The sequence below is a fragment of the Malaya genurostris genome, chromosome 3 (genome assembly GCF_030247185.1).
Source record: "Malaya genurostris strain Urasoe2022 chromosome 3, Malgen_1.1, whole genome shotgun sequence".
Lineage (NCBI taxonomy): Eukaryota > Metazoa > Arthropoda > Insecta > Diptera > Culicidae > Malaya > Malaya genurostris.
In genome coordinates this window covers 89,692,390-89,836,568 of record NC_080572.1, presented here as the reverse complement: position 1 = coordinate 89,836,568, position 144,179 = coordinate 89,692,390, and the positions used below count along the sequence as shown (strand labels likewise).

Below are 144,179 nucleotides of genomic sequence, written 5' to 3'. Positions count from 1 at the left end.
TTAGAAGTATTTTATTCTATGTCGCTACAATCGGATTCAAGAAGAATCTCGTAAATATTGTTAGACGGCATAGAATCAACGGAAGGGAAGTCCGTCCGTTGTCTTTTATTTTTACATTCAGATTTTATAAGATCGTGAATGTTTTTAGAAAAGTGTAGAATAACGGATTGTGATTTATTCCGTATTGAATTATTTTTAGTCTTAGGCTTATTGCCTTTCCGGTTGGACGCAGGCATTTTTGAAATGAATGAAATTTGAAATTAAATTAACTAGGCTAAATTAGTCTTCGATTAGACTCCTAGTTTGGAAAAGTCTTGATAAAGACTGATTTTGTGGTAGTCTTAATAAAGACTGATTAGTTCGAAGAATAGTCCTTTGAATAACGGGTGGCAACTAAAATTTTGGAATTTCGTTCTCAAGCTGTCAAAAAAAGACAAACACACTTGGAGCAGATCTGATTTATTGAAATTAAATATACATTGATCATTGTTGAAAAAAAAATTAGTGAACATTTGAAAACGGTCCGTAATCGGATGTTCGGCGAAGCTTCCGTTTTGATGTCGGAACAGGAGCGTTGTACGGCCTTCATGTCAACTTTGCAAATGCATCTCTTGATTCTACCAATCAACTGTTTGCAATTAGTGGCTCTCCAGTTATTTTTGTACACCAAGGAGCTCAAAACCCCGAAGAAATCTTCGATTAGGCGACACTGAGGTAGATTTATCGGGTTGTGGTTTTTGAGTACAAATGGGATCGAATGGGTATTCGGGAACGATTGTGTTTTTTGGCGCAATGCGATGACGCTTTATCCGGCCAAAACACGTATTGTCCATCAGCATGATGTTTTTGAAAAAACGGGAACAAAACTTTCTACAAACATTCGTTCTGGTACACATCTTGATTGATTGCCAACCCATATGGCTTGAACCATGGCTTAGAAATGCCTTTCTCGGAAATGACAATGTACAGCATCACTTTCTGTTCAAACTTATGTTTAAACTAATATTTTATGTTCGGATGTACAGTAGAACTATCCGTTGAATAGTATAGATCGTTTGCGGGAATCTGCGTCTTCGAAAGAAGGAAGTACTTTCGTCGTCCTAAACAAAACTTTTCCGGAAATATTTTTAATCAACCAGCGGCATTGGGAATGCAGCGTTGAAATCTGTGCGTCAGTATATCCCGGGGCTCGTGTCTTCTTTCGGTACCTTATTCCGAGTCTTTTCAATGTTTTGCAGATGTACTGGTGAGAACAGTTGAACTTTTTTGCGGCATCCCTTTGACTCAGTGAATCCTTGTTGTTGAAGGCACGAGAAAGAGAACGAAGTCCTTTTGCGTCCATAATTTTGGCTGGTCTTCCACTACCTTCCTTACGAGCAGTTGTTGGGCTTCTTAGGATATTGTAAACTGTCGAAGCCGCAACATTTTTGCTTTTAAAATGTTGTACCGTACACTATTTGCCGAGATTTCTGTGCAGTTCGTAGAACTGTACAATGCGCTCTAGAAATACTTCTTGTTTCGACGGCATTTTGAGCAAAACTGAGCAATGAACGAAACAGAAAATACTACTATTTTTACCTGGAGCTGTTAGCGGAATATATTCAATAGTTGCACTATTGATGTACCATTTAATTACACTATTTCACTGTAACTTATAAAACCGATACACTAAATAACATTCCGAAATACGCGTATCTGTATTGTAACGTTTGTTATGCTTCATTAAAGTATAGTGACTTTGCGAAAGTGTAATAAAGTGACAGTGAAATAGTGGAATTAAATGGTACATAAATAGTGCAACTATAGAAAATACTAGCAGAAAGAGGACAAAGAGAGCTAACACATACACACTCTTAGTTCTTTCCGAGCTCGTTTGTTATGGAGCATACAGGCCTCGAAAAATTTCCAAAATTTTAGTTGCCACCCGTTAGCTAGCCTTGAAAAAGACTGATTAAATTCTCAGTCTTGAAAAAGACTGATTATATTAGAATATAACTCTTTGTATAGCGTTGAGAAAGGCTGACTAATTGTTAGTCTTTAAAAATACTGTTAGTGATTCAGGTAGCCAGAAAAAATTTCCAGGAACCAAGAGCTATACGCGTGCGGTACGAACGACTGTTCATCACCGACTGAGTAAGAATATGTTATTAAATATTTTGCTTCGACTGTCGTAAGAAAATATGACATACTCTTCAGTAAGTATCAATATCTAATGGTTTATTTCATTGTAAGAATCAGTGAGAGAAATTTATTTGGAGCTTGCTGAACCGATTTTCACAAGCTTAGATTGAAATGAAATGTCTTGTAGTCCCATACAGAGTTCCTGAATTTCATTTAAATCCGACTTCAGGTTCCGGAATTACAGGAATCGATTTTGGCCCAAGTCTTTAGATCAGCCTTTTAACACATTCTGATAGGTTTCCAATGATAAAGATATGTGCTTTTAGAATCCGGACTATTAAACTCATCTGTATATCGGTAACAAACGGTAACGTTTTTTACTTTTCTTAAGTTTTCACTTCATTATTGCTCAAAATCTTTCGATGGACCGGAACTGCGGGCAGTATGGTGAATTTATGTTTTTATCGCGATACAACTGGATGGCTTTCCGGCTGTAGTGAAAACTCAAATTTCAAACGTCCTGTATGGGCGGGTTTTGAGGCATTCTTCATTCCACAGCTTCGACTCCATCGTCTTATATGTCACGATCACTTTGGTCTTTGCTCCGCAGCTACACATCCCTTGACAAATCATCAGTTTTGTTTGGCAAATTCGTCCATAAAAGCATACTTAAACTTCGCAGGAACATCTCCTCGTGCCGTCGCCATGTATAACTTTTGGGCCAGCAAGCTTTCCGAAATCCATTTTGACGTAGGTTTCATCGTCGATGAGTAGGCATCCTTGGTACATCGTCAAAACATGCTGGTACAATTTCTGAGCTCGATGTTTGGTGACGAAAACTTTGCTTCAACGTAATGATTGGTTCTCGATAAGAACGATATCTTGCTCGCAAACGAATTCTTCGAACGGTACTACGAGCAGGACCGTACTTTTGTACGATTTCATTATCATATAGTCAGTGGCGTACCGAGGAAATTTGGTGCCCGGAACAAAATAAGAGATTTGCCGCCCCAATCGTTGGTTTAGTGATAAAAAAAAAACAAAGCTGAACTCCATATCCGGAAAGATAAAAAAAGATCCCAAGGAGTAGTTTGCCGCCCCCCTAAAAACGTTGCGCCCGGGGAGAGACTTCGCAGCCGATTCATAGTATACAGAATCATTGCATGGCTTGTGCTACGATCCTACTGACATCCTATTTTTTTCTGATGGAACGCATGGTTAATGTCCAAGAGATAGAGCACCGCGCGCTTACATTCCATCAAATTTCTTCAAGTCATTCGTTCAGAGTTGTGACTAGATATTTTCGTTTTTTTCTATCTTTCAAAAAATTTCAAGCTTGTAAACTTTCTTACTCAATGGACTTATAACATTAAAAGAAAAAGGCAACTTCAAAGCAGTATAGGTAGAACCAAACCGAATAGAAAGAATCCAAACTCTTTGAAGTAGTTCAACAGATTACTCATTCAGTGTACCGAACGAACGACTGCCTTTAATATCTAGTCATCGTACCTACAATCTCAATTCAATCGCTCATCGGTACCACCTGAGGATCGCAGTGGAAATACTCACAAAAAAAACGAAATATTGTAAATTTTTAATCGATAGCAAATGGGCTGCGCATGTCACAAAAACTTTCCCACTGTTTGACAATAAGCGGGAAAAAAGCCCGTCGCTTGGTATGTGTATTCAGGGCTCGCTATCTTCAGTCCTGTTACTCTCAAGCCGTAACAGATGAAAAGCGTGAGAACATCATACCAACAGTACACTACCGCTACTCCCCCTCTCCACCACCACGAATGGTTAGTTCCGTGTCTGAACGTACCGAAGCACTTTTTTGGCCGTGGGCGAATTTCCCATTCTGCCGCCCTCTAATGCATCCCGCGCTCGGTGGATCGGATGAAGATAATGGAGAAAACCCCTCGGGTTTTATGCCGCTGCACGTGTTTGTTATTATTATCTTTTTCCTTCACGGATGACTTCCGAGTGGAACTCCTATTGTTGGTTGCTTCTGCTTTCCATTGAGAGCATGGTTATTTGACATGTTATATATGGAAGGAAATACTATGTAGGAGTTCTTTTGTGTTTTTATTTTCAGCAGTCTCTCAACAATTTGTCATTCTACAAGTCTTCGGAAAGCAGTCCAGCATTGAACCAATATTCGTTGTCAGCAAGTGTAGCGTTGGACGAAAAAAAAAATTGTCCACTTCAACCGTAATATTTTTAGACTTTGTCTTCACTACAATCATCGCCGGTGGTTTCGAACTGATTTATGTAGGATATATTTTCCGTCTCTGCAGTTGAGTCTACGACAACCAGCTCCAGGCACGTGAGCTACAAAAACTTCTAACAGCGGGTCGAACTCATCAGTACCATGTATTGAATGCACCCTGGCTGTTATTAAATCATTACCTCCCGAAATATTATTTCGTTTCCACTGATTATTTCAGTGCAATTCAAGCTATAAGATCAGTGAGAATCAACAAGCATGAGTCTTATTTTTGCGAAAATCAGATAATAATGCTTGTTCGCGACAAAATCTGAACAGAATCAATAAAGACTGTCCCAGAAAGTATGAACGCACTTTGTTTTCGCTGTAAATAATTAGACTACACTGACTACTGACGCACCTTCTTGCAAACGTTCCTCATTAAATTCCGTACAGGCTTCTTGGCGACAAGTTTTGACACTTTTTTTCATCTTTTTCGAACTGTTGAATGGTTTCGGCTGCCGACACATGTTTCCTAAGATGTGCCTTCGTTAATGCCCAAAATTCCTCAATTGGTAGAAGTTGTGGGCAATTTGGAGGATTCATGTCTTTTGGGACGTTGATTTCGAGTAGTGGCAAGAAGCAAGACCTAGCCAGAAAACAACACGATCCTTGTGGCTTCGAATCATGGATAGAAGTCGTTTTTGTAAACATTCCTTGATGTATATTTCGCTGTTCATTGAAGCAGTGGTGATGAAGGGCTTCGAAATCTTACCGCAGCTACAACTTGCTTGCCAGACTATAGCTTTCTTCTAAATTTTTCGACTTCAATCGATGTCTCGGACTGGTTAAACACTTGCCCTTCTCGCACCGTATAATATTGTGGTCCCGGCAAGGATTTGTAATCGAGTTTCACGTAGGTTTCGTCGTCCATGAGTATGCAGTTCAAATTTCGAGCAAGAATCATATTGTACAGCTTTCGAACCCTCGGCCTGATCGATGCTTCTTGTTTCGGACTATTGGTTGTTTCTGCTTCTTATAGGTTCGAAGATTCAAACGTTCTTTAGCACGAAGAACATTTGACTTCAAAGTGCCCACTTTTTTGGCCACATCACGAACTGAAACCTCCTTCTTTTGCTCGAACGCCGTTTTTCCAACTGAGGGTTAGCAGGACCTTTTTTCGACCCGTTTTCGGTTTATTCTCAAAGGTGTTGTCCTCACCTCCTGATTGCATTTCGCTCGGCTTTTTCACTTACTCCTTCAATTTTTGCTATCTCTCTCAGTGACAGTCCGCGTTCTGTGCACCATTTGTACACAATTTTTCGACCTTGTTCTGCTGAAAGTACGCTCATTTCGAAACAAACTACAGGGTCCGGCACTCGAAGTGTAACCAATTAAAAAGGCCATAAATTCAGTTTGGAAAATTACTTTTACTTAATTCAAAGTACAAAATGTGTAAAAATAATACAAAATTCAGAATCAATTCACTTTTGCTCGATATGACCCCCTTTTGCCCTTTTTGTTACACTTCGAGTGCCGGACCCTGTAATGAAAACGAATAAACAACTGCACAAGTGGTTAGAGAATAGTGTAAACAACAGGACGCAGCCATAAAATTGACAGATTCTGAACCATTGCGAAATGGCAGCGGTTTTTGGTTGCGTCCATACTTTCTGGGACAGTCTTTATTAACACTCTGAATACCAAGGGGGTAAAAAAGTGGGAACGCTAATTTTTGCTGACTATATCTTAGCCTTTTTTGGACCAATTTCAAAACTGTTATTACCATTAGAAAGATAAATTCATTCGAAAAAAAATCCATTTGAAACGATAGAGAACCGAATATTCTATTCAAAGTTACTATAAAAAATTCCAACTAAAGTCTGTTGAAAAAAAGTGGGAACGCGTAGTTTGGCTGGCCATGTCTCAGCTGTTAGAAGTCCGATTTTGAAAATTTGTTTATCATTAGACAGATACTTCTATCACAACAGAAATAGAACAGAAACATTTTCAATTACACTTTGTTAATGAAAATTATGATCAAAAACGAAACCAAAAGTCCAAGCATAAATTATCGAAAGGTTCATATTTTCGACATATCTTTAAATTCAAGGCGACGACAAATGTATTTTTATATACCAATAGATTGCATTTGACATCAGCTATATGTGTAAAGAAGAGACACTGTGTGTAACATTTTCTTATATTTAATTATAAAAAGGTATTGCCAATGTAGTGTTTGAACAAATCACTTAACTCAGATTATACACGCGGTTATAAAATAATAGTGTTACTCTCACGGTAGCTCTCGACACACTGTCGTTAGGGAATCAAGGTTTGGTTTATTTCTCTATGACTGTCTCGCTCACTCCTACAACTCGGGCATCCTGCAGAGGTTCTGGCCCCCAGATCCGGTACGGCTTCAGATGACTCGCTGCCGTCGATGTCTTCTTCGGTCCTTCTCCGCTAATTTTCTCTACATCGTATCGGTCGTTAGGTTTAGAATTGGTTATTTTGTACGGTCCGAGGAACTCGGCTGCGTACTTCCTCCCTGGGCCATACTGGGTTCGCTTGATCACAACTACATCGCCGGTTTGATAGGTAGGTGCCTGTCGTGCTCGTAGATTGTAGTATCGCTGCTGATCAGACTGTGCCTTCTCAATAGCTCCTCTGGCTCTTGCTCTGATATCGCGCCGCTGCTCATCGAACTGTGACAAACGAATTTCCTCCAATAACTCACACAATCGTATATCTGACTCATGACGCATCTGTACGCCGAACATAGCCTCGAACGGAGATACAGTCGTGCTTTGATGAACGCTCGCATTTATCCATCGCTGTATATTTCCGACATGTTTGTACCACTTCGTAGAATCACTCACACTAAGTTTCGTAAGCATCGCTATGATCACTTGGTTTACTCGTTCTACTTGACCGTTGCCTCTTGGTACACCGGTAGTGATTTCTACGTGTTCAATGTTCTGATCTCCACAGTAATCACGAAAATCGTTAGATGTAAACGCAGCTCCTTTATCACTCACGATTCGTCGTGGATTTCCAAAAAACTCACTTTGATTTCTCAGCCTCTGGATTACTTCGTTAGCGTTGGTAGTTTTAGTTGGATATATCCAGGTGTATTTTGTAAAAGCATCGACAACAACGAACAGATACTTGTACAATTTTTCATTGGCATCCATTGGTCCTAAATGGTCCACGTGATACGTGTCAAAAGGCACGTCACCTTTCGTAATCGGGGCTAAAAATCCATCTATCTTTCCTCGTTTCCGACTCGCCAAAATGCACTTGACACAACATTCAACGTATTTTTTCGTTTTCTCTGTCAAGTTCGAAATATAATAGTCACGTTTAATCACCTCTTCGAGTTTTCGCGCACCAAAATGACCACTCTCATGCGCTTTACGAATTACTTCGCCTTGAAGCTCGAGGGGCACTACAATGACGTCACGACCATCAACCAATTTCATCAATAAATCATCACTCACAAAATAATCTTCGAAAGGCTGGGTCTTCAACAGCTCGATAATCACTCTCAATTTTTCATCTCTCTTTTGACCACTTTTGATCAATTCAATCATCGGATCACTAGTCGTCAGCATCACTGGTGCTCGACTCAGCGCATCCACATGTTTCATCCTGGTTCCTGCTCGATGTTCCACGGTATAGACATACTCCTCCAACAACAAAGCCCACCTTGTGACACGGTGTCCTAGCTGGTTCGTTTTCATCGCGTGTTGAAACGCCGCACAATCCGTCACAATTTTGAACGGAACTCCCAACAGGTAAACACGAAACCTCTGAACGGCTTTGACGACTGCTAATACTTCTAGATGGTATGCGCTATAATTTCTCTCCGCGTCCGTTGTTTGTTGACTCATATAGTATACCGGATGTAGTCTTCCATCATCACTCTTCTATAGTAGCACTGCGCCGTACCCATCTATAGAGGCATCAGTATGCAACTCTGTCTCGGCAGCTGGATCGTATATTTTCAATACCGGATCGGACACAAGACACTGTTTCAGAGACTCAAAACTCTGTCGCTGAAGATCACCGAACTCATACCGTGCATCCTTCCTCAGTAAGGACGTTAACGGTCTTGCAATAATCGCATAGTTCGAAATAAACTTACGGAAGTAGCTCGTAAGCCCGAGAAAACGTTGTAACTCTTTCACATTAGAAGGCTCACGAAAATGCTTTACTGCACGAATTTTTGAGGGCGAAATACGATAACTGCCATTTCCAATGACATACCCAAGATAGTCCACTTCATTTTTCAAGAACTGACATTTCGTCCAGTTAAATTCAATTCCATTCACTTCAGCTATTTTGAACACTTCTTTCAATGTTTCGATATTCTCGTCTTCAGTTTCGGACGGAATAATAGCATCATCCACATAAATCATCATTTGACCACTTCTAATTAAGTCGCGGAAAACATCTGCCACGAACCGACTGGAGCTCGCTGGACTATTGCACAATCCGAACGGAGTTTTCAAAAATTCATACTGTCCCGCGTGGGTAACGAAACTTGTATACTTTTGACTCGTCGCTTCCATTGGTACATGGAAAAAGGAATTCTTCAAATCGAGTGTTGTAAACACTTTCGCGGTTTTAAGTTTGTCAACTTGATCCTCGATGTTTCTCATTGGAAAACAATCTTTTACCATTTTTTGGTTTAACTTTCGGTAATCGACACACACCCTCATTGAACCGTTCTTCTTGGGAGCAAGTGCTACGGGGCTTGCATAATCACTGACACTTTCTCTAATGACACCGGCTTTGAGCCATTCATCAACGGTATTTTCGATGATCATTTTTTCCTTCGGCGCGAACCGTCGCGGTGTGACACGCACTGGAACATCACCTTGAAGAATGATTTTTGTTTCCACTCGACTCTTGACATCACTTTTTGGCACATATTTTCCGATCATTTCTCTAACAGTGTCAGCGTTTCGCGGTGATACATCAATAACACTTTCATTTTCATCCTTCAAAATCAGCATCACCTCGTCTTCATCACACTCGCACACACTTTCCTTCTTCTTCTTAATTTTCACTCCTTCTTTGTTGATTTCTGCATCCAACTGGTGTAAGGCATCCATACCCAGAATAGCGTCATAGGACATACTGCTTTCCGGCACCACGCAAAATGGCATCTCCGAATAATCCTCCGAATTAACACATACACCGATAATAATTTTGCCGCACGCTCGCGTTTTTGCTGCACCAAAACCACTAAAAACCATCGGACACTTGGTGAGCGTTGGCTCCCCGATTCGCTTGTATGCATTCTCACAGATTAAATTGTATCGACTTCCCGTGTCAAACAGTGTACGCAGCTCAACATTAGCTACGGTGATCGCGAGAACGGGCATTTTCTCTTCGCTGAGAATGTTCACTTCGGGCACATTTTCCTTCTTTCGCTTACACTCTTTCGCACGATGTCCAAAATCAGCACAGGCAAAACACTTCGGTCCACGAGACTTCATATCGCAGTCGTTTGCATAGTGCCCACGATTTCCGCAATTATAACATCGTACTTCTTCGGTTGTGGACTCGGTCGCATCATTCTTGTCGGGAATTTTTGAAGTCTTCTTAACTTTGTCTCTCTCGAGTTTTAGGTTAGGTTTCACACTACCACGACTGCACTCTCGCGTTTGTGCTTTCATTTTCTCGTAATGTTTGATGCGAACCTTAAGCTCATTTATTTTATTCACTCCAAACAAACACACTTTATTCACCGGATCGTCGATTATACCCCGAACGATATACTCGCACACTGCTTCCTCGTCTATACCAGCACGCTTCGCAATGTTTTGCATGTGGTAGACATATTGCAGAAACGTTTCGTCACTCTTCTTTTTTGCGACTACGCAGTAACTCATGAATTTCCACGCTCGTTGCTTTATCTTCAAATTCTTCCTCTAGGGCCGCTCTCAATGTATTTCAGTTATTGAGCCCAGATGAGCTATGCACGAACAGCTTAGCCGTGCCCTTCAGTAATCGTCGACCGTAAACAAACTTTTGTACATCACTCCAACCAAAATTATCGCATGTGTCTTCGAAATCATCCAGCCACTCGCGCACATTACGATCGGAACGTTCACCAGAAAACTTTTCCAGGGCATCGCCAATGTCATGGAAAGTAAACTGCGACGACTGCACATTATCTTCTCCGTCTGTTGACATGTTGTCTATTTGCTTCAAATTTTTCGGTGTGAATGTTTTAGGATCTTCAGAATTTGTCACATTAACTGCAGCGCCGTCGTTGACTGTATCACTGTGTAGTATTCGTTGTACGAGAGTTACTTTTTTGCCACTGGTTAAAAGATCTCTTTCAGCACATATTTGTTGTAGTTGTTTCAGAGTAAGTTGCGAAAGCTGCTCTTCGCTTTCGGGCATTATTTACGCTGTATCGCTTTACATCTCACTAACACTGATCTGAACTCGCAGGGAAATTTGACTCTCAAACATCGTCATCCGTTGTGAGTTGAATCATCACTCTCGCAAAACAAAATGAGGAAATTTCTCCCTGATCTCACAACACTAGGCAATTTTTCGTTCGCTGGCCACGCAAGATGGCGTCTCGATTTATCGATCAAAATTCTCGAACTAAAATCGCTTCAAACAGGCAATCAAACACCTGGAGGCAATCCCGGTTGAGCCCCCATGTCAAGAAAAGACACTGTGTGTAACATTTTCTTTTTTTTTTTTTTTTTTTTTTTTTATTTTTTTTTTTAAATAACTATTTATTGGAATATGAGTTAAAATTAAATTATTAAGATTTAAATTGGGTGTTCAGCCACAAGTGGTGACTTTTCAGCCCTGTTATATATATATATATATATATGATTTGGTTATTACCATGAAGACATCATTTGCTTCCGCAATTCTGAGATTTTTGTGTAGGGAAAATTCTAAACCTACTTGTATTGTGTAATGGGGAAAAGGAACTTATATACTAACTTACTAACTAATACAGAGAGCGAATCGATTCAATTGAAGATTGCATCGATTTTTGTCGGAATTTGCTTATAATATTATGTGACATTACATCTAATGGTTCTATATTTGTGAGTCTGTGTAACTCATTTGTACTAAACCAGGGAGGACGCTTCAGAATCATTTTCAGAATTTTATTCTGAATCCTTTGAAGCGTTTTCTTCCTGGTGGAACAACAGCTTGACCAAATTGGTACCGCATAAAGCATGGCTGGTCTGAAAATTTGTTTATAAATTAACAATTTGTTTTTTAGACAGAGCTTAGAATTTCTGTTTATAAGAGGATATAAACATTTAATATATTTATTACACTTTGCCTGGATTCCTTCAATGTGATCCTTGAAAGTGAGTTTTTTGTCATACGTTAAACCTAAGTATTTAGCTTGATCAGACCATGTCAATTCCAAGCCATTCAATTTGAGAATGTGATTATTGTTTGGTTTAAGAAAAGAAGCTCTTGGCTTGTGAGGAAAGATAATTAATTGCGTTTTTGCTGCATTTGGTTTAATTTTCCATTTTGACAGATAATCACTGAAAATATTTAAACTTCTTTGTAGGCGACTGCAGATCACTCTTAGATTTCTACCTGTGGCTAACAGACTTGTGTCGTCACAGAATAGCGATTTCTGACAACCAACGGGTAGATTTGGAAGATCAGAAGTGAAAATATTATACAAGATTGGAGCTACACTCGAACCCTGCGGAACACCGGCTCGTACGGGTAGCAATTCAGATTTACAATTCTGATAGCTAACCTGAAGAGTACGATCAGTTAAATAATTTTGAATCATTTTGATTAAATAAATAGGAAACTGGAAATCAGACATTTTTGCTATTAAACCTTTGTGCCAAACACTGTCGAATGCTTTTTCTATGTCTAGAAGAGCAACTCCAGTGGATAACCCAGAAGATTTATTTGATTTTATCATGTTCGTTACTCTGACAAGTTGATGAGTAGTTGAATGTTCATGACGAAATCCAAACTGCTCTGGTAAAAAAATTGAATTCTCATTTATATGAGTCATCATTCTTAACAAGATAATTTTTTCAAAAAGTTTACTGATAGAAGAAAGTAAGCTAATTGGGCGATAACTTGATGTTTCTGCTGGGTTTTTATCAGGTTTTAGGATAGGAATTACTTTAGCGTTTTTCCATCTTTTTGGGAAGTAAGCTAATGAAAAACACTTGTTGAAAATTTTAACCAGGAGTCTCAAGGCAACATCGGGAAGATTTTTAATAAGAATATTAAAAATTCCATCATTACCAGGAGCCTTCATGTTTTTAAGTTTTCTAATAATTGATTTAATTTCATCAAAATTCGTCTCAATAATGTCATCGTGTGATAACACTTGAGTTGAAATATGATCATATTTCAGTGAGACTTCATTTTCAATAGGACTCACAACGTTCAAATTAAAATTGTGGACACTCTCGAACTGCTGAGCAAGTTTTTGAGCTTTTTCGCCATTTGTAAGAAGTATTTGATTTCCTTCCTTGAGAGCAGGAATAGGTTTCTGAGGTTTCTTAAGAACCTTAGAAAGTTTCCAGAAAGGTTTAGAATATGGTTTAATTTGTTCAACTTCTTTAGCGAAATTTTCATTTCGCAAAAGAGTAAATCTATGTTTAATTTCTTTTTGTAAATCCTTAACTATGTTTTTCATAGCAGGATCACGAGAACGTTGATATTGTCGTCGACGAACATTCTTCAACCGAATGAGCAGTTGAAGATTGTCATCGATGATAGGAGAATTTAATTTAGTTTGAGCTTTGGGAACTGAAAGATTTCTAGCTTCGATAATATAATGATTCAAATTATCAATTGCTGTGTCGATATCCGCAGAATTTTCTAAAATAGATTCATGATCCACATGATTTTCAATGTGAGATCTGTAATCCAACCAATTAGCTCTATGATAGTTGAAAATAGAACTAATTGGATTAATTATAGCTTCGTTGGAAAGTCTGAATGTTACAGGAAGATGATCTGAGTCAAAATCAGCATGAGTAATCGGTTCACTACAAATGTGACTTTGATCTGTTAGAACCAGATCAATTGTAGACGGGTTTTTCACGGAAGAGAAACAAGTAGGATTACTGGGATGAAGAACTGTAAAGTAACCAGCTGAGAGTTGATTATGAAGTATTTTACCATTACTGTTATTTTGCCTACAATTCCACTGGACATGCTTAGCATTTAAGTCCCCTATTACGAAAAATTTCGATCGATATCTTGTAAGTTTTTGCAAATCGCCTTTAAAGAAATTTAATTGTTCGCCGGTGCATTGGAATGGCAAATATGCTCCAGCGATGAAATAAATTCCATGAATGGTTTCAACTTCGATTCCCAAGCTTTCAATAACTTTAGTATTGAAAGAAGGTAAAATTCGATGTTTAATTTGCCGTTGGACAAAAATGGCAACTCCACCACCAATTCCAGTAAACCTGTCAAATCGATGAACCACATAATGTGGATTACTTTTCAATTTTACATTTGGTTTAAGAAAAGTTTCTGTCACAATGGCAATATGAATTTTGTGATCTTTGAGAAAATTATAAAATTCATCTTCACTCGATTTCAAAGATCGAGCATTCCAATTTAAAATATTCAAATAATTATTTAACATCACTGTTAAATTTTAAATTCATTATAATATTATTTGCAAATTTCCATCCGATTTGAAATGCTTCAAAAAGTGATGAAGTCGAATTCATTTGGATGATCATTTGAAAAAGTTGATCTTGTAGGTAGATCATTTTATTTTCAGTTATATCGCCTAAATCGACTTCATTTAAAGAAGCGAATGGCATTGAAGGAATGTTTGTAGGTAGACTGCCATTAGAAGAAGATGATTTGGCCGGTCTACCTATTAATAAATTGTTTTCGTTAGAAGAAGAACTGCAAGGCGGTCCTGTGTTTTGATTATTTACATTAGAAGAAATAGGAGATAGATTTCTACCTAATATACCAGCATAACTGACATTAGAAGAAGATGATGACGAGGTCGATCTACCTGTCAATAAATTGTTTTCGTTAGAAGACGAATTGGCAGGTGCCTTAGAAGAATTTTCAGGTATGTTCTGTAAATTTAAGGTCGTTGATTTGACTTGTTGTCTAAGCGAACGAGCGTTTAAAATTTTTTCCCTGACAGGACATTTCAAATAATTGGATTTATGATTTCCATTGCAATTTGAACATGAAAATTTATCAGTGGTTTCATTCATTGGACAAGCGTCTTTCGAATGCGATTTACCACAATTCAAACACCGTATATCCATATGACAATTTTTGGTTCCATGACCGAAGCCTTGGCAACGACGACATTGCGTTAAGTTTGCAATACGATTATGCCGTTTATAATGTTCCCAATGAATTTTAATGTGGGAAATGAAACGTACTTTTTCTAAAGTTTTCAAATTGTTTACATCACTTCGATTGAAGTGTATTAGGTAAAGTTCATGGGAAATTCCAGAGCGTGGTTTAGAAGTACCATTCGCTCTTTTTTTCATAAGTATTACTTGGGAAGGGGCAAAACCAAGCAATTCTTTTAGTTCATTTTTAATTTCATCAATACTTTGATCATTTGATAATCCTTTCAAGACAGCCTTGAAGGGTCTGTCTGATTTTATATCATATGAATAAAATTTATGAAGTTTTTCGGACAAATATCGAATAAGACGTTCGTAATCTTCCAATCCATCCACCAAGACTCGACATTCTCCTCTTCGTCCGATTTGAAATGAGACTTTTACTTCCGGGAGAAAAGTAGAAAGCTCAGTACGGAATGCTTTGAAGTCGGAAATCATCACCGTCACTGGTGGCATAGATTGATGTTTCTTCCCAGAACGACAAGCGTCCATTTTGGGAATTTTTGAAGAATTTTCTTCTATGTCGCTACAATCGGATTCAGGAAGAATCTCGTAAATATTGTTAGACGGCATAGGATCAACGGAAGGGAAATCCGTCCGTTGTCTTTTATTTTTACATTCAGATTCTATAAGATCGTGAATGTTATTAGAAAAATGTTGAATAACGGATTGTGATTTATTCCGTATTGAATTATTTTTAGCCTTAGGCTTGTTGCCTTTCCGGTTGGACGCAGGCATTTTTGAAATTAATGAAATTTTAAATTAAATTAACTAGGCTAAATTAGTCTTCGATTAGACTCCTAGCTAGCCTTAAAAAAGGCTGATTAATTTCTTAGTCACTCTAATATCACTCTTTGTATCACTTAGTCACTCTAATATCACTCTTTGTATCACTTAGTCACTTAGTTAGTGATTCAGGTAGCCTTGAAAAAGACTGAAGCCTTGAATCAATGAAACTCTAGGTAGCCAGAAAAAAAAATTCCAGGAGCCAAGAGCTATACGCGTGCGGTGCGAACGACTGTTCAACACCGACGTGTAACATTTTCTTATATTTAATTATAAAAAGGTATTGCCAATGTAGTGTTTGAACAAATCACTTAATTCAGATAATACACGCGGTTATAAAATAATAGTGTTACTCTCACGGTAGCTCTCGACACACTGTCGTTAGGGAATCAAGGTTTGGTTTATTTCTCTATGACTGTCTCGCTCACTCCTACATATGTTTCAGAAGAAATCAATTTCAACTTTACTTAAAATGTCTCAAAAAACTCGATATTTTCACAGAAATTTTAGAATATTAGAAGTATTCGAAGAATGCTAAACACAGCTAAGCATTTTTGTACATCAATCGATTGAAATTTCCTAAGAAAATCCAAAAATTAAATATTTCACAGAAAATTTAAAATTAAAATAAAATTAAACCTGTTTGAAACTTAGCATGAAATTCATATCGAACATTTAGGCATTGTTGATCACCAATCGATTGAATATTGCTTCAATTAAAACATTAACAGGAAATTCTATCACATTTACCAAAAATCTTAAGAAATTTTGTATTTTTACAGAAATATTTGAATCTTAGAGTTTTTTTATAGCTTAGCTAAGCACGCATTCCTGAATGTTCGCGTACCAAGTGTGTTGCTAATAGGGCGAGAACACAGTGCATGCAGCACATTCTCGAGCGAGTGCAAGGCGTATTCTATCATACTCGCACTCCTCCGCGTACGCTTATGAGTCACTCACAGAAAGGTGCATTTTAAACACGAGTGGTGTTTTCTTTTGGATACGATGAATGAGTCAGCAGGAGTAAACACTTACTGCGAGTGGATTACTGAGCAATTCCAGGAATAAGTAGACGAAAAAGTGACAAAATCAGAAGCGACCTTCTCCGATTTGGATGAAACTTTGCACATGACTTCAGTATGGCAAACCATAAGTATTGAACCGATGGAGAGGTCAATCCGACTCACAACTAATTTTTAAAAAAGGGCGTATGTATTTTTGCATTTCAAAAAAATTGTCTTTTTCAAATCGTTGTAACTAGGAAACCGTTAATTGTACAAAATGACGTTCAGGAAGAAGTTGTAGGGAATCGATTGGGCAAAATGAACCAAAAAATTAAATTAAAAAAATCAGGATTTCGATTTTTTTTTGATGATTTTTATTTTGAAGCTCTTATTAAAACCTAACGATTGATGGCTATCCCATCCGTCCCTTTTGAAAAATGAAGAAGTTACAGCTAAAACAATTTACAGTTATATTCGAAATTTCAAGTTCTCGTTGATAGATAATCATTTAAACAGTAGAATATTATTCTACAGGTTAAAGGCAATAAATTTGTTCATGATATCCTTTCTTCTAAAAGAAGCTGTTCTTGAGATACTTGGATATTTAATTATAATACCATTTTTATATTTCCATGAATTGTTTATTTGCTTGCTATATCTACGATTATTACATGTACATGAATAATTCTTAATTTTATTTAAGATTTTAAGTTTTTGAAAATTGTATGAGTACTACGTTCATCTTCATTCGAATACAGTCTTGTGACGATTGTGGTTTCTGAAATCGGAACGAAAGAATGATATTTCTGTGTGCCTGGAATCATTTTGGTATCCTTATAAACACTACTCCACTCGGTCACACCCCGTTCATATTCTTCTTGTGACACGTAACAAAAAGACATGATCGTGAATGCATCTCGACGTCTCTGCTCTGCCCATTCATATAATTGTTTTGCAGTTGTGATTGGGTGTTCATGTAGTTTAGCCAAGCTTTCACGTCGTGCCATTTGCTTTAAATTACCCCCGAGTGCATGGTCCTTTACCATGAGAAGTTACAAAAAATGCCACTCAGCATCAATGTTATACATTGATTTAAATTTACAGAGACTTGCAATTTTTTTTTCTGTTTTTGTACTGCGAGGCAGCTCCGTCAGACATAAATGTTGCTTTTTTATTTTAAATTTTGTCTTTCAAAAATTTTTAATAAAATCATGAGTCACAAGTTTTTCTAATTTTTCGCAAAAATATGCTGCAAATTCTTCTACTGGTTTGATAAATTTCTCTAGATCACATCTGTCAGTAGAAACCCATTGTTCAAATCTTATCTCAGTCAAATCACGTTCCTCGAAATTGTCTAAAACGCTTCTCTCCAGATCTTGTGTCGCTGGACAACTTTTGCATTCATGGAGGTAACAGGATCTTTTTGATGAGTCACAGAATAGCTTTTTTAAATAATAATTCTTATCATAATGCTTGAAATATTTTTCAACAGCATGAATCATTAATGAAACATTCTCATGGATTGTGCAAACACATATGTTATGTGAACCAGAACTTCCAAGCAACTTGCAGTGTTTTGGTCTTAATGCTGCAAATGTACTAAATCCAATATTTCGATCTGGAAATTCCTCCTTATAACCACTATAAATTTCTTTCAATAATGAATAAAGCAATCGTTTTTGTTTGCGTTTACACTTACCTGTGTGTGTGTTTTGACTGTGACGCAATCTCTCGATCCCGGCATTACTCTGCTGACGTCATCGCTGTTGAAATATTGAAGCACCTCGTTTTCTATCGTTTCGTTCCTGCGGCGTCCCGTTTGTTTCTTGGCTTTTTTTTTTCGTCCGTTGATTCTCTTGCCTCCAACACAATGTATTTGTTCGCCTTGAATTGGGTGGCTATTTTCTCCTTTGACCACGAGTTTGGCAAGACTGACAACAAACGCACTTTTTCATTCCTAGTGCAATCAGGCTTAGCAAACTGCTCTATCATTTCAGTAATCACTTCATCCAACTCTGCTGCTTTCGTTTTGAGTAATTTTGGATCTTCTTCATCCGCCGGGACCCCGAATATTTGCTTTTTTATACCTCTTGAAATATCCAAATATTTTTGTCGAGGATAATTAACATTCCGGGATTTCTTCGCTGATATCGGAGACACGTGAAATTTCGAATATATCTGTAAATTGTTTTAGCTTTAACTTCTTCATTTTTCAAAAGGCCATCAATCTGTAGGTTTTAATAACAGCTTCAAAATAAAAATTATCAAAAAGAAATTAAGTCCCTGATTTTTTTTATTTAACTTGTTCGAATTATTTTGTGAAAAAATTTTTTCAGTGTATATTTTTTTAGAGTGCCCAATCGATTCCCTACAACTTCTTCCTGAACACGCCATTTTTGTACAATTAACGGTTTCCGAGTTACAACGATTTGAAAAAAGGCAATTTTTATGAAATGCAAAAATACAAACGCCCTTTTTAAAAATCAGTCGTGAGTCGGATTGACCTCTCAATCGGTTCAAAACTTATGGTTTGCCATACTGAAGCCATGTGCAAAGTTTCATCCTAATCGGAGAAGGTCGAGTCTGATGATCTGCTAAGCATTTCTGGAATTGCTCTCATGTTATATTCTTACCCACAAGGTATCTAAACACCAGAATGGAAGCCCTTATTCGTTCCACGATAGTGTTCAACATTTTTCTTCCCAAGATAACCTGGTATTTCTGATGACTATCGAAAGCTTTCGCCAAATAAACGACCGAACATCCAAGTCAAATCTTACGACAAATATTCACATTATGAAGAACAATAAGCCTGTAATCGGTCCCAAGAGAGTGGTCACAGTTTCATGAACAATTTGCACAGATAAACGGTTTTGAAAATATCATTCAAATGCTTTTATCACCGTTCAAAAGCAAATTACGCAGCTCGTTTAATCCTCTAACATGTCGGGGATATAGAGTCAAAAAGTAAGGCGCTGATCTCATGAACCTAATGTCGTATGTTCGAACGCGAACGAATTCTTTGAACCACTAGAATCACATCGTCGTTCTACCCATGCAATTGTTTTTCGCACTAAATCTTCCGCCACAGAAGGTCAAGTTCCGCATCGCAATGTACTACGGGGGCATTGCTTCAATCCCCGCACATCGTCTCGTGCAGAAGGATAAACGTCATTAGACCAAGGAAAAACTAGAAACAAGTGACAGACAACACTAGCATCGCTATCATTATCATCATCGTCCCCAGCATCCGATTCAACAGCATAAAACAAACGACTCTGCTTTTGTTTAATGAGATGCAAATCTCTTTTCGACTGACGTCATCAGATTTCACCTCATTCCGAGGCTGCCATGTGAGTTTTCCATCAGGCACAGAGAGTTTAGTAGCACGTGAGAAAGCGAAAAAATATCACTTCGGTTGGTCTGCGAGAGAAAAGCGGGAGAGCCGCTTGTCACTTTTTCACTCCATAGCGAAGTCGGGAAATTGGGGTTCGGATTTTCTTCGGCACTGGGAATCGTTCGCAATGTACTCGCTCCACAGTGCACCATGTGCTTAGAGTTGATCCCGAGCTGACGACATCAATAATTTCAGGAGGTACCAGATCAAGCAGCTGCAGCAGAAAGTTTTGGCGGGGGAGATACACGGAAAGCCCGTTATTTTGATAAAGCGGTACATTTTTTATGGGGAATTTTTTATATAGGCATGCACATCACCTAATGAAATGTGGAAACATTTGTCGAAAGCCAGAAACACTGGCTCGAGGGAATCAAACACCTGAAGTCAAAAAAGTGTTCAAGTGTTGGTTAAGTATTTCAGCTAGTGATCATACAACCTGAGATCAGTGAAGGGAAAAATCGTAGAAGTGGTAACGAGCTAAGCATAACAAAAAATTTGGCACCACTTGCGTGTATCCATCAGTTTTACTCAAATTCAGTGAGTAAACAGGGTCTAACTGCAAATGACTGATTTTCTTTGTTTACTTTTTCTTTCACGATTCTCTTCGCTACATTTTCAAGTTAAAACTACAAGCTTTCGATGTATAGTTGAGACTTTCAAGAAGATGCAGTAATGGCTCCGAAATAATCAAAAGAGATTGTAAATAAAGAGAGTCTCTCATTCGTAGTTAGGCTCTTTTGTCGCGGGACTGTCGATTTGTAAATTATTTCACATTTCTTTCAAATATCATACATTCACTATTTCGTATCAATACTCCCCACTGATGGCGAACAACGCACAACAAGGCAATTGTAAACAGATGTTGACAGTTCAGTTAGAAGCATAACAATGTCTCCGGTAATCTCTGTTTGTAGGGTCACGACTATAGAGTAGTTCAACTTTCAATTATAACCACATCTTTAAGTTCATTGCGATGACCTATGTGTTTTACACACAATATATGCTATTTTATGCCAGCTACAATTTTTTAAAGAACATAATTTTGTATTAGTGGGGGAGGGCGGTTGGTTAAAGGACCACTAATACCATTCAGCGTATCATAAATAGCTAAGAACGTTCAACGAACATGGTTTGTTATTGTAAATTCAGTCTACAAGCCGAAAATTAAAAAAAGCTTACTTTTGATGAATAAATCGATACTTTAGCATAGAATGGATTTTATCGTATCGAAGAACGCTCTCTAGCAACTCTTCACACGATTCAATCAGTGTCATTAAAGGGAGACGGATATCATCGTAACAACAAAAAACCGGCATGGTTCATTTAACATAGAATAGACATCAGTGCGAGAGCAAGTTTCTCTCGATAACCTGTCTGAGAATCAAAGGTTAGCACGCTGCTGTGGGTATTCTCTCTGAAGCAACAAACGGTCGCCTAATCTTGTTTCCGCGAACTTCACCTGACCCCGACTGAAAGATCTAGACGTTATGAATCGTTACATGCGTTACATTTTTTATAAGTGATAGATGTTACGAATCGTTACATGCGTTACATTTTTTATAAGTGATAGATGTTACATGCGCCCCTTCTTTGTGAGTTTTGACGTTTCGAAATGTTACGTGCGTTACTTTTTTGAATGTTATTAAATTTACTTAGCGGTACATGCGTTACTGTTTAGCATGTTATAGGCGTTACGAAGCATTACAAGTAACGCATCTAACGTTTCGTAACGCTAATGATAACATAAATGTAACGCATGTAACGCTTCGCAACGCCTATAGCTTATAAACCAGTAACGAATATAACACTTCGCAACGTCATAACTAACAAAAACGTAAAACATGTAACGCTTCATAACGAATAAAACTTACAAAAAAGTAACGCATGTAACGCTTCGTTACGCCATAACTTACAGGAAAGTAACGCTTTGTTATATCCATAACTTTCAAAAAAGAAGCGAATGTTTGTCACGTAATAATTTTCAGAGAAGTAACGCATGTAACACTTCGTAACGTCATAGCTCACAGAAGAAATAACGCTTGTAGCGCTTCGTAACGCATATAATTTACAAAAAGTTGCGCATTTAACAATTTGTAATTACACTACAACGTAACGCAAGTAAAGCATGCAACGCTTCGTAGCGTAATAAATCACAAAAAAGAGTTGAGCTTCGTAACGCCTATAACTTACAAAAAAGTAAAGCCTGTAACGCTTTGTATCGCCTATGATTCACTAAAAAGTAACGCTTCGTAACGTTTATAGCTTATAAAAAAACACATGTAACGCTTCGTAACGCCTTTAACTTACAAAAATGTAACGCATGCGCTGCTAAGTAAATTCAATAACATTAAAAAAAAGTAGCGCATGTAACGCTCATAAGCTGCAAAAAAGTAACCCATGTAACGCTTCGTAACGCCTATAACTTATAAAATAGTAACGATTCGTAACGCCTGTAGCTTACAAAAAGTAACGCATGTAACACTTCGTAACGCATTTAACTTACAAAAATGTAACGCATGCGCTGCTAAGTAAATTCAATAACATTCAAAAAAAGTATAATAACTTACAAAAAAAGTACTATAACTTACAAAACAGTAACGTACGTAACGAAACGGAACGTCAACAACTTACAAAAAAGTATTGCATGTAACGCTTCGTAATATCATAACTCTTAAAAAAGTAACGTATGTGACGCTCCGTAATGCTTCTAACCTACAAAAAAGTAATGCATGTAACGTTTCATAACACCTATGATTCACAAAAAAGTAACGCATGAAACGTTTCGTAACGTCTATAACTTAAAAAAAAGTACCGCAAGTAACGTTTTGTAGCATCTATAGATCTATAGAAACTCTTTGTAACATCCATAACTTTCCAAAAAGAAACGTATGCAACGTAACGTAACGTCTATAACTTACAAAAAAATAACACATGTAATATTTTGTCACATAATAACCTTCAGAAAAATAACGCATGTAACGCTTGGTAACGTCTATAACTTTCAAAAAAGTAACGCATCTAACGCTTCGTAACGCCTATTATTAAAAAAGTAACGCAAGTAACGCTTCATATCGATTATAGCTAATAAAATAGTATTGTTTGTTTCGTAATGCCTATAACTTACAAAAAAATAACGCTTCGTAACTTCGTAGCTCACAGGAAAATAACGCGCGTAACACTTCGTATCGCCTACAACTTATAAAAAAATAACGCTTAGTATCGCCAATGATTTACTGAAGAGTAACGCTTGGTAACGCTTATAGCTTACAGAAAATAACGCCTGGAACGCTTCATAACGTCCATAACTTACAGAAAAGTAATACATGTAACGCTTCGCAACACCTACGGTAACACTTCTTAACTTTAATTCGAAGAAAGTAACCTTTGTAACGCTTCATAACGCCTATATCTCACAAAAAAGTAACGCTTTGTACGACTGTACAATTTTTTTAGGGCCGTGAAATACTCAGTGTATGAAACGAAAAAATGTAGAAAAATTCTCTCACGGTTCATGCATTGAGAGACTCGAGTTCTTGTAGCATCTTCTACTGGATTGAAAACGTTGTATGCAATATCGATAAATATCGAGCAGCTTCTGTCAAATTTTCGGCAATCACCAACACTGACTTTAGCACTCGCTGACGAATGAACTAGTTTGGAAGTTCGTTACAATCTGTCAAGGGGATATTCCAGACAGCTTCCTAGCAAGAAGGCCAGTCCGGCAAGTCCAAGGAAACCCAGACGATCCTAGATCGAGTTGGTAGCGGAACGAAATCGAAGATATGCAACCCTGAGAATGTAAGGAAGGTGAGGGATTCCTTCAAGCAGAACCCGCTTCTTTTGATTCGGGACGAGACCAAAAAAGTCAATACGACCGTCTGGTCCATCCAACAAGCAATGAAACGGGCAGGACTTCATGTCGTCAAGATGACGAAGGGGTCTAACCGAACCAATAAACAAAATACGATGGTCAAATACCGCGCCAAGAAGCTGTACCGCGAGTAGTTGGGGACGGTGGATAGAAGCCAGCGACAGGGCTTGTGTTATGAATCCTCAAACGAACGAAGCAACAAAATCTGAAAACAATACAACGTAATGTACTCATAAATGATTTATTTTTGATGTAAAATCTAGTGGTACCAAAATTGTATGTGAGAATAAAAAAAACTCTAGAAATTAGAACATTTTTTTACATGAAATAAATTTTGAAAAAAATCAGAAATGTTTCCCATAGTACCTCAAATTTTTCTGAATTTTTTCATTTTTTTTGCTAAAGAGGTTTTTGAAAAATCCAAAAAAAAACTCTTCAGCTAGCAGTTTTAAGCAGGGCTTGTATTGTGAATCCTCAAACGAACGAAGCAACAAAAAATATCTGCTGTGAACACTTTGCTTAACATAGCTGAATGAGAGACCTATATTAGAGAGAAACTGGATGCGTGAGAGTATATGCTACTGAGCAGACCAATTCCCCTTGCCAAGTAAACTGTCTGTGCTCTCAGTCTCAGTTAACACATGAACTAAGCAATCCATGACAATGTAATGGAATGAAGGGTTCGCTCACAAACGAATTTCCAGACATGACAGTCACGATCTTTTTTTGGCGCACATCTACGGTCCTCCGTGAAACTGGCACCAGTGGTGATAAATTGGTTGCACTACTGAGTTCCCATCATACATTCCTAATGCAAATGTCAAACCGTGAGAACCCTTTCGATTCGGTAGCTCATTTGTATATATTGAGATTTTATGGCACACTTTGGTTGAAATGATAACAATGCAATTAATCTCGCGCTCCACCAAGCGGTGAGTGCAGTCATTTCAGAAGGTACCGGGAACGAACCACATTTTTTAAAAATATTTATATGCACGTGCATGTCTTTATTATTTATCTTTGGTTCGCTCTCATTAGTATTGTACGAGAAAGAAGACCTTGCCTCGCGGTGTGCTACAAGACGCGAAGCAAAGTCATATAGGCAATGTTTACGGTTTATTTTTAAAAAGTAGGTTTACAGAAATCATTTTTAACATAATGTTCGCATTCCAAGACCAAATTTGATCACATTTCAAACATACTTTAAACATTTTATAGCAGAAGTTTTGCATTTGAGCCCATTTTCAAAACGATCAATTTGTTTCTTGGCAGTTTACACTGTGTATATATCCTAGAAACACTAAAAGCAATGTTCTTTAAATTAACATTCATCGGAACTAAAAGTTATGAAACTAGTTTCCTCATAGGCATCTACAATATGAGAACCATTCATCAAATGCTAACCTCATGAAGCATAGGTCCCAGCAAGCGGGCATATTCATGAACTAATGAACGAACGAAGCAGCTCTCCTGGCTTGGGTTGCGCTGTGAATTCTACCTGACATACGAATGTGTGTGAATAGCACAGATGGTGAAACCCTTTCGTTCATATTCGTTGCTTCAATTTGCAAGCCCTGGTTTTAAGGCAAACTGTTCGTCAACGTTCTGTATCACATGGTATGAATAGCCAAGTTGCCTGAAATTGCTCTACAAGACAATTAAAATCAAACGGCTAGAGCTACTAAACACGCACAGTGAAATATGGAGAGTAAATTATACTGTCTGGTGCAGTTTTTCATGAGGTGGTGTAGGAAGACACGTGAAAATCGACGGGAAAATTATGACAGTTTCTAACTTCAATATCTTGCGTGATAACTTGATGGTTTCGTCAATCCAGGCGAGACTTTAATGGCGTTTTCGTTTTTCATTTGCACTACACCGGTGCAGTGCTACACTGAGGCATGAATAAACGAACAAAAATGATGAAAACATAAACAGTAACCCTTGACTACAATAAACGATTCCATTGCACAGAGCTACACCAAACTTTTGATGAGTGCTACACCAGTGGTATCGGTGCAGAAAAAGTGTAGCACTGGTGTAGTGCAATTGGAAAAAACGAACGGTTTCAGTGCAGCTTTCGCTACACCGGTGTAGTGCAATTTAAAAACGAAAACGACATAAGATAAGTTCGGCTTTCAGCAGGACCGCGAGAATTTCGGATCAAATTTAGAAATACCAGGCCCTGCTAATGAACACTAGTAGCTATTAGCAGAACTACTCAAAAACCAAAGAGAAACCATGTCGAAGCGCCTGCAGCAAGTCCCGAAGACCCCAAAAAACGTATTAATTCGCATCGTCGATTTTCTATGTTCTTCTAAACTCAATATTTTAAGTTTCTTGCCATTTCCTCAGAAGGAGCCTTCTATTAAACATTTTCAGAAAATCGGAATTTATTGCTGTAATAGAAGTATATATTAACTAAAAATATAATAACTATGTATAAAAATCGACAAACGAATCTTCTGAATGCTTTCGGAAATATAGTTCGTCGAATTTATTTGCACTTAGTGGTATTTTTCTGGTGTTTCAAGGAGTTTTTTTTCTCATGTATCATCTCAAGCCCGTACTTCTCTTTTCTGTATCTAGAAATTGTCTCCATATAGGTCAAACTACAACCAATCTTCGCCAGCCATTCAAGACTTGGATACTGCGTGCGTATTACTCTTCTTGTATCCAGAGCTTAAAATTGTCACGCATTCTCAATGAAAGAAACCATTCCAACAGTCTCATTTTCAATATTTTACTGTCTCATTCGTAAATGACCGACACCAGAACAAACGAAGAGAGACGAAGCATTTTCGTTTCTCATCGAAAAAATGAAAGAGAATAATTGCCAACGTCACTCTTTCCTCTATGACAAGACGAAACCAAACTAACGTCTTCAAGGAGCATCAGCAAAATTTCAATTCGCATTCTTTCATCGATGTATTGAAAATTTGTGTCGCTTGGCTATAAATAGTGACTAAAATATTACAAATCGAAGTAATTACATCCCTGAACCTCTTTGGAAACCAAAACTACTACAAATTCGAGCACCAATAGGTAAAAGTAATTGTGAAACCTTCTGCTGTCATTTTCGATTCTCATAGCTTCGGTTGAATACCGACACTGCATTCTATGGGATTTTCACTGAAAACTGCAAATGACTGAAAGGACAAATGAAAAAAAAACACAATTTTGAAACTACTCTCTCGCTTATGTCATTGACTGGACATGGATTTCGTTCTCATAGTTGGCAAACGAAGCTGAGATTGACAGTAATTTCTCGTCATTTTCGTCTATTTTGAGTCAATGAAAATGACTTTTATTAGCTCTGCTCCCCCCTATGGTGATTTTTGAAGAAAATTTTCAAACCTTAACCGCCGGGTCGCACCCCTTACCCATGTCCGATTTAGCTAAAATTTTGCATGGGGACTTTTTCCGATGTGCTTAAACTTTTGAGCTTTACCGCTTTTCGAAATTTTAGGTGATCCCAGAATATTGACACCCTTATATGCATTGGACTAGAGAACATTGGTCCGGAGGGCCAAGTGTCATATACCATTCGACTCAGTTCATCGAGCTGAGCAATGTCTGTGTGTATGTGTGTATCTCACTACGTTTTCTCGGAGATAGCTGAACCGACAAACTGACAAACTTTGATGCAAATGAAATGGTCCCATACAAAATTTCTGAATTTCATCCGGATCCGACTTCCGGTTCCGGATTTATAGGGTAAAGTGTATTCAAACGTAAAAAATGTTGTAAGCTGGATTCAAAACTGTTTTTCCCAATCTGAGGGTCAAATTAAAGGTCTTATGGTCCTACCAAAAATTACTGCATATTTTCGGATACATCAAACACTTAAATCGTCATTTAGAGTGCGATGGCGAAATTGTATAAAATCTTCAAAATTTGAATAAAATTTGTACGTCATGTTAGTTGGCGGCTGTACGAACCGACTTCGATTATACCGGTTCTCGGGTTCCGGTGCCGGAAGTGCATATAATAGTGAACCCACTTCGTTTTCTTAAGGATGACCTACACGAGCAAAGCACTGTTTCATTCTGTATGTTATACTAGTCAATGCACAGGCGATCCCTTGGTTTCTTTCAAAAATCGAAGAGAAAAATTTTGAATAGAATACCAGAATATTATACATGAGAAAGGCATCATTACTTCCCTTTCTGAGCAGCCTAGATAGCCGTGTAGTGTCGGTAGCGGTTTCCCAACTGGCTAAGAATAATGCTACGGTCCACCTGTACCGTTGGTATAAGTCCACCAAACAGGTAAGCCGCGTGGCATCCGGTGGAATTATTTTCTACCAAGACTTGATCCACTGGTTTCCTGTTCCATGTCGTAAAAGGCCACGAAAATAGGAACTCCTAAGTCAAGGTGTATTTCCGTGCCGAGGACTGAATGGCCGCAGGAGGTTAAACAATGCAGTCGTGAACGGAATATCTTGGGTTTTTCCCTTACTGGATACACGCAATGCTTAGCAATCGACTTCTTTGTTCTTCGTTTCGGCAAGCAGAGATTACAGAGCTAAGTGTCTGGGTGTGTCCTCAAGGTGGTGTACTATCCCCACTTTTATGGAACCTAGTCGCTGATGGTTTGTTAAGGAAACTTAATAACCTTGGATTTCCGACTTATGGTTTTGCCAACGATTATCATATATTGATGACCGGTATAAGCATTAACACACTCTTTGATTCATTGCAGCAAGCCCTGCGATCTGTTAAGCAATGGTGTTGTCAGGTTAGATTATCTGTAAATCCGGGCAAAACATCAATGGTGCTTTCCACTCGTCGAAAGATAATCACAGGAGCTCGCTCGTTATAGTTCTTCGGTTCAGAGGTTACTGTGGTCGATCAAGTTAAATACGTCGGGGTTATTCTTGATTCAAAACTGAATTGGTCTGATCACATTGACTTCAGGATTAAAAGATCTTGCATGGCTTTCGGCCAATGCTGACGAGCTTTTGGAAAATCATGGGGACGTCCAGGAAGAAGTTTTAGGGAATCACTCGGACACTCTAAAAAAAATATACACTGAAAAAAATTTTTTTTTCTCAATAATTTCAAAATGAACCAAAAAAATCCCATCCGCGCCTTTTGAAATATGAAGAAGTTACAGCTAAAACAATTTACAGATATATTCGAAATTTCAAGCTCTCGTTGAAAGATAATCATTTAAACAGTAGAACTAATGTAACTACGTCAAAACGAATAAACACATGTAGAATCAAACAGGTGTGCCAGTTGACTTCCTACTGTTTACAACCAACGTACGTACCGGCGAATTTCTTACCTAAATTCTACCTGTTTCACATATAAATAGCTATGCATCGTAGAATATCAGTTTATAACAAATCTCTTTCAAAACCGTTACAATACTGCAATATGGTTTTCCCAAAGTGTTGTAAACCTTTTCCTGGTTTTGTGTGTTCCGGAAAATTTTTCCAATTAACAGAAACCATAATTGGAAAATTAGAAGCTCAAAAGTGCAAGGTAAAATTAAATATCACATTAAGCATTTGTGATCGCTGTCGTAGGCGGGCTTATAAGGAAAGTCATACGTTGGAAACAGAAGGGCAGTCAACAACGGAACCACAACCATCCACATCGCAATACGATTTAGAGGAAGTACCTTCAGCAGCTTCAATCAACTCAGCATCTTCTGAAGCATCAAACTCGTGGTCAAAGGAGAAAATAGCCACGAAATTTTCAATCTTTCTTTCATTATTCTTTCATTACATCCATCAGCAACACGTAAAAAACTGACACCCGCTCTAGTTCTTGACTGCCGTAACCGAATTTCATATGTGTGATACTCGCGACGTTCATATATTACTACCATTCATATATGACCCACATACCAGTAAGTTCTTGCTTTGTAGCTTTCTAGGTTGTACCCGAAGCATGATCGTGTATGAATTATGCAAAGGTTGAAACTCATTTCCTCCTTTTCGTTACTTTGATTCCTAAGCCCTGAGCTTGAGTTGCATAAACTACTAGAACAAAGCACCATGCATTTTCTTTCTGATGGGAACGCATGGTCGATTACTACTAAAAACGACTAGAACGGCACCATGCGTTTCCTTTTCACAGAACTTGATGGGGACGCATGGTCGACTGTTATACATTTTTTAGAAAATATCAAATATTGTGGTCGTCCACATTTTGAAAAAATATGAAAACATACCACTTTAACGTATCCAAAAAAATTTTATTTATCGCTAAAAATCCGGAGTGGTGCAAAAATGTTCAAGTATTTTTTAATGGAAGAAATACATCTTCAAAAATTTTGAAAAAAATGTAAACCTTCCCCATAATGCCTTAAACATACCTAATTTTTTTCAAATTTTTCGGAGGAGCGGTTTCTTAAAAAATCAAATAAAATGAAAATCAATAAAACCACCCTAGCTCCGTCGATAAGGCAGTTAAAGGGTTGAAACTTTGAGAAAATTGTTTCCAATCTATGACCTTTCGAATGTGGTATAACAATATGAATTCACATGCTTATCCTGCTATAGCCTTTAAATCAATGTATCATTCATGCTGAGTGGCATTTTTTGCAACTTCTCATGGTAAAGGACCATGTGATGCACTCGGGGGTAATTTAAAGCGAATGGCACGACGTGAAAGCTTGGCTAAACAACATGAACACCCAATCACAAAATAGAATTCGCTCAAACTTTAGGAAAATTTTCCGAGACCCGTAGGGCCGAGTGTCATATGCCAAACGATTCAGCTCGACGAACTAAGCATATGTCCGTGTGGTTGTGTGTCGTCAACAAAGAGGTCTCCCCAAACGCTTTTGAATGTTTTTGAGATCGGATGTTTACATTTTGAGTTATACGAAGCTTATTTTTTTTTCGCGATATCTGTCACAATTGAACTTGAAAACAGAATATGTTTTTAGACTTAGATTCCCCACGGTAAAAGCTATCCAACAAGCCATAGATTGTTAAACTTCGTCCATTTTTAGCGGAGATATCTATATTTTTGTGTAAGCGACTTTTCGCCTTATTCCAGTTGTAAGAGTTTTACGATAAACCTATGTTTTAGAGCAAAGTGAAACCCGATTTTCAGTACTGTTTTATGAAACTGTTTCTTAGCACCTAAACGACTACGCACAGTACTCTTTCTCATGACGTTTCGATTTTAGCACGGTTCATTTTTGGCAACATAATCGTTCAAACATGACATATGTATTAGCAAGATGGCAGTATTTTCAAATTCAAAACAATTGGATTTATACTGCTTCAACAATAATTACTGAAGGAACACAACTTCACATAAATTTATCGGGTTCACCGATTTTGAGAGTCGATGGCAAAATAAACTTATTGCAGTTTTACCGGTATTCGGTGTTCGATCCCGGAAGCTAAAATTTCATGTGATAAAATTTCATTTCACTACATTTTCTCTAAGATGGCTACACTGACTTTCGAAAATTTCAGATCGAATGAAATGGTTTACAATCCATTAGGCGAATTTAACTGACTTCGGCTACACCGATTTTCGAATTCCGTTTCCAAAAGTATCAGGAAGTGAAAAGCTAAAAGAAGGCCAAAACGAATTTAATAAACAAAAATTCAAATTAAAATAAACTTATGGTCCCATTCAAAAAACTTTATGGTCCAATACAAAAATTTATCCAATTCCGACTTCCAATTTTGTAATTGATGAGTTTTTAAAATTCAAACCGTCATAGAAGATGACGATAACAAAAAAACTTGAAAATTGGGCTCAAAACTGTTTCAATTTATTCGTCATACTAATTCATGGACATATGAAGTATGGTTATGCTGATCTCTGAATATCATTTCTAAGAGTACCATAAATAATGACAAAAACTTTAAAGAGGAACTCACTTCTACATCTCATGGAACGCTTAATCAATTGTCACATTTTTAGATTGAAAGGAATTATTTTAGGGTTTCATACTATTTCTATCTTCGATTCGTGTTGCTGTTCTAAAATTTTAAATACAATTCACTTAACACGACGACCATTAAAAAAAATTTCAAGAAAATTAAACACAACGAAGAGTATTCGAGCTAGAAACACATGCTGATTGAAAAAAATATATCATCTCAATGCGAGGTCTCTCTTTCTCCAAACTTTTGTGATCAGTATTTAATGCAATAATAAAGTAAATTTTATTTTTACGCTCGATTACTGATGACTCGACAATTCATGATTCGATCCCGATCGCTTTTGTCAAGCTAACAGCAACATTGTTGTTGACCCGCCGAGATCCTCAGTAATTATACATTTTGCCGTATGACAGCCAAGCCTATGCGAGATAGGATTGAAGGCATAATTGTTCCATTGAAATTTATTTTTGCATTTTTGTATCGCCTTTTGAAATTAATGTAATTTCAATGCATTAATTATTTTGTTGCATTTAATAATTTCATTTTAAAGGTTCGAAAAACTTTTGCTTTGTCAGTTTTTTTTCCAAAAGCAACAGCAAAATGATAACATAATGTAATATCAATTGAAAATTAGATGAGCTGAAACTAAATTAAGATTTCAATCTGATGGTGCTATCATAATCAGATTTCAATTTGTTCTCGTTTCGACGTTTGATTTTGCTCAGGTTATCTGTCACTGATCATTTGTTCTGAAGAAAGCATAGCTCTAAAGTTTAAGGCTACGCCACAAATGTTTTTGTCCCTCTAAGTTGTGGATTCGGACCACTGTCCAATGGAACATCATTCGCTTTTGGAAAGAGATTCAATCAATGAAACATTTTACTTCATAATGTTGAATCGTATTAATCCCTCATGTACTATACAATGTATAGTAATGTGCAAATCACATTCCACTTACTTTTAGGCGTAGAATTGAAACGTTCAAAAGTTGATGCATTCAAGCAATCCCTATAACAATAAGGCTGTCAGTTTTTTAAATGGCTGTAAATGAACGTATCCAACTTGTTTCGGTAAATTTTTTTTATTAAATATTTTATATAAAAATTGAAAAGATCAACTTTTCCTAACAGCTAAAATTTCAACATTCGATCTTTATTTGCTTTTGTTCGGTTCTTGCACTCAATACTCGACTGCTTGTGCAGTTTCTGCAACAGTTATAAAAATGGTAGTCTTAACATAAAATACGAAAACAATGTTTATCCTAATCGTCTAAAAAGCTCACTTCTGTCACAAATACTCCTTTCATTTTCATGGGTACTCATTGTAATTGCGTCTACGAAAAACATAACTAATATTCGATTGTTTCCACCCAAGCGCGTGTTTCATTTCATTTTCTTCAAACATGAACAAGCTACTCGAGCTCCACATGAACCCATCCCAACACAACCAGACCAGTTTTGTTAAGATCAGAACCTACTATTGAATCTTTAATTCTGTGGAACGAGCTGTTTTAATTATCTAACATACTTAAGCTTTATGACCACGATCACTATTAGCGTTCAGCAGTTTCTGATTCTTCTGATTAATGGACTACCTCTATTCAAAACTTTAATTGGTAACTCGAAGCTAAACTCAAAGCTAGATCCCACTCTAGATTACATTCGAATGAACTATCCTGCGGCTCCATTGAGTGTTGAATGATTGCTTCGCTGCCGTCGTTTGCGCATCCGAGGCCCTGCTGGCGCTGTTGGAATAGCACAACCGCGATCTAACTTTCCAAATTCTCCATGCCGCGGTCGATCTCCTCGATGGCGCTGTCCTCGGTGCCGGAACCGGTCAGATCGGACAGCTCGTCCAAGCACTTCTGTCGTTTGCGCACGTTCCAGTGGAGACATTCGGCCAGTGAATCGAACCAATCGGCAATCTGATCCTGAGCGCATATACTTGGCACCGGGTAGATGGAGGTTGTTACGTGCAGACTGGAATCAAAAGAATAGATTTGTTTCAATCGTAAGTTCAGAAAGTGTTTTGAATTCAAGAAAATGCTAAAAATTGAATTGAACTACTGATCGTATCCGTAAAATGTCCAAAGAACCGACACTAACATCGAGATGATCAGTTCTTTGTTAGAAATGTAATTCGCTTAATCATGTGTAGCGTATTGGTTTGTGTGTTCGTCAGTTTAGTAACGTTCGTTCGATTCCGTCTTCGATCGTAATTGCGTGTCTGTGATATTAGTAAGAACTTATTACATAACATGATCGTCAATGTCAACTTTCCTTTCCGAGCAGCCTGAATAGCCGTGTGGTGTCGGCGGCGGTAGCAGTACGATATAATAAAGATATACAACTAGGATATGAAAACTGCGAAAAAGCTACGATCAAAACTATCTTCCCGGTTAGAGAAAACCTACGAATTCGAGTCTCGTGTCTGCGGTAACTTTTTCGCAGTTTTCATTTAAATTCAATTGTAATTTCTAATCTGTTTTCCTCGTTAGATAATGATCAAATTTTGCAACATGAAGATGTCTCTACTGTAAGAGACTGAAACTATTTTAGGTTTGATTCAAGAATCACCTCTTCCAAAAAAGGAACTTCTATACCAAAGAGTTGTTGAGCTCGTCCCTTACCGCAGAGATAATCACAAGCTAATTAACTAATTATTTTTTTCAATAAATACTCCATGCTATATTTATGAAATAACACTGAAACTACTACAAGTATTTTTTTTTATTTAATATGTTACTTGGTACGTGTTCTGCTTCAATTGACCTACACTGAAAGACATTTTTCGCTGTTCTCCATTCATACCCAAAATAAGACTCTTTCTAAACAATTTAAAAACAAGTTTTCTTCGTATCCAACGGCATTCAACCTGGTGATATAAGACAAAGTAATTAAAAGATTTAGAGTTTCCATAAGTGAATATAGGGGACCTATTCAATAAATGGAATTTCTATTGATCATCAATAAACAGGATGATTACACAATTGGTTTATTGATGTATTGGATACTTATCGTTTATTATTACCACTTGTGCATTCAAAATATGAATCGTTATGTTTTAAATTCATTTCAACAATAAATTTACTTGTTATTGAATAGAAAACAATTATTCAATGGTGCTGATTTTATGTACAAATATGAACATTGTGTTCCATATTTGTATTTCAAAACTTCACCAAATTTATGAACATTTCTTGGTTCGACTGCTTTTTGAAAATATGCCACAATGTTGATAAAGTATATAAATTTTATGCTGCTTGTTAGCATTTTACCGAGATTTTTTTTCAAAATAAAGCGATGGTTGTTCATTATTTGATGCTCAGAAGAAGGAAATATTGTTTCATGAGTTCACCATCGCTCGTCAATGGCACTGGTAGCAGTAAAGAGTGATGTAATTTTGCACAATACAACGATAAATGACCGTTGTACGCAGAGCCGGTGAAACATATTAAGCCCAGGTGGGTAATTTTTCGTACCGGGGAGAACGACCCACTATTTTGAAGGATTATTTAGTCGATCTTTAAATAATATTTTGTTTCGATATAACTTTGCATGAGACGCGTAAATTCGAAGCTTGAAGCGTTTTCGATATTTTGTTGTAAAACGAAATTGCGCATTTAAGGATTAAATACAATATCAAACTACAAAATTTCTGCCAATATTTGTTTGGAATATTAAGTCAGCAGTCTTTTAGGTTCCGTATAAACTTATTTGTGTTTGCAAATTTTCGAAATTATTTCTTTGAGAATTTTGGTTACCCTGATCGTTTAGTTGGTTGGGGTTGATGGTGACAGATGTCTCGCATGAATCGAAAGCAATGTCTTGGCATTACATTCCTTGTGTGGAATTTGGCCTTCCTGTTTCAACAGACTTATTCTTAGCATACAGAATCATTTTATGGCTAGTACTACGATCCTACTGACACTATGAATCATTCCAGGTCGGGGCTCGAACATATGACAACTGGCTTATAAGACCAGCGCCGTATGCATTGAACCGCAAACCCGGGCGAATCGAACGGTGCACAAAACAAATCCAGCCGCTGATGTGCATAGCACATTGTTGGAAAAAGTCCCGGGACCGACTGAGATGACGTTTGTAATATCAAACTATCATCATCGTTCAGAATACAAGTGTCAAATTTTCACGTCAATCGCACCACAAACATTAAACTTACTGACATATAAGTGACGTTACTTTTTGATTTACGAAAACTTAAAAAATAACGAATTCCGTTTATTGATCAAACATTGCTTCCTATGAGGAAAAACCGGGCAAGTCCAGCAATGGTTTAAGAAGTGCTACCCGCACTCAGATTAAAAACAAAGTGTTATATACTGTTATATAACTTAACGCAAAAAACTGGAAAATTTCTGGAAAATTATCATCGGCAAAGGTCGCATAATCCGGCGAAGGTCACGGAATCCGGCGAAGGTCGAGGCAAAAATTTTTATCGGGTGAGATCGTTTAAATCTTCGGTGAGTCATTTTAATTTTTTTTATTAAGAAAATCGTTTAACCATATTAGTGAAGAATAGAGTTTCTATAGTGCAGTTTCGTGTTTTTTTTTTATATTTAAAGATGGCTAATATGGTTACGACTATCGAGCCGTACCGCAAGGGTACATCCTTCTCAGCTTGGGAGGAGAGGTTAGGCTATTATTTTATAATGAACAATGTTAAAGATGATGCCAAGAAGGCCCATTTTGTGACGCTGGGTGGTCCAGTAGTTTTTTCAGAGTTAAAGTTGTTGTTTCCAAATGGCAAGTTGGTGGAAGTGCCATATGCAGAAATAGTGGCAAAACTAAAATTGAGATTCGATAAAGTAGAATCAGACTTAATTCAACGTTTTAAATTTCATCAAAGAATTCAGCAGTTAGATGAAACGGTAGAGGATTTTATTTTATCGGTAAAACTTCAAGCAGAGTTTTGTACATTCGGAGACCATAAGCATACAGCCATTCGAGATTGAGTAGTTGCTGGTTTAAGAGACAAAGCTCTCCAGCAAAGACTCCTCAATGAGGATAACCTCACACTCGAATCCGCTGAAAAGACTATAGCGACGTGGGTGATTGCGGGTTCGAACGCTAGAGTTCTTGCTGCTGCTAATGGTAATATGTTAAACAGAACGACTATAGTGAATAATCCCACTAGCAGTCCTGCCATAAATATATTGCATAGATTTGCAAATGCAACAAGAATTCAGCAAAACCAAGATCCAAGAGAAGGTAGCTCAAGGGGGCCGGTAAAAAGCCGTTTAGGGTATATGGACCGAAAAGTACATTTTGACAATTATAACCAAACTGGTTTAAATAAAAATTTAAAAAACTTTGAACGATTCCGACCTGATTTTTCGAACGCGATTTGCACATATTGTAAGAAAAAGGGACACATAAAGAGTAAATGTTTCGCTTTGAGAAATCTGAGAAAGGATACGGTAAATGTCGTAAATTCATATAATCCTGGACCCAGTGCGGATAGACATCTGAGTGAGCTGCTGAACAGGATGACGACCGACATGAAGAATCCATCCGACAGTGAGGAAGATAAAGGTACAGATGTTTTGAATTGTATGAATGTTTCATCTATTTCAGGTATAAATAATCCTTGTGTAATTAAATGTAAAATCGAAGATAAATGGATAAATATGGAAATAGATTGTGGGGCATCTGTGTCAGTAATGAGTAAATTACAGTATGAGTCCAATTTTTTGAACAATTTGAGTAAATGTAGTAAACAATTAATGGTAGTTAATGGGTCAAAGTTAAAAATGGTGGGAGAAACTAATGTTTCAATTGAACTGAATGGTTTTAAAAGTATTTTGACATTATTTATTGTAGATTGCAATAACGTTTTTGTTCCCCTAATGGGTAGACCGTGGTTGGACGTATTTTTTCCAAAATGGAGAGATTTATTCTCGGGAAATACTATGATTAATAGGGTAAATGACCATAATTTGGACAATCTTGTGGAAGACATCAAAAATAAATTTTCTAAAGTTTTTTTGAAAGATTTCTCTTCACCGATAAATCGGTTTGAAGCAAATCTGGTATTGAAAAATAATATTCCGATTTTTAAAAAGGCTTATGACGTACCTTTTCGTTTGAAGGATAAAGTATTGAAATATTTAGACAAACTAGAAAAAGAGAATGTCATTACACCAATTCAAACCAGTGAATGGGCTTCACCGGTGATTATAGTTATGAAAAAGAATAATGATATCAAAATGGTTATTGATAGCAAAGTTTCAATCAATAAACATATAATTGCCAATACATATCCTTTACCAATAACACAAGATTTATTTGCTAATTTATCTGGCAGTAAAATTTTTTGTTTGCTAGACTTAGAGGGTGCATACACGCAGTTGAGATTATCGGAAAGATCAAAAAAATTTATGGTTATTAATACGATTAAAGGTTTATACACATATAACAGGCATCCACAAGGTGCATCGTCCAGTGCTTCTATATTCCAGCAGGTCATGGACCAAGTTTTAGAGGGGATTGAAGGAGTTTCATGTTATTTAGATGATGTGCTTATTTCTGGGAAAGATTTAGATGATTGTGCTAAAAAACTTAATTTTGTTTTAGAACGATTGTTAGAAGCCAACATCAAAGTAAATTGGGACAAGTGTAAGTTTTTTGTGAATGAGTTGAAATATTTAGGCGTTATTATAAATGAAAAAGGGGTATTCCCTTGTTCGGATAAAATTTCCACGATCAAAAATGCTAAAGTACCAAAAAATACTACGGAACTTAAATCTTTTCTAGGATTGATCAATTATTATCATAGGTTTATACCACATTTATCAGAAAAACTTTATTATCTTTATAATTTATTGAAAAAGAATACTAAATACATTTGGGACGAAAACTGCAACAAAGCATTTGAAGAAAGCAAAACGTTATTATTGTCAACTAAATTTTTAGAGTTTTATGACCCACAAAAACCAATTGTGATAGTTTCTGACGCTTCCGGCTATGGCCTGGGAGGAGTTTTAGCTCATGTAACAGATGGAATTGAAAAGCCAGTTTGTTTTACGTCATGTTCGCTGAATTCAGCACAGAAATCATACCCAATTTTGCATTTAGAGGCATTGGCCCTAGTTACAACGATAAAAAAGTTTCATAAATATTTATTTGGGAAGAAATTTCAGATTTATACAGATCACAAACCACTAGTTGGTATTTTTGGCAAAACTGTGAAAAATTCAATTTATGTGACGAGATTGCAAAGGTACATTTTAGAACTGTCAATATACGATTTTGATATTCAATATAGACCGTCTCATAAAATGGGTAATGCAGATTTCTGCTCTCGTTTTCCTTTAGAAACACCAGTGCCAGGAAGATATGATGGAGATGAATTTATTAGAAGCATAAACTTTAGCAAAGATATGCCATTAAATTTCGAATTTATTGCCAAAGAAACTAAAGAAGATAGGTTTATACAAAATATTTTAAAATTTATGAGTAATGGATGGCCAAGGAAAATGGATAGAAGTTTTACGAATGTTTACGCGAATCAACATGATCTTGAATCGGTTGAAGGGTGTTTAATGTACCAAGATAGGGTGGTGATTCCACTGAAATTGCAAAACGCAATTCTGAAACTTCTGAATGGCAATCATATAGGCATCGTGAAGATGAAACAGCTCGCTAGGCGGACAGTTTACTGGTTTGGCATTAATAATGATATAGAAAAATTTGTTAGCAAATGCTTCAGTTGTAATAGTATGGCAGTGGCTAAGAAACCAAAAACTGAATCCAACTGGATTCCAACGACAAAACCTTTTAGTCGTATTCACGTGGATTTTTTTCATTTCTCCCGTCATACTTTTCTGTTATTGGTAGACAGTTATTCAAAATGGTTAGAGATTAATTGGATGAAGAGAGGAACAGACTGTAGTAACGTTTTAAAATGTTTAGTGGGCTATTTTGCTCGATTCGGATTTCCGGACGTCTTAGTATCTGACGGCGGTCCGCCATTTAACTCTCATTCTTTTACAACTTTTCTGGAGAGACAAGGCATTAAAGTCCTCAAAAGCCCGCCTTACAATCCATCAAGTAATGGTCAAGCGGAGCGATTGGTAAGAACAACCAAAGAAGTATTAAAGAAATTTCTATTAGAACCAGAAGTGTCTGAGTTAAATTTGGAGGATCAGATAAATTTATTTTTGTTTAATTATAGAAATAACTGTTTGACAAGTGATGAATATTTTCCATCAGAGAATATATTCTCATATAAACCAAAGACTTTAATAGATTTAGTGAACCCTAAATTGGGTTATAAAAGACATTTGCTTCTTCCGCAAACAAAAAATGATGAAAATATAGAAAATGATAGGATTACGTTTCACAAGGAACAGAATGATCCCTTAAATGAACTGATTGAAGGGGATGAAATTTGGTATAAAAACCATAACCCAAATAATAAAGTAAGATGGTTAAAAGCTATTTTTTTAAAACGAGTTTCCAAAAACATATTTCAGATTACCATTGGAAACGTCCGGGCAGAGGCCTATCGAGACCAGATACGAGTGTCTAAGGACCAATCGAATCTATCGAGACCGAATCTTCTCGTTACGGCTCCCTCGGAGAAGCTATCGAGAAGCATGGAAGGAGAAGAAGATTTTTGTGGATTTCCTGAAAGCAGTGAAGAAATACAGCCTAGGAAACCTTCGAGAAAAAGAAGATTAGAAGAGACCTTAATGGGTCAATCGATTGATGAACCTAGGCGTTCGAAGCGAAAGCAAACAGCAAAGGCTGAAAGTGATTATTTATATTTTTGATTTGTTGAAACTTTCATAATTTTGAATTCGAATAATTAAATAACATAATTGTAAAAAAAAAATGTTTAAATTTTATACAAAATAGTATTGAATTGTTAAAGAATTTTCTAAAAGGATAAGAGCTGTTATATACTGTTATATAACTAGAATAGAATTAAACATCAAAAGTTCTGGCAACACGGAACGATCAAGGAACGTTCACAAAATAAAGTTGCTCGACCAAGATCGAGTCAGTTCTTACAAGACTACTAAACTGTTTAGAACAACAAAGTTATCACAGTGCCCTTTCTCAAAGTGTTCTTTCCATTTGTGATTTCCACTTAGTGATATTTCCACTTTGACCTTTTTATCCTAAGGTGAGTAGTATATAAAACAAAGATTTGTGGTATTCTGATTTTAACGTGACCAAATTAAGCAGTCATCCGAAAAAATGTGAGCAAGCAAGCACAAGATACGTTCTTGGGCTGCATCCAAACATGCCAGCTACTGGCGCAGCTTGCAAACTTGCGCTCAGACAAAAGCATTTCTACCAGATTTAAATCTGAAAATGTCAAAGTGTCTACTGCATTTCTCCAAGTATCATTGAAGTATTCTGGTCAGAGCTCTGACTGGACATTGCAAACTCAATTATCACATGGCTACTATTCAACGTGCTGAGTATTATTCGTGTGATTTGTGTAAATGTGATTATGGTACTTCATATCATCTGATATGTAACTGTCCCGCATTGACGCAGCTACGTATCCGGGTTTTTGGTTCTCCATACATGGTTGAGTCTGTGTATGCGGAGCTAAAATTGAAGGATATTCTCTCGTTTCTCACCCAATGTGGTAAGGAGCTATAGTCAGAAGGGTTCATCGTTCTTCCTGGAGTGAATGAATCCCTTCTGTATTCACCTTAAATAGGGTTTAGCAGATTGTTTGGCATCCTTTGGGGGGTACCGAATTTACTTCTGCTCGTACATACTGCGAGTCGTTCTGCATTCTTCCGAGAGTGCAGAATGGTGTCGCTTTTGTAAGATCTCTAAATCCTCTCGGGGGTTGGAGGTTTTATTAACAGCAGACTGTTCGGGACCTCGTAGAAGTTCAGAATTTCCTTCTGCTTCCACTAAATGTGATCCTCAGCAGATTGTTCAGCATCCCTTAGGGGTGCAGAATTTACTTCTGCTTTTATGTGTTTTTGTGTCGTCAATTTTTCCCATCCTCCTAGTCCAACCCTTACCATTTCCTTTCAATCCTTCCCTCTTATATATCGGGAAAATGATGCTAAAAACAAATTGATGGCAAGGCACAAATCTCCAAATATCAAGGGGAACGTGCCATTTGAGCCAATTTGTTCTGATTCCTGATTCCTGAAGTTTTGATAATCGTCACGGATGAACACAAAATCAAAGTCCGACTGAACTGGAAGTGCTTTTATGATTGTATGCGAAAATCTGGGCATGACAAAAATCTTTTCCAAATAGGTGCCTCGTTCGCTCACAATCTATCAAAAGCAACAACGCATCAACAATCCAGAGAGCTGGTCGGCACTGTTTAGTCGCAATAAAAAGGATTTCTTGCGTTGGTATGAAACAGTGGACGAAACATGGATCTATCTTTATTCTACGGAGTTGTTTCAACATTTAGACGGGGGAAACGCAACAGGTAGCTGCAACAAGTAGGGTGTCAGTTTTTAGATGCTCGAGGTATAATTAACGTCGATTATCTTGAAAAGGAAGTACCAACAAAAGTTTTTAGTTATTAATGCGTTAGGAGTTATTAATGCGTTTGAAGTATGGAATCGTAAAAAACGGCCTCATATGAAGCAGAAAAAATCATCTTTAACCAAGACAATGCACCGTGCCACAAGTCAATGATAGAATGGCCAAATTGAACGTATTGGGCACTGATTTGTTTCTTCACCCACCATATTCTCAATAACCTAGCCCCCAGCTACTACTTGTCATTTGATGATCTGAGAGAGTCATCGCCGCAACTGAAGCCTATTTTAAGGCCATGGACAAATCATTCTATAAGTACCATATAAAAAATTTAGATAATAAATAAAGAAATTTTGCTCAAGAAAAGTTGTTTTCCTAGGTAGTTCATGAACTTTTTGGCAGTATCGAACCGCATAGAGTGCAAGTCGATTCGACACTGAATTTGGTTTTCTGTGAGTAATTCTCTCAAATGCGACGCACTCATTGAAGAGCATAAATCATATGGAAACCGTGGACTTATACGTATAAGAAACCGTCATATCAATTAGAGGAATGACAATGGTTTGAAAAACAGGGAGAACATTGGAGACATTGTTCGTTGTTGAGTTGTAGATGTTCAAAACCTAACTACTGTCTATATGGTTTTACTTCTATATTTTGAATTTGTACCCCGGTATAGAAAACAAAGACGCAATCCTACGTCAAAAGATTTTGAGTGATTTCATTTATGTGAAGATAAAAACGGAAAGGCGAGATGTGACAAGGTTGATTTTAGAAAAACTGAAATCTTTTACTAACTTAACTTTCGCAAGAGAAGTTGAACTTAACCATCTCATCTATGCAAATCACTCGAGTTTTTGGTATGCCGGGAAGTACCGATAAAAGTCTTTTACCACTTACTATCTGAACCGACAAAAGAATAGTTATCAGAAGTTGTTTCTTTCTACTTGCGGCTGCATTCTCGTACACAATTAATTCTTCACTATTTTCCTAATAGTGAAAAAGTAAAAATAGCATGATGGGTTTCCATCAGGTAGCGGTGAGTGCAGCGCTACTGAATACCGCTTACAATCTAGACTAAACAGCCAGCACACTGTGACTCTGGGGGCATAAGCAATAGTTCGAACAAACCTTTCATTCTGATGTTCAACTTGCTGTATAAAGATTGAGAAAAATATCTATAGGTACAGTGAAGAACTCAATGTATATAAAAATGCTGTCGCAAGTAGAAACTGACAACTTCTGGTAACTTTTCTTTTACCGGTTCGTACAGTAAATGGTAAATGACCTTTTTCGGTACTTTCCGGCATCCCAGAGACTCGAGTGATTTGCATGAATGAGATGCTTAAACTCGACCCCTTTGGTTGAAGGTAAAAGTCAAGTCACTAAAAGATTTCTGCTTGCTCAAATGACCATTGTCACGCCTCACCTTTTTGTTGTATATCTTCACATCCTTGCTCTACCTTGAGTACTAGCATTTTATAATTCTGATTTTATTTATTATTCTCAGTTACAATAAAATTATTTTTCGTTAGAAATTTCGGGTGTACAAAGATATAATTGCATACATTTGGGATATTGATGTAATTTCGTCGGCTATAAAACAAATACAAATAAAGACAAATAGAGTCTAAATTCTGGGTTCGCGTGTTTGGTGTTGATTCCTAATAAAAATCAATCTAAGCAGACTCTCGTGCAATTGTGGATTCAAAAGTGTGACGATTTATTGAACATCACATCAATGGCTCGAACAACCCCATGGGGCTGATCCTTGTAGTTTTTTTTTTAATTTTAAATCATCACTTGTGACATTACGAACGAATTAAAAAAAGTAGGTTTCTCACAATGATTGCGATACATAAGACATTTTCCAGTACTTGCTCCGACATATACAGCCATAGGAAAGTGCCGTTCCGAATGTTTTGGAGGTGATCATAAGTGTAGTTTAAGAGGGTCCTGCAAGTGTCTTTAGCAAGGAGGAGTATAAAGCCATATTAGTTTGTGCTAAACAAGGCACAGGAACTCATTGCATTTCAGAGTAAGTAAGTAGTAAGTTTCACTAAAAAGAGGAACTTTGATGTTAAATGGACTCGACTAAAAACAATGCTTCTGGAAGAGTACAGATACTTGACGAGTGGCGCTTCTACGGATATTTCAAGAGAGAGGGAGTGTAGCAAGTTGATCGGATTCGACGAATAATGGTGAGTACAGTGTTAGCAAAACAGAGATAATAATGAAAATATCTAAAAGATGATGATGATGATGATGATGGTCCCACCTCATACCCCTACAAAGGTGTGAGCAGAACGAGTTATCTAGATGATGATTAATATTTTTGCACATATCTTAACCAGTAAACAAAAGAAAACGATCTGATTAATCTAGCAGGTATTGATTCTTCTTCAAAAGAACGGCTGACCACAAAATAACATTTAAATATTTCGTATTTACTATCCAGGGTTAATCAAGAAAATTTCCAACCCGGGAAGATCATTGATCACATCAGGAATCGAACCCGATATCTTTACCAGTATCAGACAGTAATTCACCTGACCCTTCCCGCCGGACCAGTTCATCGCTACACACATCAGCTACGATGGAGTAACGAGACTGCGGATGAGCAGAGCCAAGCCCAATTCCATCAACAACTGTCGATCCCAATTAGTTTCCCGAATCTATTCCTTAAATTATTAATCAAACCTTGCGATCAAGGTCAAGAGCAAACTTAACACACTGAATGCTAAGGCTCTTCGGCCAGTCCTGTTCGCTTTCCAAATAGTCACTACCTGCTTCGCGCGCGAGGCTCAAACATTTGTATACTGCTCATTATTTTTAACTCTCAAACAAACTAAAAATCCATCATCATCATACCGAACACAGTAACTTAATTCGTCTCACAATAATATATATAAACAAAAAGAAAAGGAAAATACAATCTTCGTAATACGCAAAAAAATGAAAAATCTAAAAAAATTGAACTAACTAACTAAATATTTGCTTACAAAGCGGACTTTATGTGTGAAATACATAACTTTTTGAACTCCACCAATGTCGTTGCGCGTTTGATTTCTCTTGGCATCGAATTGAAAAAACTTATTCCCCTGTACAATAATGAGTTTTGCGATCTGGCTAACAAAAAGCTTGGTGTTCTAGCATCAGATGCATTTCTAGTATTGCAAATCAAAGGGATCAGCATATTCTATGCAAATCAGTTCCTCTTTCAACTCGATCACACAAATATCGAGGCAGCATGCCATTTAATATCTTGAAAATAAATACCATGGTTAAGTAGTAAATTCTCTGTTTCACTGAGAGCCATTGTAATGCGTTCAGTAGAAAACCTGACGAGGTATATCTACTACATTTTTGAATTATTCGCATGATTTTATTTTGCAGTCGCTATAATCTCAAGATTTGTGTGTTATTAGCAAGAAACAGAATGGATGGGCAAAAGTCAATGTGTGGTGAAATGACTGTTTTACAAAAGAATCTTACTATGGGTCGTTAAGTCATTTTTCAAACGACATAATACACCATACTTTTTGGCAATCTTCTTGATGATGTTATTGATATGAGATTTGAATGTTAACTTTTCATCAATTATGACTCCAAGATACTTATTTTCTCTAACGCGATCAATAGTTTCACCATCAATTTCCACATTGGCGTCATGACCGGTGCTAACAGAAGAAATAACCATATATTTAGTTTTCGCGACGATTTGTTTCAGTTGCTTAAATTTTAACCATCGAACCAGCGAACTTAGATCCTCGTTTAAACGTGCAACAGCTTCATTGTAATCTTTAGCCGTAATGAACAGAACAGTATCATCAGCAAACAAATTTTTATCACAGAAACGTACGACTCGCTTCATATCATTAATATACATAATAAATAGAATAGGACCTAACACACTTTCCTGAGGCACACCAAGTGAATTACCGAGGGAACTAGACACTACATCGTTGAAAACAGTCTTTTGAGATCTACTGTTCCAACACGGCTTAAAATTAGCGAATTACATGAGCAGATTTTAAATTAAATTGAATTTCATTCATCAGATTCAGATCCGATATTTCATCAGTCAAAAGAAATGCTTCATTTTAGCACCGAGCACCAGAAAACTGAAAATGTTTGTTCAAGATTAGGGTCTCACTTTATGGCCACAGTAATAAAACCTTTCCGTTCCACTTAAGAAAGGGATCAGCATATGCGCACAGGCAGGATCACTTTTATAGAGCTGCGCGCTAGGGCCTTATAGACAATTCAATGTAGGAGGTAAACAAATGCCGGCTACAAGAACCAGGCAGAAGAATTATGTAAACCAGATGCGCGCGTATGCATGAGCTAGGGAAGCGGGTAAACCGCCAGGACTCGATACAGGACGGAAAGAGAAAACAGTAATATGTTGCGCGACATTCTAATTTTATGCAACACTTCTTTTCATTATAAATAGTTTTAAGAAATTGTTAATAAATAAGTATACCACTAGTGACCACCGTGTGTGTATCCTCGCGCGTAGTGATTATCACATTTAGTTCTTCAAGTTCGACACTGTCGCAAGTTGTGCTTTGGCTCTAGTCTGGAGCAAATCAAGACTGGCTGATTTTAGTGTTGTATGGACTTGCATCAAAACGCATTTTCCAACCTCTGCCCACTGAAATAGGTTGGGTTTAGGTCAAAGCCATTTTCCACGTTTGGTTGGACTCTGGCCGGAAACCGTGGCGATTCAAGTTTATACTGCCTACAATCGGCTAAAACGCGCCCCCTCTCATAATCTCCTGTCACAAGTTGGCATTAGTGGAGAGGCTGGTAGCACTAGTCAAGATTTCGCTACAGTTGATTCGAAGAGGCCTCTTCTGTCAGTTCCGAACTGTCAACTAAATCACAAGCTGAGCTAATCTGCCAACAGTTAGAGCTTGGCGAGCTAAATTAGCACGCCAAGATATAACTGCTGGACTGAAGGGTTACGCCTCAGCGAACATCTACCACATAAATAGTTTTCAAACCATTCATGTGCCATTCCCCCGATGTCAAAACGCCGCAATGTCTGCAACAATAAAGGTCTTGAAATTGTTTTAAAGGCTCTCTTCAGATCCAAGAACACAGCAAAAATACTCTCTTTGGCTTCGATTTTCTCCTTCCATTTTGTCAATACCGGGTTCAAAACGGTTTCACAAGAGTGACCCTTACGGTATCCCGATTGTTCCGTTATTAGCAAACTGTTAGAGTTCAAATAGTTAATCAGCTGATCTTTAACAACAAGTTCCAGAATTTTTTCCAGCGTGTGCAGCATGTTAATGGGACGGTACTTCTCGGCTTTATCCGTTCCAGTAACCTTGGGGATAGGAACCACCAGAGATTCTTTCCATACTTTTGGTACGTGCCCCGTGTACAACGATTCATTTACCAAATCCAGTAGATCGTGTCCGATAACATGAAAGCAATCCTGTATCACTTTTGAGTTTACATTGTCAATACCCGTCGATTTTCCCAAATTAAAACAAATATTTTTCAATTGTTCAAAAGTGATTGGTTGAAATTCTTCAAGTCTACAATAGTTATTCATCGGCTGTGTTAATTCAATAGGTTCACCTACCAATCCAATACTTTGATTGATCTGCTGAACACTATTTATGAAATAACTGTTGAACTTTTCAGATATAATTTGTTCTGTGTGCTCTTCTATACCGTTAAAATTTATGGACGGTGAGTGCTCTGTTTATTACAATGAAACTGTACGCACAAGCTGATTTAATCTAGCTAGTAATGTTATCAAAATAGCAAAGAGGATATATGGATTAGAAGGTTATGAAAGATCAAGTTTAATCGATGGTTGTACATATTGCATGAGATGTGAGGCTACAATATGTAAGGTTTAAATATAACCTCACCGCCTGTGCAATATACACAGTGTGGCAGGCAGCTTTTGATATGGTTTTCCTAAATCCCTTGAATAGCACAATGACAAAACAATTATGACGATTGTAGAAGATCTGCAGATTCGACAAAACAACACTCACCTATCACCATGTAATAATTCCTGACGGTTCCGGCCGTCAAATGATACCCACGAGCTATTACGGCTATCCGGCGAAAGTGCAATCTAAAAAATAAAAAAAAAAAACGACTATCAATATATCTACACACAAAGTATTCCTCAACGAAACAAACCTTCAGCTCAACGCCGGCTGGCAGCACAATTGGCCGGAAACTAAGAGAATGTGGACAAATCGGCGTCACTAGAATGGCAGGCACCGACGGGTGAATCATGGAAGCTCCCGCAGCAGCGGAATAAGCGGTACTCCCGGTCGGGGTAGACACTATCAGTCCATCACCCTGCACCGACGTGATGTGCTTTCCGTCCAAAAACAGATCTATATTGCTCAGGTATGATGACAACCCACGGTCAATGACAACTTCGTTCAGGACCTGAAATACGAATGTTTCAAATATCGTTTTTATTCTACCACACGAACAGCTTGCAAAGAACATACCAAAATATTAGTCGTAGGATCCTGGGACGATCTGAATGTCGCAATTTCTTGCTCGGTTTTGTCTTTCCTTACGATAATACACCTCAACCGACTGCGTAACGTTAACGCGGCATGACCTTCCAGTACGTTGGTGACCTGCTCTTGGAAATTATTGAACTGGAACGGAGTCAAAAACCCTAACGAACCCAAATGGAATGCCATCACCGGCGGAACCGACTTCTGAAAGAGGAGCGATGCATACAGAAGCGTTCCGTCACCGCCAAGACAAATAATGAAATCAATCTTGTCCGTCAGATCATCCCGACCGTCTCTGCAAAGAATACACATTGCATTTTTGAAAACTGCCACTAGAACGGCAAAACTTTCCGACTCACTTAAACGTAATCAGCTTGTCCTGGATCTTGGTGAAACGTTTGTCCCCCGTCAACAGCGGATCGTCCAGGATGGCTCCCTCGACCCAAACGACCATGTGCTTCTCCTGGATGAGCCACTCGACCAGCTCCACAAACGGCTGTAGCACCTTCGAATCACGAACCTTTTTTATAACCAACACTGCCAACGGTGGCTTGTACCAGGTCAGTCGCTGACTGGCAGGATCCTGAATTTGCCTAGGTGAAAGTTTCGAAAGCTAGGTAATGAACGCCAAATGATCGATAGTGCCGATTGTACTTACATCACCATGGCAGAATTTTTCATTATCCGACCACATGGTCCAAACTGTTGGAATGGTGAAGGTGCGTTCAAACTTCGTGTTCGCCTGAAAAGGAAAGAAGTGAGAAAATACTTGTTAACACATTAAGTAAATTTCTAAAATACATTCTTGATTTACACAACGAATTAGCAGAGTCATTGAACTTTACAAAATTCACAAAGTTCAACCGAACAAATAATCAATTCAAACAATATAGATATTTTATCGCATGTTTGAAGACTCAATACTCAGCTTGAAACAAGTTCAGTGTCTCATTTTTGGCCGGATTTGGCATCTTATCATTATGGAAAAAAGTACTGTAAATATATGACTCGAACAACGTCTAGGTAATTCTCAATGATATGGTCCCTCTCAACACGCCGAGGCTCCACTCAATAAAAAAGGCGTGAGGGTAATGTCAGAGACAGATTCACTGAGTGACGTAAATACGAATAAAAGTCACATGCTTTTTCCACACATCCGAATATCGATAATCGCACGTACTAGTTGATTGATTTGTGAATTTTTCAAACTTTCAATACGTTACTTGTATAATTGTAACGGTACAATTATAAGACGGAACATACGAGAGCAAAATATTACGTTGTTGTGTAGATCACATGACCGATTTAAAAAAATGAAATTTTCAAATTCATTCATGAATTGAAAAATTCACAACAGATAGTTTGTAGCACTCGGGGATTTCTAAATCTAAATTGGGAACTAATATGACATTAATCTCAATAACTTACTTTTCAAACCCGTCTTGAAATTACAAATTGTGTAGCAATATGAATGAAATTTAAGAATTGTAAAATATAAATTACTAGCGGACCCCTGCACACTTCGTAGCGCAATAATATTAGATTAGATGTAGAAAATCAAAACTACTTATCAATTTTAATGATTATTGAAGAAAATTATCATTATAATGCTCTATGATAGTGGCCCCAACCTTTTTATATCGCGGACAACAGGACAAAATACATATATAAAACCGATGGTTTGCCGAAACGCAAACAGGCAGCGTACAATTCACCATCTGAAAAAAAAACTCTAAATTCACGCTACAGACTCATAATGATTATTGACGGTAACAAAAAAGTTGAACGGACGAGTAAATGACGTTCAAATTGAAATGACATAGCAGTGGGCATCATTGGAATGCGTGGAATGAAAACTTTTTCTTCTTCTAATTTGCCATTTCAAATTGTTGCCTCGACAACATTTGCGATTAACTTTTGAACTTTTAACATTTTTCTGTACTTGTTTCTCTATTGTCTGCAGTTTATTTTGTACTTTATGTGCTTGTTTCTGTAGGTTGTGTGATTGTTCCAGTACTTTCCGTGCTTGTTTCAGTATTTGTTCCTGTACGTTCTATACATGCTCACGTATTTTCCGTATTTGGTCCTGTAACTTTTGTACTTATATCTGTACCATCTGCTCATTCTGTACCTTTTTCTGCACTCAATTGTGCCAGTACTTCCTTTGCTTGTTTCCCTCATTTCTGTACTTGGTTTTATTATTATATCGTTTATTTATCCCCGGTTTTACTTGGTTTTGTACTTTCTGCACTTGTTCCTGTACCTTCTTTATTTTTTCCTGAACTTAGCTTCTTTACTTGTTCCTTTTATTTCTGTACCTGTAGCTAACCCTGTGAATTTCTCACAGCTCAAAAATTATGTTTGAATGGAAATTATTTCGAATACTCTTAAATTAGAATAATCGAACGAATCGAATCGAGTGTTCTGTAAAAATGAATCATCTGACAATTGTTTTTGATTCGATCTCAACATTTTTCCCCTATTCAGGTACACACATACACAGCAGATTTTACATGTTCTTAAAAGTACCAAATGATTCAAGCAAAATACAACAAAATCAGTTTGACGGTTTATGAGCAAGAGAGTGAATCATTCGAATAGGTAAAACATGTCGATGAGTTCCCAAATTTCGGTTCAATCGATGTAATTTAAAAACAGAAGGCAAACGGGATGGTTCGAGTACATTGGACGAAACTGTTTATAGTTACTCAAATGCAAATATTTTGAAATTTCGGAATACTCTGGGTTGATATAATTCGAATCGCGTTTGGACCAATTGAAAACGTTTGGACTCAAATAAATAACCGAACTTGCAATTTGAAGCAATTGACGAAATTTGGAGGTCGTTTCGAGAAAAAATTACACAAAATCCCGTCCAAAGAATCCTTCAAAGGTATAGCACGAGAAATGCTTATGAAAACTTTAAGCCGAAAAAAATAGAAAACATCATTCTAATTCGTATATAATCGTTCCAAAAAGTAAAGCCGAACAGTTTTGGTGATTGAGTTAACGGTCTTAATTTGAAGTGGCAGCTGAGGTGTGCTGATCCTGTTGTCTCAGTGTATTGTGACAGCAATAACATAATTATATCTATCAAGAAGATACAATTCACATTTCTGGAATTTTAGGAAAACAACGAATTATATAAAAAAACATAATCACTTTCTTTTCTTATAGTCGTTTTATAATTTGACTTCACGGTATTGAACCCAAATTTATATATCGGAAAATGGAAACCTGTATGCTGTTCATTTGGCGCCCTCACATAATTGAACATGTGATTCGAAATAAAGAAACACGTGAATCAAGTAGGCTTAGTGAAATTTTTGCACAAATCAGCTCGTTTGGCGCCAAACGGTTTTATTAATAATCTAGTATTCAGATTTTTGCTCTCCAGCGGGCAGCAGCATTGCATAACTCGATACGCGCCAAACAATCATTGGAGATCTAGCATGCATTGAATGGAAAATTTCCAATTCTAAACGAACCAATTTTCTAGTTTTTCTCTACTTTCCCGAAGGATTTTCCTTATGTACTATAACTTAAAACCTCCGCATAAACGTTACCTTTCGAACAAAAAAAAATCATTTGAAGATCGGCCCACGCATACCAGAGAACATTAGCAACAACACTTTTTTCGCTCTTTTTTTTATATATAATATAGAAATATAGATTGAAATCCACTAGCTAAACGTGCACAAAAAGTATCTATAATTCCTTCATAACTCATGAGAAATGGTAAGATCGAGGCAAAATTTTATATACTGATACGATATATACTTCACAAACTATATATTTTCTAAAGACTGTCCCAGAAAGTATGGACGCACTTTGATTTCGCTGTAAATAATTCACAAGTGTTAGATATTCAAATTTTATTCGATATACTATTCGAAGATCGTGTAACCAACCCCGGTGGGACCTTGGTCGTATGCTGACAGAGAAGGGGGGGGGGCTTCTTTCTCTTTACAGAAAGCAAGCCTACCCGAGCGTCTGTCCGCCATGTTGGGGCGGCTCGAAACAGCGTCTGTTCTCCATGCTAGGAGCGGCTGATTACCATCCTTGTGTAAGTGTGGGACTCTAAACAGTGCCCTCCGGCGAGACAGGAGGTTGGTGCAGGCCTAACAAGCCGCCCGGAAAACACTTGTTACGCATAATAAAGGAAGAAATACGACTCGGATTAATCGGCAAAGACGTACGCGACGAAATAAGGACTACGATTGGAAGCTTGGCACATGGAACTGCAAATCGCTTGGCTTCCCAGGATACGACCGAATGCTACATGATGAGCTTCAAATTCGCGGCTTCGATGTCGTAGCACTGCAGGAACTTTGTTGGACGGGACAGAAGATGTGGAAAAGTGGGCATCGAGCGGCTACCTTCTACCAGAGCTGTGGGACAACCAGCGTTCTAGGAACGGGATTTGTAGTGTTGGGCAAGATGCGCCAACGCGTGATTGGGTGGCAGCCAATTAGTGATAGAATGTGCGTATTGAAGATCAAGGCTCGTTTCTTCAATTACAGCATCATCAATGTGCACTGCCCACATGAGACGAGACCCGATGATGAGAAGGAAGCATTTTCCGCGCAGCTGGAACAAACCTACGACAGCTGTCCACGGCGGGATGCAAAACTCGTCATCGGCGACATGAATGCTCAGGTAGGCCGGGAGGCAATGTACAGCCACTACGGATCACATATTCGCGATAAGACAAGTACTCACAAGTAGTGATGTGCTACGTCCAAGTATCTGGGACGCTCTCGAGTCCCTTCGAATCTCGGAGAGGGCTACGGCAAGGTGATGGACTCTCTTGTATCTTGTTCAATATTGCCTTGGAAGGTGTGATTCGAATGACGAGGATCGACACGAGTGGCACGATCTTCCGAAAGTCCGTACAACTTTTTGGCTTCGCTGACGATATTGATGTTGTGACACGTAACCTTGAGAAGATGATGGAAACCTACATCGGACTGAAAGCTGAAGCTAGGCGTATCGGACTAGCCATAAATGCGACGAAAACAAAATACATGAGAGAAAGAGGCTCTAGAGAAGAAACACTACGCCTCCCACCACGAATATTGATAGACGGTGACGATATCGAGGTGGTTGACGAGTTCGTGTATTTGGGCTCACTGGTAACCGCCGATAATGACACCAACAGAGAAATACAGAGATGTATTTTGGCAGGGAATCGTGCGTACTTTGGACTCAGAAAAACCCTTCGATCGAGAAAAGTACGCCACCGCACGAAATTGACCATCTACAAAACGCTCATTAGACTGGTTGTTCTCTATGGCCACGAGACCTGGACTATGTTGGCAGAGGACCATCGCGCCCTCATTGTTTTTGAAAGGAAAGTGCTGAGAACCATCTATGGTGGAGTGTAGATGGAAGATGGAACGTGGAGACGGCGTATTAATCACGAATTGAACAGCTGCTAGGAGAACCACCCATCGTACGGACAGCTAAAATCGGACGTCTACGATGGGCTGGGCATATCATAAGGATGTCGGATGACAGACCAGTGAAAATGGTTCTTGAATCTAATCCGACTGGTACAAGAAGAAGATCGATCAAGTGAAGGGTGATCTCAGAAGCGTCCGTGCCTTGAATGGCTGGCGACGAGCAGCCATGGACCGAGTTATGTGAAGACGTATTCTTGATACAGCAAAGGACACCCCAGGCCTATAGCTACTAGGTAAGGTAAGTACTGGAAGGAGAATGATGACTTCATTGCCGAGACTGAAGAGTTTTTTGAGGTTAAGAAAAAATGTGGTATAAAAGAGGTGTAGAAACAATGGAACGTCGTTAGAACAATTGTATTGCTCTTCAAATTTGTTAAATTAATTTTTTTTTGTCAGACTAGAGACTATTTTGTCCCTCCCTGTTGTCTGGAAAAAGGGGGGAAATAAAACCATTTGGATTCAGAAATGAACACGGTGCGAATCAAATTTATACTGATTTAAATGAAAACGGTTTCTTCAAACAATCGCGTCATTGCGCGTTTACACCCAATAAGGCGGGGCTAATGAGAGTAATAAAATAACAAATAAAATTTTGTTTTTTAATTTTTCTGTGGTAGATTCGCCTGTTTCGTATATGCTGTTAGATCGTTGAATAGACTCGAGCCCAATTTCTTCCTAAGTGAACCAGATCAAAAAGGCTGGATAGAGTATTCAATCACTTGCCGAAGATGTTCTGCCTTGATTCCATGGGACCGTTTAGGTGATTCCATGGGACCGTAAAGTAAGGCTTGTTCCCGTCGAAAAAAATTATTGCAGCAAAATATAATAATCCAATATAATTAACCTAAAAATAATGCATATTTGTAGTATAATTCGCTCTAATGACTACACTTATCTACTAAACAAGCAAAAACCAAATGATAACCTCTGAGCGACGAACAGACAGACTGCCAGTACCTGCCCACACGATCGGTCTCTCGAACCGGCTTGGCAAACTGGACCGGACCAGACAACCTTTGCCAGTCTCATCAGGTACTTCAACACACCGCGGAGAAGGAGGAGACCGAGTAAAAGAGGGTGTGCATGTGATGAAACACTTGTAAGTCTTACGTACTTTGTTTCTGCAACACACGTCACACGTCTCGCACAAATCGCTGATTGATCGTCGCACGAAGGGGTGCAAAAACGCAAATTTGCTCTTGCTTAGGGCATACAGTGTAGTATGATGCTTAGTGATGCTTTTTTTTTGTTATTTTGTTATTTCATGACACACACTCAGACACATTCCGTAGGCCGTGGCCGTTCCAGCCCGTGAAATTGAAATAATTCGATGATTGCGGGAGATTCGTTTCAAGGTGTTGAACATGACGAAAATATTCACGGTGATGAATTTCATTTGGAAGGTCGATATTGAATTAGTAAGCTCGGAGGAGCTTCGATTATCTGGCTAGGACTGGGAAATGGGATCGCTGAAAACTCACCAACAAACTGCGGACGGAAATGTCAGTTAGGTGGGTGACGTATGTCACATGAACTATGAAGTTTCCAGGGTTAAAGCCTTACAGTTCCAAACACCAATTAACGGAGCAGATCCAATCTTCAACACCCCATAAGGCAAACAATAACTAACCTTCTAGCTCTCCACAGTAGCATCTCGTCCTCTTCGGCAAGGATGTCCCCATCACCGCTACCATTGAAGGGACTACTTTGGCTACTGTCGCTGCTGCTACTAGCACTACCGCTACCGACGGAATAGTTGTTGACATTGCCGCCGCGTTGACCGTGGTTCGAATGACTACTATGGTGATGATTATGATGATGATAATGAGGAGGAGGAGGAGGAGGAGGCAGAGGATGATGATAGTGCTGGAGATGTTGCTGCTGTAGAAAATGATGATTATACGATTCTATTGCACCGCCGACGCCATGACTGGGACTGTTGAAGTTCACTAAGTCGCTCATGAAGTCATCTTTTTCACAGGATTCCGTCATTGTAGAATTTCAATCCCTTATTGTTTTCTTGATTGTGTATAGAGCTTATCGTGTCTGCAGCACAGTAAGGTCGAGAACAAAAAAAATCTGTTTGCTGTTGTTACGAGAACTCAAATCAAATTGCTGTTAGTTTTTTTTTTGTGTTTGCCAGCACTACATCACTTATACACGGCTCATTATCTGATTGATCACACCTCGAGTGTATTATCCGTAGCCAGAATCACTCACAAAGCAAACCAGCAATTCTATAGAACCCAAGAATACACACGCAACCACATTCAGCGACCGGACGAAACTGAGCGACGACGTGTGACATAAAATTCTGACTGGGTCAAATACTAGATCTAGAACCGCGATCTCTAGGCAGGCGTGAAACTAGTCCAATAAAATGCGTGATCGCATACGACGACACTAGTATCGGTTCGTAAGTGCATACACGCACAAAACGGCCAACCACAATCAAACCGAGACGCGACACAAAAAAAGACTGACTATCAACGCCAGAAGCACGCAAAATTTCTGACTATCCAGAAGAACCAAACGAACCGGAATGACCGAATAAAGTTCAGCCGATAAATGAAAAGTGGGTATAATATGATCGAAGCTGCTGCGTCACCGCCTCCGACAACGACGCCGCTGTGCCGTCGCCGGTAGAACACTCGCTTTCATTATCTCCGATACTAGCATTTGTTGATTGTTGTGAGCTTGGCAGGCGAGAATAAAAAGCACGTCGCTGGTAGAGACATATTGGACCGTTGCATTCCTCGGAAATGGATTTTGTAATTCCATATCTGGGTATGCGTTTGTGCATAAATTAATGCACCATTCTAACTCACATGCTTACCTCGCACACCGAAATATGTGCTGCGGATTAAGGGGCGGGTAGGTTCTAACACTTTTGAAAAATCATTAATTTTTTTCTTTATATTTTCTTATAGTAAAACATTTCAAGAATATTCTGTGAATTTTCAAGTCTATCGGAACAAAACTCAGGAAGTTATGGGCTTTTGGTCTTTGCTTAACAACTACTATGAAGAAGTAAGAGCTCGGTGCACAGGCCCAAGATTTCTGCTTCGATTGATCATAAAACTTGACAAAGATTCTTGAAATGCTTCATTATAACAAAAAAAAATAAAAGATAAAATATAATCTTTTGAAAATGTTCGATCCTACGGGCACCCTTGATTAATAAATTAACAAAAACCTTTGAACGAGTTTTTCTCGAAAGCAGGTTTTGAGAGTCCATGTCCATCGTCATTCAAATACTATAGCTTGCTTCAGATAGAATTGGAACAAAGACAATTGCCTGTATTTCAGTTATTTATTATTGAATTTAAGATCTTTTTTATACAAATGTAGCGTTATCTTCACAATTTTAAGAAAAAATACGGATAAAATTATTCGTCACGGTTTCGAAGGAATTCTCGAATTTTCCTGTAACACGGCTCATTAGGCGGCACACACCTTCTACGTCCATCGTTTTAGCTATCTTATTCGACCAGGTCGTCATATGATTGATTTCTTTGACAACTTTTCCCTTAGCCTTAAGTCCCCTCTTCATTATTGCCCAGTATTTCTCAATAGCAAAATTTGTTTTTGGAAACACTCTTTTTGGTATAGTTCCGATGTCATTGTCTTATTTGTAACGAAAACTTTCGTTTTTTTGTCACAGCTGCAAATGCCCTGCCAAATCATAAATTTTCTTGTAAATTTGTCGGCAAAACCAAATTTAAAGTTGGCTGGAACATCCCCCCGAGCCGTTGCCAAGTAAAATTTTTGACCTGGGATTTGCCTGAAGTCAGCCTTGACATAGGTTTCATCGTCCATCAGAAGACACCCGTCGAACTTGGTCAGCACATGGTCATATAGTTTCCGAGCACGAATTTTGACCACACTATTCTGTATTATGGTCCGATTTGGCTGTTTGCTAGCTCGATACGATTCGATTTCTTCCCGGAGTCGAGTTCTCCTCACGGTACTATGGGCAGCACCGAATTTTCTGACCAAATCACGGTCCAACAGATTAGGATTCCTCTTAATCGTCTTCAAAAGCTTACCACGCAGTTTCCGGTCGACAGTTCCACTCCGACGATTGGCTTGAGGCTTCCGAATCGTCGTCAATGTTTCCTTATATCGTTTGATAACTCGCCATACGGTATTGCTGGGCAATTTCAGCTGTTTAGCTAGTCTAGATGTAGACCACAATGGATTTTCCAAATAACTGTGCAAATTTTTTCTCTTCTTTCGGGTTCCATGTTGATTGTTTACAAAGTACAGTCGATTTGCGAAATGTCAAAAATCATACGTGAAGCTGACAAAATTCCCGACACGTGGGCGCCAAGAACTTCCAAACCCGTCCACCAGGAGCGCCACAATATGAGTAAGAGTTTGTTCCAATTCTAAATGAAGCAAGCTTAACTGCACCATTTTATATTCAAATTTTGCACACACTTTCTACATGTAAAATGTTTGTTACTTGGAGGAGGTTTTACAGCTACAAAATGGTGGATTTTTTCGTGCAAAATCGTAGTTTTGACTTTAAACAACCACCAAAAATTCAAAAAATTAAAACAAAATCAAACACATACGTTAGGGTCTAGAAAAATATCTACTCTATCTAAGGAGTGCATCGAAAATAAGCTATCTACAAATTTTTCTTTCAAATTATGATAAAAAACGATATTTTATTCAAACTAAAAATTGATCCTTTATTGTACGAGGTTAAACTTGAGCATAATGAAAACCGGATGAGATTTAAGTTATTCCTTAATGAATTTTTGAACTTTTGATCGAACGCTCTTCATCAAGTTCCGGACAAGTGTTGCATCGCATTTTTTGGACGCTTGAGCCCAAATTTTTTTTGAGCTCCTGCATGTTCCCAACTGCCTTACCAGTCTTCTTGAAGACCCTCTTCACGATTGCCCAGTAACGTTCGATGGGTCGAAGCAGGGGAGGGCAATTTGGTGGAAGGATATTTTTCTCAACGAAATTTATATCCTTTTTCGCAAGCCAACTGAGAGTGGTTTTGGCATAGCGAGCCGACGCTAAATCCGGCCAAAACAGTGGAGGTGTACTATGCTTCTTATATAAAGACAGGAATCTCTTCTGGAGACACTTCTAATCATGTAGAACAAATCAATGGCAATACGTGATTTGGTCGAAAAAGCAGGAACGAGTGTCGGAATGATCCAGCGTATCAAGAGATGAAATCATCTGCAAGAAACAGAAAATTTCGAAACAAAGTGTAGAACAGAAGAAGTGAGCAGCAACAAAGGCCCGGAAATTGTATTCGCGTCTTTTGAGCGTCCGGATGCATGCGTTCTGATGGACGATGAGACTTATGTAAAGGAGGACACAAAAATCCTTTCAGGTCCACAATACTCTACTGTCGTCGTTGGGGAGAATGTGAGCGATGTGAACAGGTCGATTCAAGTGGAGAAATTAGGTCGAAAGGTACTGGTATGGTAAGCAATATGTTCTTGTGGTTTGAAGTTACCCATTTTTTACACTACTGGAACTATGTTAAATGCAGAAATCTATCGATCTGAGTGTCTCCAGAAGAGATTGCTGCCTTTATATACGAAGCATAGTACATCTCCACTGTTTTGGCCGGATTTAGCGTCGGCTCACTATGTCAAAACCATTCTCAATTGGCTTGCGGAAAAGGGTATAAATTTCGTTGAGAAAAATATCAATCCACCAAATTGCACTCAGCTTCGGCCAATCGAACGTTACTGGGCAATCGTGAAGAGGGTCTTCAAGAAGACTGGTAAGGCAGCTGGGAACATGCAGGAGTTTCAAAAAATTGGGCTCAAGCGTCTCGATTAGCGCTCGATGAAAAGTTCGAAAACGGGCAGTCTAAGCTCAATAGAAGCTCTCCGGGCAATGAAGTCAGGAAAGTATCCCCCATATTTCCTGGGGAAAATACGGGAACACTTGAGAACTTTATCTGGACGGTCTTATTCAATATCGTTAGTCTGGGTCCCTTCGCATTGTTCCATTCCGGGCAATGAAAAGGCAGACTCATTGGTTAAGGTGGGCGCATTAGAAGGTGATATTTATGAAAGACCAATCTGCTTCAATGAATTTTTCAGTATTTCTCGTCAGAAAACTCTCGAAAGTTGGCAAACTTCATGGACGAATGACGAACTGGGACGATGGCTGCACTCCATTATCCCTAAGGTATCGACGAAACCTTGATTCAAGGTGATGAACGTGAGTCGCGATTTCATTCGTGTCATGTCGCGGCTCATGTCAAATCATTATACATTCAACGCACACCTCCGGCATGTTGGGCTCACGGAGAGCGGTCTCTGCACCTGTGGCGACGGTTATCAGGACATCGAGCATGTCGTGTGGTCGTGCGTAGTGTATCGCGACGCCAGGTCGAAGTTCATACATGCTTCTCATATACCAATTCCTTAAACATATTCATATACAAGTGTAATCTATTATATCTTGCAGAGAAAGTTCCTTCCATTCCTCGACGATATTTTAACTATGGCTAAGAATAATCTCCAACTGCAGGTTCGACACTAACATCCGCCCGATTCTATCGACCCCTCGTCCTGTCCACCATCTTCATTGGAACTAACTAGATCTTTTTGTTGTCACTAACTTTTCTGTTCTCCCTTTCCCCGTCTCTTCACCATCTCGTTGTCAACTAATTAGATCTCTGTCGTTTTCTAGGCATTTCGTTCCCATATCCCCTTTTTACCCCGTTTTTCTACAATATTTACTAGTCTATGTCTCTTTCATTATCTTCCGTAACATAACCATCAACCCCAATGGAAGACCGCTCCAATCGATGACCAGCATGCGGGCCACCCGCCGGGTCTTCGTAACCTGGGGGTGTTTTCCGCGGACTCATACGGACCAAAGGATGCGGCCAGCATAAATATTTACCAAAGTCATCTGGAAGACTCACGCTTCATCGACCACTGCGGATTGCCAGCTGTAGGCTGGATTCTCGAGAATCGACAATTTCAACACCAATATTACAGTTTTATGTTAGTCGTTAACTAAAATTAGAAAAAGCCGGCATCTTAGAGCTTAAGCAGTGTGCCTGAAAAATTATATTATATTATTGAATAAAAAAAAAGTTCGAAAATTCGTGAAGGAATAACTTAAATTTCATCCGGTTTTTATTATGCTCAAGTTTAACCTCGTACAATAAAGGATCCATTTTTAGTTCGAATAAAATATCCGTTTTTATCATAATTTAAAAGAAAAATTTGTGGATAGCTTATTTGCGATACACTCCTTACAGCTTGCTATTGAGTGGTTGTAAATAATTTTAGAGTCTAATTTGACTAAAGGAAACTACTCAAAGCCACTTTACCTAAAATCAGGTTATTGAACGGCACTACGAAGTTAGGTGGACAGAACTCGAAATTTAATGGTTTTCCGATTCCGTGTAGTGCTGATCATTTTCTATGTTCATTTTTTAAATTCCAAGTCTATTTAGGATTGTATCGGAAACTTCTTTCAACGTGAAATTGTTCAGAATTGAACAAAACTTATTATGATTCTTTTAGCGATTGTCAAATGAAATATAACAGGTAACCTCCTGAACGTATCAGTTCGTCGATAATCATTTTGAATCTGAATTCTTATCAGTTTTTATTTTTGCCATTTAAAACTGCGATAATTTTTCTTGATCACTGAATTATAATATTTCTGAATTCCACTACACAAATAAATGATATTTGAATGTGTTCCTTTGATTAGTACCTATACCTGCAAGCACTTAGACTGCCATCTTTTGTATGTTCCAGTATTTTCCTTCTTTAGTAACTGTCGTACATAAACCTCCCTATCGAAGCACGTAGCGTCGACGAGATGATGATTCTTCACGATTGGAAATTAATGGCCACTTGAAACAAAAAACCGATTGGTTGAGCACGACACTGATACCTTCTAATCACAGTGCGATTCTTCCGGTGATACGGCGACCCAAAACCTAGGCTGCACTTTAAACGATCCCCACTAGTGTTGTCGATAGGAGCACACTTGAACTGAAACCTCTTCAAATACTGCTACCATGCAGACCGTTGAGTCCAAAAGGGGTTAAATATCTGAACTTATTTTGTTTTTTATTTCAAGTACGGGGAAAATAAATTAAATATCTATGGTTCACAAAGTCATTTAAAGTTAAACGATTCTCTAAGTTAGATCAAACATTTAACTGGGATTGATCTGTATTGACCCAGTGTTGTGTTCCATATTACCCCATATTACCCAAGAACAGTTGGCGTTAGCATTCGTAACATTGATAAGTAAATCAAATACAATTGATTAGCATTTGGGACGGTAGCGAGCGTTATATTTACAGCTTGCACTACCGACACATTCTGGTTCCACTTGGCGCTTCCTCCTTCGAATAATTGGAAATCGATTAAAATAATAGGGTTGGTTGGAAAAAGCTAAACTGCACGAATGGTACCGCTCATCGATCGATGCATCAAAATCATGCGAACGGTCCTATTTTCTTAACGTTAATGAATTGCTTCTATGAAATAAAAACCGGACACGCACACCGATGGAAACGTAGGTCAAACCACAAAGATGATAGTATGGCATTTACGTTAATAACCTATTCGAAGGTGATGATTCGTGATTGTTTTCAATCAACAAATGCGGCACTTTCATTATCATTCTTGATAACATACAAAAAATTTGCCAGTTTATCTGCATCGCACATTTTCATAAGTCCTGGATCAATACATGGATAAGTAACGTATTTTTATGTTCATATGAATGACATTGTTATCAATAACTGTCTTATTTTGCCTGCTAAACATCTGAACACTGCTAGTTTACTGGCTTTCCCTAACGGAGACGATGGTTTTGAAGGTGTAAGCGATATATCAGTTGGAAAGCATCGCTCTGATTGGTCATTCAAAACAAGAGTGAAAGTAGGAAAGCGTCGAATTTAAGAATATAACCGAAATAATAGCTAATGTTTCAGCCTCACACGAAACATACCAGGGGAAAATTGGTACCAGACAGCGTACGTCACGAGACAGCGATATAAAACGATTGGTTGCTGTGTCAGGCTTACTTTGATCAAATGTAACCTTCTCTCACTCGCTTGTTGACTTTGATGAATTGGAAGAATTAAAACTAGCCTCAAGATTAGTTTCTAATTTTTTATTGCAGAAACACGATTTATTTGGAATATATTTTGCTAGCAGACTGATAAAGCTATAGTGCGAACTCGAATCGCTCCGTAATGCATTCCCAAGCGAAACTTAACACTATAAAAATGATTGCTTGCAAGCAAAACTTGAATACAAATTTGGTGTAAAGTGGTGTTAAATACCCTAATCCCGTACACTTAAACAAGCACTATGTAATAACTGCAAACATTTCGGCTGCTGATATAAAAAAGCAAATCCAAATCATGGCGAAAAGTGTATTTTCTTGATGCGCTTGTCCGGTGTTTTCAATAGTTTTACAGAAAAACTGAAAGGTTTGCGTGTGGCACTCGTACGAATCGATATGCAATTATCGATAATTGAGTACCCAAGTAGCAATCCTAGTTCTGATACGACAAAGTCCAAACTATGTTGCAACAAGAGCACGAATATGTTTTTTATGTTATACTGGTTAAAACATGGTGACAACAATGTTTCATCATAACATAACTAGTAACGAAATAGTTATTTAGGTTTCCAATCATAACATCATTATGTCATATTGAATTAAATATAATTTATAAGCTATCGTTACTCAATCCAAACATATCTTCAATTACAACAATGCTTCTAGCCACTAGTTGAAAATAAGTTTATTTGACTTCAATAGTAACAACCCGTAAATAGTTTTGATACCACTTAATCCAACTGTGTTGCAACAAGAGCACGAACATGTTTTTTATGTTATACTGGTTAAAACTAGGTGACAGCAGTGTTTCTTTATAACGTAAACATTGAACTAACTATCATTTGTAAGTTATCGTTACTGGATTCTAACATATCTTGTTTTAGCTACTAGTTGAAAAAAGTTTTATTTTTCGTTGCGAAACCATTATAAATACGTTAACGTATATGTGAATCGTTACTGTGAATTGATATAGCAATAACTTAGATATTATAAGATTATAACATATAATTTCTGCATTGATTCAGATAGTTATCGGTAGGTTTTCGCAACGTTATGATAACGAAAATGCAAACAAAACAATCTTTGTTGGCTTGAATATGGCGAACACAATATGGAGTCTCAAGAAGTGTATGAAACGTAAATAAAACCAGGATATTACTTTTTTCAAAACTACTTTTTGCCGAAAATAGTGAAAGGCAGAATAGTCATTTTTGTTCTATGCACTGTCATAAACACGAAGAAAATAATATAGGGATTGAACATCGATTGTGATAATATTATAGTTCTCATGATATATGAATTTGAAATGATTAGAAATCACTCTACTTGGAATAATTTTGAGCATTCTGAACATAGGGTAATTTTGTTGTTTATTTTTTATATCTTTATAAACAGATTTTGATTGAAGGCGCATAAAAAACAGTTAAGTACAATTGAATTCCGCTCGACAGTTTTAAAATCGTTGTGAAATTTATACCTTCTATCGAGCAACCCAATGGGGCTGATCTCACCTTTGAGAAAGTTGACATTCATTGACAATTTTGATACATCTCAGAAAGACTTTGTTTGATTAATTTTGTGTCTCCGATAATGTAACTAATAGGGCTATGTGGCATAGTAGTCAAAACTCGACATTGGTTAAACCTGACGGACAAAAGATATTTGCAAATCGATTTTTTTAAATTACTGAGATACAGCTCAACAAAGAAGTACCGGAAATAGATCAGTAGAGATGGTACTCGGAAGGTAAAGTATCGATACCTAGTGTATCGAGATATGAAATTTTGAATATCGATACAAGGTATCAAAAGGCAATAAAGTATCGATACCTGTAAGTATCAATTGATACTTGCGCAGCAATCATTTCAAAATAAAATTGTTGACAGTGACGTTATTTTATGATAAACCGAAAGATGTTTCCACACAGCAACAAAAAATTCAATCCCAATGTGATTATTAATCGATGTGAAAATAATTAGACGTACTGAACATCAAATGCAATAGTTTTCTGTTTTAAAGAAATATTGCAGATAAATCACACGTTATGATATTGAAACAACGTATTTAGTAAATTATATCCGCTTGACTGAATACTTAGGCGATTCTGATGGGAAATTATGCATCTTTTCGTGTAATATTACAACATTTAGATCGACACCAAGATTGTTGTGATATTATATCGTAAACGCTGTACATCAGTACATAATTTCCTACCAGAATCGTCTAAGTCTTCAGTCAAGCTGATGTAATATACTCAATAGGTTGTTCCGATGTAATAAAGTTATTGCATTTGATAAGATTGTTACAATTCTTTTTTTGCTGTGCATAAATTTGTTGTGCCACTAGTATACGCATATTTCTTGCCACACAGATTGCACTTCGCCTTTCGTGACTTTTGGTCCACACCAAAGGATTTCCGCAAGCCACTTTGTGTTGGAGCCATGATGATTTCACATTTCACTTATTTTCTCAACAATTTACATGTCATAACCTTTATGTCGATACACGAATACTACACTAGAAGCCAATTCTATTGCTATTAGGCGCACTGAAGGAGAGTGCAATGAGTGTGGAAAATTGAAATGATAAAATCCTCTGAGAGTATGACCTTTATGTGCGTGTTTTGCACATTGCATTCTCTGTCAGTGCACCTGTTGGACAAAGCGAAATTATCAAGAACGAATTTCAACGACGGCTAGTCTACGTCATACCAAAATATGCGCGAACTTGGCGCTTCGTCGAATCCAAAGAAATAAAAATGTTCCATTGGGGACGGGTATAGCGTGAAGCTTCCCTTTCAAAAAGCTCACCTGTGTTCGATTTCCAGCTCCGCACATTGGGTTAGAAAGTTCTTCTGACCCGAAGGCGAATGAGCTGAAAGTTAAAGCCTCTTTAAATGAAACAAAAAAACTGTTCCGTCGTAATAGGAATTGACTTCAATCTGTTGCGATACTGTAAGTATCGAGACCAAAAGTATCGATACTAACAGTATCGCTCTGACGCGATATCGATACCAAAAATAGCCGATTTCTGAAAAAAAGTATCGATACCTCAAAGTATCGACTCGGTATCGGACATCCCTAAGATCAGGTAAAAAATCAATAACGGAACTCTCTTCATTTTCTCAGAAACGGTATATGAGTTATATAAGCAAAGCATCATTATACTACTCGATAGATTAAAACAGTTTTTTTTTTCAACAGATTAGGCATTGGAAAATGGTTAGAACCGTACGAGTTTGTTTTTAAATAGGCGGCCTCGCGTTAGTCTAGATCAGTGGTTCCCAAACTTTTTTGGACGAATTCCCATTTAGGATACACCAAAACCTACATTTAAGAACTAAACGGGGGTTCGTAAAACGAGGTAGTTCGTAAATAAAGTTGACGTAATTTAGGATTTGGTTCGTAAAAATAGTGTATGTTATTTGGGATTTGGTTCGAAAAAAAATTTACGTTATTTGGAGTTTGCTTCGTAAAAAAATGAATGTGGAAACCCTCAATCATATTTTCGCTATTTTCCTTCAATCATATTTCATATTTTCGACTATTTTCGGAACGGATGAGAGTACAAGAAAATGATGTTTGGAGTCGTTTCAAAACCCAAGACGTCGGCTTCCGGTTTATTGATATACCTTTACAATATGGATATTTTCAAAACGGATTTGATGTGTATGTAACGAAAAACTATGTTTGAGGTCGATCCGAAATCCAAGATGGCAACTTCCGGTTTATTGATATTTGTTAAAAACCCTCAAAATATGAATAAGGGTTTTCAAGAAATGCCGATATACTGGAAGTCACTCACCCCGATTCTGCAATCCGACGGATTTGTGATACGAACGAATCTACACTTTCGTTCGAGTTCGAATTTTGCATTCTTTATTCCATTCGACTTGTATGATTCGATTGACTTTCGTTCGGGAACACTTGAAATTTCGAACACTAACCATCAAAGCTGTCAACACTACTTACACGTTCTATATTATTTATATTATTCATTTCTTAATAAACGAAACCGTCACACTTGTATAAACGAATTAGAACGATTCTAAACCGAACAGAAGTAATACGTACGCAAGTCGATCGAGTAATGTTCAAAATTTAACAACTCAAACGAATGATATTCGAGTTCATACCCAACTCGAACGGAATGCAGAATGGAAGTTGCGCATTCGATCGGAATATTTCGAATCGATCGACGTACAGAATAGGGGTGACTATATTGAATTTCGGAACGAGCTCAAACATAGTTTTCTGATATTCAATCTTTTACGAAAATACCCTTATTTTAAGGATTTTCAAGGAGTATCGTAAAAGACATCGAAAGTACCCAAGGGGGTAAGGGTCAGCTTGGATGTAGGAACAACCTCAAACATTGACTGCATATAATTATCAAATCCGTTCCAAAAGTATCCCTATTCTAAGAGTTTTTATAGAAATATCAATAAATCGGAAGTCGCCATCTTGGATTTTGAAACTTCCCTAAACATCGTGTTTTTGTACCTTCACATCAAATTTATTCCGAAAATATCCATATTGTAAGTGCTTTCCTGGAACATCAATAAACCGGAAGTTGCCATCTTGGATTTTGCAACAACCCTAAATCTTGTTATCCGGCACCTATTCATCAAATCCGCTCCGAAAATACTCTTATTGTAATGGTTTTGTAGCAATATCAATAAACCAAAAGTCGCCATCTTGGGTTTCCAAAATACCTTAAACATTATTTTCGACTTGTCAAACCCGTTCCAAAAATACCCATATTGTAGTACATTCCATGGAGCCGGAAATCGTGTTCATGGTATGAAGAAACCTCTTTGTACGAAGTAGGTTCGTAAAAAAAGTTTACATTATCTGGAATTTGGTTTGTAAAAAAAGATTACGTTGTTTGAGATAGGGAGCGTTTTCACTGCCCAGCCGAAGAATTAAAGAGAGATTCAATCGGTAGGTGAAATGGATAATAAGTTTTTACGTGCATTATTGGATCACAGGAGATAATTCAAATTGAACCATTCCGGCACGGATAGATCATATGTCAAGTTGTATTATTAACATTTCTTTGTGTATCAACTTCTTTTCTACCGGTAAGTGTTATGAGTTGTGTTTCATCACACCCAAAATAGTTAAATTGGGAGAATGATTTCCCTTTGTTGTAGAAGGTTGCGAATTAATAACCGTCTCTGAGAACTTGTGTCACCAGGATCTCGCTATTTTCATTTGACCAATCCTATTCCTAGTTGATCTTTCGATTGGGTAATGGAAAGGAGTTCTACATTAGGTGTGTTTTCTTGTGGCATATATGAGCAAAACTGTGTGTTTTTTTTTAAACCTGCCATATAGGACACAAACAACTGACAGTTTCATACAACCAAGTAGTTTTCGTAACTATTTCCACATCTATATAATCATCCGAAAAAACAGCTGACCATTAGTAATTTATTTTTCAAAATACCTCCTTGGTGCGAACATTGAATAACTTTGCCATCGTAATTGTACCGATTTATATGTGAAGATTTTTATTAACAACCTTCCCTACATATCACTTGGAATAAGGTTATCGCACTTCATGGTGTTAGCTTAATCAAACAATAATTGAAAAATACTCCAAAATACATACAAACACATGCTCAAATATTTATATGGCTCAGTAGGTTATAGGACTTCGTCAAAAATCTTGTTGCTTTTTTTTTTTTTATAAAAAAATTTTTATTCAGGCCAATTTGCGTACAAGCTTTACGTGGCCGAATGAGCCATGTTTTTATTAGATAAAATAATTTTTTTACCGTTGGATCTCGTTGTCACCCTTTTTCTAGGGGGAGAGGAGCTTCCATTTTTATCTTGCGATGAGTGAGGGGCACTTTTTTCGTGGCTCGTCTCGTCCTCCATTGCCGCATCGGTGGTATCGTTGTTGGTTTCCGTTTTTTCTTCGTTTTCCTTGTAATTCGCATTCTTGGGTTGGTTGTTAGTTGCTGTAGACGCGCCTTGTTGTGCATTAATTGCAGTTGTTGGTGGGTTTGATGGTAAAACAGGAGTACTGCGCTCACTAGTTTCCGTTGTTGGGCGGTTGTCCTTTTTTTTGTTTAAAGATGTCCTTTTTGCAGTTTCAGTGCAAGGTTTGCCGTAGTGTGCAGGTTGTTCACAAAACTGACATGTAACCAGTTGATTTTCATACGTAATTAGCGTTTTACACGGATGTATCCCGTCTTGATCACAAATGATGTAAGATGGAATTGCTTTACGTAGTTGCATACGTACTACTCGCACGCCATTCCTATGGCATTATCCACCATGTACACAGGGATTTTATATTTAACATTGTCATGATCAATACTGTGCACCCCGTTATTAACCGAAGCAAATGCAATTGCATCTTTTTCACGTTTGAACATAATGTACACACAGTTAGACGCCTTGTTGAATTGAATCTCACTTACATCAGTAACGTTTAGATGCATTCGTTCCTTAAGCAAGATTTCAATTTCGGTTGCTGCTGGTCTAACTTTGCAGCGCTTGAAATCAATACAAATTGAATTTGGCCTTGTAGGCCAAGTTTCAGGCTTTGTTAAATCGTATTTGCCCATTTCGTACACTCTATTGTTCACTACACTGTATTGTCTTTGTTTCTATCGTCTCGACCGTAAGCAATTGTCGACTGTGTCTGATGAGATGCCAGCACGAACTGAAATCTTGTTGCTTGAAACGCGTATCTACCGAAATTATTGACCGTGCTCAACTCTCGTAACTTTTTGGGAAAGAGAAGAGAAATAAACCAGAACATTCGAGATCAAACAATTTATTTGAGGTCAGAAGGATGTGCATAATCGTGTTTATTATTTTTATTAGTTTTGGGTTCTATGATTGTTAGAAAAACCCTCAAGTCCTCCCACTCACTAGGAAAAAAGTGATTTCTCCATTTGTTAACCAAAACATTGGCTTTCATCGTATCAAAGCACGTTCACTAGCAACTCTTCACAGGATTCAATCAGTGCCATCAAAGAGAGACGGATATCACCACAGCAACAAAAAACCGGCATGGTTCATTTAACATAGAATAGACACCATTGCGAGAGTGAATTTCTCTCGATGATCTGTCTGAGAATCAAAGGTTAGCTCGCTGCTGTGGGGATTCTCTCTGAAGCAACAAAAGGTCGCTTATTCTTGTTTCGCGATCCGATTCTGTATGGGCAGTTGATAATTGCGATAGAATAATTTTACTATTGCCGCTTATTCTGACTATGTACATATAACCTTTGTATAAGTTGTGTCTATGAAAATGTATGTGAATGCTCCACACAAGGGTTTTGAAATATTGCATCCTAGTATGAGAATCATCAAGTCGAATCAGAGTATGCAGTGGAACGAAGAAATGTAGAAAAATTCTCTCGCGGTTCATGTATTGAGAGACTCGAGTTTTTGTAGCATCTTCTACCGGATTGAAAATGTTGTATGCAACTTCTGTCAAATTTTCGGTAATCACCAACACTGGGTTTAGGAATCAACTGCTGAACGTAAAAATTGAGAAAATCTCGCTCAAACATATACATCAATTTTTCATTTTTCATCAACTCAATTAACTTGTCTTGCAGCAGTTCGAAATCTGTTTTTTTCTTCGAATTTTTAAACGGATCCAATTAGAGATATCAAAATTTAAAATATCATCAAGTATTCCTATAGATCACCATCTTTAGCCTGTCATTGGTAGAGTTATGTATAGGCTTTCTGTATCTCATAATGTGTTTAAGCGCCGAAAGTTTGTAACCGAAGCTGTTTATGGCTTAATTAAATGGCTCGCGTTGGAACAGCAAATAGACTTTATTAAAATTTATTACGTACGCTAAGTCGCATTCGACCTCAACAAGCATCAGGTCTACTCTTTGATTTTGATATTTTCTTCTCGTTTGTGAAAACAGTTGTCAAAATTTTGCTCGTGCATCGCGAAAATTCCTACTAATCCCTCGTAAAGATAACGAAATTAATGAATGTGGCCTAACTAACTGTTACTGTTACGGATGTCGCAAAACGCAACTTACACTCATTTTTGTTTGTTTCTTGTCAAACCTAACACAGCTTCCATCCTAACTGCTGTCAACCCGTTTGTTTGAAGCATGTTTCGAATCTAGTTTCAACGTTGTTTGCTCAAATCCCCGTTGCTAATGTCGTTTTCGCTTGAGAAAACTGAAACTGACCCAGGGTAGTTTCATCAAACAAACACTTTTCACAAAACTGTGTTGATTTCGCGCTTAGCAAGGGAGTTTGAGCAAATCTGATATAAAAACCAGGTTCGAAACTGACTCAATTTTCAGTTCAACAACGTTAAAACTTGGTTCGAATCTAGCTTCAAACAAACGGTTTGACAGCAGTTAGGGTGGAAACTGGGTTAGGTTTGGCATCAAGCGAAAACGACATAAAGTTTGCTTCATTTAGAATTGGAACAAACATTTGCTCATATTGTGGCGCTCCTAGTGGACAGATTTGGAAGTTCTTGGTGCCCACGTGTCGAGAATATTGTCAGCTTCACGTATGATTTTTGACATTCCGCAAATCGACTATACTTTGTAAACAATCAACATGGAAGCCGAAAGAAGGGAAAAAATTGTGCACAGTTATTTGGAAAATCCATTGTGGTCTGCATATAGGCTAGCTGAACAGCTGAAATTGCCCAGAAGTACCGTATGGAGCGTTATCGAACGGTATAAGGAAACATTGACGACGATTCCGAAGCCTCAAGCCAATCGTCGGAGTGGAACTGTCGACCGGAAACTGCGTGGTAAGATTTTGAAGACGATTAAGAGGAATCCTAATCTGTCGGACCGTGATTTGGCCAGAAAATTCGGTGCTGCCCATAGTACCGTGAGGAGAACTCAACTCCGGGAAGGAATCAAGTCGTATCGAGCTAGCAAACAGCCAAATCGGACAATAAAACAGAATAGTGTGGTCAAAATTCGTGCTCGGAAACTATATGACCAGGTGCTGACCAAGTTCGACGGGCGTCTTCTGATGGACGATGAAACCTATGTCAAGGCTGACTTCGGGCAAATCCCAGGTCAAAAATTTGTGCTTGGCAACGGCTCGGAGGTATGTTCCAGCCAAATTTAAATTTTTTTTTGCCAATAAATTTGCAAGAAAATTTATGATTTGGCAGGGCATTTGCAGCTGTGGCAAAAAAACGAAAGTTTTCGTTACAAATAAGACAATGACATCGGAACTATACTAAAAAGAGTGTCTCCAAAAACGAATTTCGCCGTTCATTCGATCCCACGACCATCCCGTAATGTTTTGGCCAGATTTGGCAAGCTGTCATTACAGCAAAGTCGTTCAAGGATGGTATGCAGAAAAAGGGGTCCAGTTTGTTCCGAAAAACCTTACCCCACCCAACTGCCCCCAGTTCCGCCCTATTGAGAAATACTGGGCAATCATGAAGAGGAGACTCAAGGCAAAGGGAAAGGTTGTCAAAGAAATCAATCAGATGACGACCTGGTGGAATAAGATCGCTAAAACGATGTATGAAGAAGTTGTGCGCCGCTTAATGAGTCGTGTTACCGGAAAAATTCAAGAATTCCTTCGAAACCGTGACGCATAATCTCATCCTTATTTTTTCTTAAAAGTATGAAGAAAACGCTACATTTGTATAAAAAAAAAAGATCTTGAATTCAATAATAAATAACTGAAATACGGGCTATTGTATTTGTTCCAATTCTATCTGAAGCAAGCTTTAAGTGAGCAACCAACACAACAAGCAAAAACGACATTAGGAATCTCACAAGAATTTAATGATTCAGTATTCACATCACATTTTGGCTTGATCCTGGATTACAACTGACAATGATTCATTGAAAAGTTTCTCATAAGTCTTTATAAACTTGTAATGATTACGATTGCTCTGAATCTTTATCAGACAGATTCTTTTAAGTAGCGAAGCCTACTAATTTCGGCTTATTTTGAGTTAAAAAGACCACTAAAAATGAGCTAGTGCCCACTGATGGACTGCAGGAACTACTTTGAAAATTACTGGTTCATTGATTCCTACAATAGATGTGAATTAAATCCGGATCAAAACCAATCTACAGCAATTGTTCCCTAGTACTTTTACTATGGAACTAGTATTATAAAGTGCGAATGATCATTCGGTTCTCTGATATGCAAATCATAAAGTTTTTTCTTTAACTCAAATGCCGAATAAATGCAAACCTCAAAGACTGAACAAAAATCAAACTTGTACTTACGGCCACGTTCCCGACCTCCGACGGCGCGTTTCGGACGAAAAGTACCCATCATCGTTGAGGTAGTCCTCATCGCTCCACTCAACGTGTTTATAGCTGTTACCGGCCGTTCCATTACTGCTAGCACTGGTCCCGGTGCTGGAACAACTGTTGCTATTCCGACTGCGGCGTTTTATCACATGTACATTCGACTGATGCCAGCCGGTTGCGTTCCGACGGTTTGACGTCACTTTTCTAGCCTCGTCGAGGAGCACTGAAGTGTTTACGTTGCAGGTACCGACGGAAATTCTTTGCTGTTGATGCTGTTCGGTTCGAGTCCCGGCCAAGTAAACCGGTTCAAGTTTGTTATTATTGATTATGTCATCCATTGTGCCGGAGCTGCTGGACAGGGAACTAGTGCCGACCGAATTCGTTGACGCTATTCTAGTTGGTTTACTCTGGGCGGAAGCCTTACTGACGTCAACCGTCGCAGATCGATGCCAGGAGGACAGTTTATAGTGTACGCGCTCCTCCAGTCGGGATCTGTGTAAAGTTGCTAGGTCTACATCCGATAGGTAAGCCATCAGGACTTCAGTCGACACGATTTTTCTACCACCAGAAATATCGATTTATCACAGATGTTTGTATTCGTACACTCACACGTTGTAATTAGGCGTTGAGTGTTGTAGGCGCACTTAAAATCACTTGTTCATACCGAGAGTTTCGATTATTACGGACAACAAGCACTTGAAACGTATATTCATCCGATTACAAAAGATCTCTTTGTCAGAACTAACTAATTCAGTACATTCCGACTCACCATCTGTTCAATCGCTGATTCCATTTGTGCATCCGAGCTTCTATAAAGCATGACCAAATATTGATAATAAGCCGTCGTTATCAACTGACTAACACTATCACCGCCATCTACCGTTCGCTAGCCCAACCGCTTATCACAAAGGAAATGGTACCCCAGTCTTTTTGCATGTCAATCTTTATAAATTTACTAAGAGAGTAATAATAGTCCATTAGACTAAGGCATGATTTGCAATACTCGATAGCTGTTGTTTACAACAATTTATTCAAAACAAAATAATATTACTGATCTTTAACACCATCCGCCCTATCAGTTACTTCGACCAGAGAAAGTAATCAATCCTCCGTCAGTAGCATGTTAACGTCAGTGAAATCAATCAACAGCCTAGCCAATACGGAGTGTATGACCTTCCTTCGAATCAACGAGAACTCACTCGACCGATCCGGTTTGCTCCGGAGTGACTAGCGGTTCTTGGTAAACTGGAAGCCAATCGGCGTATGTGCGCAGTGTCCGTATACAAGTAGGCGATATGAAAATGCAAGTTCGAAAACAAATCCGCATGCAGCGTGGTCCTGATCAAGGATAGTGGTTTCATTTTATAACGGCATAAATCCAACACTGTGAAACCAGTGAAGTTGAGTCTATTCTGATAGTATTTCCGATCGTTACACTGGTGCCAGTCCGATACGGCATTGATGTTCGTCCTAACTTTCGAATAAATGTATCGAACAAACAAAACCTATTTTGTTGAAATATTTTCATGCAGAAAAAAAAATATTTGCACCGTTTCCCTACCGAATTATTTGCTGTGCAAAACGATAATTCAGTGTTTGAATTTAAAAATAGGTAAGACAAATTTTGTCAAATATGTTTAATTTGCGGGAATTTGAAAATTCATTCAAAAATTGCCTAGACGTATTGATTACATTGTGAAGAAGGATATCTGAATTACACATTATTTTCTATTCAATTCAATATAAATTTCAGAGCATTTATTCACATATCAATGCACTCAACTCTTTTTATAAGCGGGGGATACGTAGCACATGAAAAAAGTATCACATAAAAATAAACTCACATATCAGTTCGCATAAAATACCGCATAACTTTGAATCCCTAAAACACACCCCTGTGTACGCGCCTGTTCTCACGTAATTGGCACTTGTAATAATATGCTTCTGTAGTTCAGTCGATAAGCGGATGTACTTTATGATCTGACGATTCTCGGTTCAAGTTCCAGTCGCCCACTGCCGTGATTTTGTTTTGCCTTTCTCTATAGAAAGGTATTAGAATTTCTGGAAAACCGACTTTTGAACGGAGCCTCGGAGACCCATAGTGTTATATACCATTCGACTCAGTTCGACGAGATCGGAAAATGTCTGTGTGTGTGTGTACTTTTCGAAAATATTTATACGCGCTCAATTTTCTCAGAGATGGTTGAACCGATTTTAACAAACTTCTGCTCGTTTAAAAGCTACTGTCGGGACATTGATCATGTTCAAAGATCAAATGGCTGAGACTTTTGGTTCCGGAGATATGATTGTATAAGGGACGTATTCGACAAAAGCGTTGTATTTTTACGCGCTCAATTTTCTCAGAGATGACTGAACCGACTTTAACAAGTTATGCTCGTTTGAAAGCTACTATCGGACCATTGGTCAAGTTCGAAGACCAAATGGCCGTGATTTTTGGTTCCGGAGATATAATGGTATAAGTGACGTAACTGATAAAACACGTTGTTTTTTATTGCTCTAATGTATATAAGGGTGCCAATATTTCGGGATCGCCTCTAATTTCGTAAAGCGTTATTGTTCAGAAGTTCAAGCATCTCGAAAAAAGTTCTCATGCAAAATTTGAGCTAAATCGGACATGCGTAAGGGGTGCTGCCCGTTAAGGTTGTAAAATTTCCGATCTTGAAAAAGCACCATAAGGGGGAGTACATGAAATTTCCGAAATCGAAAATTATTTTTGATGCCAAAAATCTTAAAATTGCATGAAACGTCGAGATTTAGTGTTATTTCAAAGAACACTTTTTTTGAAAAAATCGACTTTCTGGGACTTAGAAATATTTTTATATTTTTACTAAGTTTGATATAGTCCGCTTCTTTTTGTATACTCAAAATTGTCATTAATCCACCTACAAGTGAGTTAAAAAATTATTTTGCGCTCAATACGAAATATAGCATTTATGTCTTCAGAAAAGTTGTAGATTATGTTTGAACAAGAAAACATGTCGAAGACATGAACACTATACTGTATGTTAGGGTGCTAAATATATATTGGAGAATGTTAGAACATGCTTTTCTTTAAAGTGTGTTTCATATAAATTTAAGCGAATTTAAATGTGACTAATAATTTTTCTAATAGTGTTTTGATTATACTTTCAACTTTTGTTGAAATTGGTTCCACATGTTTCCACATTTTCGAGATATTGATACTTGAGTATGTAGTATTTTGAAGTTAAATTGTTCAAAAACTTTTTTGTTTGTAAACTTAAAAATATGTAACCTTTGACAAAAATATGTATTTTGATAATTAAAATATAATTGTAGAACATTTGAAAATTCTAAAAATTCATCGAAAAAAGTGATGATGGAAAAACTTCATTTTGAGGGTCTCTAATAAACAATGCATCATATCTCGACACCAATACATTTCAAAGTGTTCATGTCTTCGACATGTTTTTTTTTGTTCAAACATCGTCTACAACTTTTTCAAAGGAGTAAATTCTCTATCTCGTATTGTATGCAAAATAATTTTTCAACTCACTTGTAGGATTAATGTCAACTTTGATTATACAGAAAGAAGCGGACTATATCAAACAGAAATTCTCCTGAAAACATGAAAGATCCAAAATCAACCCCTGAAGCACAAATAAAAAAACGCGTATTTTGATATGATTGGGACCACTGTGCAGTGAGGGAAGATTTCGTGAATTCGTCGTTTTTTTCTGAGAATTATCAAATCAATCTCGAAGAAATGGTAATGATATATTCTTCCATTGAAATAATAATATTTATGTTTAAATTTTTAACCAGAAACAATCCGTTTTGTGTTTATGAATTTTTTTTCCCGATTGGCAAGATGGACTAGCCTTAAGATGGTCCACCATCGATCGATTTTTTTAATTCTAAGATATGGCTAATGATTTCATAAGGTAATTTTCAGTAATTCATGTTTTCTAGATAAAATATCTATATCTACATCTGTTGTATTTCCAAACTTTGAACTAGAGATGGGCAATCCGTTTGCGAACGGGTCAAAACTAGTTCTTCTGGAAGAATAAGTGAACAAAAGTTCTTTGTTGAAGGACGATAATTCTCTAATCATTATATATATATATATATATATATATATATATATATATATATATATATATATATATATATATATATATATATATATATATATATATATATATATATATATATATATATATATATATATATATATATATATAAACTTGGCACAGGTACTTCTTGCATTTCAAAGAGGGTTTAAGGAGTACTCTTCTGAAAAGGTCATAAAGGTATTTCAATAGGGGAGAGAGCGTAGTAAGTCTTCTTAACAGGGGGGGCGGTCATGAAAAAATTATCTAATTTGACGAGAATCGATACTTTTCCAAGACCATAGAAACATTTTGCATATATTAGATATGATTATATGGGGGGTGGATGAAGCCAGTGCCTTTAAAAAGGGGGGTATAACGTTTGTAATGGCAAAACTCCGCAATCACTGAACGGATTGCTATCAAATTTGGCACATGTACTTCTTGCTTTTCAGAGATGGTCATAAGCGTATTTTTATGGGAGGAGGGAGCGTAACAAGTGTCAATAACATTGGGGAGTCATGAAAAAAATTATAGAATTGAGAGAATCGATACTTTTTTAGGACCATAGAGACATTTTGCATACCTTAGATATGAGTATATGCAGGGTGAATGTAACCAGTGCCTTTATTAATAGGGGGGGGAGGGTCATTTTTTTAAAGGCATAACTCTGAAGTTACTGAACGGATTGCTATCAAACTTGCCGCAGATACTTCTTGTAGCAAGTGCCTTTAACATGGAAGGGGGCAATGATCATTGGGTTTAATGTGAAGTCGATAGAACGATAGAATTTAAAAAAAAACGATATTAACAGTTCGGCTGAAAAGTTCGTATCGTTTAATAGAAACACACATTTTTTTTGCCAAAATTCGTTTTTATTATTCAACATAATTGCCATCAGAGGCGATACAGCGATTATAGCGATCTTCCAACTTTTCGATACCATTTTTGTAGTACGATTTGTCTTTTGCCTCAAAATAGGCCTCAGTTTCAGCGATTACCTCTTCATTGCTTCTAAATTTTTTACCAGCGAGCATTCTCTTGAGGTCTGAGAACAGGAAAAAGTCACTGGGGGCCAAATCTGGAGAATACGGTGGATGAGGGAGAAATTCGAAGCCCAATTCGTTCAATTTCAGAATCATCAATTCAGTGTTGTTTCTGATCGATTGTGAGCTCACGCGGCACCCATTTTGCACAAAGCTTTCTCATATCCAAATATTCGTGAATAATATGTCCAACACGTTCCTTTGATATCTTTAGGGTGTCAGCTATCTCGATCAACTTCACTTTACGGTCATTGAAAATCATTTTGTGGATTTTTTTCACGTTTTCATCGGTAACAGCCTCTTTTGGACGTCCACTGCGTTCATCGTCTTTGGTGCTGATATGACCAGTACGAAATTTTGCAAACCACTTACGAATTGTTGCTTCGCCCGGTGCAGAGTCTGGATAACACTCATCAAGCCATTTTTTGGTATCGGCGGCACTTTTTTTCAGCAAAAAGTAGTGTTTCATCAACACACGAAATTCCTTTTTTTCCATTTTATTCACAATAATAAAAGCTTCACTCAAAATGCAATATCTTTTTTTTTTCATAAAAAAGTAGTGTTTCATCAACAAGGGAGGGAGGGTGGTTGTTAACTCCGAAACAACTCAATAGATTACCACACCTCACACGGGGGGTGTAGTAATCAATTGCTAACAGGGGGAATTTGAGGCAAAATGTTTCGAACTTTTAAAAAATAGACATTTTCCAATAGGCACAGATATTTATGAAGATGATCGATATAACAACTCATTAAATTATTCCCAAACTTGGCACAGATATTTTTTTCAATTTAGAGATTATAAGGATATTTTTTTATTTTTTCTCCACGAGCTTAGATATTCATTGCAAAGGTGATCAAAAGAAGGAAATTTGTAGAAAGTACCTCTAAAAAGGGGTGTTTATTGTAATTTTTTTTTCTTATTTGAACACCAATTTTCATCAGCCATTTTTTGTAAAACTAGAGAGGGATAAGAATTTCAAGGTCGTGCTAGATAGTATTGCTATTGTTAACTTGAATGCAACGCAAAATGTATGAAAGGTGTGAATCGATACTTTATGACGAGCTCAGATACTTTCTACACTACTCAGAGGTGATTAGAAGAATACTCATGGAGGAGAGCTGTAGAAAGATCACTGAAAAGGGAAGCTCAGTATTAAATTTATGAGACGTGAAACGATGTTTCTTGACAAATACAGACACTATTTTTGTAACAAAGGAGATTATCATGTTGTTTCAGGAGATAGGGAGTGTAGCAAGTGACCCAAACATGCGAAATGTAAGGTAAAATTGATCGGATTTCACGAAAAACATAAAACTGACCCGATTTGACGAAAATACTGTCAAATTGCTGTGATCTGAGATAGGACACTGCCCGTGCGTAATCTGAACATGTACTGTGTATTGTTCAATCGGGTTGCAGGATTTAGCTACATTCAGAGTATCTCGATAGACAGGACAATTTTTAGAATCGTTTTGCGGCCTTATCGTGAAATTTTTGTCGTTGGGATTATTTTAGACACAAACTTGGGAAGATCCAGTAATTTTCAGTTTGATATCGGTGTTTCACAGAAGCAACGCTTATCTCCCCATTTACTAGAAATTTAAGCGCATAAAAACACTGCAGGTTTGTAGCATCATAGCAGGCTTGATAACAATATAAAGTGCTAATAGAAAATGTAAAGTTTTCCTGAAGAAAGCATAACAGGAATTTGGAAAAAAAAATGTGGAAAGTGGAAATCATTTTACCAAAGGATGAAGGAATTGCTCTTATTGGACCTTAGAATAAGATGGATTGAAGAAAAACACAACTTTATGAAACAAAGAAATAGCTTCATCAAATTTCTGGATTTGAAGTTTTGAAATTATATTTTTTATGGACTTTTCAAATCACACAATATTTTTTGTTATTGCACGCAATTTTGCGTGAACGCTCCCTTTAAATGCATCTTATAAGATGTAAAATCTCAATTTTTTTTTAGCAGTGCACGACGTCGTTTTATTACTTATTGGTTAGTTGGGTCTAGAACGGAAGAGTTTAGGAGAAAGGTCACTATGAGCAAATATATTACATTTAATGTTTAGGATCACGTTCTAATGTTTAAATGACAGTTTTTCGCCAGAAACTTGAACTTATGCAAATGCTTAAATATTTTTCAGTAGCAATTTCTTCATTTTTAGAAATACTCTAACCAAATCAACGTCAATGTTTGTGGTAATGAGAAAGTTACAATTGAAATAATACAAAAAATTGAAATAATTCGTTTTCTTCAATTTGGTTTTTGCGATTAGTTTTTTTTATTATTGAATGAGTATTCAATTTTTTTCAGTGTTTAGAGTGTCCAATCGATTTCCTAAAACTTCTTCTTGGACAAAATTTTTGCACAATTAATGGTTTCCGAGTTACACCGATTTGAACGAAGTGATTGGGGAATTACTCATTCCGAAAATCAAATGTATCAACAGTATCACATTTGAATTCAACTATTAATCCATTTGCAACTTCAAACAAGTCCAAGTTTCGAAATCAATCGAATTTTATTTGAGAAAACTGTGAATTATTTTCCAAAATATAACGATAGCTTACAAATGAGCCTTAATTTGACTCAAATCGATTCAGCAACCTATTAAAAAATTGCGTAAATAGAAAAGTGCAGATTGTCGGTTACGACACTTATACGATTATGTTTTCAAATCCGGCGCTGTTTGCGTTGTTTTTCAAAACAATGGCCAGATAACGGGCTTAGATAACCGAAATTGGTACAGCAATCTCCGATAAAATTGAGCGGATAAATAAACAGTGCGATTTGCCGTCGATTTGTTACGTCACTTATACCGGTATATCTACGAAACCAAGTGACACTAGAATCCTGTCAAGTCAGAGGTCCAACGTATGACAACTGGTTTCTCAAATAACAACTCTTCCACGGAAACTATTAATAAGTTTTTGTTGCAAACTGGTTACGGAACTAGTTGTGGAACGCCTGATGTTCCGATCGTTCAATCAATGATTGGCAATCAGTCAGATATCGGTCATACGAGTCATACGGATTAAATTGTATGGCGAATCATACAATGAACGCTGCTTGTTTTCTTCCAATGTTTCTTCTATACTGAACTGACCAAGTGAGATAATGACCGAGTGAAAAGATAAGCCAAACACAAGGTCATCCACCCTGAAAAGATATACACAAATGATTAAGATAGGCAAAACAATACTCATTTAAGTTTACGTTTCGTCTTCGACTCATCAGTGCGTCAGCAGATTATGTTGAACTGCTGACGCAAACCCCCGGATCAACATAATCCGCTGAGCAGACGTAAAGTTAATGCTATTTGCAAGACACTTTTTTTGTACACATGAAGTGTAACGTCTAACCTGACGTCTCGAACGAAACAAGTTTCGGCTTACTGGCCGTACAGATTGTGGTAATTTGAAGGGGAAAAAAGTTTACTTTTACCCCCAAATTTATGCTAGGTGCACATAACCATTTTCATTTAAGTTTACGTTTCGTCTTCGACTCATCAGTGCGTCAGCAGATTATGTTGAACTGCTGACGCAAACCCCCGGATCAACATAATCCGCTGAGCAGACGTAAAGTTAATGCTATTTGCAAGACACTTTTTTTGTACACATGAAGTGTAACGTCTAACCTGACGTCTCGAACGAAACAAGTTTCGGCTTACTGGCCGTACAGATTGTGGTAATTTGAAGGGGAAAAAAGTTTACTTTTACCCCCAAATTTATGCTAGGTGCACATAACCATTTTCATTTAAGTTTACGTTTCGTCTTCGACTCATCAGTGCGTCAGCAGATTATGTTGAACTGCTGACGCAAACCCCCGGATCAACATAATCCGCTGAGCAGACGTAAAGTTAATGCTATTTGCAAGACACTTTTTTTGTACACATGAAGTGTAACGTCTAACCTGACGTCTCGAACGAAACAAGTTTCAGCTTACTGGCCGTACAGATTGTGGTAATTTGAAGGGGAAAAAAGTTTACTTTTACCCCCAAATTTATGCTAGGTGCACATAACCATTTTCATTTAAGTTTACGTTTCGTCTTCGACTCATCAGTGCGTCAGCAGATTATGTTGAACTGCTGACGCAAACCCCCGGATCAACATAATCCGCTGAGCAGACGTAAAGTTAATGCTATTTGCAAGACACTTTTTTTGTACACATGAAGTGTAACGTCTAACCTGACGTCTCGAACGAAACAAGTTTCAGCTTACTGGCCGTACAGATTGTGGTAATTTGAAGGGGAAAAAAGTTTACTTTTACCCCCAAATTTATGCTAGGTGCACATAACCATTTTCATTTAAGTTTACGTTTCGTCTTCGACTCATCAGTGCGTCAGCAGATTATGTTGAACTGCTGACGCAAACCCCCGGATCAACATAATCCGCTGAGCAGACGTAAAGTTAATGCTATTTGCAAGACACTTTTTTTGTACACATGAAGTGTAACGTCTAACCTGACGTCTCGAACGAAACAAGTTTCGGCTTACTGGCCGTACAGATTGTGGTAATCTTGGGGGTAAAAGTAAGCTTTTTCCCCTTCAAATTACCACAATCTGTACGGCCAGTAAGCCGAAACTTGTTTCGTTCGAGACGTCAGGTTAGACGTTACACTTCATGTGTACAAAAAAAGTGTCTTGCAAATAGCATTAACTTTACGTCTGCTCAGCGGATTATGTTGATCCGGGGGTTTGCGTCAGCAGTTCAACATAATCTGCTGACGCACTGATGAGTCGAAGACGAAACGTAAACTTAAATGAAAATGGTTATGTGCACCTAGCATAAATTTGGGGGTAAAAGTAAACTTTTTTCCCCTTCAAATTACCACAATCTGTACGGCCAGTAAGCCGAAACTTGTTTCGTTCGAGACGTCAGGTTAGACGTTACACTTCATGTGTACAAAAAAAGTGTCTTGCAAATAGCATTAACTTTACGTCTGCTCAGCGGATTATGTTGATCCGGGGGTTTGCGTCAGCAGTTCAACATAATCTGCTGACGCACTGATGAGTCGAAGACGAAACGTAAACTTAAATGAAAATGGTTATGTGCACCTAGCATAAATTTGGGGGTAAAAGTAAACTTTTTTCCCCTTCAAATTACCACAATCTGTACGGCCAGTAAGCCGAAACTTGTTTCGTTCGAGACGTCAGGTTAGACGTTACACTTCATGTGTACAAAAAAAGTGTCTTGCAAATAGCATTAACTTTACGTCTGCTCAGCGGATTATGTTGATCCGGGGGTTTGCGTCAGCAGTTCAACATAATCTGCTGACGCACTGATGAGTCGAAGACGAAACGTAAACTTAAATGAAAATGGTTATGTGCACCTAGCATAAATTTGGGGGTAAAAGTAAACTTTTTTCCCCTTCAAATTACCACAATCTGTACGGCCAGTAAGCCGAAACTTGTTTCGTTCGAGACGTCAGGTTAGACGTTACACTTCATGTGTACAAAAAAAGTGTCTTGCAAATAGCATTAACTTTACGTCTGCTCAGCGGATTATGTTGATCCGGGGGTTTGCGTCAGCAGTTCAACATAATCTGCTGACGCACTGATGAGTCGAAGACGAAACGTAAACTTAAATGAAAATGGTTATGTGCACCTAGCATAAATTTGGAGGTAAAAGTAAACTTTTTTCCCCTTCAAATTACCACAATCTGTACGGCCAGTAAGCCGAAACTTGTTTCGTTCGAGACGTCAGGTTAGACGTTACACTTCATGTGTACAAAAAAAGTGTCTTGCAAATAGCATTAACTTTACGTCTGCTCAGCGTATTATGTTGATCCGGGGGTTTGCGTCAGCAGTTCAACATAATCTGCTGACGCACTGATGAGTCGAAGACGAAACGTAAACTTAAATGAAAATGGTTATGTGCACCTAGCATAAATTTGGGGGTAAAAGTAAACTTTTTTCCCCTTCAAATTACCACAATCTGTACGGCCAGTAAGCCGAAACTTGTTTCGTTCGAGACGTCAGGTTAGACGTTACACTTCATGTGTACAAAAAAAGTGTCTTGCAAATAGCATTAACTTTACGTCTGCTCAGCGGATTATGTTGATCCGGGGGTTTGCGTCAGCAGTTCAACATAATCTGCTGACGCACTGATGAGTCGAAGACGAAACGTAAACTTAAATGAAAATGGTTATGTGCACCTAGCATAAATTTGGGGGTAAAAGTAAACTTTTTTCCCCTTCAAATTACCACAATCTGTACGGCCAGTAAGCCGAAACTTGTTTCGTTCGAGACGTCAGGTTAGACGTTACACTTCATGTGTACAAAAAAAGTGTCTTGCAAATAGCATTAACTTTACGTCTGCTCAGCGGATTATGTTGATCCGGGGGTTTGCGTCAGCAGTTCAACATAATCTGCTGACGCACTGATGAGTCGAAGACGAAACGTAAACTTAAATGAAAAATGGTTATGTGCACCTAGCATAAATTTGGGGGTAAAAGTAAACTTTTTTCCCCTTCAAATTAAAACAATACTGCTCAATATGGCAATTAGCTTATATCAAATTTGCCAAAAACAATGACTTGGCAGTTTTTTTCCTAATGAGTATTTACTGCCAGTCATCGCTGAGTCAACCAAAGAGTCGCTACTAGAATTCTTATTTTTTCTTACAACAGGTGCAATTCAGCGGATATAGAATATATTAATCAGATAACGTGCAACAGGTAACGTGCTAAGTAACTCCCTCTAACATGCCGCCACAAAGCGACGAGATTGAAAACAAACAAACCACTTCCGTTATTTCAGCAGTCTGAGTGACATGAGTAACTAATGCCCTGTGATCTAGTTTTCGTTGAATCCATGTTTTCCATGTTGGACGTCATACCGAGTGACTGGTAAACTGTGTAATGTTGTTTCAAATATCTACCATTGAGCGCAAATGCCTTTTAAATTTTCGCAAAAGAAATCCATAACAACTTTACGAGCATAACATACAACCATTATTGTCCTAATTAAACGTAAATCCACTCAACGCCAATGTGCACTTAAAGTGTACGAAGGTTGCCACGGTACTCCACAGTTTCTGGTTGACCTCCAGCCGGTCAGTTTGCGGTGTTACGCGTTGGAAGATCACGCAGTAAAAATGTTGTTCAAAAGCGGAAGAGTAAGGTCACCATCGAAGTTGTTACTCACATCAGGGCTGTGTTTCGATTCGTTCGAATGGGTCGCATCGTGTTCGTGAAGCTTGTATACCTAGAAGTAGCGAGAGTGTAGCACACAGCACAATTTATAAGCCGAAACACTCGGTAACGAACACATTGGAGAGTTGCTGTAGACGCATTTGTCAGCGGTCAATGGCCGATTTTTGGAATCTTCACCGATTCTTGTTTTTTTTTCTACGAATGTATGCGTGTGTTGTGTCATTGCTGCTGTTTGCGATCCATTTTCTGCATAAACAATTCCAGCGTTCGGAATGACCTTATAGCTTCGCTTTAAGGTGTCCCTGGAGAAGTCACTGGCTCTTATTTGCCACCTTCGTGAAGTGAAGTGAAGTTCTACTATTCGAATGTCGTTCAAAAAGTCAAACAAACGGATGGTTCCCAATGGATGATGGTTCAGTTTTCAACAAAAATAATTAAAATTAACTACCGAAGCTTTAAATATTATTCATATTTGGATTATATTTTATGTTTGGAGTTGGATCCAGAAAAACAAAATAACTGTTAAGGAATATAGTATTGTTTCACACGCAAAATACAACAGGTTTGACCATTTGTTACATCGTATCGCAATGTCATGATTGTACATTCAATCGATAGTCACCTGGTTGATGATGAACTTGAACGTGTTTGTGATGAGACTGTTGGGAATTTCATTCTGAAGCGATCGTGATATATTTTATACATGACCTATACTGCCCATACTTGCATATCTGTCCCATATGGAAAATCGGCATGTCGAGAAAAAGACAATCAAAATTTTATTTCCCATTTTTTATCTATTGTGTCACCTAATTCCAAATCATGGTATTAATACGTGAAATATCGGTAATACACCTTAGCTATTCCAATATTGCAACAAATGAAATTATTGAAATTTACACTGAATGGGACTGATATGCGATATTTTTTTCACTTTTCATTGAACAAACCCTCAACTTTGATTTCAATTTTTGACAGTATATTGAGGATAGATTTCATTCCTCAAGCGAACTCAAAATTGGCGAAAATCGATGTGGGACTGATATGCGATTATGAGCAGTATATACTGTCCAATATACACTCTATACAGTCTTTTTTTATGCGAATTTACGTACCGCATAAAAAAAAAACCACATAACTCTGAAAATTCGCATAAAAAAAACCGCATAACTCTGAAACTTCGCATAAAAAAACCGCATAACTCTGAAAATTCGCATAAAAAAGTCGTGTAAAAAACCGCATAAAAAAAGACCTCAGTGTATATTTATTGTTGTCATGATTCATTTTGAGATTATGAAAGAAAGGAGTATTCAGGTTGCTCAACTTCGATGCGAAACTAAACTCTCTGTTTCAACAGACTTCGCAGCCGTTTCCTGAGTGTTCATGACGATGACATGGACAATCATACGAACCTACGAACACTGAGAATCCTACTAGATCAAGACAACGACATATATCAGAAACTTATACTCTAAATAGGTGAGTAATTAATCTCAAACCCATGATTTCTGGTGTATCATAACAGTACCGGTAGTGAGCGTTGCACCGCATTAGGCCAATCCGATGCAGCCTATGCAGAAAAAAAAATCGATGCCGGAGAGCTCGGATCGATCGGGTCGGTCTAGTGCGGATAGCCCTTTAAGATACAAATATGTCGATAATGAATGTTCGGTGTGAACGAGTCTTACTTTTTTTTGTTTAGTTGATATGACATCTGCCAAAATGTCGAATGTTGTACCAGAAACTGATGATTTGCGGAAGGCATTAGTTTTTTGTTTTAATTAAAAAAAAGTGTTACAGAGTCGAGTCGTATGCTTGTCGAGGCATTTGGTGATCATGCCATATCAGAATAATTATGCAAAAGATGGTTTAAACGGTTCAGGAATAATGATTTTGATGCGAGAAATGAAGAATGGGAAATTGGATGATACTTTCAGTCAAAAGTTAAAGGCGCAGCAATGTTTAATGTTGCACAACAAACAATTCCTTATCGCTTAAAAACTAAATCCAATACGGAAAAAAATCATGGGTTAATCGGAGGCAACCATTAACATCGACTGCAAAAAAGGCTTACCCTTGGCATCATGGAGCTTAAGCAGTGTGTCTTATTATATTATTGAATAACAAAATCTCACATATGAACACTGCTAGTCGGGTGAAATGCGGATTAAGAAGGATAATCGATTGGTGGGAAGGAAAAAAACAAATGATCAATTTGAACCATGAATTGATCGAATAACGACCAGAATATTCCAGTAGATGCGGCAAGGTAATTTTATTGCACGACAATATACCTGCACTATCTAAACACTTGGCTGGGAGCTGCTACCCCACCCGCCGTATTCATTAGACTTGGTCCCTTCCGACTATCATTTGTTTTCATCGATTGGATACGCATTGGCTGAGCAACACTCCGATTACTACAAAGAATTCGAAAATTGGGTGCCTGATTGGTTAGCTTCAAAAGACGATAAATTGCCAATAAGGTAGTCAAGATGTGTAGAAAGAATATGTAACCACTTAAAAAAAACTGACTTTCGAACAGAGGCTTCATATACCATTCAACTCAGTTCGTCGAGTACGCAAAAGGTCTGTGTATATGTGCGTGTGCATGTGTGTGTATGAAACAAAAATGTGCACTCAATTTTCTCGGATAACTGGATCTATTTTCACAAACTAAGATTCAAATGAGAGGTCTCTCGGTCCCATAGCCTGCTATTGAATTTTACCCGAATGGAGCTCAGAGACCGCATAACTGCATAACTCATAGCCAGCTATTTATGTTCATCCTCATCTGACTTTCTTTTCGGAGAAACAGAGTAAAATGTGCAAACGTATAAAAAAGTGCACTCGATATTTTCAAAGACTGCTCAACAAATTTTCACAAGCTTCGCTGAAAAATCGGGCAAAATATTTTCAACTAGCCGTATAATTCTTCTTTCGAACAGGTTTGGTTAGTTGATAACCAAATACATTGATTTTGGTTGTTCCGGAAGTACCGAAAAAAGTGATCATGTACTCAAAAACGGAAATCACTCCAATTTCTTTTAACCGGCTTGATCGATTTCTACAAACTTACACAGAAAAAAATATGTTGTGAATTTACATATATTTCCATGCACATATTTGAAGCAGGCATTAAACATAAGTTTACTTTCAAATTTTGTACGTTTCAATACAATTTAATCGCCAAACTAAGCCGTTATTGAAAGATACACTTCTATTTATTTAAAATTCAATGCAATCAAATTTAATTTTGCATCGATGATGGTTTTCAATCAAACTTTCGATTCAACACATGTCTATTCCATGTTACTATTGATTTACATGTCGTGTAAATTTCATTGTTTCTTTCTGTGTAGAATCAAATGAAATTATTATGTTCCCATTAGTAAGTATAGAATTTTGTCCGTATCCTACTTCCGGTTTCGTAAATGTATACGAAATTGCAACCTCAAAATGCTCAAAAAGGATTTTTTCTAAATTTGACTCAAAATTGTTTCAATTTGTAGGTTGTGTTTCTAGTTGCTAGTCAAACCAACCGATTTCAGCTATGTCGATTCCCAGTCCCCGGTTCCGGAAGCCCCGAAAATAGTGGTTAAAAATTGAAAAACGAAATTTTCTTCATTTTCTCACAGACGGCTGAATTGATTTTCACAAATTTAGAGCCAAATTAAATGCTTTATGGTCTCAAAGACTCATCGACTTTGGCGCGGATGCGACTTCCGGTTCTGGAACCGTCATGAACACAGATAAAAATATTTTGTGAATTTTCATCTATTTTTATGCACATGTTTGGAGCAGGTATTTAAACATAAAGTTACTTTACATTTCTGTACGTTTCAATATAATTTATTCGCAAAACTAAGCGTTAATTGAAAGATACAGTTCTATTAATTGGAAATTCAATTCATTTCAATTTAGTTTTGCATCGATGATGAGTTTCAATCAAATTTTCGATTCAACTCATGTCTATTTCTTGTTACTATTGATTTTTATGTCGTGTAAAATTCATTATTTCTTTCTGTGAAGAGCGAAAATGAAAACGAAGAATTAAATTATGGATTGTGTTGAAACAGGTGTTTAATTTTCCATCCGAAATTATTGTTTCATTGTAACAAAAAAAAAAACGCTAACTTCCTACCGATACATATGCAGCATGTTATTTGATGATTTTAAAATGTATGGCTATTTTATGATTATTTTATGGGTTCAAACAATTCATTCTTCTTTTAATTTTTACACAGAAAGAATGGCAATGCAATAAACTAAACAAAGACTGAAAGGGAATACATTGACTACTTCAACTCGATCACTATAGTAATTGATTAGTTGAAATCATGAAAATATGGGAACGAGAAGAAAAAGAGCACAGCGAACAAGATGTGCAGATCAGGTAATTTAAGTGATTTAAGAAGTAATTACTCTAGTGAGGTAATTATATCTATGTTAAATCTGATTTGGTGTAGTGACACAACAAATGAAAAAAATGTAAGAAAAAATACTCCACGTGTGAAATATGTTTAATTTAAATGGCAGAGCTTTTTGAAGAGTAGCACGACTATTTCACAGTGATATTTGAGAAAACTTTCGTTATAGTAATATGTGATTTGAGATTTGGTTAAAAAAAACTTCTTTCAGGTGGGCGTGACTTTTAGTTTGATTTTGTTTTCTCTCATCGTTCTGACTCACGTTTCTGTGGGTTTATTTTCAGATCACACTTACTAAATATGATCCGTCCGTCAGACGGAGTCAGTGAAGAAATTTAGGTCAATGTCTTACTGCAACAAACACACATGAATTGTATCGCCAGATACTGCAGTAGATTGCATGGTAAAATTTTTTCGTTGCTTGTCAAATTTGTAAATCTTGGTCCATCGATTGAATATTTTGTCGTACTAATCAAGAAAACGTTTTATATTATCCATATTTGCAATAGGTTGGAAATTGTTATTTGCCAAGAACAGTTTCCAGAAAACTGCCCTGTAAACAAAAAAACTCACAAAAAATCGCCTTTTTCACAATGTTTGCCCACTATTCAACGCAACAGAATATACACCAATGAAAACAAAGAGAAAAATCGGAATCATGTAATCAGTGCAACTAACTAACCTTGTATAATACCCTCCACTAGCAGTCGTTTAGTGAGGACTGAGACATTTACCAATCATCATCTCAATTAGCAGTAACAAAAGCATTGCTAATTCAGTTAATATTCCATATGATTTGACAAAACATGTTGACTGGATTAAACATAGAAGTAGTATCTCAAGTACCTTGAACTCAATGGAAGAGCTCCCCCCACTTGAAGAATATGACTTCCTCGTTTGTTCGATTCTGGAGGCCGCAGAACAAGCCCAAACCAAACGATTTCTTGGTCCATCGTCTAACAGAAGGCCTCCAAACCCTTGGTGGGACAAAGAGTGCTCAGATGCTAAACACGCGTAACAAAATGCTTTCAAGGCGTTTTTAGAACGAGGAGTAGAAACTCCTCAGAATTTTTAAAAATGCTTGACTTTAGAAACCAAGTATAAGAGCATACTTCGGGCCAAGCAATGTAGCTATTGGAGACATTTTTTCGAAGGTTTGTTTATCAATGAGCACTCTATGGAATACGGCCAGACGAATGAGGAATCGTAACGTAGGAAATGAGAGTGAGGAATACTCGAACCGATGGATATTTGATTTTGCAAGGAAAGTTTGTCCAGATTCTGTTCCTACGCAGAGCATTATTTGCGAGTCTTCTCCAAATAATGGTTCCATTGATAGCCCCTTTTCAATGATGGAATTTTCCATAGCACTCATGTCTTGTAACAATAACGCTCCTGGATTGGACAGAATTAAATTCAACTTGGTGAAGAATCTGCCCGTCGTTACAAAAAGACGTTCGTTGGAATTGTTCAACAATTTCTTGAGCGAAATATTGTTCCACCTGACTGGAGGCAAGTGAAAGTTATCGCCATTCAAAAGCCAGGGAAGCCAGCTTCCAATCACAACTCATATAGACCCATTGCAATGTTGTCCTGCATCAGAAAATTGGTCGAAAAAATTATTCTCGACACTTGGGTCGAGACGAACGGTTTGTTGTCAGATACTCAACATGAACTTCCAACGGTTATAAAAAATTATTTGCATAATCTTTTGTCAGAGAAATGCATGTATTTTTCACATGGCGATTTAGCAACATTCAGAATTAGCTACATGGGTCTCCCGCAAGGCTCATGCCTCAGTCCGCTCCTCTATAATTTTTACGTGAATGACATTCACAGCTGTCTAGTATCCCCATGTACACTAAGACAATTGGCAGATGATGGCGTGGTTTCAATTACTGGACCCAAATCTATTGATCTGCAAAAACCATTGCAAGATACCTTAGATAAATTGTCTGTTTGGTCTGTTCATCAGGGTATCGAATTCTCTACGGAGGAAACAGAGCTGGTCGTCTCTTCAAGAAAGCATGATCGCGCGCAGCTTCAGCTTCATATGATGGGAAGAATGATCCAATAGGTTTTGACTTTTAAATACCTCGGGATGTGGTTTGATTCCAAATGCACGTGGGAGGATACATTAGATATCTAATAACAAAATACCAACAAAGAGTAAATTTTCTTCGAACAATAACAGGATCTTGGTGGGGTGCTCACCCGGAAGATCTAATAAAATTGTATCAGACAACGATACTTTCAGTGATGTAATATGGATGCGTTTGCTTTCGTTCCGCTGCAAACTCTCATATAATCAAACTTGAACGAATTCAGTATCGTTGTTTGCGAATTGCTTTAGGATGCATGCATTCGACACATACAATGAGTCTTGAAGTTCTGGCGGGAGTTCTTCAATTGAAAAATCGTTTTTGGGAACTTTCATCGCGACTGCTAATATGATGTGAGGTACTGAATCCCCTGGTTATTAATAACTTCGAGAATCGAGCTTCAATCTCAAACGAGACTCATGACAGTATATTTTAACCATACGTCACAGGAAATCGACCCTTCAAGATATATTTCTATCCGTGACAGCCTCCTAAATGTCCTTGACTCGACTTTATTTTTCGACACATCCATGCAGCGCGAAGTGCGTGGAATCCCGGAACACCTATGCTCGATGGAAATCCCAAAAATATTTACAGGTAAGTTCATGCATATTGAAAAAATATTTTACACGTTAAAGCAAAGCCCTGGTATTACATTCCTGTAGTGGAATTTGAACTTTTGTTTCAACAGACTTTGCAGTCGATTCAGAGTGTACAGAACCATTGCAAGGCTGGTGCTACGATTCTACTGACACTACGAATCCTTCCAGGTCGGGGCTCGAACATACGACAGCTGGGTAAATGATCTTCCTTTATCCGCTGCTGACGATTTTGTTAAGTTAGTCCTAATACGGAAAGGTTCCCTCTATTAATATGAAAGTGTAGAAGATTGTTTTTCCGATATCCTGAATAATTGTTACGCATGCATTTTTTAAAGACTAAATCTTCTTATGCGTTCCTCGGTTTACAATCCGGTTACTCGGTAAAATCGCTCATAGGATCAGAAAGTTGGCAGCAAATTTATTAATTATCTCTAATTGGACTGTTAAACATTTCACTCATGTAAATGGCAACTCCAGTAGCGACATTCCATACAGATTCCAGTGCGGCTAAAAGTTGGTCGATGCGACATGTGTGTGTGTGTGTGTTCTGAGGTTAGTTAATACAATTCTAATTTCGGAATTTTTCACGACCGACCGCCACCGACATTTCGTAGAACGCATAAAGTTATTAAAATATGAAGATTGTAAAAACATTTATCACACGTTAATTGGTATGGAAAAACCGATTTAGCTATCTAACAGCGTGTGCGAAATTGCTCATTTCCACACATCTGACACCATTTATCACACAGCGATGAATTTTGAGAATATCGAGGGTTTTTTTTCGTTTGCTTCACGAATTATTTAAAAAATACATGCTTCCAAAGCACATTCTTGATAGGATCCGATGCGAAATAATTTGTAACATTGCTTGACGTTGAATACTTTGTAACGTAGCTGGCCGAATTTCAAAGTTTTTGACAGGTTTTAACCGTTTACCAGTCGGCTGTTCATTTTGGAGTGCATTTTTTTTCAGCTAATCACTAGTTTATGTGTACTTTTAGAACCACATTACTCACAATCCTTCGTTAAACTACTCGAATCCATCGGAACTTATCAAGCTAGCTTCACTTACTAAATGCGAAAGAGGCCGTTGAAGGGTATAAATAATTAAGCTAGCAGAGCTATTTTAACAACTCGGCAGATCGATATCATACAATGAGTTCGAATCGTGTCCTGTGTACTGTAAACAGAACGTTTTGTATTGCTATCAATAATTTGACCATAATCATCGCGATGATGCCAAGCAGTAGGCATAGAAAAACTGATGACATAGGAATTGAATTGAAGAAATACAATCGTTTCACGAGAATGTATAAGGTTTTACACGAACCTCATAAAATTCGCTGAATGCACATCAATTAGGTTCTGCACGAACATGACATAACCTCACAAAATTCACTCAATGAACATCATTTGACAGCTAACAGTGGTTTGTTTACGTGTTCATTCTAATATAAATATGTGTTATTGGAAATGTAAATAAACCTCCGCTACATATAAAAAAATAACTTTATTCATCACAAGTTCATTTATGATGCCATCTTGCAAAACCTAATTGACAGCTATCGGTGGTTTGTTTATACCAATTAGGCACACTGCCTTAGCTCTAAGAATCGGAATGATATTTAAATTCGATGAGTTTTGATTCATTGAAACCCTACGTATATATGAAGCTAGTGAATTCTTAAATCAATGTAACAATGTAACAAAAATGGCGTCCAAGAAGAAGTTATAGAAAATTGATCGAGTACACTAAAATATACATTAATAACTCAATTAATCATTCTGAAAATTTCACAGAATATTCTCAACTAAATTTCGAATGTCTTCAGGTGTCAGGTGGATTTTTCTATATTCTGCACCGTTTCCAAGAAAATTTAATTTCAAACGGGAAAACAGCAAAAAACCTACCACTTTACGGTACTGTCCTCAGTCCTTAAGATAGCGTACCTGTTTAAAGTCACGCGAATTTGGCACGGTTTGAAAGTTTGAACACTCATCACACTTTAGGAACCGGAAGTAAAAATCGTTATACCTGCGGAACCTTGTGACTTTTAATTTGATTGTAAGTTTTCAAAAATCGCCCAGGCAACTCAGGAAATCCGATGTAAGTTCCGTTTCGGTGCTTTTTGATCACTACTTCTGGTGCTTCTAGAACTGGAAATATGATTAAAACCTTTTTTAATCCACCTAGTGGTGCAATGATGCCTTTTTCATATTACTTATGTTTTCAAAACAATCACTAGAAGATTATGTCAAGATTTTTTTCTTTCAAACTTGAATAAAATCAAAAACTTTCTTTGGTATAAACTACCATTACCTTTTTAATTTGTAAACAATTAGGTTAATATAGCTTTGAATATGGCAACCCTGCACGCTATACAAAATTGAACAAAACACGCTGTGTGCTAGATGGTGGCGTTTTCTTCTTCCGTACCGATTTTGCATCATTTTGTATGACAGTTTGAAAGTTTTGATACTCGTTGCCCTATAATTTCGGAACCGGAAGTCGGATTTAGGTGAAATGGCACAGTATCTTTTAAGACACTGAGGGCTTTAATTTGAATCATGATTTGTGGAAATCGATATGAACGTTGCTGAGAAATCGATGTGAGTTCCGGTTTTGGAGCTTTTCTTCTCTATTACCGGTGCGTTCGGAAGCGGAAACCGGGCACTAGTAGTCTCAAAGTAGATTTATATATCCAACAGCTAACAACGTCTGCCAACTAGATACATTTACCAGTAAATTTTATAGAAATGTGCACCTCGTTCCGCCATCACTTGTGACAAAATACTCATGAAATTGAAAATTTTTACTAATGGCACTGCAATACCGGAACCGGAAGTCGGATCTGGATCAACTGTTCGGAGACTTTTTAAATAATTCCAAGACCTGTCATTTGCAACTTAGTTTGTAAAAATCGGTTGGAAAATTTCCGAGAAAATTGAGTGCGCATTTTCTCATAGATTTGCACATAATGACTTGTAATTCCGGAACCGGATGTCGGATCGGGATAAAATTCAATAGCGATCTATGGAGCCGTAAGACCTTTTATTTGAAACTGAGTTTGTGGAAATCTGTTTAGCCATATCTGAGGAAATCTAGTGACATTGTTTGTCACATACACACATACACACACACACACACACACACACACACACACACACACACTTTTCTTAAACCAAATGTCAAATTGAAAAGTAATCCACATTATGTGGTTCATCGATTTGACAGGTTTACTGGAATGGGTGGTGGAGTTGCCATTTTTGTGCAATGGCAAATTAAACATCGAATTTTACCTTCTTTCAATACTAAAGTTATTGAAAGCTTGGGAATCGAAGTTGAAACCATTCATGGAATTTATTTAATCGCTGGAGCATATTTGCCATTCCAATGCACCGGCGAACAATTAAATTTCTTTAAAGGCGATTTGCAAAAACTCACAAGATATCAACCGAAATTTTTCGTAATTGGGGACTTAAATGCAAAGCATGTCCAGTGGAATTGTAGGAAAAATAACAGTAATGGTAAAATACTTCATAATCAACTCTCAGCTGGTTACTTCACAGTTCTTCATCCCAGTAATCCGACTTGCTTTTCTTCCGTGAAAAACCCGTCTACAATTGATCTGGTTCTAACACATCAAAGTCACATTTGTAGTGAACCGATTACACATGCTGACTTTGACTCAGATCATCTTCCTGTAACATTCAGACTTTCCAACGAAGCTATAATTAATCCAATTAGAGATAATTGATTGGATTACAGATCTCACATTGAAAATCGTGTGGATTATGAAACTGTTTAGGACATTTCTGTGGACATCGAGACAGCAATTGATAATTTAAATCATTACATTGTCGAAGCTAGAAATTCTCCAGTTCCCAAAGCTCAAACTAAATTAAATTCTCCTTTCATCGAGGACAATCTTCAACTGCTCATTCGGTTGAAGAATGTTCGTCGACGACAATATCAACGTTCTCGTGATCCTGCTATGAAAAACATAGTTAAGGATTTACAAAAAGGAATTAAACATAGATTTACTCTTTTGCGAAATGAAAATTTCGCTAAAAAGGTTGAACAAATTAAACCTTATTCTAAACCTTTCTGGAAACTTTCTAAGGTTCTTATGAAACCTCAGAAACCAATTACTGCTCTCAAGGAAGAAAATCAAATACTTCTTACAAATGGCGAAAAAGCTGAAAAATTTGCTCAGTAGTTCGAGAGTGTCCACAATTTTAATTTGAACGTAGTGAGTCCTATTGAAAATGAAGTCTCACTGAAATATGATCATATTTCAACTCAAGTGTTATTAGCAAATGACATTATTGAGACGAATTTTGATAAAATTAAGTCAATCATTAGGAAACTTAAGAACATGAAGGCTCCTGGTAACGATGGAATTTTTAATATTCTTATTCAAAATCTTCCCGAGGTTGCCTTGAGACTCTTGGTTAAAATTTTCAACAAGTGTTTTTCTTTAGCTTACTTCCCAAAAAGATGGAAAAACGCTAAAGTAATTCCTATCCTCAAACCTGATAAAAACCCAGCAGAAGCATCAAGTTATCGACAAATTAGTTGACTTTCTTCTATCAGTAAACTTTTTGAAAAAAATATTTTGTTGAGAATGATGTCTTATATAAATGAGAATTCAATTTTTTTACCAAACCAGTTTGGATTTCGTCATGAACATTCAACTACTCATCAACTTATAAGAGTAACGAACATGATAAAAGCAAATAAATCTTCTGGGTTATCCACTGGAGTTGCTCTTCTAGACATAGAAAAAGCATTCGACAGTGTTTGGCACAAAGGTTTGATAGCAAAAATGTCTGATTTCCAGTTTCCTATTTATTTGATCAAAATGATTCAAAATTATTTAATTGATCGTACTCTTCAGGTTAGCTATCAGAATTGTAAATCTAAATTGCTACCCGTACGAGCCGCAGGGTTCGAGCGTAGCTCCAATCTTATATAATATTTTCACTTCTGATCTTCCAAATCTACCCGTTGGTTGTCAGAAATCGCTATTCTGTGACGACACAAGTCTGTTAGCCACAGGTAGAAATCTAAGAGTGATCTGCAGTCGCCTACAAAGAAGTTTAAATATTTTCAGTGATTATCTGTCAAAATGAAAAATTAAACTAAATGCAGCAAAAACTCAATTAATTATCTTTCTTCATAAGCCAAGAGCTTCTTTTCTTAAACCAATCAACAATCACATTCTCAAATTGAATGGCTTGGAATTGACATGGTCTGATCAAGCAAAATACTTAGGTTTAACGTATAACAAAAACTCACTTTCAAGGATCACATTGAAGGAATCCAGGCAAAGCGTAATAAATATATTAAATGTTTATATCCTCTTATAAACAGAAATTCTAAGCTCTGTCTAACACAAAACAAATTGTTAATTTATGAACAAATTTTCAGACCAGCCACGCTTTATGCAGTACCAATTTGGCCAAGTTGTTGTTCCACCAGGAAGAAAACGCTTCAAAGTATTTAGAATACAATTCTGAAAATGATTTTGACGCGTCCTCCCTGGTTTAGTACAAATGAGTTACACAGACTCACAAATATAGAACCATTAGATGTAATGTCATATAATATTATAAGCAAATTCCGACAAAAATCGATGCAATCTTCAATTGAATCGATTCGCTCTCTGTATTAGTTAGAAAGTTAGTAATTCCTTTTCCCCATTACACAATACAAGTAGGTTTACAATTTTCCCTACACAAAAATCACAGAATTACGGAAGCAAATGATGTCTTCATGGTAACAACCAAATCATGTATATAATAGAGCTGAAAAGTCACCACTTGTGGCTGAACACCCAATTTAAATCTTAATAATTTAATTTTAACTCATATTCCAATAAATAGTTATTTAAAAAACAACGACCCAACACTTTTAAAACGTATAATTGCAGTTGCATATTATTATATTACATTAGGTACATTCTACATACTCGTCGTTACTATTACAATAAAAATTAATTTAATTCATTATACGAACTTTTTTCTTTATTCACGTTTTCTATGAATCAGAGGACCGGGAGGAACCCAAAGGTCTCCCAATATGAATGTATTGGGTAGGGTGAGTGAAAATGTTAGCTTCTTACTATCAATAATTTGCGGCCAAAGGGCGGGCTCTTCTCCCAACTTATTCGGGACCAATCTTCATTACGATGGCTTCCATCGTGACAATTCATTAGATCTAGTCTTTTGATTGAAAATACATCTTTCAATACTTCCGTGGAATGTATTGGCAAACTACTTATTATTATAAGTGAAATGCGCTGGAACCACCAAAACCACCATTTTCGTTCCTTCATACAGAATCTAGCTGATTATGTTCAGTGGGTTGAACAACTCGTAATGTGAGGGCAAACCGTTGCAATAAAACAGTTGCTTTGCTACGACAGACTACACGTATTCATATTGATTCAAATAAACGTAGGAAATTGTATCTAATCGAATTCTATAGAAGTCTAGCCCAGTCAAATTGAAATAACAAAATTTCCCAAGCAAACGAACAACAACAAGACAAAGTGCGATTTGAAGAAACCAAGAAATGAGTTTCGAAAACAAAACGACATTCCAAATAGGAAATACTGCGGAAGCGTTTGTGGTATGACCTGTTTGCAGATCCGGCAGAACAAAGACGCGGGCGGGTACTGCATTACGATGCGGAACTTGACCTTCGGTTGTTTCAACCGACTTCGCAGCCAACTTGTTAGTGTTCAAGGAAATTGCATAGCTAGTGCTACGATGCGACTGACATTTAGGTTGCGAACCATTTCGTGAATGATTTTAATATCTGATTAAATTCTGTAATCTGTAAAATCAAGTAGCTTGAGATCATGGCTGTTTTAATTGCATATTTGACGCTCAACTCTTCTGATGATTTACAAGAAAAACCAACAAGCTTTCGATTGATGTTAGAAACAGTCACGTACCCAGAGGGGGGGCCCGAGGGGCCCTGGCCCCTCCCGACATCAAAAACATATAATTATTTAGAATGTCTCAGACATGTGTTACAGAAATAACAAGACAGTAAACGTAATGAAATGTAATACAATATCAGTTCCAGTTGAAAAGTTTAAAGTGTATGTTAAAAACAGCCGTAAAGCAATCTTCAGTAACTTTATTTTTTCATCTTTGGGCCTCTCCCGAAATGAAATCCTGGTTAGAAACAATTTCAATGACAGCTTCGTAATAATCGGAAAAAAAAGTGAGTCGCGGGACGATTGTAATGATCATTTTGAATAGACAGCATGTGAAAAAAATAAATTTTTCAACTTGAGTACTGGCTCCAGTACTCATGTCATATACGCAAAAACCATTAGTTAGAGTGGAATCTGCTGTCTCTATTCGATAGATTGACCGTTAGAATGAGATGAAAACAGGAGCATTCGCTTCGAGTTTTTGCATCGCTATAACAGCAGTATTGGATATTTTTCGAAATATTTTTGCCTTCAGTATTGATTCGTAGAGCCGAAGTAAAGATGTTGTATCGGATTTTATCACAATTCGTTGATTGAAAGTCGAGTGATCTGCAAAATAATAAGACGGCTCTACTAATATGCTGACTGTTGGTAGATTGACCCTTTCGGATTATAAAAAAAATTAAACCGACAGGTTAGTTGAATCAAAAACATTAACTTTTGTGATTGATCCGGATACTTGTTATTGTTTCATGTAGAAGTCAAAATAAATCCTTTTGAAAAAAATGTGAAATAGATTATATTGATTTGTTTTGATGTTCTTTTCGTCTGACAACTGAGCGTCAGCTGCCACTGCGCACTGTAAGTGTGATTGATCAATCGATTAAATAGATAATTTAGCGTGTGGCGTAGCGTGGATTGCAAATCAAAAACGCAAGGCAATTTGCCAATTTCAGGCATATTGGAGGAGGAGCTACTTTGTTTCCAACACTTACTCGATGGTACACAAACGGGAAATTGTGCAAAATTTACTACCGATGGCAAAATTTCAAACAAATGCATTACAGTTCGCTGTAGAATTTCAATCAAAGTGACGTTTCCGCTTAAGGAACGGAGTAAATTTAAATCTTGTAGTGCAGTGGAAACAAGCTCAACACTCTACTTACTGACTTTAGGAGGTCAGGTCATAATTAAACTATTTGTTTACGATCCCGCGAGACAGATTTGAAAATGTGATTGTAGTCGTGATGCTCGGTTTGTGCCATGCAAACGGTGGCAGCTAGTCTTAATATTATCGCGAGCCGTCACGATAGGATAGGTCAGATTAATGATTAACACCTGGTGTCTGATGATCACGCCAATACCAACAAAACAACACTCGTGGTATATTTTGTTCAATGCGGTCAGTGGAGCCACACGCGTGTTGCTTGCCCCTCCAGAAAAGTTGCTGATGGAATCAAAAGAAGTATTTCGCGAACAGCAGTGTTGACGTACATTAGTTTCCCCGATTCGCTGTTGTAGTGAGTGTGAGTTAATTTTTCATTTTTGGCCTTAGTTGTTGAGCTAGCGAAGCGGGAAACAGGCAAACCTAATTGAAATGTCGTACTCGAGCGGTTTGATAGTTATTAATATGATTGCACCCGTATCAAGTCCCGCCGACGCAAACCACAATTTCTGACGTTTGTGCGGATTACTAATGAAACTCACTAGAGCGAAATATGCCTCGGGGCACCGCGACGAACACATAGAACCCTCGTCGAACACTTAACGCTCGAAAGCGCAATCACCGTAGATAAAAGTAACATTGGAACGACGGCAGTAGCGGCGTCGGCATAGAAGCCAATTACATGTTTTACATATATTCCTCAGGTTTTCCTCCGACTGCACCTTCCTCGAATCAAATTTAATTTCGTTACTAGATCTCGGATACCACTATGAGCACTTTCATTCAGGCAGACTAGCGCCGAATCACTTGCGACGTTACACCGCCTGAGGAATTCCACACGTATCCAGCGAGAGTACACTACTAAGCAAGCCACCTTTGCGTCCTCTACGTGGTTTCCCGAGAGACTTGTTGCCGAGTTGCCGTTTGAAAACCGAACACGGCAGAACCAGACTGCTCACCTGCAGCTGATGTCTCTGCTGACCGCGTGCACTAATGACACTTTCAGGGACACCGAATCGGTTTTCAACTCTATATCACAGAGCGCACCCGCACCGCCACCTTTGTCGATGGCTAGTCTCGCGATCACTACTATGGGCCATGGTACAGCATTTGAAAATACTATAGACGGAACCCCCTTTACTCATTCACTCGCTTACTCACTCACTCACTCAGCCAGTCAACCAGTCAGTCAGTCAGTTAGTCAGTCAGTCAGTCAGGCAGGCAGGCCAGGCAGGCAGGCTGACTGTGACCATCGGCACTTGAAAGTACGGTGAGAGGCCGACAGATATGTATACAGTGCGCGCGAGAGAGAGAGAGAGAGAGAGAGAGAAAAAAACTAATTCCTCCAGTGAGGGATTTATAGGCACTGGCAGACATCAATACCCAAACACTCTTGGAGTGGTCACTCTACGCTCTTGTGCAAACACATCGCAGTTTCTACTTCTCTACACGGACAATGGCGCGACGCTTGGCGACGGAATAGTACACAAATAGTACGGTACAGGTGTTTTTGTTTTCACACGGCAACGGCAACACATACAAGTGACGTATAGCTACAGCGCCTCGGTGCGATCAATGCCTCTGGTTTGAAGAAACATATTGCGGATTGCAGTGAAGCTAGCGCCGAACAGGTGTCGCTAGTCTATTAGAATCGATGAAACTGAAACGTTTCCACTGGTATGCTTTCAGGGGTGTTATTCCATTAGAAAAGTTTAACTTGGATTTTCCGATGTTGTCGACGTGTGAACCCACGGAATTTAAATAAAAAGAATATGTTTTTGAGGTGAAAAACACAACTATTTTTACCTTTTTTTTATAGAATTGCTAGATAATCGACTTTCCCGACCGAAAGTGTGTCCACGTTTCAACGAATTTTTTGTCGTGAATACGACTTACTTTACTATGGGGTGCCTTTTCAAAATTAGCCATATGGAAGAATGGGCAGAACTTAATCGTGAATATCTCGACTTGTATTAAAGGCAGCAAGATAATTCTTTCATCATTTCATCAAAAATATGGTCAGGATAGGATCATATTTTGAACAGTGTGATACAACCACAAACAACTCAAGTATTAAGTTTTCTCAAACTTTAAAAACAACACGGAAAACTTTTTACTTTTGCTTTTTCGCGCAAGGACGACGTTTTGAGGTTGTCAGGCACATATCTTCAACTGACTGCGTATAAAAGGGGAACCGTGGTCGAAATTCGATCATCTCAGTATTCGTCATCTAACACTCGATGTGGATAGACGAATAACCTACTACGACTAATTTCGATTTTGTTTTATTTTTTATTCGCAGTTGTCTACCTACCCAAGCTATGGGTAAAACGCGCCATAGATCCGAGAAGGATCCAAAGGATGCTAAGCGTCTGAAGCCAAGTGATGTACAGGTGTTTGACCGTTTGCTGAGTAACAACCAATACGCTGATCTGCCAGTTGATGTCGAAGAGGAACTGCAGAAGAAGGAAAAAATGCCGCCTTTCTACCTGAAGGGCTTCCCACCAACTCTACGCTCGGATTTCAACACCCTGATCAGCAAAGGACTACAGGCAACAATCCGTTTATGTACTAAAGACTACAAAATAACTGTTCCGGCTTTGAACCACTGCAAAGGAGTGGAATGTTATCTGAAGCAGACAAAAGCGGAATACTTCACACACGATATTGCCACCAACAAACCTATGAAGGTTGTACTTCGAGGACTACCCGACATGATGGAAGCCGAACTAAAGCAGGTACTGTCGGAGGCTGGACTTAAGCCTATGATGGTATTTAAAATGAAGCGACATAACACGGACAAAAAGTATCGAGTTCAACTCTACTTGGTTCATCTGGAGAAGGGCTCCATCACCATGAGTCAACTGAAAACGATTAAATCGTTATTTCACATAATCATCGAATGGCAAAAGTATAAACCGGTACATTGGGATGTCACACAGTGCACGAACTGCTTGAACTACGGCCATGGAGCGAGGAATTGCCACATGAAAAGTCGATGCGGAAAATATGCCGAACCACACAATACCAACGATTGCCTACTAGATGACATCGCTGTAAAATGTGTGAACTGTGATGGCGACCATCCATCTACTAGCAAATCGTGTCCCAAGCGTGCTGAGTTCACAAAAATTCGACATCAGGCGTCCCGTAAACAATCAACGCGCAAGAATGTTCCACAGAAGGATGAAGTTAATTTCCCACGGCTCACACCGAAGAGGGATATTCCGAATTTGCCACCACTTCCTCGCAGCAATCCAAAAGATTTAGCCGCTGGATCACAAAAAGAATCTTCATCAAAAATCCCTCCTGGTTGGGGCAATAATCAACCACAAGCAAAGGATGACTCTGGTGATTTATTCTCTGTTGAACAACTGATCGTCATTTTTGAAACAATGACAACAAAACTTTGAAACTGCAGAACGCGGTTAGATCAAATCAATGCAGTCCATGTTTGGCAGGGCTGTGCACGAACACACAAACTTAGGCTTCAGCGCGTTCAAAGTAAGATCTTAAAGATGATTCTAAATCTACCGCCTTGAACAAGGACTAGTGAAGTACATGAGATGGCCTCCCTGGATATACTAGAACAAAAATTCGAACAATACTGCACGAAATTTGAAGAGAGTTGCTCAATTTCTGGAATACAAATAATTCCAAATTTGTACGTCTTAGGTTAGGGATAGTTGTAAGTAGATAGATATTTTATAAATAATTAAAATAAATATTATGATTAAACATTAGTATGTAAAACAAGAGTAACTAAAACACCTAATATTAATAACGAATCGTATGAACAACAAAGATGAAAGGCCAAAGGGTCAAAACACTTGTACTGTAAAATGTTGATGTAATACACAAAAATAAGATTAATAAACAGATATTTATGCAAAAAAATGCGAAATTCGATCATTTCTTCTTGTGCGTTGGATGCAAGCAGACGTCGTGGGACCAGCAGCTTCGTAGAGTGCACCTTCTGCGTGGTTAAAAACCTTAACGGCTCAGGTCGCAAATCTCATTTGGACTTCAGTCGTCAGGTGGAGCAGTCGGCAATGAAAGCAGACCTTTTGCGTGGTATAAAGCCTCAAACGCTTAGGTCGCGCTTTCATTTGGACTTCAATCGTCGGGAGCGCAGCGGTCGTCAATAATGAGAGCAGTTCTCATTTGCTTTTCGGTAGTCGTAGCGAGAAGTCGTCTTCAAGTTTCAGATTTTAGTTCCGGAATATAGGTTTAGAATTTAAAGCCTGCATGCTGAAACTGGATTCTGGAACTATATTTCGGAACTGATTTCAGTTTCGAAATTATTAAATTATAATTATTGGTTCTAAATTAAGTTCTTGAACTCAGGTCCAGTTCCTTATTCTTGAATTCTATTCGGTTCTTTTTAGAACCATAATAATACTCTCAAAGAATTATGCGAAATTTTGCTTTACTGTACTTTATACAACCCATTTTGATGGTCGTGGCGGAAAATCGTCTTCAAGTTTCAGAACTTAGTTCCGGAATATGGGTTTGGAATTCAGAGCCTGTGTGCTGAACTGGATTCTGGAAAACGATTCCGGAACTGATTTCAGTTTCGAAATTGTAGTTCTAGAACTAAAATCCAACTGAATTCTAAGTCTGTTCTAAGTTCTGAATTTAGTTTCTGAAGTCAGGTCCAGTTCCCAATTACAGAATGCTTCAAATCGGTTCTATTTAGAATAATAATAAAACTCCCAAATAATTATGCGAAATTTTACTTCACTGTACTCTATACGGCCCATTTTTATTATAAAGAACTATCTAGTTATTTCATAATATTTAATTGCGCTTCAGAATGTTTAATGTAACTAATCTGTAATTTAGTCTAGGCGCATCGTTTAAAATTCTAGTAGTGAAAAAGGGGAAAGTTGCACAATTCACACAATCGATCAACTACCAATTTGAATTCGGAAGTATAAAGAAAACGTGTGACATCCAGTTATGTATCTGACATTACACACCCGTACTTTTTTTACGTGAATACGTCTTACTTTAATATGGGGCGCCAAAACACACACCCGGTATGAGAACAGGTAGAATTTTATCGTGAATATCTCGATTTGTCCTCAACGCAACAACACAATTCTTTCTCCATACCATCAGAAATATTATCAGTAATTTATGATTAAATTTTCAACAGTGTGACAAAACCATAAATAACTAGAAAATTAATTTTTCGTGAACTTTGGGAAGCAATGAGAAAAACTCATTACGCTTGCTTGCCTTTTTCGATGGTTTTGAGGTAGTCTCAGTCCCGATGATCAACTGGACGAGTATGAAAGGTAAATCTTGGACAAAATTCGATTACTTCTTCTTTTGCGTTAGACGAGACAACAACAGATTTACTGCGTGGTATAATGCCTCAAACGTCGGACGTCGTGAGGAGCAGTCGCCGCCAACCAGCAACATCAAAAGCAGACCTTTTGCGTGGTGTAAAGCCTAGGTCTGGATTCTGGAACAAAATTTTGAATCTCCAAACCGGAATTTCTTAAGCATAATTAAATTCTGAATTCCGTTTTACCAGAATATAGGGTCAGAACCTACATGCTGGAATTGAATTCGAAACTTGGGTTCTGGAATTCAGTTCTCCTTAGTCCTGGTTCGAGATTCATGCTCAGAATTTAGTTCTAGAATTACGTTCGGAACCAGGATTCTTAAAATTAGTTTAGATCCAGAATTCTAAAACTTAATCGTGAATATTTTGACTTGTTACTGCCCTTAATACAAGTCGAGATATTCACGATTAAGTTCTGCCCATTCTTCCATATGGCTAATTTTGAAAAGGCACCCCAGGACAACGCAGGACTACGTCTTTCTTCTCTACGTGATGGCGTTTCGAACAAGATTGAAGATTGTGTATCGGGCTGATATCGTGCACAATCGGACCGATGCAGCTCGACAGAACTCACTGGGTATATGAACAGCACGTCACATCGGGCAACGTGGATTTTAATCACTGCAATTTTCAAAAAGTAAGCGTTAAGTTAAAAATTTAATTTTTATTAATTTTATTAAAATGTTGTTTCCTATGCGATTCAGAAGGAGAAAGACTAATAAACGACAATTTGACATCCTTGTGGCTTTTATGAAAGATCAACTCGACATAGCCAAAGCAAACAGATTTGTGAGTTCAAAGGAATCGGTTTCCTGTCTTTGGTGGACGGTAACAGAGTTACTTGAATGAATTGGGACCTCCAATTCGTTCCGTTTCAGCCTGGTAGAAGATATCTCAGTTCTACACTTTTTGTGTCTACGATTTTATGCAATTTAGATTCGAGTCGATAATAAATTACAAATCAAATGGCAGCTGCAGCATAACGTAAACGAATTGACGGCCTCAGGTGGAGGGCCAAATACGTTGAATTCATTCAATGATTTATAGGAGACCATCATTCGTCTTCTCTCATTGGAAAGAGCAGATATGCACGGTGGTGAAATATTGATCAATTACAAACATTCCAAAAGTAATTATTACCTTTTTACTATTAAAAGACGTCGTTTTCGGCACATATGAGATTAATAAGGAACCAATCGTACAGCTAAAAGTCACCAGCACATTATACAAAAAACTGCAATCAACTAGCAACAAAGCGAAATTTCTGCAAGATTCTGCTTGAAAGGCAGACAAAGGATCTCTGCCAAACTAAACTCTAATATTGCTAATTGTGCCCGATTTTCACATCAATCAATCAAGTTGCAGAAAGAACGCTTCGCGCTAGAACTAGAGAAATTTGAGTTTAAAAAACAAGTAGTGCTGGAGAAGCAACGATATAAAAATCAGCAGTTGAAATATCACATGCAACTACTAGAATACAAAAGACAAAAGCTTGATCTTGTATTGGGAGCACAACACTGGTCAATAACAATAACGGCAATTATATAAAATAAATGCTTCTAAATATATGCTAAATATCTTTATAAATTCTGCATTGAAGACTGATGTTCATGAACTTGCTGGATTCATTTTAATATTAATAGGATACAAAGGTTGGGAATATTGAACAACAGGGAAATGATGTTTTTAAATAAGTTTTTTTTATTACAAAATCGTTAGAATAGCTAATACATTAGTTGAAATTCCGAATTTACTTTGCTGAAAAAGCGGGTGGGTAATGTCATAGACATAACTGTATGACGTGAATGCAAAGTACATGTTTCTTCACACTTCTGAATATCTAAAACCGTCACCCTTATTCTAACACAAAAATTAAGCAGACAGGGCAATAGAGAGTAAAAAATTATTCGCCTGCAGAAGTACGCACGGTACGAATAACAATAATTTCCATGGAAAAAAATGTCGAAAATTTCTTTAAATAATTTATTTACTGTTACCAAAAGTGCAATGTTGCTCACTGCATCAAAACCGTCGTCCGAGCACGAGAAACACCAAACAGGCGTCATGAGTATTTCTATTTGATAGCCGTTAGTACCAAACATTTGAGAAAACTAATTTTGAGTCATATGTGATTATTTCAAACTACTGAAAATTTTATACTAAATTGCTGATTATATTTTTGATAGCAAGGAGAAAAAGCTATATTAATTATATTAGGTTAAGGGTTAAGTACAACAAGAGATATTTACGATTAGGTTCTACCCATTCTTGTACAGTAAAATTTTTTGAAAGGCTACGCATAGTAAAGTAAGTCGTATTCACAACAAGATATTGATCGATTAAGTTAGATTTCGTACATTTCTTACACTAGTTGAACTAAGGCACAAAGCAAAGTCTCGGCATTAAATTCCTTTTCGGGGAATTTGACCTTTCCTTTTCAACAGACTTCGCAGCCGATTCGTAGCGTACATGATAATTGCATGGTTAGTACTACGATCCTACTGACACTAAGAATCCTTCCAGATCGGGGCTCGAACATACGACAACTGGCTTGTAAGACCAGTGCATTATGTATTAAACCGCCATCCCGGGCAAACACAATTACACGAATTATCAAAAGTGGTAGTTGAGATTCTTAGTTGAGTTTGGTAAATATAAGCAGAAATAGTACTAAACCGAAGAATGATTATTGCTCAAATTAACTGGCAATACAAGTTCAATTCAAGAACAATTTTCGTTGGAATCAATAACGACTTTTGATACATTCAACACTTCCAATTAGGTGTGATCATTAAAACTAATATTAAAATCAACAAATATTATTGCTAAATTATCAATTTAAATCATCAAAAATATAGCTCCATTTATGAACAACTTCTGTTGAATTCAACCATGCATATTGGATCAGAATAGCATTTTATTATGCTATTTCAACTAGTGGAGTGTGTCTTTGCTAAGAAATGACAGAACGTTTAATTGGTGGATTCAACTAAAAAATTAGCTTACATTTTAGCATTTTTAAGGGACCAGGAATTAACAAATCCAAATTTTCTCCATACCATCGAAATATGTTCATCAATTAAGGATAAAATTTCACAAATGACTCAAAATTAAAGTTTTCTAAAATGTTTGGTATGAATGAGTAGAGCATTAAGGTGAAATTCTGTACCAAAATAAGACACGCAAAATTTCAACCGCATTAATTTAACAAATCATCGCACAAAACGTATCGTGCAAATCCGACACATAGAAATACGAAACATTTTCAGTGATTGAGTGCAGTTGGCTTAAAAGTGATATAGTAGAAAAGTGGTGTTAAAGAAAATTCATAAAAAAATCTTCTCTTCAACTTTCCCTCAAGCTTTTTCTATACTCAAAATTAGTTGTTAGTGTGATAAGTATGAGTTATCAAGTAGAATTGTAACAGAAGTTATAAAGTAGAATTGTTACACATGCAATAATTTTTGGAATTTTCAGCTTAAATTTTCTGATGAAAAATAATCATTTCAACAACACAATACAGCTCTATCCATAAAAAGTAATAAATACACTCATAGTGCCCTCGAATTTACTCATGCCAATCTTGGAAACCTCATAGCGGCTATTTCCTCATTCGGGTTATTTAGATATGAAATACAACTGGACACACGGCAGTATTCCTTTCGTATCTAAGAAAGTAAACGTATATCCAAATAAATTTTAGGAACACTTATTTTTCAACACTCTATATATCAACCTGTATCTAAAAATACCGGAAATAGAATCTGTAGAAAATTGGACACAGTGACGCATGACATCATGAATTTCTCAAAATAATGACTTTCCGTGTTCCCTCCCCATGTATGCGGCAAATAAATACGAAACGGTTGAAGTGTACAGCATGGATGGACGAAAACAAAACGCACAACTACAATCCTATTGGCTTATGACAGCTCTTCTCCAGACGAGGTGGTTATGTGTTATGTTTACCATTTAGGTAGGCAGGCTACATTTCGTTCAAACTTACCATTCGTGCAAATCTTCCTTGCTGGTTGATAAGCAGCCAGATGGCGTAGATGGTCCTAGATCACCGTTAACTTGTGCCATTTTGAACGTCGAACTTAGAAAACGTGAAACCAATCCGATGTCAGTTGATAAACAATTACAAATTGAAAGATTCTCTCAGAACTCACTGTTTATACTACACTGAATAGACATAATAATAAACAACAAACCATTGCACTATAATTGAGCAAAAACTTTGTTAAGCTGTAAACTGAAGCAGTAAGTCCAACGTGACTGTAAGGTGTTGTTAATTTCATTCACAATGTTTACGAAGGTCGCTATTATATCTGCGATTCACCTATTTTTACTATCATTGCAAATTTAGATCCCAGTTGAGCGAAAATACCACACACACACACACACCTAATCGAAAAGTGACACTGTAGCGTTGTTCGCGAGATGTCGATTGAATGAACCGCACTGTCAGAGATGCACACTATCTACCACCATCGGTGCCTTTGGCAGAAAAATGCAACTTGCCAAATCGACGGATGTTTCTACGTATGAAGATAACACTTTTCCGAGCACAGAACACAACAATGAATCGACAAATGTTCGGTGAAACCACCTACAACAATCGAACATTAGTTCTCTACATACTGGGAAAATCTTTTGATCGCGATGTCACTTATTATTAATGAACAAATTGCACACACGTTACTACTTGAAACACGCGGAAGCTGCGACTTTATCCAATGCAATGAAAAATTACATTCCTGTACAGCAAACGGTACAAACTAGTAGTACACACCTCACGGCAGCAATCCAATCCCGTTTGGTGACACTGACTTTCATTTGACAGGCAAACATACCTACACATAAAGTAATTCAGCGTTTGGTGAGAAAATGAAGAAAACAACTCCGAATTTGTGTCAGTTCACAGCCAGTCAAAAGAGTCGTGGAAGCAAGAGTTCATACTGCGCAAGCGCATGTTTTGTTTTCCTTCTTTCAGCCGTGAGTTGTGTTTACTTTGATGCTTTCACCCAGTCTATATGATGGACTGGGTGGTTGATTACCCTGCCTGCCCGATCAGAAAATCATATCAGAATTATATTAAAATTGTAGCTCGTTTTGATATTTATACCATAAACCTGTTTTAATCCACCTAGTGGTGCAATGATGCCTGTTTACCCTTTAGCTCCGGAACCGGAAGTAGTATCCACAACAAATTTAGGAATTCCGCATGAAACTGCAAGACTTTTAATATGAACCTATAAGTTTGTGAAAATCGAGTTGGCCATCTTGAAGAAAGTTTGGTGATTTGCAGTTTTTAATCACCATTTCTAATTCTTCCCAAACCGGATTCAGATGACCGGAATAACCGAAGTTGGTTCGTTTGCCAGCAACCAATATGACCTACAAATTGGAACAGTTTTGAACGTAGTTATACCTATACTTACTTTCTCATGCTCTATTTCGATTAAATCAATTAAACGAAATTTAACAAAAGAAACGAACCTGCGTTTCTGTTACTTCTGCATATGTAAATCAAGCTAAACAGCATCATAAAACATGTAGTAAGCTTATAATTATTATTATTATTATTATTATTATTATTATTATTAATATTGACATCACTACACCGGCTGTAAAAATGCATGTTTTTTTCAAATAAACTTTAATTCATTGTCATTTATTATATATATATATATATATATATATATATATATATATATATATATATATATATATATATATATATATATATATATATATATATATATATATATATATATATATATATATATATATATATATATATATATATATATGTATATATATATATATATATATATATATATATATATATATATATATATATATATATATATATATATATATATATATAATTTATTTTACCCCAGCTTTACTGTTTGATTTTTTTTTAATTTTTTGTATTTTTTGTGGTTGTTCAAAGTGAAAACTACGATTTTTCACGAAAAAATCCGCCGCTTTGTAGCTGTAAAACCTCCCCAAAGTAACAAACAACGAAAAATAAAACGTTGAGGTCTGGTTTTTTATATGTAGAAAATGTGTGCAAAATTTGAAAAAAATTGGTGCAGTAGTTTTTGAATGACGATGGACACGGACTTTTCGTTTAAAGTTTTTTGTCCATAAAATCAATGGATACATTTTATTGCTCAAGAGAGCCCATAGGGTCTAACATTTTCAAAAAATCATATCATTTCTTTTATAATTTGTTATGATGAAACATTTCAAAAATATTTTGTCAAGTTATTAAGTCAATCGAAGCAGAAATCTTGGGCCTATGTGCCGAGCTCTTACTTCTTCGCAGTATGAGATGAACAAAGATGAAGGCCCATAACTTGCTGAGTTTTGTTCCGAAAGGCTTGAAAATTTCACAGGATATTCTTGAAATGCTTTACTATAAGAAAATACAAAGAAAAAAAATTATTTTTAAAAGTTTTGGACAATACCCGCCCCTTAAATTATTCTTGTATTTGTCTATTTTGTATAAAAAATGGGGTTGATATCTATTACACACGTTAAGATCCCTCGCTACAGTCATGATAAGAGGAGCTAACTTGTAGGGTAACGGCTCCCTATTTCATCTGAGCTCCTATTTCCATCTCATCACTTCACATAATTACTTTGAACATGAATAATATCTTACAGCGTACCTGAACCAAACTTTGGAATGTTTTAAAATGATTATTCAAGCTATTGTCACACTTCACCATTGGAAGAAATGGTTTAAAATTTTTCGGTGATCGTTTTTTTCATTAAAAATAAACTCACTTTTCAATTTAGGACACATTTTCGTCTCAAGATTTACAGTTCGTCTTGCTTCTGAATATATACTAATCGATTCGTCTCACAACATGAACACTTTTTCGCACAATTACACTACTATTGAATGCAGGATGACTTCATAATTGGTAATGTTCACTTGCTACTTGTTTAATTAACGATTAAAAACTTCAAAAATTACCCGACAAGCAATGAAAGTTTTCAAGAATATGAGATGAAAGTTTTTCACTTAGTTCACTTGATTGCGCTCTCATTCGGTTTCGCAAAGTTGCCAAATTATCTCATAATGTTACAAAACAAAAATTGTTTTTTTTTCTTCAAATTATCATCAACAAGTATTTTTTGGTATCCGTGACATTATTTTAATTATATCATTGATATTTATATTTCAATAAAACTGTTTCGGCTTCGAAAATGACCAGAAAGAGCGTGTTAAATACTAACGAAATAACCATTGTGACATATCTAGTAGCACTGGTTTCTTTCCGCTATATGTCAATATAACGCTATTAAGTGTGTGTGTGTGTGTGTGCCAGATATTTTCATAGAAAATATGTATTGCTTTGCATAAAAAGTCTATATCTGCTCTATCTGTTTTCACTAATAAAATAAACTAATAATAAAAAGATGTTAAAAGATAATTATTCATATCTCTGAAAGTCATTGCCGCACTCACTAGAATATTCAACGAGGAAATTAGTTCAAATTGGTTTAAAATTTTAATATACATGTTTGTCAGTGTTCATCATCAAATATCTTAATAAAAGATTTCCATATTTACATGTGATTTGTCTGTTGATTAATAAACTTTTAAAGAATCACTGCAATCAAATACTAATAGATACTCAGAGAGGAAAGTCTATTTTTTAACTTCTCACTTTTTATGAATCTGTACAAATTTTAAATTTAAAAAGAAAGGTAACAAAAACGACCACCAGCACCCCCCCCCCCCCCCAACCCAAATTTTCCACGTCGAAATAATTGAAAACTGGTCCTAAAAATATCGTGTGTTGTCTTATAGTTGGCATTGGGCAGTGGCAGTGGCGAAAGATCAAAATTTGGTAATAATTTAAATAGAATTATGTCTTATGTCTGAGCAAATATCTCTCCCTCTCTCTCTCTCTCTCTCTCTGTGTGTGTGTATGTGTGTATGTAACAATAATATGCACTCACTTTTCTCAGAGATGGCTGGATAGATTTTCACAAACTAAGGTTCAAATAAAAGGTACTATGGTCCCATAGCCTGTTATTTGATTTCTTTTGGATCTAACCTCCGGTTCCGGAGTTATATAGTAATATGTGAAAATTTGGGAAACAGTGCACACTCAATTTTCTCTGAAACGGTTCAACTGATTTTCACAAATTAAGTTTCAAATGAAAGGTCTTGTAGTTTCCAAAAAAATGTAGAACATTCTATCCGAAACCGACTACTGGTTCCGGAACTAAAGCGTGGTAAGTTAGTTTGTGGACATAAAAACCTAATTCGGCACTACTAGTCCCCTCTTTTCATGTTCCGGAAGCACCGAAAGTTGTGAAAAAAAACTCCAGAAATAGAACTCACTTCGATTTCTCTTCGACGCTTGAGCCGATTTTCACAAATCTTAATTTGAATTAATGCTCATATACAAAGTCTCCTTTTACATGGGGGATGCGTACTTCGTAAAAAAACGCGCAATAAAACCGCGTAACCTCAGAAATCCGCGTGAAAAAAAACTGCGTAGCTTCGGAAATCCGCGTAATCTGGTGTTCTGGTGAATCTGAAAAAATTGTTTTGAAGAAAATCGACTTTGGGACTTAAAATTTTTTTTAGATTTCCGAAATCGAAATTTTTGTTTGAAGTCAAATGTCTTAGAAATCCATGAAACGTCTGATTCACGTTGTAATCTAAAAATATATATATTTTGTAAAAAAGTCCGGAGAGAAAACCGCGTTACTTCGGAAATCCGTGTAAAAAACCGCGCAACTTCGAAAATCCGTGTAAAAAAACGGTATAAAAATCACGTAAAAAAGATCTCAGTGTAGTTTGATGATGGCGACAAGTTATTATGCTTTGGTAAGCAATTTATGAGTGTGGAATGCTTGTAAATCCATTTGGTAGGAACCGCCGCGATAACAGATTATGCTCATGATCTGGTAACACTCCCACCAATTTTTGGTGGGATTTGGTATCAGTGTATTTTGCAATGTGGTACCGGTACCGGTAGCCAACTAAATCGAACTTGTACTCGAGGAAATTAATCCTCTAAATTGCCCGCTAGACAACACCCAATGAAGCTTTTTGAGCCCCGACCAAGGCATAAATGGTAGCGTATTTCGATACAACTTTGAAAGAGACTAGACAAAAACGTATCCAAGATCGTCGGCAAACAATCTGAGCTGAAATGAATGGGGAGGATGAGGATTGAAAGTCCGCATGGTTTAGCGGATATCGGAGATATCATATTGAATTGTTGAATAATTCCATAGACAACGGCAAAGTAAACCTAAGACAGTCCCAGATGTTATGTACGATGTCGGAAACCGCTGGCACTTCGCGATAATTGAGAACGTGTTAATTTTTGTGATTGTGTCCGGACCTGTCAGTGTGGAAATTTGCAAATAAGCTTGGTATGCTCAAATACACGTTTGACAACAGCCAGTAAGGTTGAGAGCGGAACAAAATGGATCTCAGAAACCACCAGAAGGACGCGAAGGTGAAGCAATTATTGCAGAAGAGACCAGTTTTGATACGTACTGTGGCTAGAAAAATCAAAGTGTCTTTAATTTTCGTGCATACTGTCAAGCGCCGGCATGGTATGAAGTCGTTCAAGATGAAAACTGTATCGAACCCTAACGAAAAACCGACTTTGACGGCTAAAATTCGAGTTCACAAGTTGTATTGCGAATAATTCACAAAGTTTACTATTGGACGATGAAACTTAGTGTTGGAAGGCCTTAAACAGCTTTCCGGAATGTTTTTTGAAACTGCCATGCAACGGAACGGCGTAGAGAAGTATTTTAGGATGCAAAAAAAAGGCAGACCCTGTCAGCTTGGAGTGAAATTAATCTTCAGTTCAGCAACGCCATCGCATGGCATCACATTGAACATATCATGTCAATTGTATAGGTGCGCAGTGCTGCTATATTGGTGCACAAGAATTTGACATTTCTCTCAACTACTTGTATGTACGAGATTTTATGCGGACTCACATGAGGGCGCCATGCTCGCAAATAATCTTGTTGCCAATGATTCGTGAAATGTGAGAGCTGTATATCATGTTATTATGATGTCTTTGAAAAAGGCTAAATTTCTCAAAAAATATTTGCTTTGGTAGGCAATATGGTTAGCTGTGGTCAAACAAGCCGGAACGATAAACAAAAATACCGTGAAGAATGTCCAAAGAAGCGATTGTTTCCATTCCTACGCAGTCATGACGGTCCCTCGCTATTTTGGCCTTATTTGGTATCGTGCCACTATGCCAAAGTTGTTTTAGAATGGTATAGAGCGAATGGAGTCCATATTGTACCGAAAGAGGCAAAACCACCTAACTGCCCGGAGTTGCGACCTATCGAGAGGTATTGGGCTCTCATGAAGAGAGAACTCTCTCATTATACAGCTCCCGATTTTCGATGTGAGCACTCGAAATGTTTCCGAGCGTCTCCATTTGACTCACCACCATAACAAGCCACACAGTCACGCAAATTCTACTCAAATTTATACTGCTAAGAACCTATAAGTAGTATTAGGAGTAAGTTCCGTGTATTTAGATACGATATAGGAACAAAAATGAGAAAAAGGTTAATAATAATTTTGATTTGATTCTCAAAAAGTGGTAACTTTGCCGAATATCTTGTGATGAAACTTGATTCCCTAAACTATTTTGTATTGTTTTTTGTTGCATATTGTCATCATGGTGAAGAAAACACCGGTTCTTAATCTACCTGGTGATGTGATAATGCCTTTCCCTTGACTCTCAAATAGTCGTTTTCTTAATCAAGCAAATTTTTGACACAAATTGAGGTAGATGCGATATTTTCTAGATTGATTTGAGTAGTTTATAAAAGTTACTTCAACACTTATGTTATCCATGAAATTAGTACGTTCTTTTTCAAACGCAAGCCATATAATTTGGGATATGCCATTGTTTCAAGTTGTTGTACTGTTCCAATGTACAGGCGGAAAGCTTGATATGTAGAAGAAAATAAACTTGTATAGCAGGCGATCTGTAGAAGGGACAAGTGAGTCTGTTCTTCATTGATTTTGGCACCATCAATAGGTAAATTTACTGAGCTGAATGCCTCTGGAATTGTATTTCACCATTCTTTAAGTTACACTTTTGTCGTGCTTTGATCCAGAATTTACATCCAGTCATTAAGATTGAGTAGTATAAGATTTTAGTACCAATCTTATACAGTATAACAGTATAATTCCTGTAGCTTAAGAAAATGTTCTTTTGTACATGCCGGAGTTTTATCTGATCGTAACATATTGTTGAAAAAGGAACTGGATTCGAAGAAAGCGTGGTACAAACTATCGAAACAAGTCGAGAAGCATAAAATACCAAAGATGTTGAGCAAACCAATAAGAAGAATTTTTTTATATATCGTTTATTTATACCCGGCTTTAACCTAGTTATGGAGCAGGTTTTGCCACAAACTCAACTTTTGCAATAGGTTTTCTATTTTTCAAAAGAGTGGAAAAGAACAGTCAAACCATATGAAAAAACAATTTTTTTATCTTCTTCTGAAACAATTGAATCACACACCATTCCCTAGATACGAAACTGCTGACGTTCCGCTATCACGAGACAACGAAAGTTTGTATGCTTTGTTGACCTTGACATTAAGAAAGGAATTTCCAGCGAGTGGCTTCTGGGCGATGTCTTAATCTGAGGTCTGACAACAATCGCAATTTTTCAATACCACGTAACGTTGGTATCCGGGAAGAAACACCTGTTGGAAATCTTATTTGCCGGAACGGATGATGGACTTAATGGGTTTAATTAATCCAAAAGCATTCAAACTCGTTCACTGATGAATGGCACTGTTTTTTCTCATCTTTGTTCACGAACAAAATATACGATAGTAAAATCTTCCCCCATGGAATAAATAACGTTGTCGAATTTCGTTCATTAAGATAAACAGAACAACAATATAGCTCGTTCAGATCATTAGATAACAACTCCATACCACAGCCTTGAACTCGACAAAATCCATGTTTAATGACTAACCCTATTAAATTTATTAACCAGTGCTGACAGTTTCAACACTTAGAAGCAAAGGAATAGCTTAGTTATACCAACCCTAGAAGGTTTTATCTTAATTATAATTCAGAGCAACAAAATCCAAGCGGATTTATATCAAAGCATGTAGCACCACTAACTGTGAATAAACGGAATAACATATATGCAAAAAATGCACTTCAATTCATTCTTCTGTTAGGGCTATAACAGTCTAAATAGTTGATATTAATTTTAACAGTACAGCGAGCTTACCAATTTCTTTAGTGGACCCAAACAAATTGAAGATACTTTCAAAATTGGACAATAGCTCTGGTCAACTTAAAACCAGTCAATGTTGATTTAAAACTTAGGTTAATCAAGCTTTTTGTCTTTTCCTGTTGCTAGAAAAGACCCAACTTCTGATCGGAACCCCGAAAACCTTTGGTGATAACACCTTGGTCAATAAGTCCCCGGCCTGACGGACAGATGGCGTGATTAATTAAAAATCTCTCTAGCGATCAATCCTTCAGATGCCATCTGTAAAAATTTCATGACTCTCAGCTCATTAGTGCAGTGATTCCCAAACTTGTCCCTACACTCCTATAGACCAAAACTGCTCATTTTAGGAGGGTAGTAAACTCTTAATAGTCGAAAACATCTAATACAATAATGGTATGCATAGAATAATGAAACTTTTAATTGAGATGAGATTTATAATAAGGACCATAAAAGGTGTAATAATGAGCAGAGTATTCTCAGTTTTTTCAAATGATTCGAGGTTCGTTTTAAAAATTAAGATGTATGTGAAACAGCAGAATTTTTGATAATTGTGCCCTACTTTAAAACGTGACAACGTAATACTAACGCATTCCCCACGTATTTCAGAGATTTGTGTTTTGTCTTACCTTCTTATCAAATTTTGATGGGTAAGAACAGAAGCACTAGGTACGAACATAGGAGAATTCACCGCAGCACAATTAAATCATAGAGAAGATACTAAAATTAAAAAGAACTCAAAAATTCTTCCGTTACTAGAATTTTGCAATTTTGTTGGAAAAAAATTATTATAGGTTATAAGATATGTTCGGAGTCAGATCGCACACAAATGATATTTTAAGAGCACATCATTCCATATTTCATCAATATTTGGCATATTCTGACACTGTCCAAGAAAGAATCTTGCTTTTGTAAGGTTTTTGAGAGCCAACAAAATTAGTTACCGCTTCAATTCTAGTCAATTGGCCAACCCTTCCTTCTCCAGACCGGATTGGCGGTTCAATGCACAGAACACTGATCTTACAAGCCAGGCGTCGTATGTTCGCGCCCCGGCCTGGAAGGATTCTTTGTGTCAGTAGGATCGTATCACTAGTCATGCGATGATTCTATGAATCGGTTGTGAAGTCTGTTGAAACAGAATGCCAAACTCCTCAGAAGGAATGTAATACCAAGGCTTGGCTTCTTTTCCAGTACCATCATAATGACCATAAGAGGTTTACAGAATTCGATAAGCTATGCTCTTCGATTTGAGTTCGACAAGCTATTACTACTGCAAGTATTATAAGTGCTTTTAAAGCAGCCTAAATTTGTTCATCATAGATACCTCGTTGGAGAACCTATTAGAAACGTAATGATTTCTGCTTGAAATACGGAGCAGTAGCCACCAAGAGATTACTCTAATCTTACTTCCCGGCAATAAACACCAACTCTGACTCGACCGTCCGACAAAAAGCTAACCTGATAGCCGTTTCTTCAGGGTATGAATATTAAGATTTTCGATAACTGAACTCCATGGCGATAACTTTGAGAATTAATAATTATGTCTCAGATGTTACTACACGTTGAAGTTCCTTGTCTTTCAGACAGGCACGTACCCAGAGGGGGGGCCCGAGGGGCCCTGGCCCCTCCCGAAATCAGAAACAGAAATAAAAACCTGTTTTAATCCACCTAGTGATGTAATGATGCCTTTCTCATATCAATCATACTGTCATATATAATACTGTGGTATTCTTCAAAATTATTTTTCTTCGATTCTTAAAAGAATAATCGAAATAGATTTGTTTGACCGTCTACTGATAAAAACTATCAATTGGAAAAGATTTGAGGTTGATTTAGAAAACTTTTTACGGTTTTTCGCTCTTTTCAGTGATGGTATAAAATTTTTAACACACTTTACCCTATATTTCCGGATCCGGAAGTCGGATCCGGATGAAATTCAGAAATTACGTATGGGACCACAGGACCTTTCATTTAAACCTAAGTTTGTGAAAATCGGTCGCGCCATCTATGAGAAAAGTTAGAACAAATATTTTAATTTTTTTGCGCATTTTACCCCATAAAGTTAGTGCAAAAAACGTTACATACACAAATACGCACATACACACACACAGACATTTTGCGTACTCGACGAACTGAGTCGAATGATATATGACACTCGGCCCTCCGGGCCTCGGTTCAAACGTCGGTTTTCACAGTGATTGCATAACCTTTCTATATTAGAAAGGCAAAAAAAAAATTTTTCTTCGATTCTTAAAAGAATAACCGAAATCGGTTTGTTTGACCGTCTACTGATAAAAACCATCAAATTGGAAAAGATTTGAGGTCGATTTAGAAATTTTTTTAAGGTTTTTCCCCATTTTCAGTGATGCTGTACAATTTTTAACACACTTTACCCTATATTTCCGGATCCGGAAGTCGGATCCGCATGAAATTCAGGAATAACGCATGGGACCACAGGACCTTTCATTTGAACCTAAATTTGTGAAAATCGGTCGCGCCATCTATGAGAAAAGTTAAAACACATATTTTCTTTTTTTGCACATTTTACCCCATAACTCTTGAACCGGAAGTCGGATCCAAATAATATTCAGGAATTTTGTATGGGACCTCAAGACCTTTCATTTGAATCTAAGTTTGTGAAAATCGGATCAGCCATCCCAAGTAACATTTTTAATATTATTAAATACTTGTAGCTGTCTTCAATGCTACATAATAAATCTTGCAATAAAACTTTAAACTCCACGAAAACCTACTGAAAACCTCTATAAGAGCATGTTTCTGCAAAGTGGACCACTCTTCATAAGGTTTATAAATCAAAATGAAGAATCAGCATAAACCTGCTTTAAAACTCCAAATTCAAGAAAATTTTGAAACCAGCTTTACGATCAACATTAAATTTCTTTGGATGGAATGAATTCCGCTATGAATTAACTGTCGTTTTGATGATATTTTTCTTGACTATGTGTGTCATGTCTACTTTGAATGCAATCAGTAAGAATATATTATATTTTAATCACGAGTTTGAGACCTTTTCCGAACGTAAAAACTTTATGCGCTTTTATTTTTATCGTGAATGTTTGGATAAAAATAAGAATTATAACTAATCGCCTTGAAATAAATGCGGTATTTGCGAAAGTCTCCATGATTTATGAAAATTATTTTTTGTGATTCATCGTCATTTTTGTATAAAACTATTCTGTGGCGATAAAACTTGTGCATACGATCTGAAAATGAATCATGAAAGTCCAACATATTTCCTCGTTTTAGCATTTCGAAGTTTATTTGATGTCAATAAATGCTACGATATAGAACATCATAATGGCGGCCATGAAATTCCTTTAAATGCAAATTACACTTAACCTAAGAAGCAATAAATCAAATAGCCTACAACTAATGTGTCATAAATGTACTTTAGAACCCTCAAATTTACTCTGAGTGAAATTGTCATAGAATGAACACGCACACACACAAAACTAGATTTATGAAAGAATTTAACTGGCAATAATGTTTTAAAGAAAATGTTTGAAAGCAATATTAAGAGTGTTTGCATGGTTTTATTCTAGTGAAAATTGTTTTATTTTTATTTTATTTTTAGTGCAGGTAAAGGGTTTTATAGAAGCTTTGAAAACTATGATATTGCTGGTTAAAAGAGACACTTATTATAGTTGGCATAAAACAGGTAGTGATTGAAAAATCAATTACAAAACTCCTATAAATTATAATCAAAACCATAAGGCATTCGAATTGTTACTTGGGATCTCTGAGAAAAGTTAGTGCACTTATTTTCACATTTTTTTGCACATTTTACCCCATAATTCCGGAACCGGAAGTCGGATCCAAATAATATTCAGGAATTTTGTATGGGACCACAAGACCTTTCATTTGAATCTAAGTTTGTGAAAATCGGTTCAGCCATCTCCGAGAAAAGTTAGTGCAAAAAAACGTTATATACACACATACGCACATACACACACACACACATACATACACACACACACATACACACACACTTACACACACAGACATTTTGCGTATTCGACGAACTGAGTCGAATGGTATATGACACTCGGCCCTCCGGGCCTCGGTTCAAAAGTCGGTTTTCACAGTGATTGCATAACCTTTCTATATGAGAAAGGCAAAAAAATGTTTGATTCGAAGCGAACAGTGTCAAAACTAAATAAAATGAAAATTAAATACGGGGCAAAATAAACGACAATGATAAAAAGACACTTAATTATTCTGGATGACTGGAATATAAAAGTGCGCGAGCATACCATGGTTGAGCAAGGTTCTGCAAGGGGACGTGTATAGCGTGATGGGTAAGTCGATGTCTTTCACGCAGCCCGCCTGGGTTCGATTCCCAACCCCGAACATAGGATCAGAAAGTTTTTCTACCCCGAAGATTCGCCTCTTCCATATGGTTAAAACATCTTTAATTGAAAAAAAAAAGATTCTGCAAATTAGAAAGATATCCTGTCGCTGGATCTCGCACATACTTATTTGGGACTAAAAATACGAGCGCAAGTACACTTCGAGAACAAGTTTGGCTGGATCCATTATTATACGACAGAGAAATAAATGATTACCCGACAATGGACTGAAGTCGTCTCGGCACGAGTGCCTGGAAGGGAGGCTCAATGGGTCATGATGCCAGTTTTCTGAGATTGTCATAGTATACTTTTGGAGTACTAAATTGATTAAAGACCGAAATCACTGTGAAAGAGCCTTACATGCAGCACATGAGCATCGCTACCGTAGTTAAAATCAACGATTTAGTGCTCCAATTACTTGCCCATCCATCTTGTTCACCTGATTTGGCCTACTAGAACTGTTATCTATTCCCAAACCAAAAGTCATCTCTGAGAAAACGATGCGAGTTTCGTTTTGGAATTTTAGACCGCTACTTCCGGAACATGATACCGAAACCTGTATAGCTAAAGTAAGTTTGTATGGCCATCAACCAATATAACCTACAAATTTAGAAGATGCTTTCCGTTCTCCACGAATCGAAGTAAGGGATCTATCTCGGACCACTTCTCAAAATTCATCACAAGTCTTGTGGATTTTTGTGCTCTAGAAATGGATATTTAGGCTGTGAACCATTTCGTGGTTAATTTTAACTTTTGGTTGAAATCTGACACTCGAGTGGTTATTTTGATGTTGTCAAAAATAAATCTGCTCGAAAGCATGGTTGTTTTTGACAGATCGATGGTTATTTTCCGACACTGAAAAAAATCTTGCAAAGAAAATTCTAATATCAATTCTTTAGTCAAAATTATTTCCAGTGCAAAATAAACCCAAATAACTTTCCATCCGTCAAACTTTGAAATGGGCCGCAGTTTTAATTAAACTTAACTACTAGACACGAAATAACCACTCAAGTGTCAGATTTTAACCAAAAGTTAAAAAAAATGCGAAATGGTTCACAGCCTTAGAAGGTCTTAAACATGTGGGATTGAAATGGCATGACATTAAACGTTGGGAAATGTAGTATAATAACTTTCTCTCGATCATAGTCACAAATTTTATATAAATATCTAATAATGATAGTTTTAGTGTAAAAGTTTAAGGTGTCTGTTAAAAACGCCAGTAAATGGCGCAATGGAATTTATCTATCTAAGCAATCTTCAGTAACATTATTTTTTTCATTCTGGGCCCCTCCCGAAACCAAATCCTGGGTACGGGCCTGCTTTCAGAGAGTTATTATTTAAATAACGCTTGAACCAGGGGAGCGAACAATTTCAATTCTTGAAATGTTTCACTGTAACAGATTATAAAATAAAAAATATGATCTTTCGAAAATGTTAGACTCTAGGGTCTCCCTGGAATAATAAATCGTTTCCATTGATTTTTTAGACAAAAAACTTTAAACGCGTTTTTCTCGAAAGCAGGTTTTGAAAGTCCGTGTCCATCGTCATTAAAAAAATTACTGCACCAACTTTTTTCAAATTTTGCACACACTTTCTACATATAAAAAACCAGACCTCAACGTTTTCCTTTTCGTTGTTTGTTATTATGGGGAGCTTCAACAGCTACAAAATGGAATTATTTTCGTGAAAAATCGTAGCTTTCACTTTGAACAATCACCAAAAATTTTAAAAATTAAAAAAAAAATCAAACAGAAATGTTGGGGTCTAGAAAAACTTCTTCTTTAACTATGCCGCGTTCATTTGTTCTTTTCTGATTAGTCTGCGCTGAAATACAGTGGACACCTCAAATCATGATTTTTAAGAAGCGTTCTCAAAAATACCTCTTCCAAGATTTATTTCTCAATATTTTTCCACGAAAAATATATTTACGTCACGCAAAATTATTGTTTTGCTGTTGGTTAAAATGACAAGTTCATTATTTATTAATTTCGATCGAATTCACATGTGATTCAAATGACATGAAAATAAAGTTGTCTTTAACACTTATGGAAATCGTGCTCAAATTTTTCTAGAACTTTGGAATATTTCTGTAATATGCAGGAGAACTTTATCATTCCAGTACGTAGTGAATGGTTTTGAAATATCGCGATGAATAGACGAGTAGGTGGCAACAGTGAGTTTCTTGTTCCCAACGTTTAGCAAAATTTTAAATTTACCCAGGATGTTATTTTGTTCGGGCCCGTGTATCTGTTATCTGTGCATAAACTCATTACGTATCGCACCACACTTGAATATATTATAGTACCCAAAACTTAATTATCCTTCAAACCCCATTTTGACCCTGACTTCTACAGAGTAATGATACCAACACGAACGCTAGTACGGCTATATTATCCTGAATATTGGCTTGCACGGTCAGATGCTTGTAGTCAGATTGATTAGATACAAACCGAGGCGAACTAGATTTCTATGATTAGTTTATTCGCAACTCCTCCCTCTTTCGGACAGATAAAAAGCAAACAAAGCAACCTACGCTCGAGATTTACGGATTAGTTCGTGTACGGTCGGAATCGAACATGATTGATTTGAGTTGATCGAATAATGATTGCTGCTGAAATTACCAGTGCTTCCGGAGATGAAGTGATACTAAACGGTTCACTGTTCAAACTGCTTATTATTTTATCAATATTGTTAAGTCAAAATTGACACGAATTCTGTTTCAATTCAAGGGTTTCTACTTGTGCGCTATGACACAAGTCGTAAATAAAGTACATCTAGATTCCCCGCAGCATAAATAAAATAAACCTAGACTCCCCAGTGTAATGATACTGTAGTTGAGCAACCCGCGACACCAAAAGCGCCGTCTGGTGTAGAATGGGTGCGTAAATGCTCCTAAAATGCATGTATTAAGTGACCTGCGCATTTAACACAACCACAGCAGCTATTGGAAAAAGTACAATCGTTTTTCAGCGTTGTCAGTGTCCCCGTACAGTGGGAAATGCCCGTACAGTGGGGTAAAACGGTACAACAAGATTCATGCGGCCATTGAATCCATCTGTAATCTTAATTTTAGGGCTTTCTTCGTAATATCAATCGATTTTCATCAACCGCAATCATCCTGCTTTCGGTATGCGAAAGAAAGTTTAACCAGAAATACGACTTATGAAATAAATTGGGGTAAAACGGGTTAAACAGGCTAGTACTGTCATTTCCATTGTGTTTGATTGGATTACAGATGTGTTGTACGTGATATGAACCAATATTGGTAGATCATATTGGATCTGCTTCGGGATTGTAAATCTGAATTCAACATAAAATTATATTTGTGGGAAAATTGGGGTAAAACGATGGAGACTATCTGTTAATTATTATTTGAGGTTATATGCGATACATCGAACTGTCTTGTTTAACCAATATTGGTCCAAACACCGATCAGTAGAACTTTTTTTTCTGTAAATTCATGGAAGAAGATGACTGGGGGTAAAACAGAATATAGTTATTTGTGGTCAATCTTATTAAAAACAATCCATTTATATAACTTATGAGCATATCAGGAATACCTTCCGATTGGTCGAATTGAATATTTTCCTGAGTTTCACAGTTAGTTTTCAAAGTAAAGTCAGAAAAAAAGAGGAATTGGAGCAAAACGGGCATAATAGTGAATTTTGCGGATCTTCTAACTATCATAAATCGATTCTACGGAAAAATTTGCATAAGAAATACTAACTTTGAAAATATTTGCTTCGGTTTTTATATAATTATTGAGCTAAGTCGCGTTTTTGATCGTTTTTTCCCCACTGTGCGACGCCTAAAGCTTTTCCAGACCTTGGCAATATAATCTGATGACATTTCTCTCCAATGCGTTGTTATGGAGGTCCGTAGAGAGATCAAATTCGAGTGAGGATGTACACGAACACGATTGGCGTCAAACTAAATTGACTCAGCGTCATCCAGCTAACTGACGCCTGTCTGTTACATGAAAGCCCGTTTACAAAGTTAATCCATGGATCGGAACAATTACTGGCTTAGAAAATATTTAAGCTGTCCGGTTTAACCCCGTGTCCGAACTAGCCCCGGTCTCCCCTATCGTTAGGTGCCCGACAGTTGCTAAAAGTATCAGGCAGGACGAGAAAAACTTGGGTATAACTTCAGGCGCGCTTTTGATACGGTTTTGCAACATAAATTCAGGCGTTATGTTTAGATATTAAATGTACAAAAAAAAAGTTTCAAGAATTTTGAATGTTTTTTAATGCATTTTGGGTAAATTGTCTTCAGACCAAGCTCTTTCAAATATGGTATCCTTTTGATCATAGAATCGTCAACAGTTATTATGACTTTATGAGAAGGCGGAATGATTGGTTTCATGGTTTTTTTATAATGACAGCAGTGATGGATTTCTTTCCGTGTTGCAATATATGGACGACTGGTGTGGAACATAATAATCGGACAAACTTTCATGAGAATAAAAAATGGTGCTTTTTTGTAAATCGACTTTAATTTTTTTTATTTTTCAGGGATTATTATTAGTAGTTTTATTAGTAGTTAAATTATTAGAAAATATGACTTATTTTGTAAACATATCTAGCAAGGGAGACCAGGGATAGTCCGAACACGGAGGTAAACCGGACAGCTTCAATATCTTAAAAACCAGCAATTATGACGATCCATGAATTAACTTGGTGAAAGCACGTTTATATGACAGACAGATATCAGTTAGCTGGATGACGCTGAGTCAATTCAGTTCAGGTGTCAGATCAAATTATATTTGGTTTAAATTTCATATTAAACCGCGTACGTTATTTTTTTCTACCGTTGATTTCGAGTAATGGCAAGAAGCAAGATCTCGCCAGAATACAACAGTATCCTTGTTGCTTCGAATCATGGGTAGAAGTTGTTTTTGTAAGCATTCCTTGATATATATTTCGCTGTTCATTGAAGCAGTGGTGAGGAAGGGTTTCGAAATCTTACCGCAGCTACAAATTGCTTGCCAGACCATAGCTTTCTTACCAAATTTTTCGACTTCAATCTATGTCTCGGACTGGTTTAACACTTGCCCTTCTCGCACCGTATAATATTGTGTCCCGGCAAGGATTTGTAATCGAGTTTCACGTAGGTTTCGTCGTCCATGATTATGCAGTTCAAATTTCCAGCAAAAATCGTATTGTACAGCTTTCGAACTCTCGGCCTGATCGATGCTTTTTGTTTCGGACTACGTTTTGGTTGTTTCTGCTTCTTATAGGTTCGAAGATTCAAACGTTCTTCAGCACGAAGAACATTTGACTTCGAAGTGCCCACTTTTTTGGCCACATCCCGAACTGAAAGCTCCTTTTTGCTCGAACGCCTTCAGTATACGTTTATCCAACTGAGGGTTAGCAGGACCTTTTTTTCGAATCGTTTATCCTCAAAGGTGTTATCCTCACCGAGCTTCCTGATTGCATTTCGCACGACTTTTTCACTTACTCCTTCCATTTTTGCTATCTTTCTCAGTGACAGTCCGCGCTCTGTGCACCATTTGTACACAATTTTTCGACGTTGTTCTGCTGAAATTCCACGCATTTCGAAACAAACTAATGAATAAACAACTGCACAAGTGGTTAGAGAAGAGTGTAAACAACAGGACGAAGCCATAAAAATTGACAGATTCTGAACCATTGCGAAATGGCGAAACGGTTTTTGGTTGCGTCCATACTTTCTGGGACAGTCTTTATTAATTTTTGGATGCAGTTGCTGTGCAAATTTTTCGAAGCCTGAATCAAAAGATGGCGTTTTCAGCCACAGGTGATTATCAGCAAATCATTTCTGCTAGCAATGGTTTCTGGAGGAAAATTAGTGATAATATCATAAATTTCGCTAGGTTTCCTTTTGATAAAAGCGAGTTGGAAAAATGGTTAATCGCCATTCAAATATTTACGGGCTAAACAATACAGAATGCTTCAAATCGAAGGATTTGTGGGAGGTACTTCAGACCGACAGAAATAAATGTAGTTGGAAATCAACAACGTTTGGTCAAAGATTCGATACTAGTGGTTTTTGCTAAAACGATTCCTTATGAAACGTATGTTTTATTCGATATTAACATTAGACGCTTGCTAATCGTTAGAGAATATTCACAGAGAACAACTAGAGCTTTTATTCCCTAGCTCTAGTTACGGGTCTCAATGCTTCGAAAAGTTTGTAGTTTTTGTAAAGTATTGTTTGAAATTAAAATCTCATTAATATTAGCTTCAATGTGCGAACGTTTTTCTTAGACATCATCGAGAGAAATGTTCGCTAGTGAACTTTTCACTACTGATTTTGAGACATGTGAGAGCAGTTTTCAGAGAGAATCGCGTTTGCAAAAAATCAGCAGTGAACTTTTCTTTAGTGAGTTCACAATTCGCTAGTTGAAAGTCAAGTAATACCCAAAATAATACACTAATTAGATGACTACTGTTACAATAATCTTCTCGTAGCAAGGAAGAAAAGGATAATTTAAGTGTTTTTGCAATATCTAGGCCCTAACATTAATTCTTAATATTCGTTTCCTTTAATCCTAGATTCACTCATACTTATTAAAAATACAAACAAACAGCAGGAACTGTATTGGAGCGGCTCTGATGATTTCAGAGATGATTTATAGGATATCACTTCTTTTTCTACGATATAAGTGCAACTAAACACTTTTTTTACAACATATACAAGACAATAAATATTACCCAACGATAAAAAAAAACTCTTCGACTTTTGATTTCTCTGCTCTGGAGAGAATTTTGAGATTTTCAGTATAGGTCCGAATTTCTATAACTATATTCTGTGCGCATCAAAATGGAATGAAGTATGAATGTAGTTTAACCTAACAATTGTGGACAACAACGCCACCAAAGCAAAATACGTTGGTTTCAAGAACCATCTTCCATAGCAGGGAGGTGGTTTTTTACTGATTTTTTTCTATGATAAATGAAGGATTACAGTTCAAAGTATAAAAGTTTTTGAATAAGAAATAATCTCTCCATATCCTTTCAAAGATAGGGTATTGTAAACTTTCTTTTCATCGTTCCATACAAAATATATGGCGCAATGTTGATGTATTGCGATTAGAATTCTATATAGGTAAGAAAGGGCTGCCACTGTTCAATAATATTTGATTTTATAGCATTTTTTTCTTTTCTTCTCAAAAACCACTATGCGACCCTGCACATCTCTGCACTTTAAAGGTTATTTTCATTTCGATAGTCCCACTACAAAAGGGCCTAACTGCAAATTAGAGCCTCTCTTTGTTCACTTTCTCTTTTGATTATTACGGAGCCATTATTGCAAATTCTCTAAAGTTACCAATATAAATCAAAAGCTTGTAGTTTTACTTTGAAAGTTTATCGAAGAGTAAAGCGTCAAATATAAAATCAGTTCGATAAATCGCGAAAGAAAATGTAAACAAAGAGAAACTGTCGTTTGTAGTTAGTAGCGTTTTTTCTGCTAAGTTTCATGATTTTTAGTTAGAGTATCATTGCAGTACCGTTTTTCAAAGTATAGTCCATCATTATGTTCCACTTTCTGTCATCTTTCTGGTAAGACAACGAAAGAAAACCACGTTTGAAGAATTCCTTTTCCTCAGATTCGACAAATGAATCGATCCAATTCTTAGTGGTGTCGTAGTTTTTGAAACTGACCTGACAAGCTACGCGTCATGGATTGGAGCAAATGGCAACCGTATGGAACAATGTCTGATAAAAAATGGCGGCTGGGGCAGAACTTATTATTACAGTGATTACAAAAAAGCTTTAACAGCTTTCGAAACATTGAGTCTAGCATTATCATGAAGTAAAAATACTATGCCATGAAGACCTTCATATTACGATCGCTTTTCTTGCAATGCTCTGTCCAAACGCAGCAATTGTAATATGTATATGGAACCAGTGATGGTGTCACCTAATTTTAGTAGCTCATAATAAATAGCGCCCAGTTGATCCTACCACATGCACTTTTTCTGTTGTCCGGAACTTTCTTGTAGTCCATATAAAAAATTCCCAAATTTAAACCACGAAAATCACTTTATGCATGTTTGCTCAGCGTCATTTTTTCGTCATTTTTCATTTTACATAGTTTAATAAAATACTTTAACATTATAAAAATCCACTATTACTAGTAAAGCGGTAATATTCAACCAAATTTTATTTTGTACTTGTGTTTGTGTTCTTTCATAAAGTCGAAAAACTTAAAAAATGCAAAATGCAGAGCATTTTCCAAAACTTAATATTTTTGTTAAAAACAGAAAAAATCACTTTTTTGACTGTTACCCTCCCATCTTTAATCATAGCTACATCAGTTGTATGTTACAACATATCAGAAAATAAAAATATTAAGATAAGCCCTTCTAGAGCAAACTGATGTTTTCAAGATATAAGAAAAAAGTTTTTTTCTCAGTGTATACATTTTCCACACAGGTTTAATCATTATTTGAAACATTAGTGAGAGCTCCTAATCAATCACGAAATAAATAAAAAAACAAAAGATAATTTATTAAAAAAGTCGTCATTTTCCGGTCCGTAGCGAATGGTGCATCATGTCACTTTTAGGTGAATCGAATATTTTTTCATACATTATCAAGATTGAAATATAGGGTGATTTTTTAAGAGCTTGAGAACTTTTTTAAACAATAAAACGCATAAAATTTGCAAAATCTCATCGGTTCTTTATTTTAAACGTTAGATTGGTACATGACATTTACTTTTTGAAGATAATTTCATTTAAATGTTGACCGCGGCTGCGTCTTAGGTGGTCCATTCGGAAAGTCCAATTTTGGGCAACTTTTTCGAGCATTTCGGCCGGAATAGCCCGAATTTCTTCGGAAATGTTGTCTTCCAAAGCTGGAATAGTTACTGGCTTATTTCTGTAGACTTTAGACTTGACGTAGCCCCACAAAAAATAGTCTAAAGGCGTCAAATCGCATGATCTTGGTGGCCAACTTACCGGTCCATTTCTTGAGATGAATTGTTCTCCGAAGTTTTCCCTCAAAATGGCCATAGAATCGCGAGCTGTGTGGCATGTAGCGCCATCTTGTTGAAACCACATGTCAACCAAGTTCAGTTCTTCCATTTTTGGCAACAAAAAGTTTGTTAGCATCGAACGATAGCGATCGCCATTCACTGTAACGTTGCGTCCAACAGCATCTTTGAAAAAATACGGTCCAATGATTCCACCAGCGTTCAAACCACACCAAACAGTGCATTTTTCGGGATGCATGGGCAGTTCTTGAACGGCTTCTGGTTGCTCTTCACTCCAAATGCGGCAATTTTGCTTATTTACGTAGCCATTCAACCAGAAATGAACCTCATCGCTGAACAAAATTTGTCGATAAAAAAGCGGATTTTCCGAATGGATCACCTAAGACGCAGCCGCGGTCAACATTTAAATGAAATTATCTTCAAAAAGTAAATGTCATGTACCAATCTAACGTTTAAAATAAAGAACCGATGAGATTTTGCAAATTTTATGCGTTTTATTGTTTAAAAAAGTTCTCAAGCTCTTAAAAAATCACCCTGTATATTATTAATACAAAATCATCCAGCTGACGTTTATCGACGTATTTATGGTTTGTGCCAACTTTTGTATGGAGAGGCATCACTGTGCATCGTAACGACGGTTTGGTTAGAACTTTAAAAAGTTCTTTTTGTGCTGAATCTAGGAATTATTGAGCGCTTTCGTTTATGCGGAAAACAAAATTATTATCGCGTCTCGAAAATGAAGTGTCTTTGCGGGGCTAAACCGGGTAAAAACAGTGGGACTTAACCGGACACATAATTTTCGGCTTGAAATCCCTAATGAATTCTTACTTCATACCATAAAATTGATATCTATGTTTTCATTATTTTCATATTACTTATTAAAACTAGACTTACTGAAAATTCAAGCAAAACATTCATTATATATAGTGAAAGACAGTTACAGCATAAATTATTTGGTATAGCAAGGCGTCAAGTTTGAAGAGAGTACCTATATTTTCGGCGAGCAGGATTAAGTCTCACGAATAAAACCAACATCATTTTTATGTAAAACTTTATATTCCGGTTTAGATAAAAAAAAATAATCAAAATATTAAACTGAATGAGCATGATGAAGTCACAGTTCTAAAATCAAGCGCCAAAAAATAGCCTATCAGTTTCCAATCTGTACCATTAAACAGCTCTATAAACAATCGAAATTGGCTCAAGTCACCTGCCAATAAAAATTTTCCAATCCAAGCACTATCATATAACTTCTAAACCTTGAAGGTAGAGTTCCGGGTAGTTCTGCATGGTTGCTTCTGGTATCAGCCAAGCTTTTATGTGTCTCTCTAGTATCTTTGCTTACTACGGTATCCTTGCGTTCATTACATGGAATTTTAATTGAAATCGAATAAATTCAAACATAGGAAATAATATATGTTTAAAGCAGCTAACACTACACTATTATTGTTCAATCGACTATCTTCACGATATGATTTATTGTTTTACAATGTGAAGTGAGTGAAGAACTCACTCCTATCAGATCTTAACAGAATCTCACTTACCTGAACTGTTTTGCTCGTTCCTGCAAATTGGTGACGAGAGTCCTTCGCAACGGTGCCGGGGAAGCTCCCGGTGAATCCAGAGAACCTTGCTGTTGTTGCTGGGCTACTAGCACTCGGGCCATTATCAAATCTTCCTCCCTCATGTTCACTTCCTGTTTGTTCGAAAATCCGTTGCGGCGCTAGTAGAAGCTACAGGTGTTCGATCCCGCTTGGGTATTACACTAGGTCAAGAGGAGCACAGAAAATCAAAACACACGCGCACTCACCCACGTAAGCAAAGCGAAACGAAACTTTTCTAAATTGTGACACCACTGTTTGAGTCTATTTTCAGTTCACTCTACTTAAACATATGCACGAAAATATCGCAGAAACACGTCATCCAGGAACCCTTATTTTATCTACGATCATTCTAACGCATACGGAATGGACACGATCTTATCACAGCACCGCAGGAACAAAACGCCACACATTCGTTTGATTAGCGCTTCACGCAATCGCATGCAGTTTACCGAAAAAAAACCGATTAGCAAACCGAAGGACAACTGAGCTCAAACAGAAGCCTACCTGAGCTGGTTGAAGCACACCGTCCGGCTCCAAAACTCGTTTCTGTTTTCGGTGGTTGCCCACTAGTTCAGACTAGCGCGTTGACGAACGAAAAAAAGTAGACTTAACCTTCCACCGATTTTTAAGCCCTATCATCGATCACGGCAGACGGAAACAGACTGACTGGTTGGGCTGCAGAATTTTCAACTTTTCAGCACAATGTTTACTCTCATTCTTGTCGTTTTTTTTGTGTGTGCTACACGATCTGCTCATTGATGCTGATTTTTTTTATCGTATAAGACCGGCTGCTAGTGCTCACTTCTCTAGTTAAACAGTGGTAGACTTGTACACGCAACGTGCACTGCGGTACTTGTGAATCACTTGTGTTACTACTATGCGATCTTTAACCCCTTCGATCTTGGAATCTGTATTTTCTAGACCCGTTGAGAAGCCTGAAGTTTGTCTTTTCAGTGAATAACGACGCATGGGTAATGTCAGGGATATAACCAGATGGCGTGAACACGGCACGTAAAACTGGCCGAACATCGATAGTCGCTCTAATTAGTTGGTTGTGTGAATCGGATAAGCTGTCCCTTCTTTGCTTGCAGAATTTTGAACTACGATTTATTCACTTCAAACATATTCTAACACACAACTGTTTTAATCCACCTATTGGTGTAATGATGCCTTTCTCATATCAAACATATATAATACTGTGGTATTCTGTAAAATAGGATTCTTCGATTCATGAAAGGTTAACCGGAACCAGATTTCGGATCCGGATGAAATTCTGCAATTCCGTACAAGACCACAAGACCTTTCATTAAAACCTAAGTTTGTGAACATTGGTCAAACCATAACTGAGAACAGTAAGTGAGATCCATTTGAGAAAATATGATCACTATTTCCTGTGCCTCCGGAATCGGAAACTGGGAACCAGGATAGCCGAAAACAGTTTGTTTGGCCGTCCACTGACAATGACTACCGAATGGAGTAGTTTTGGGGTTAGTTTAATTTTTTTTTTCGTGTTTTGTATCTCCCCTCTATGTGATGGTACACGGAACGACCGAAATTAGCTTTGCGCTTAATTCGTTTTACTGTTTTTGAATTTGTTGATTCTAACAACAAAATTTCCAAAATAACTATGAAATTAGTTAAAATTGAGAATTTACTTTTCTGAAAAAACTCTTATTTTTAGAGAATGTGTTTAGTTGGCGAATATCCTGGACACAAACCCACAATATTTCAATCCAACACGAAATTCTCATTGACAACAAATTTTGTTATTAAAATCAGAAAATTTGTTTCTATTTATCTATCACCATCATTACTGGAGGACAGCACAAAAAAAACAAAAATGAAATTCGTTTTATTAACAAGTTTATTAGCCAAAAACTCGTGAGAAGTATCAAAGCAAAACAATCCATTAAAAAGCTGAAAAGGACAGTCTTGTTGAAACTGCTTGCAAATGGTTTTGATGTTTTTCGCATGTGTTATGATATATCAATATATAAATTTCTAAACAGGTATGTAAAAATGACGTAAACTCTTAGTGGAAAGTGTATTTATTCAGAATTTGTGCACATTTGAAGCGATTCTGCGTAATAATGTTTTTACGCGGAACAGTGAAGTGTGTTTCGAATGGTGCACTCGAATTGTATATGTATTCGGTTTATGTTTACAGAGTGCTTAAAGTTTTCAGTGAGAGAGTCGATTTGAAGTCGAATGAAAAAAACAGTGATTTAGATGAAAAATGTTCAAAAAGAAGTTTATGTTTCGTTTATGTCTTTTTTCCAGTACAGCATCGTATTTATAACTGCCAATATAGAAAAGACAATCGCGACTGAAAAATTCTTTTCGGTAGTAGTGTGCCATCTAGTGGCTAGTAGCCATTATGGTGTTAACGTTTTTTCGGTGACAGTGCGCCATATAGCTGCAAATCACAGAAGCCAATTCAACCATTTATGTTGGATGTAAATAACGTTTTATTTGTCTAATTCAACTAAAAAAATAGTTGAATGGAAATGAAGTGTGTCTTAGCTAAGAAATGACAGCACGTTTATTTGGTGAATTCAACCAAAAAATAGCCATTTAACAAATATTTTATTATTATTAAGGGAATGAGAATTAAAAAATCTAAATTAGCAAAAATAAGATTTTTTTAGTTGACTCAAAAAAGAATTAGTTAAAATCAGAAAATCAACTAATTTTTTCGCCAAAATGCTGATTTCGGTCTTTCCGTGTATGAAAAATTTTACAAACTTTACCCTATAATTCCGGAACCGGAAGTCGGATCCAAATGAAATTCAGAACTTTTATGTGAATCAAAGTTTGTTGAAATCGGTCACGCCATCTCTGACCAAAGCGAGTAAATTTTATTTGGATTTTTTACACTAATCACTTCATAATTCCAGAGCCAAAAGTCGGATACAAATGAATTTCGGAAGTTTTGTTAAGGATTATAAGACCATTCGTTAAAATCTAAGTTTTTGAAAATCGGTCACTGCATCTCAGAGAAAATCTAGTACACATATTTTGATTTTTTACACATTTTACCCCATAACTCCGAAACCGGAAGTCAGATCCAAACAAAACTCAGGAATTTTGTATGTAACGATAAGAGCTTTCATTTGAATATAAGTTTGTAAAAATCGGTTCCGCCATCTTCGAGCAAAATTGGCGCATTTATTTTCACTTTTTATTTTGCACATTTTACCCCATAATACCGGAACCGGAAGTCGGATCCAAATAATATTCTGGAAATTTGTATGGAACCACAAGACCTTTCACTTGAATCTAAGTTTGAGAAAATCGGTCCAGCCATCTCCGAGAGAAGTTAGTGCAAAAAAAGCGGGTGGGTAATGTCAGAGACATAACTGGATGTCGTGAATACGAAAACAACTAACATGTTCCTTAACACTTCCGAATATCAATTAGTTGATCAATTGTATGTATTATGCAAGCATACCCATTTTTCGCAAAAACAAAGAAGGCTTCACTTGATCTCGATTACTATGAATTTCACGCAGCGAAAAGTGCACAAATCTAATCAAACTGTTCTAGATTTGCACTAAACTGAGGATACTTACCTTCGATTTGCGAAGAAGAAATCCTAATAGTTCTTCAGAAAACTTTTAGAGCCGTTCGAACGGCTGATTTTGTGTGGAGGGGAAAGTTGGCACCACTGGGAGTGCGATGCGGTGTCCTGGTGCTGCTCTTAAAAAAGTATAATTTCAATGTGTTGTTTGATACGTAGTGTGAGAGTGCTATTTATTGAATAATATTGATCCGCGAAACTAAAGATGCTAAAGCGGAGAAAACTGTGAATTTACCGCCCCAAAATTCAACGATGGTAACCTGTCAATCGATCGAAGCGCCGTCTGCATGTCCTTGTCGGTGTTGTCGGATTTCTATGGAATGTGTGAAAGTTTACAAGTCGATCGTGTCACTCAGACTGAAGGTCTAGGGTTGGTTTGCAGCGGACCCATCCGCGCCTTATGAATTATCCTCTTTGATACTCGTTTATAGCAAACATTTCAGGAAAGTGTAATTTTGAATTGTTTGAGATTATGTCACAAAACTGAAAATTTTATCACAAAATTGTGATCATATTGCCGATGGAATGTAGCAAAAATTATGTTGATTCGTTAGATACAACAAGAGATATTCACGATCAAAAACTTATCACTCTCTCAGAGGGTAAATTTTGAAAAGGCGTCCCATAGTAAAGTAAGTCGTATTCACGACAAAACGTTACATACACACATAAGCACATATGCACACAGAATAATTATTCTTCTTTCGCGGGTAGAAGTTCGGGCTCGGATCATGAACTATTTGGACTCATTTCTCTGAAATATAAACACACAAAAAAAATGACCAAATTTGGGTTTTATACAACTATTTATTTTATTGGAATTGTGTCAATAGAAAGTCTGGGTAGATATTGCCAATATTGTTGCTTGAAACAACAAAACAAGATAATAAATTTTTTTTAGTGAATTAGTTTGTTTCAAATATTTTACTTGTGCGTTCCTGTCAATTCCTTGAAAAGCCATTTCACAGTAAATTCAATTTGAAAAATTATTTTTAAGAGAACGAACTTTGGATAAAAATAATAATTGTAGTGCTTTAAATTCATAAACATTTTAGTTAAAGTACATTATGATTAGTTATTTGAAGTTACGCTTTTTGTTTGTTAAAATCATTCATTTTTGTTTGTTTTTAGGAATAAAATGATTTCGTTCCAGCTAGCTTCCAAAATTATTTTAATAATACTTTTATTTCCATTTTGAAATTTTAATTATGGCACCGTAATCCGTGATAATCGAAAGATGAAATAAACAATGGGAGGTTCTCAGGCACTATTGTCGTGCCTGACGATCGAATCTTTCACGCATGACTATCAAGCCATGGTATATTAATTTTCAATGTATCCAATGACTTGGTGCTCCATCACTCTGGACGAGGTAAAGATATCCACATAAAATATTCGCTGTAAAGAAAGTATATTAATTACTCGTACTTAAGCTTGAATTGTTGAAAAGCATTGAGAAAATGAAATTAGCAGATACAATTTCCCTTATGTAACGCATACTAATTTGTTTGGTTATTCGAGAGCGAAGAAACTATTCTGGTTCGTAATGAATAAAACTGATACGGTTCATTTAACCAGTAAACTTAGTTGTAACATCAAATTAACTTTTGTTAACATGCAATAAATAGTGATTATATTTCTAAAATAAAATAGGCCGAAACAAATGTTTTATTTTTTCGTTTGCCTAAATCGAAATTATAAGAGATCATATTCTAGCTTGGAATCAACATAAATCAAATTCAAAAATCTACTAACTGTTTTGTTGTTATCTTAAGCAAGCTCCATTTCTCTGCGTGCATAACGCACCTTACATTAAACGGTATAGCTTCAGGCGTATTTCTGTTGCGTAGGTCTGATGGGCAGCATACATTCAAGGGTTATGTCCTAAAATATGGAGAGGTTTTTAAAATGGGTGATACGAAATAATAGAATGAACGTATCAAACCTTATCAACTCAAATTTCATATCTAATTTTTGTTTTTGTTTGAGCCGTAGCATGATTTTTGTATTTTTTAAAATCGTCTTGTTCAACCAAAAATGTTTAGATGGACATAGTAAAATGTTTAGGAGAATTAATACCGGCTGTATTGTTATATCTATGAAACAAATTTAATGAAGTGGTAAAACAAGATTTGAGACTTTCATGACAATTTTCACGACACATTATGACTGGAGTTGAAAAGTTGACACGAACGACCCACAAATTAAATCCTTGAACTGGTCCTCTCGTAAACGTAAAGGCAAAAAATTACCAGGTCGCGGAAAAGCACACGGTTCTAATTCTATTTACGTTCCGAACTGTTGAATGTCAGAGTTAGAAATTTGAAGAACGCTGAAGCTATAGCAAAAAATCATATCAGTTCGATTGTTTGGGTGGATTAAAAGGTAATACTTACTCATACAATTCAATGATCAGACACAAATAAAAGTGGCCCGATTGTCAGTTTTCAATAAGAGATCAGCCAGTGGCTGTAGCAATAGTTGAATTTCACACACATGTTTCGGAGAAGCACAGTTGGTAGAGCATCTCTACAGTAAGGAGACGGCTGAAGATTCGAGTTCTTGCTCTAGGGCTATACTTTTCAATTTTCGCGGTTTCATTAATTTTAATCTTGTCTCTCCGTCTGTTTCTCTTTAGTAGATAGTTAGTAGTAGTCAGTAGTTAGCGATAATGATTTTGCCTTTCTCATATAGAAAGATTATGCAAACACTTGAAAACCACTCAGTTAAAAGTGTCATATACCACTCGACTCAGTTCGTCGAACTGAGCAATGTCTGTGTGTGTCAAACAATATCACTAGATTTTTTTTCGGAGTTAGCTGAACCGATTTAACAAACTTAGATTCAAATGAAAGGACTCGTGGTCTCATACGGAATTCCTGAATTTCATCCGGATCCTACTTCTGGTTCCGGAATTAGAAGATAAAGTGTGTTGAAAATTTTATACCGTCACTCAAAGCGGCAAAACTAAACACGTGAAAATTTTTCTAAAATGGCCTAAAAAGTACACCAATCGGTAGCCATTGTCAGTAAGCAGCCAAACAGACCGGTTCCGGCCATTCTGGTTCCAGGTTTTCGAACATCAGGCTCGAAGAGGTAAACGCGCACGTTGATTTACTTTAGGGGGATCGTAGCAGTCGCAAACGAAGAAATAAACGTGCTACTGTTGCAAAAAACGACAGGCTGGACTGCTATTCGAGACCTTCTCAAGCTCATTTCAGCCGTTCAAGCTTACTCTATTCAAACTTCAGGCTATTGATTTTCGGATGCTAGTAAGATACTGAACTTAGCTCACAATGCAAAGCTATTGGCCGTGTGCGCTAGTGGTAGTGCCATTACTCTCGTTTTTTCTCTGTATGATGCTTTTGTTCCACGCAACATCGTTACAGCATGCGTGATATCAACTCACGATCTATCCGGAGCTTTAAAATTAATATTAACTCACTATCGATGCCGGCCGGGACGGGAAACCATGTGGAGTACTTGATGGCGGAGACCATGAAAAAAGGGAGTACCACGATTACATTTGATTATACTGCTAGATACCGACTTCGACGTAATATTCAAAAGCCGAACGCCTTCGTTCTCATGGTTCTTCGGTACGATATTGTTGCTCCACCATTGCAATAGTACTTAGTTATTGATGGTTTCAAATGTAACTGATTCACTTTGAAAGTGTGTAATCAAACTGTCCAATTTCGTTACTTCCTGTCTTTTCTGGTCAATTAGTGACTGCGTGTTCGTCTGGATCAAGCAATCATTTAACATTTACGACGTCATTCCGACTGAAATTCAAAGCAGTGCTTATTCTCAGCATAATCCAAATTTCAAAAATCTTTTTTTTTTTTCATAGCCTAGAAATCTATTTCCAATGAGTTCTACTGATATTCAGGACACTACATATGGGTTTATTCGTTGGATTCAGCCATAGAGGTTTGGAATTATTAAAGAAATTGATTTCATACGAACTTGATTTTTTTAAATAAGATATTTTCATTCATACTATCACATTATCACAATAAAGCAATTACGATACTATAAGAAAACAGATATATAGTACTGTGGGCAGAAAATAATCTTTAATGCGCGTAGTGATTCACGTTTGATGTCTTCCATTAACTCAAAACGAATTCCCCAGAACGGTCGTTTGAGTTTGCTGAATAGCCAGAAGTCAAACGGAACTGAATCAGGCGAACGATATTGGTTGAATATTTGGCGAAAAAATCACGAAGGATCAATGCAGTATGCGACGGTGCAATATTTTAATACTTCAGTAAGACAGGCGTATACTAAACACTCATGACCTAGAAACCTAGAGACAAAAATTGCGACGAATAAGGTTTCCGCGCGAAATATAATTCAAATTCTTAATAATTTTGCACACAGTAGTATAAATGAAATATATATTACAATGCAAACATATTTCAACCATTACTACTGACCTTTTCAAAATTATAAGGCCACCCATAAATTTCAAGATACAAAAAAAGGAATATTCTCAATTGGATTTAAATCCGGTGAGTAAGCTGGCCAGTCCAAAATATCAATTTTCTCGGACTTTAGCCACTTTATTGTTTCAGCACTTTTATGAATACTGGCGTTATCCTGCCGGAAAATGAGCTTTGACTTGCATATTCTTTTAATTTTTGGCAGCAGACTAGCTTTGAGGACATTTATGTAATCGGAACTATTCATTTTGTGCGATACAAATTGAGGTTCCGGCCTGCCGGTTGCACAGAACGCACCCCAAACCATTACAGATCCACCGCCAAAATTTCTCTTTGAGAAATATCGTGGTTAGCACACGTAGATCAAGCCAATAACCGTTGAATCCGTCTGGTCCGTCTAGGTTTTCATCCGAGAATATCACCTGTAATAATTTAACACATTTGTTATTAAATAGTTTAAATGCGTTTGTTTTTTTTTTATATTGCAGAACATGTTCATACCTTCTTCCAATCTTGGGGCATATTCCGACGTGCAAATTCCAGTCGAGCTTCCTTGTGGTGAGGTAGTAAACGAGGAACACTGTTCATTTTTGCTCGAACTATGTATGGTGAAAGTTTTAATGCCCTCCAAACCGTCGAAACTGAAGCTTCCAACTTAAGTTCAGTGGGGATTTATGAACAACTCAAGGTAGAATTCGAAGATTTATTGACAAATCGACGAGTATCTCTCTCTGACAGTTTCTTTTTGCGTCCTGCATTTTTATTCTGACCATACTTTGCTAGATTTTTCAGAAAATTTGCGACAGCACATCTGCTACGACCGATTTCTCCTGCAATTTTCCTGATCCCCCATCCTACCTTCTTGAAGGCCAAAATTTGTCCTTGTTCTTGTTGATTTAGTCTCTTTCGCTTACCCATAGTCTCATAACACTGTTAAATGAATAAAAGTTATATTTATAATCACTATATTCAACACAAACTGACAAACAGCTGCTTCGGTTTTGTTTGTCAACAAATATGCGATACGAAAATGTTTTGCTTGTATTTGTGTCATTCATCATCGATTGCCATCGTTGAGTTAAGGTGGTCCCATCAAAATCGCGCGAAAACTTGAAACTCGAGGGTGGCCTTATAATTTTGAAAAGGTCTGTAGTAGACTAATTTATGTCGATTTCGCTTGAAACATAACTCCCAATTCCAACCCCAACTGCTGTCAAATCCTTACATTTGACAGCAGTTGGGGTCGAAACTGGGTTGGGTTTTGCTTCAAAAGAAAACGCCAGTAGTGTTTAAACAAATTCGTTGGTAACCAAAGTATTGTATTAGTATATTTAAAGATATACAAAAATTTGCTGTGAAAAGAATAAAAAGATGAAAAGATGAGGTACATATGTTTGACCTATCTTGGAGTATTGCAACCTAGTAGGGAAACTATATATTTTTTCTTCCGAAGAATGTATTAAATCGATCCAGAAACATTTTTTAACGCACTTCGTAAATTAAACTGAACTGCATTTCCTCTTCCATCATATCCAGAATTCCGCTGCATGCTTGTCAGTATACAAACACTTAAGGTGAAATGTAGCGGAATGCGAAAATCGCGTTTTTGATCAATTATTCAAAAACTAGACCGATTTTCGAAAAACCAAAAACACTTAAGTTTTCGAAATCAAATTTATCATAACTAAGTATTCTTAGAATTTTGAAATTTTGCTTTGCCGAGCCGTAATTGGTTTTTGAAATGTATAAACGGTTACTGTTCCGTTCCACGGGGATGATTTTAGAACTGAAAAGTAGTGTTTGTAGCAGAATTTCACAAAGAATCTGATAATGCAACTCAAAATTATAAAATATTAGCTAAAACAACCGAAATTTGAAAAAGTTTACATAAACTTTTCTGCATTTTTTTTATTGCTTGCGCGCTGCTGTTTCGCATTGAGGTGGTGTGAGAAATGCACGGTGGGCACGGTGGCATTATATCGTGAGCAAAAATTACATATAAAATAATGACGCGAATTTATGCAGCATTGGGTTTTTTGTTGAAATAAAAACTAGTTGAATACAATAAAATGGGTATTGTAAGATATCGTTTATTTTATAAGTAACTGTCATTTATAATGCTAATAATGTGCTATTCTGTTGAATTCAATGCATTGCCAGGTCTTGGTATTACATTTATTGTTGAATATGACCATTTGTTTCAACAGACTTCGCAGACAAGGAGTGGTGGAACAGTAATGGGAGAATACTGAATCCACACCAGGAAAATGTCTGGGTGTGGAAGTCTTAGAATTACATTCCTTTTGAGAAATTTGGCCTTTCTGTTTTAACAGACTTCGCAGCCGACTCATAGCATAGCTTCGATTACATGACTAGTGCTACGATCCTATTGACACAACAGAAATAATACTTTCTACTTATTCGAAGATGATAATGAAAGTCAATTAGAATGGAATATATTGGCATTGAATGTATTCGATAAGTAAATTCGACCGCGCTCTATCATGCGAATCAAG

The 144,179-nt window shown here is 37.1% G+C and overlaps 1 protein-coding gene across 8 annotated transcripts; it reads right to left on the bottom strand.

The window, feature by feature from the left end:
• Positions 1–32,702: 32,702 nt before the first annotated feature.
• On the bottom strand, positions 32,703–134,274 carry LOC131439641 (NAD kinase-like). Of its 8 annotated transcripts, none has more exons than XM_058610904.1 (8): positions 101,991–102,127; positions 73,438–74,273; positions 49,310–49,393; positions 49,011–49,244; positions 48,637–48,946; positions 48,314–48,571; positions 48,163–48,245; positions 32,703–33,619 (listed from the first exon to the last, which is right to left on the bottom strand). In XM_058610904.1, the coding sequence occupies exons 2-8, from the start codon at positions 73,995–73,997 to the stop codon at positions 33,409–33,411; spliced, it is 1,740 nt and encodes a 579-aa protein (XP_058466887.1). In that variant the 5' UTR covers positions 73,998–74,273; positions 101,991–102,127; the 3' UTR covers positions 32,703–33,408. The 8 variants fall into 8 exon arrangements, with proteins under 8 accessions (XP_058466887.1, XP_058466886.1, XP_058466884.1 ...); XM_058610903.1 differs by having other exon boundaries at positions 101,473–102,126; XM_058610901.1 differs by having other exon boundaries at positions 101,574–102,126.
• Between the last annotated feature and the right edge of the window lie 9,905 nt (positions 134,275–144,179).

What these genes read in the sequence shown, in the direction of transcription:
- LOC131439641 (XM_058610904.1), bottom strand. Translation starts at nt 73,997, where the DNA reads ATGGCTTACCTATCGGATGTAGACCTAGCAACTTTACACAGATCCCGA. An exon ending in CGGAGGTCGGGAACGTGGCC is followed by an intron (nt 49,394 to 73,437) that starts GTAAGTACAAGT and finishes TTTCCTTTTCAG; the next exon opens with GCGAACACGAAGTTTGAACG. An exon ending in ATCCTACGACTAATATTTTG is followed by an intron (nt 48,572 to 48,636) that starts GTATGTTCTTTG and finishes TTCGTATTTCAG; the next exon opens with GTCCTGAACGAAGTTGTCAT.